Source organism: Hyperoodon ampullatus (genome assembly GCF_949752795.1).
Source record: "Hyperoodon ampullatus genome assembly, chromosome: 16".
In the NCBI taxonomy this organism is placed as follows: Eukaryota; Metazoa; Chordata; class Mammalia; order Artiodactyla; family Ziphiidae; genus Hyperoodon; species Hyperoodon ampullatus.
The window spans coordinates 69,533,397-69,677,575 of NC_136929.1; the positions used below are offsets into that span (position 1 = coordinate 69,533,397).

General features: G+C 38.0%; 3 protein-coding genes across 11 annotated transcripts in view; 2 read left to right on the forward strand and 1 right to left on the reverse strand.

Moving 5' to 3' along the window:
- Nucleotides 1-6,098: 6,098 nt before the first annotated feature.
- N4BP2L2 (NEDD4 binding protein 2 like 2) lies at nt 6,099-86,365 on the forward strand (the record flags this gene model as incomplete). 5 transcript variants are annotated; one of them, XM_079721975.1, is made up of 9 exons in its annotated part: nt 6,099-7,354; nt 13,568-13,692; nt 17,392-17,480; nt 17,865-17,941; nt 20,566-20,709; nt 78,279-80,038; nt 82,507-82,592; nt 83,911-83,956; nt 86,197-86,365. In XM_079721975.1, 8 exons carry the CDS (start codon nt 6,099-6,101, stop codon nt 83,932-83,934), a joined length of 3,561 nt encoding a protein of 1,186 aa, XP_079578101.1. In that variant the 3' UTR covers nt 83,935-83,956; nt 86,197-86,365. The 5 variants fall into 5 exon arrangements, with proteins under 5 accessions (XP_079578101.1, XP_079578102.1, XP_079578103.1 ...); XM_079721976.1 differs by lacking the exons at nt 13,568-13,692; nt 17,392-17,480; nt 17,865-17,941; XM_079721977.1 differs by lacking the exons at nt 78,279-80,038; nt 82,507-82,592; nt 83,911-83,956; nt 86,197-86,365 and having other exon boundaries at nt 17,392-17,477; nt 20,566-21,077.
- Nucleotides 86,366-91,740: 5,375 nt separating this feature from the next.
- On the forward strand, nt 91,741-113,613 carry N4BP2L1 (NEDD4 binding protein 2 like 1; the record flags this gene model as incomplete). 5 transcript variants are annotated; one of them, XM_079721765.1, is made up of 5 exons in its annotated part: nt 91,741-91,919; nt 109,755-109,882; nt 110,192-110,280; nt 112,157-112,233; nt 113,355-113,613. In XM_079721765.1, the coding sequence occupies 5 exons, from the start codon at nt 91,741-91,743 to the stop codon at nt 113,611-113,613; spliced, it is 732 nt and encodes a 243-aa protein (XP_079577891.1). The 5 variants fall into 5 exon arrangements, with proteins under 5 accessions (XP_079577891.1, XP_079577892.1, XP_079577893.1 ...); XM_079721766.1 differs by lacking the exon at nt 112,157-112,233 and adding an exon at nt 112,283-112,351 and having other exon boundaries at nt 113,355-113,411; XM_079721767.1 differs by lacking the exon at nt 112,157-112,233 and having other exon boundaries at nt 113,355-113,411.
- A 3,723-nt stretch (nt 113,614-117,336) lies between these two features.
- The window catches only part of BRCA2 (BRCA2 DNA repair associated), a gene marked incomplete at its 3' end in the record, with an annotated part of 50,097 nt that continues 23,254 nt past the window's right edge, over nt 117,337-144,179 (reverse strand). Inside the window, exons 12-26 of the mRNA XM_079721836.1 lie at nt 143,485-143,554; nt 137,841-138,247; nt 137,185-137,366; nt 136,241-136,428; nt 134,419-134,589; nt 133,578-133,932; nt 131,721-131,876; nt 131,473-131,617; nt 129,306-129,427; nt 126,635-126,833; nt 126,245-126,408; nt 126,018-126,156; nt 120,702-120,946; nt 118,878-119,024; nt 117,337-117,978 (exon numbers count right to left, since the gene is read on the reverse strand). Coding sequence (XP_079577962.1) covers nt 117,337-117,978; nt 118,878-119,024; nt 120,702-120,946; nt 126,018-126,156; nt 126,245-126,408; nt 126,635-126,833; nt 129,306-129,427; nt 131,473-131,617; nt 131,721-131,876; nt 133,578-133,932; nt 134,419-134,589; nt 136,241-136,428; nt 137,185-137,366; nt 137,841-138,247; nt 143,485-143,554 — 3,332 coding nt within the window. The remainder of the gene's footprint in view (nt 117,979-118,877; nt 119,025-120,701; nt 120,947-126,017; nt 126,157-126,244; nt 126,409-126,634; nt 126,834-129,305; nt 129,428-131,472; nt 131,618-131,720; nt 131,877-133,577; nt 133,933-134,418; nt 134,590-136,240; nt 136,429-137,184; nt 137,367-137,840; nt 138,248-143,484; nt 143,555-144,179) is intronic.

Consider the following 144,179-nt stretch of genomic DNA (forward strand, 5'->3'; position numbering starts at 1 on the left):
TAAAGGAATGATGAGTTTTACCCCCCAAAAAATAAAAATAAAAAACTTTTACACGGGAAAAAAACCCCAAGCACAGTAAAAAAAAAAAAAAAAAAAAAAGACATAAATTAGGAGAAAATATTGCAAGAAATATGCCAGATATAGGGCTAATATCCCTAATATATAAAGACGGTTTTTAATTGAGTAAAAAAAAAAGATTTAAAAATTCCAATAGAACATGAGCCAAAGACAGACAATCCACAAAAAAGATACAAAAATTGTCCCCACTCAAATTAAGAGAAGTATACATTAAAACTACACTGACATACCATTTCTCATTCATTACATTGGCAACAGTTCAGGTAAACTGACACTATCATATATTGCTGGTGGGAATGCAAAATGATACAACCTCTGTGGAAGACAATTTGACAATATGTAGTACATATGGATTTACCCTTTGACCTAGCAATTCTATCTTTACTCTAAAGATAGACCTCCTAAAATATAAAAACAGAAGGTTATTTATTGTAGCATTATTTATGATTGCACAATATTGGTTGCTACCTAAATATCTAAGCATCAGATTTTAAGTGAATAAACTATGGTACATCCACACCATGGAGTACTATTCAGCTATTAAAAAAAGAATGAAGAAGATCTCAATAAGTTGATGCAAAGTGATCTCCAGAAGATATTGTTAACTGAAAAAACCAAAATGCAAAACAGCATATATGGTATGTTCACTTTGGAGGAAGAAAAGAGAAGTAAGAAAACATACATATATCTACTTATTTTTGCAAAAAGAAACATAGGAAGGATACATCAGAAACAATAAAATTGTAACATAAAAAAAGGTGGCAGGAAAAAGTGTTCAAGAGATAGGGAAGAGGGACTTCCCTGGTGGCGCAGTGTTTGGGAATCCGCCTTCTAATGCAGGGGACACGGGTTTGATCCCTGGTCTGCGGTAGCCCCCGCTCGCCGCAACTAGAGAAAGCCTGCGCTGCAACTAGAGAAAGCCTGTGCTGCAACGAAGACCCACTGCAGCCAAACATAAATAAATAAAAAATCAATCAATTTAAAAATAAGAGAGATAGGGAGGAGAGTGATATTCTTCTGAATATATCTTTTTGTATGGTTTATACGTTGGCAAGCATATTATTCTACATATTCCAAAAGTAAAATGAAATTATCAATAATGGAAGGAAAAATAAACTAAAACTGGAAATAGAAACAAATGAACTCAAGTGTATTTCAAATGACTAACTTAATACCACTGAAGAGGGATAGGGTAGGGTGAGAGAAGTAATCCAAGTCATTTTTGCACCTAGTACTTCGATTTTCAACCCTCAGTCTGGGGAAGAAAAACTACCTTTTTAGTAGACTTGCTTATGTAATTATGTGAATGTATAAATTCTGAAACTGTTTTATGGGTAATTACGTGAATGTAGCAATTCTGAAACTGTTTTATGCAGGATTAGGCAAATACGTAAATGTGCAACAAGAGGAAACAGGATTCTCACTGTTGAAGAAGGCAGACACAAATATGAAATGGGGAAGGCAACAAAGAACACTGCGGAATTCGACTGGAATTGTAAGTATCAACATCCATGATTTCTTAAATGAAAAAAAAGTCTCCCTTACCTCTGTCTACTGAGATGACCTGAAAGCAATCATACCCCGGTATCAATAAGCACTCTTAGTGCCAAGGTCTTAGCTTCTAAATATCATTCTCCAAGAAAAAGACAAAAGGTACCAAGACTTTTGGAGAAATTGTTGATTCTAGGGTAGGAGTAATGAATGTACAGGACAAGTCTGGAAAATCTTGTTGTGCCACAAGATAAGGAAGTGCTCAATGTGTAGGTCAAAAGGAGCCAACCTGAAGCTGGCCAAATCTCAGAGAATTTGAGCATCAAAGTAAATAAGGGTGGGAGAGAAGAGGCAAATCTCCCATGCAGAAGAATTCCAAACAAATTATGTAAATACCCTAATGAAGGGAGAGCACTACAGAAATGTGTGCTGGGCACAGTGACTTCCTTCCAAGGAGTACAGAATGGAAGGGGGGCAGGCGGCAGGGGGGGAAGAGTAACTTTACAGTGGAGAAACCTGATAAACACGACTTTAATGATCAAGTGCAACATAAACAATCATAAATTATGTTGGTAGTATGTACACTTGTTACAATGTGATGAAAATGACACTTTACCTCTGCGGTCTTCCCCTCAAAAACCCATAACCCCAGTCTAATCATGAGAAAAGCATACAGAAATTCCAACAGAAGAGCATCCCACATGGTACCTGACCAGTTTTCCTCAAAATTGCCAAAGTCATCAAAACCAAGTAGAGTCTGAGGAACTATCACAGTCAAGAGGAGCCTAAGGAGAAATGACAACTCCATATAATATTGTATCCTGGATGGAATCCTGGAACAGAAAGGACATTCGGTAAAAAGTAAGGAAATCTGAAAAACATGGACTGTACATAATATTACTGTATCAATATTGGTTCATTAATTGTAACAATGTACCATAATACTGTAAGAGGTTAATAATAGGGGCAACTGTATGTGGGGTGATGGGGATACATGGGAACTCTGTACTATCTACTCAAGTTTTCTGTGAACCTAAAACTGTCCTAAAAATAGTCTATTAATAAACAAACAAAGAAATAAATAAGAACAGCGATGGATTATAACGCCTTGAACAAAAAAAAAACTCATAAATTCATACTGATAGTAAATAAGTAAGGAGGGCTTTACTTTATAGTAGCATCAGGACTAATAAATGGGGAGGGCTTGAAGGAGTTAGGGGGAAAAAATCAACATTTTGTAACTATCATTGCAAAGATCAGTTGCAGTAAGGCTCATCAATGGAGGCAAAACCTTAGAGTTTGATTGGGAACAAGACATTTGCTTGGTCTCAAAGTATCTTTTCACAGATTGCTTATGAGTTGCAAGGGGGAAAACAAACAGCAGAGAAACTGGGCAACACCTTGATCCGGTGATAAAAATTAATATCACCTTATAATGGACAGACAGACATCCTGTGCCTCCGGATGTAATATCCCGAGGAAGGATACAATTTCACTTATGTGGTTGTTTCCACCGATGATGCATAATTTGAATCTAATCACGAGGAAAGATCAAATAAAGGTCAATGAGAGAAATTGTATTTGAGGACGAGTCTTTCACTGTAAGGGGATGGATTGCTTTTGGTGAGCCCTCTTGGTCGTAAGGCTGTTAAGTAATCAAATGTAAATATTCCAGACTGTGGTTTTAACTATTATATTTATAAATTAAAACGCTATCGCAACGGGTTTACTTAAATACGTATGAAGAGATTAGCAGTTTCCCTTTCAGGGATAGGAAAGAATGCATGTGAAGGCGCGGGTCTAGAGAGAGTGGGAAGGTGGTGGGAGGAGGGAAGGGGCCCTGAACTGAGGATTGCCAGTTGTTCAGTTTGTAGTTACTTCTCATTTAACACTTACAAAGCACTTATTTTTACCAAGCGCTGTTCTATAGAAGCGCTTTTCACAAATCGACTTTAATGGGAAAGCTCAGTAAATGGTCTTTACTTCCCTAAACAAAAGACAGCTGTGACAAGAAGTGATTTTTCTCATAAGTACTTTTCTCTGTTATCAAGGCTCTGCTGCAGCGATTCTCTTCTTCGATAGAAAAACCTGAGCCTGCAACTACTCACTGGCATTTCATAGAAACGTCGGCAACCCTAGTTGACGAGACCAAATGTTAACTCCCCTTTAAAAAGACTTTGTCTCCCAAAAAGCCTTAAAAACATGCGCTGAGAGCACCTTATGCCTCTGTTTGCGGAGCCAGGCACTCACAGTTTCTCTTCCTTCAGGGGTAGCCCTAAACGACAGGTCGCCACCTTTCCTAGCCGAAGCTGCTATTCCTAAACAACCTCCCGGCTCCAACCTAAGAACTAGTTCCGGTCTACGTTCGTGGCCCTTAGCGCGTGTGTCAAGCAATGGATTCTGGGAGAGGCTGAAGTTTCCAGGCCGGGTGTGAACTCCGGACTTCAATTCCCACAATGCCTGGCGAGAATCTGTATTTCCTGCCGGGGCAACCGTGAGGTGGCCGCCATCTTGCGTACGGAGAGCAGGCTTGTTGCTCCGCTCCTGAGGGCCGGGCTTTTAGTCCCTCTCGGCCTCTGCTTTGGGCCGTGTCTCCGTGCTCCTTTCACCTTCTTTATTGAGAGGTAAAGGTCAATGCAGAACTGTGTTGTAAGGTGAGTAGACATCCCATTTTCGGCGAGGTGGGGTTGTGGTGTTGACGTTTTCCGGTTTCTTCCTTCTTCCATTAGCGACTCGGGTTCTCCCCTGCGCTTGCCTGAACCTTTTCGTTTAGCCGTAAACGTAGAAGCCGGGAGTAAACTTTTCGGCCTCGGAGCTCTTTGGAATTCCTAGACAGAACCTGAACGTGTCTCCGTTGGGATAGAGAAATTGGGTGACGAGCTTTTGCCCGGGCTGCCCTCTTTGGAGGTCAGGAGGCCTTAGGGTTCAGGTCGTGTATAGGCCTCTCTCTCTTAATGCAACCTCCTTTCTCTTCCTTGGGACTTTTCTGCCGTTTCTAATGAGGAAATGAGAAGGTGAGAGGCGGCCTGGGACGGGGCTGTTTCCGGGAGGACGGCGTTCTCTACAGGTGTATCTTCCTTCAGCCTCTCTAGGGCCTACCTGTGTCGTTCTGGTTCGTCGCTTTGCCCTTTCCTTTTGCTCTCGTGTTCGAGAAGGGGAGACCAGAGAGCGGGCGGAATGAAGTATTGACTAACACAGGCTTTTGAATTGTACTCTTGAGGGTCTCCCCCAAAATTTCAAGGGAAGCAGAATTTATCTTCGAGATAGACAAACCATCTGGAAAAGATGAGGGCTTTGGTTTGGGGAGTTGCCGGATTTATTTTTTAAACATAATATGACATATTTCCGTCATTCGCAGTACAACTGAAGTTATTATTTTTTTCTTTAAAATTAACGTAATACACCCACTTGGAAACCACTTTTACACTACTCGTAAGAGTAGGGCCCATAAAGACTGACATTGCAGTTAATTTGACGTTTGATTGCTAATGAGATGTGGTTGTCTGAGGTTTGCTAAGGACCTAGTAATTTTAAACAGGAAGACGTTTATGATGCAATTTATCATAACCAGTTTGGATATGTGTCACTTTGGTTGGCAGACTTACTCTCCCTTTTATTTTTTTAATTTATTTTTTATTATAAATTTATTTATTTATTTATGTTTGGCTGCGTTGGGTGTTTGTTGCTGCGCTAGAGCTTTCTCTAGTTGTGGCGAGCGGGGGTTACTCTTCGTTGTGGTGCGCGGGCTTCTCATTGCGGTGGCTTCTCTTGTTGCGGAGCACAGGCTCTAGGTGCGCGGGCTTCAGTAGTTGTAGCGCAGGGGCTTATGGCGCAGGGGCTTCGTTGCTCCGCGGCATGTGGGATCTTCCCGGACCAGGGCTCGAACCCGTGTCCCCTGCATTGGCAGGTGAATTCTTTTTTTTTTTTGCGGTACGCGGGCCTCTCACTGTTGTGGCCTCTCCCATTGCGGAGCACAGGCTCTGGACGCGCAGGCTCAGCGGCCATGGCTCACGGGCCCAGCCGCTCCGTGGCATGTGGGATCCTCCCAGAGCGGGACACGAACCCGTGTCCCCTGCTTTGGCAGGCGGACTCTCAACCACTGCGCCACCAGGGAAGCCCTGGCAGGTGAATTCTTAACCACTGCGCCACCAGGGAAGTCCTTACTCTCCCTTTTAATACACAATTGTATGTCTGTATCATCAAAGTATATATTACTGATTCAGCTTTCCGAGCTTGCTTACATTCTTGCTTATATCCTCTAAATTCAGAAATACATCATTTAAAGATGAGATATATCTTTTTTTAAAAAAGGATGTTTGTTTACCTTCAGTGAGACCCCTCCTTTAAATCATAATGTCATACCAATAATAAGTGGCTATAAAGTTACAATTTTACAATTTTTGCATTTTGGGAAAATGTTATTAAATGCTTATATCAAATTAAGTTTATTTCCTGTTGTTTCTGAGGAAACTTTTGTTTAGATTTTTTTAAATGTTAGCTGTTAATTCTGTGATTTATTTGCTCCTCAGATGCCTTATGGTGAAATTGAAGCTAAGTCCATGGGACGTGGGGAAGAACGAATAAGTGAACCATGCTATAAGAAATTGAAGTCTACTGAAGAGGCATATGTTTTCTCCCATCATGGTAATGCTCATTTTCACAGAAAGCAAGAGAAAACTGGAAATGATTGGGTCCCTGTGACCATCACTGATGTCAGAGGACATAGTTATCCTCAGGAGGACAAAACCAAAACTACAAATTTGCTGAAACCTGTGCATGATGAGATGCTTGGTAATAGACCAGGTGTTATTAATTCTGTTGATTCACAAGTTTTACAGTATACACGTCCTCCATTGGTATCCACAGATGATGCGATATATAGCACAAGTAAAGCATTTATAGGACCCATTTACAAACCCCCTGAGAAAAAGAAATGTAATAGAAGGAGGAATCAAGCAGACACTATCAGTGGTATAGATGGGAAAGGAGAACGAGAAAAGAAACAGAAATTTAATTCTAAAAAATCAGAGATTGACAATGAATTATTCCAGTTTTACAAAGAAATTGAAGAGCTTGAAAATGAAAAAGGTGATTCAGAAAGCAGTTGTAAGGAACCTGAACCCTCTGAGGAACAACTCATTCCATATTATCAGGGCCATAGTAATCTGTTAAAATCTGAAGAAGAAAAGAAAAGAGATCTTACCAGTGCCCTTCAGTCACATTGGGGTTATCAGCAGTGCGTGGGGAATGAGCCAGGTAAATATCCTTATAATCGACAAGTAATACCTACCTTTTGTGACAATTCATTTGCTTCCTTCAGGCCTGAGTGGCAATCAGTGCATTCTTTTATAGTACCACAAGACCCTCATCTTTCCAGTTTTAACCATCACTTAAATATTCAAAGATTCAACGTTCCACCAAATCCATCATCAAATATTTTCCATGCCCAAGATGGCTTTCAGATGCAAAATGGATATTATGTAAATAGTTGTCATGTTAACTGGAATTGTTTGACTTTTGATCAGAACAATGGATATACTGACTGTCGTGACATTACCAGTAGTGACCATCCCTCTAGAAATGGCTACACTGTGCAAGATGTATATGCGAATAATGGTTTCTGTGAAACCAGTGAAGGATGCTGGAAAGATCCTTCTGTGGACAAGCATAATGGAACTGACAGGTTTATGAACCAGCATTTTCAAGAGGAAAAGTTAAAAAAATTGCAGAAGTTACTTATTCTTTTAAGAGGTTTGCCTGGTTCTGGGAAAACAACATTGTCTCGGTAAGTAAAGGATACCAAGTGAATACTTGGTAATTTATTACTTAAAAATCATAAATGATAGTTGTAATCAGTGGCAAATGCTTTTATGTTTCTAGTAAAAAATCTTTAATTTGTTATACTTGAGAATGGCATCTGATGGTAAATATTTTAAAAGATGTTTTCTGATAGAGGAAAAGAGAATTGGCATATATATTTATGTTAAGATTCTGCTAAGGGCTTTAAATATAGATTCACCATGTAAAATTAGGACGGTGACGAAAGCAAATGCTATTTGAGAACTGTGCTGGCCTTCCCTTTTAAGTCAGCTATTCAGGAGGAGTTGAATTCTTGGGTAGAAGACTTGGGCTTTGACTCAGTTATTTCACTTTGTGACCTTGGACAGACTTCGCTGTTAATAAAATGAGTAATACTTATTTTTCTGGAATTATTGTGAGAAGCAAATGAGATAACCCAAGGAAGGGAATTTTGAGTGTGTCTTAAGAACTGTGCTGTGTTCATACCATTATTGACAGAGAGAACCTTTTTTTGGTTTCTTTAAGGAGTTTGAAATGAGCAGTATCTGAATTAATGGAATTAGAACTGATGATGTTTTATCATGTGCCGAAATGTTTAAAATTCCTGCTTTTGTTTACATTTTAAAAACAGAATATTGATGCATTCCAGTACATTTGTGCAGTTGTGAAAAATAGCACAAAGAAAAACAATACAAATTCTTTGTAGTTTATGTAGGATGATTCAAGATTTATGCTAGATAAGGAGAAAAAGAAAATTTATTTGATGTCTTTGGGTGAGGATAAAAAAATCGAAGGAGAAAAAAAACAAAGTCCAAGGAACCATTTTGTAAATGTTTTATGTTTATTTGTAAGACACTCTGAACCACCTAAACAAAATTTCTTCAGAAGCAGGAAATTGGAGAAAGATTAAATTATGATGCAGACATTTCAAGCTAGATTGTAAGCTGTGATTTTGTAAATGAATTTGAATTTAAGTCTATGTATTTTGATTCTTTTGCAGTGAAGATTTTGTAGAGAAAATGAAATTTCGGTGCTTCTTTAGAAAGAATAGAAATTAAGAGTGAAGTTGTCTTACAAGCATGGGCATTCTTCTAGATTTAGAATATAATATCAGAGAAAAGAAAAGTTGAAATTTGGAAATTGGATGAAGAGATCTCCTAGCGAGGGCTTCTGGTACAGAATAAATGTAAGAAAGAATGATTAGGTTTGGAACAACATATTGGAGTATGTTGAAACTGAAAGTGAATAAAGTGTGGTGGTAATTCAATAAAATTTCAAGGAGACATAATTGTACTGCGAGATGACAGAGGTGATTATATATAATATGTATATTTCTTTATTTGAGGAATTAGGTATAATAAGAATGGAAGTTACAGTCGCAACTACCATTTATGTTATCATTTACAACTTAGTACTTCCATATGTAACAGTGTTGTGAGATGAATTATAGTCTTTTCATTTTTTAGAAGGAGTACAGGCTAATAAAAAGAATGACTTTAGGTTAAAGGACTTGGGAGAAGTTACAAAAACTGCTAAGAGATCAAACTGGGGATGTAGATGGTAGTGTGTTTCTTATCTAATCCTTCACTTTAATATCTATCACATGTGTAGCCCTGTACCTGACTCCTGACTTTGAGTAGCTTGGTTAAAGAAGCAGGAGTCTCTCTTTAGGTCAGTACTTTTTTTGAATGAAGTAGAAATGGTTGTTTGGGATTGGTTATAAAGCCACATATTCTCTAGTGAGGAATGGTTTCGTGTAGGATTTTGCTTTCCAAATGAGCTTTGAAAAAAGGAATAAAGATTTGGAGGGTCAGAGTTGAACTGATTTGGGGCGTTATCTGCTATTTGGTAATGAGTTATAGGGGGTTAGATAAATTTAAAATTCTTTTGGGATAATATTTAAGTCCCTTTCTTCCTTAATAGTCCTTACCTATCTTCATATCCTTCTGCACTTGGACTAGTACCCTGCCATCTATTGCAGGAGACATATACTTGTCTGTTCATTGTTCTCAGGATTCTACTTTTTCAGAGGTTCTCTTAAATGCCTCCACTTTTGAGGTTTTGGTTTCTCATCTCACCCCTCAGTAATCCTCCTTCTGAACTCATGTAGGATTTGCTTTTACCACTCTTTGCATGTAGCATAAGCTACACAAGACAGCATTATTTTTTTATTTATTGATAGCTGGACCAGGGGGGTATGCAAGGCCACTCAGTACGTCAGGAGGTAAACAGTTCATGAAGTGTCAGTTTTACTCAGAATTATTTGGGAAAATCACTTCTATTTTTTTTTTTAATTTATTTATTTTTGGCTGCTTTGGGGCTTTGTTGCTGCACGTGGGCTTTTCTCTAGTTGGCGGCGAGTGGGGGCTACTCTTCGTTGCGGTGTGCGGGCTTCTCATTGTTGTGGCTTCTCTGGTTGCAGAGCATGGGCTCCAGGCACGCGGGCTTCAGTAGTTGTGGCACACAGGCTCAGTAGTTCTGGCTCGCGGGCTCTAGAGCACAGGCTCAGTAGTTGTGGTGCACGGGCTTAGCTGCTCCGTGGCATGTGGGATATTCCTGGACCAGGGCTTGAACCCGTGTCTCCTGCATTGGCAGGCAGATTCTTTTTTTTTTTTTTTTTTTTTTGTGGTACGCGGGCCTCTCACTGTTGTGGCCTCTCCCGTTGCGGAGCACAGGCTCCGGATGCACAGGCTCAGCAGCCATGGCTCACGGGCCCAGCCGCTCCGCGGTATATGGGATCCTCCCAGACCGGGGCACGAACCCGTATCCCCTGCATCGGCAGGCGGACTCTCAACCACTGCGCCACCAGGGAGGCCCGGCAGGCAGATTCTTAACCACTGCACCACCAGGGAAGCCAATCACTTCTATTTTTAAATGTACATGATATATTACAAAAATATATATGGTTCTTAGAAATTTAAAAAAAAAATATGAAAATTAACTCTGTAGTAGACCATTTGGGGGAATAAGGTTCTCAAAATGAGGTTTAAAGAATACGATTCACTTGTTCTTACTTAGTGAAAGTTATAAGCACAGAGTGCATTAGTTTTCTGTGGCTGTGTAACAAATTACCCTAAAGCTGAGTTGTTAAAGTAACAAACATTTATTTTCTCACAGTTTCTGAAGGACAGGAATCTGGGTGCTTCTGGTTCAAGGTCTCTAACAATGCTATGATCAAGATGTTGGCTAGGGCTGTGTTTTGGACCGAAAGCTTGTCTTGGGGAGGATCTGCATGGAATATCTCTCACAAGTCTTGTTGACAAGACTCAGTTCCTTGTGAGCTGTTGGATTGAAAGCCTCAGTTCCTTGCTGTCTGTAGGCTGGAGAGTCCCTTCAGTTCTTTGCCACTTGGACCTCTCCCCGTTCACAATGTGAAGAGAGAAAGTGAGCCACTTCCTGCACCCCCATAATCTAATCTTGGAAATGAAATTTCATATCCGGTTAGTTGGAAGCTAGTTGCTGACTCAAACCCACTGTCAAGGAGAGGGGATTATATAAGGGCGTGAATTCCAGGAGGCAGGGATCTTGTAAGCCGTTGGTTTTGGCTCTCCCACCACTATTTATGTAATTCTGGTGGCCTGATTTCTGAAATTAGTTTCTTTTCTGGATTTGTTTAATACCATATTGGCAAGGTTGTTGTGAGCATTCGATGCGGTCATAGATGTATATATGTAAGATGCTTGGCACATACTAGGCCCTCAAAAAAGATAGCGATTTTGAAAAAATACAAATCAAGTGGCCAGTGGGACCACATCTGAATTTTTTATTAGATACTTGATTTTTCAGAGTTGTAAAATTTGATGTTCTGAGAATCCATTTTAGTACCTGTCTTAACTTGTGAGGGTTCTGATAGAATCTGACTGTAAGAATTTTGAAAATACTAATATTCTTAAATAATTTACTTTCGGTTCAAACGGTTGGTATGACATCAGATATATCTAGATTGATACAGGTATTTTGGAGATAATTCAGGGGATTTTGAAAAGATGTGTGAGCAGTCTGGGAGGAAGAAAATCTCTCCAAGCCAAAATTACTTGCTTTAATTATGATTTCTGTATTTAAGATATTCTTCATTGAGATTTACTCATGTTTGGTGTTGACTTGGGTTAATGATGTAAATTGACTTACTGTCCCTGCCCTCCCTACGTTTTTTTTTACTTGGAAGAGGTTAAACATTCCTTGGATACAAAAGCTCCTGTGCTCTTGTAGTATGTTATTATTAACATCTGACAGATCACCTAATAAAGTAATAGAATAGGAGAAAAAAGAAAAGAAGCATAAGGTATTTAGGAAAGATGGTATCAGGTTTCTGGTATTGTTGAGTGTAACTAGGTATCGTATAGTTGATGATGATCAAGATCTTTTTAGGTGATGGAGCTTTGGTTTGGAATACTAATATTATGGCATTTTTATATTCTGGGTTATCTCTTATAAGCAGGTAAGATGCCAAATGTGTTAGATGGTATATTTTGGGAAAATTATGGCTGTTTCAAAAAGAAATCCAACTCCAGCCTCTCAAACAAGCAAACAAATAATTGAAACCATTTACTTTAATTTGGTTTGTTTGAAGTAATTTGAACCATAATTCTATGAGTGAAAATGTATATAAAAATTTTTAAACTTTTATATATGTGTTTTTATTTTTATTGTAAAATATATACAGTTTTATTATAACCTGAGGAAAGGAGAGTTGTTTGTTATCTTAATAGTTGAAATCCTTCCTATTACTTTTTATTAGGAAGTATTCTTTTTTTTTTTTTTTTTTTGCGGTACGCGGGCCTCTCACTGCTGTGGCCTCTCCCGTTGCGGAGCACAGGCTCCGGACGCGCAGGCTCAGCGGCCATGGCTCACGGGCCCAGCCGCTCCGCGGCATGTGGGATCTTCCCGGACCGGGGCACGAACCCGCGTCCCCTACATCGGCGGGCGGACTCTCCACCACTGCGCCACCGGGGAAGCCCAGGAAGTATTCTTGAATCATCCCAGGACAGTATCATCCCTTCTACCACCTTCTACTCCCTTCCCCCTCTCAAAAAGAAATTATATTGGGCTGGCCAAAAAGTTCGTTTGGATTTTTTCCATAACATCTTACAACATCTTATGGAAAAACCCCAAACGAACTTTTTGGCCAACCCCAATAGAATGATACCCAATTGCCTAATGGTTGAGGGAGGGGAGATAAATAACAAAATATTTTTGTTACTGTTGGATCCAATTATTCTTACTGTCTTTTCCCTTTTCTCAGCACACCTCCAGTCTCTTTCATGAGTCACTGGTTATGGGAACTCTCTGACACTCTGAACACTTGTCAACCTCTCTGTGCTTAGAAATTAAAGATGGTAGCATATTGTGAGAACAAAGCTTGATTACCACTGACTTGTTCTGAGAGTGTATTCTTTAGTGTTTAGGAATTAATTTCATTTAGTAATTTTTGTTTTGTTTTGTTTTGTTTTTTGCGGTATGTGGGCCTCTCACTGTTGTGACCTCTCCCGTTGCGGAGCACGGGCTCCGGACGCGCAGGCTCAACGGCCATGGCTCACGGGCCCAGCCGCTCCGCGGCATGTGGGATCTTCCCGGACCGGGGCATGAACCCGTGTCCCCTGCATCGGCAGGCGGACTCCCAACCACTGCGCCACCAGGGAAGCCCCCATAGTAATTTAATCTCTTAAAAATTTTAAATTTGATTTTACTCTGGAGGATCATAGGTTGTTTCACAGCATTAAACCTCAAGTTCCACTTTCAGGTCATAGATGTTTGTGCTTCATAGGAATGAGTTTATCGAAGCTGTCTTCAGTCAAATATAGTTTTCCTCAGGTAAATTGCTTGCTTAGGCTTACTTGTCTTTTAGGTTACCTGTTGCACTAAATTTAGGCAATTTTAGACACCAAATACAAATTCATAAAGTTAAATCATGGATAATAGTTGACATCATTTTGGGATTGAAGAGTGTTTTTAAAAGTTGCAATACAAAAGCCACTTTAAAAAGTTTTTATTATTGGCTATTACTGTGTAGACTTAAGTGTGAAGTGATGTTTGAAATCTGAAAGCTTTTTTAAGGTTCAGCTCCTGTGCTAGTCTATCTGCAATATACTTATAAGTATGTACCAGAAATTCATTTAATAACCTTTCCTTTGTGGCTTATTTCTGACGGTTATAGATTTTATATTGTAAATGGCACCTTTATGATTTCTTTTATTAACAGAATTCTGCTTGGTCAGAGTCGTGATGGCATTGTGTTCAGCACTGATGACTATTTTCACCATCAAGATGGGTACAGGTATAATGTTAATCAACTTGGTGATGCCCATGACTGGAACCAGAACAGAGGTTTGTTTTGGGCCAAGTCTCCCGGGATAGAATATTTGACTAGGAGTCAGAATACCTGAATTTTTATTCTCAACTTTTTACTTTTACCAGCTGGATGACTTTGACAAGCCATTGAAAGAGCTTTGAGACCCAGTTTTTCATCTATTAGAAGCAGTGATAATTATACTTGCCCTACTTGATTGAGGTTGTGAAAATCAGAGAATGTGGTTAGAATATTTTTTAAACTGTAAATAGTGTACATAAGCTGGTACAATAGAGGTATAGGATATTTTGATAGACTTTATTTTATACCTCATGAAAAAATTCAGTAAACTCTTGATACATTTGTTATGTATTCCCAAAAGTTATTTCCTTGAGTAATGCTAATGTTTCCTAAGGCTTGATATTAATGCCCATGAATATTAAAAGTTTTTTTCATTGATGTCACTCTACAAAAAATTTACTTAATACATTTTTTAGAGGTACATGGGTCACTTTCTTTTCATTTTGGAATAGTAGTTCTTTCTTAACCTTGGCTGCACATTTGAGTCACTTGGGGACCTTTTAAAAAAAAGTTATGCCTGAGTCTTAGCCTCAGAGATTCTGGTTTAGTTGATTTGGGGTGGATCTAAACATCGTTATTTTTTTGAAAGTTATCCATATATTCTAATGTTGCAGTCAGTATTGAAAACTATTGATCTAGAACTATTTAAGTACATGCTTATACTATAATCTAATTTCTTTTTTAAAAGAAATTAAAAATGCATTGATGATGAAACATTATTTAAACCTAGAGTAGAGAGATTATATTGAAGCCCACACACCCATCACTCAGAATTATTATCACTTATCAAGATATTGCTATATTTGCTTCAACCCTTTTGCTTTCACTCCACCCTCCTTTTTTAATTTGCTGAAGTATTTTTTAAAGCAAATTCTAGACATCATACTTCATACATTTCAAGCAAATCTTCTTACTTAATTGCAGTGCCATTATCACACCTAAAAAACAAAGCAAAACCCAATTCCTTGACATCATGTAATATAGTCTATAATCAGATTTCCCCTATTGTCTTAAATATTTCTTTACAGTTGTTTTAATCAGGATCTAAACAAGGTCTTTGTAGTACATTTGGCTTTATGATTCTTTTAATTAAGTTAATCTACAGCAGTTTTCCCTCTTTTTGCCCTAGTACCATTAACTTATTGCAGAAACTTGGTTGGTGGTTCTGTAGAGTGTCCCATAGCCTATAGTTGTCGGTTTGCTTCCTTGTGGTAATCATTTGACTTGTAGGATTTATTAGGTTCAACCTTTTTTTTTTTTGGTAAGTAAATGGTTGTCCCATTTTTAGTGATGGTAAGATCAGTAGCTTCAAAGGGCCAGTCTAATCCCTGTTTTATTCAACAATGAATTGTTTCCTTAATCAGTTATTTCATTAAAGGTTGCAAAATGGTGATTTTCTAGGACTTTCATTCCTTCTGTGTTTAGTAGCTAGAATTCTTCTGTAATGAAGAACTTCCTCTTGCCTAGAACTAGCAACTAAGGTTACCCTAAAGTACAGTATATACAGGATAAATGCTTTTCTTTTTTAATTGTCAATTTTCAGAGTAAGGAATTTCATTGAGAATGTTTTTGAGTAAAAAGTTTAAATGTCAGATAAGTTTGATTATAAGATTATTTCCTAGTATTGGTTCTAGGATTTCTCCAAATATATTAGAGAGTAGCATAAATTTAAAGAGAGTAGCATAATATTTTAAACTATTAATTCCTTTTGATTTTTTAAAATGCTGCAGCATTACTGCCCAAATCAAATAATGATGATATTACAGTTCCAAAAAATGCTTGGAGTTATTGGCCCAGAGTTAAGGGGAGTAGAAGTAGGTGATTAAGTGGAATGAGCCAGTATACCTTTGGTGAACTGGGAAGTTTGTTTCTGTGAAACATTTTTTTCTTTTTGCAATACTAGTTTAGAATATTTCATTAAGATGTTCGTGCCATGTGACTTCTACTTGCTGAACATATTGGTGTGTAGATAAACTACTGGTTTTATTAGTATAATAAATAGGGGCTTTTTCAAGGTAATTTTTAACCTTTTTCAAAGCAATGATAACTAGCAGTCATCAGACATTTTGAAAATTATGAGCATTACATTGAATTTAGGGCAAAATTTCTCTTTTCTACAAACATTTATTGAATACTTTTAAGTGCCGGGCATTATTCTGGGAATATGTATCTGCCTCATGTTTATTAAAAGAATCTAAATTGATCTTTAACTGCTTATAAGTTAAAAATATCTCCAAGGTGTCATTATTCTCTTTCTTAGAGTATGATGGTTAATTTGTTTAAGAAAATGACTCTTTATTTGAGTAGTCAAACATTGTTTACTTAGGTGTTCTATTCTCCTGGAGTGTACTGGAATGTGGTATTGGGTGATGATTATTCATGGAAAGAGAATAATCTCCCCATTCCTGCAAATCAGAGATTTATTTGGTTAATAAGCTCCTCTTGTAGAACATAACTCCTTGGAGGTGTAAGCCTGTCAGAGATTAGGAAAATTAATACTTTTTTTAAAAATGAAAGTTTTGATCATTGTTTGGGGATGGAGCAGTGGGAGTTGATAGTATCTTGGTATTCTATTTATGACTTAGATTCTAAATTTAGTATTTAGAGACATCTTCTCCGAAATAGATATTCCACCATAGTCATTACTACTTAACTAACCTTTAGAATTCTGCCTGCCCTTCAACATCTATATAAGTGTTTTCATTGTGTAGAACTTAGTGGTTTGAATTCTAAATCCCAGTAAAACTTACATATCATTGCATTTTGCCTCAGCCTTTTAAATTTTATAGTGGGTTCTTAATTACCTTGCCTGTTTACACTTAAGAGGTACACACATTCCTGTCATTATGAGTGGCTCACAGTGGCAGTAATTCTCACCTTATGTGGGAAGAGATGGCATAGGGAGAGGGAGATATAGTTTGGAATAGTTCCATTCTAGCTCAACTCCCAATTTCAGAATCATAGTCCTAAGAAATATCCAGTCAGTTGAACTGTGGTATTTAGCTACTTGGTATATAAGTAATGATAAATCCATAGCACTTTTTTTTTTTTAACTTAAGTCTGTCTGTCTTCAAAAGCATTTGTAATTATAGAACATTGGAAAATAAAGATAAGCATAAAGTGCATATATTCCCACCACTTATAGAAGACAACTTTTGGTGTCTTAGTAATTCTTCCCACATCTTTATATTTTGACCAAAATAAGATCAGACTTACATGTTATCTTATAAATTGCCATTTTCTTTTAACAGTCTCCATCTTCCCATGTCAATAAATGTTTTCCTCTTTTCATACTCAGACCATATTCAAATGTAACTTGTTCCTACATTTTCTGTAAATGAAAGCTCTAGACTGAAGTCTTTATTAGCTGTTAAGTTCAACAAAATATTTACCCCAAAATGTCCTTTACAGCTAGTTTGTCAAAACCAGCATCTGGTCTGGAGAATATACATTGCATGTGTTTATGTCTCTTAATTCCATTTAATTTAGCAGAATGCTTTTATTTTCATGGCTCTAATTCAAAAGATTACACGGTTTTGGTTTTAAGTACAGGGATGTAGGAAATTTCTTAATGAATGTTTAAATTTTATTTTGTGTATTTTTATCTAATAGTTCTGTTTTTTGCTTTTGTTTTTTAAATTTATTTTTTATTTCAGCAAAACAAGCTATCAATCAGGGGAGATCTCCAGTTATAATAGACAACACTAATACACAAGCTTGGGAAATGAAACCATATGTGGAAATGGTAAATATGAGATATGAGAGAGTTTTTATATTATCAATTTTTTCATATTATGAAATTTTGGTTACATTGATCTTTATTATTAAAACACTTGTCCTTGTTCTCTGAAGAGGTGTGTTCATTTGCTTAGTTTTTTAAAAATTGGGAATGGTGCTTATTAAGCAATATGTTTATCTTGTTAGTTTTGCCTGGACTTGAGGATAGTAATTGGAATTTGTCCATTAAGTGGTCTTAAAATTTTTATAAACTGTATTATTTTAAAAGTAAAACTTTTCTTGGTTGAGCAAATTTAGAAGTATTGTCTAAGTGAAATTTATATCTGTCTGCCATCTTTTTACTTTAAGACGTATTCCCTGGGTTTTTGTTTTCTTCCTTTCTTTTGTGTAGGCCATAGGAAAAGGATACAGAGTAGAGTTTCATGAACCTGAAACTTGGTGGAAATTTGATCCTGAAGAATTAGAAAAGTAAGGCACTCAAAAAATTTGTAATCCCTTATCTTTTTTTTCTTTTTTTTCTCCTTTACATGGTCAATTTCTTTACTAGCTTTTGCTTGTTATATCTTTGGTACCTGTGAATAGGGACTACTACTACTCACTTTCTGTTAAGAGGAACATTGACTTAAATGCAAGGTGTTTGAGGATCTTTGCACTGTTAAATTTCATTAAATATTCGTTGTTAAGTGTGTTTGTTATTTTTTCTTATGTGAATTTCTGCATTGTTTCCCGGTTTGTTGAACGCTAATGGAGATCCGGAAAACTCTGAGAGAGAAGTTAGGACTTTTCCCTCTGCTTTTTAGCTAGGCCACTTCTCTGCATTGCCTTTCCAACTTCATCTCCTTCCCATTTTAGATCCCATCACCCTTTCACCTGGTGCTTTTATCTCCCCCTTTTCCCATCTTTACTGCTGCAGATCCGTTATCCCATACCCAAGATTCTGGGAATCAATGTGTTTTGGAATTCAGATTTTTTTTTTTTTTTAATTTTAGAAAGGAAGTATATAGTGCATATACCTAATTGTAACACTCCTAGCAGAGTTTGGGGCAGCATCTTAATATCTCTGCAGCAGATCACGAATGGTCAGTCTAAGTAGAAAGGAAAGATTCTACATTGTTTAATGTTAATTCTGAGTAGATCATGCTGCCAAATGAGTACAAGCATGGTTAGACTTTGCTGCTACATGAGTCAACAGAAAACTGAATTTTCAGAGCATTTTAGATTTCAGGATTTGTGGTGAGAGATTGTGGACTTGTATTACATTCAACCTTGCTCTTCCATTTGTCTTTACCTTCATCCCTTTCCCCTACTTTTCCTGACTGACTGGTTTCTCTTTCTTCATTTTCACTTGGACACAACCCCCTTTTGGTAACAACTTTAAGATGTAATTCACATACCTTACAATTTACCCATTAAAAGTGTACAATTCATTGGTTTTCAGTATATTCACAGAGTTGTATGACCATCACCTCTCTTTTTAAAACCATTTTTTCCTTCCACCTCAGTTTGCCCTCTTCTAGCTTAAAACTGTTATTCTGTGTACGGTGTTCGACTAATTTAATTCTTCCCCCTTGCCTTTCATTCCTTTTGTACCTTTGAATTTTTATTCCTTTGGTTACCTTTCTTTCCCTTTCTGACTTGCATGCCAAATCAAATTTATGAAGAGTTAAACTGATAAATATTATCAATATCTGGTATTGTTTGCCTGCCTCTGTGTATATTGCACCTCAGGTAGAAGAGAGAGTTTAAAAACCAAAGATATTTGGGTTATGCTGAATAAATGAATTAATGAAATTGTTATACAGTTTGGCTTTATTTACATTTGAGACTGTTGAAATGTATTACAATTCTTAATATAAATTAACTTTACAAAATAAAGTAAGTTTAACTGATATCTAGTATAGTTTGACAGATTTTTTTGGTAAAGAATTGATTGAATCATCAATTTTGACTTCTTGTGGATTTCTATAGCTTGGCCAATTTCAACCTTGACCTCAGATCTCTCTTCTTCTCTCTCTCTTTTATTTTTCGATCTTCTGTTTTTTCTCTCTCTTGCTTTCTCTTCTCATCTTTAACCTAAACATCAGTAGTTTTGAAAACTAAACATTTCCTTTATGTCTTTTTTCTGGAAAAATGAGTTAGTTTTAGTAAATCTAGAACTATAACATTAAATATAAAATATGTTCTGTGTGTTTTGCCATGTCCAAATCAAGTTATGGAAAACTACAAGTGTAAAATACATTGTAAAAATTTCTTTGAGGGTCAAGAATAATTTTTAAAACACTTTTTGTTATCATAATTAAACTCACAGAAAAGTACATAAAATATAAATATGTAGCTTAACAAATTTCTTATAAAACAGATATTCATTTAACCATTACCCGTGTCATGAGAGCATTACCAACACTTTAGAAGTTTTTTGAGTTCCTTTTCCCAGTAACAATTCCATAATTCCCTGGTAATTACTTACTTTCTTTTCCTTAAAGCCTTTTTTTTTTTTTTTTTTTAATATCCTTTGCTTTAGCATCATGGTTTAATTTTTTCTCAAACTTTATATAAATAGAATTATACAGTATATATTCATTATATCTAGTTTCTTTCACTCAACATTACATTTGTGAGATATGTACAAATTGTATCTCTAATAATATAGTTTGGTATCAATAATAAATTTTTTTTAGTAATGCAAGTATGCTAAAATAACTTTTAAAAGTGATATGTATTTTATATTGATTTTTGTCAGTCCTGGAAGCCCACTCAATTCTTCCATAATTTTCAAAACAGTATCTCATAATTTTTTACTTTGTTTTTTAAAAAGAAGGGAAGATTAACTCAGTGGTTCAGTGAATCAGTAGTTCTGTGTGAAGAAGGTGTATTCAGTTAACATTTTGCTGTGATTTATGGTATCTTTAAGCCTTTTTAAGATATTGTTTAAACCTGAGAGAGCCTTTTTTTTTTAATGTGAGGTGTATCTTCTGGTATTTATTTGCAAAATGTAATTTAAAATCTGTACTCTATTACTCTAAAACAGTTTAATCTCTAAGCCTATATATTCTAAAAGAAAAAAGAATTAAAATCCTTTTCTTTTTTGGTAGGAGGAATAAACATGGTGTTTCTCGAAAGAAGATTGCTCAGATGTTGGATCGTTATGAATATCAAGTGTCCATCTCTATTGTAATGAATTCAGTGGAACCACCACACAAAAGCACACAAAGACCTCCTTCACAGGGGAGACAGAGGTGGGGAGGCTCTCTAGGCTCACATAATGAAGTCTGTGTTACAAATAATCATTAAGTTGGTTATTTTCAGCTAACACATTTGTTGCGTGCCCTTGAAAAAAAAATTAATGAGCCTGTCTTGAAGTTTAAGTAGTTTCAAATTAAAAAAAAGACTACTTTGCCTCACAAAAGATGTTCCCAGCAAGTTGTTTAAATTCTAAAGTGTAAATAAAAATTATATAAAATTGTATTTTAAATGTTTTTATAATCTTTTGTTGTAATACCTTTGTTTATTATGAAGATACCTGAGTAGAGTGGTTAGGAACCAGAATGTTTTTCTATAATTGAATTTTAAACTAATTTTATCTTTTGTAGATAATGTCAGACAGTTTTATAGTTCATACCGAAATTAAACTTTTCATAAACTTTAGTATTTTTCCTTGACTATCTTAAATATATAAGAAATACTAACTTGTTATAGGCACCTTAGTTGATTCCTCTATTCATTATACAGGTAAAATTATGTTTCTGCAAATTCATCTGTGTGAAAAAGTATTTCTAAGCTATAACTAGCATATCCCTTATTTAAAACAAAATTCTCTATCAAATACCACACAGTAAGTGTATCAGTCACCTGGGGTGTTTTCTCCGTAATACACGTTTTCATCACCCTTCTTCTTAAGCCATCTCCTATCTCCCCATACCCCTGATTCTGGAATGCATAAACAGGGCAGTCACTATATAGTTTGCAAAAGCTCTTCAGGCTGTTTTGATAGTATATCACTTTTCTCTATTTAAATTAACACAGTGTAATTCTAATATAAAAAATATTTTAGTTCCTTAGCATTAGTTGTAGGGAGATTTGTGCCATAGGATATTTTACTTCTCCAGGTTTTAGTTTTTCTGTAGAGACAACTGTGTATCTCACTGGATAGTTTTTCTTAGATTGTGTTCTATCACTTAAAATTTTAAAATTGAGATGGGATTCATTTCAGAGATCTTGCAATTCATCCTAACTTTGCTATGATTTACCCATTTTTAGGAAAAAACTGAGCTAATTACAACTACTTCTAAAAATTTTTTATGTTTTACATGATAATAGTTTATGTCCTTTAAGTTTTCTTTCTCCTAAACCAGCCCATTCCAAATCCCATAATCTTTCTTTTTTTTCTTTAATTTTATTTTATGTCAGGGTATAGTTAATTAACAATGATGTGTTAGTTACAGGTGTAGAGCAAAGTGGTGAATCCCATAATCTTTCTTCCGATGTTGTTTTAAAATCTGTAAATGTTCTCTCACATCTTTATATTACTTTTTAACTAATATTAAATTATTAAGTGATATTAAGTTGCAAGACTCAAAGCTAAATATTAGTACTCAGCAAGGTCTTTATTGCATACCTTTAGTGAGATAAGAATATGATTTCTATTTATTTGTACTAACAGTGCTGTTTACATTTAAATGGGTATTACCATGCTTTATTTTGTGTAACACATATGTATGTTTGTATATATTTGTTCATCCTAACTAAATATGATGTAGTAGCAATATGCTAACTCATGTTTGTGTGTCAGTGTATATATATTTATTTATATCAATACGTACACACATTTCCATTATTCACTATTTTCATATATTTTTTTGTTTCAGAGTAGTACTTCTTAGTATTTGGGCTTACTTTTTCCAGCATTTTATTATGTAAATTGACATTTTGAAATAGTAAAGGATTTAATTTTGGGACAGGTGAAACAACTGGTAGGTATATACTGTGTGTCCCTTTCCCTTTGTCCTTATAAAACTTTACTCAGATAATAGTACTGTAAATCTATAGTATTTGAACAGTAGCCAGTTTATTTCGAGGATGTAGAGAATTGCCTTTGGAAGATACAGATTATGAGGAAATATGTTCATGATAGTAAGTCTAAAATAAATTTCCAGATTTTATTACAGATTCAACTTATCCCCTAGTACTTCTGAATAGTAAATAATCATGCAGAGATTGTTAATCATTGCTGATTATTTTTAAAAATTATAAATGCTTATTGAGGCAGGGAAATGAACATTCTGGAAGACTTTTTTTTTTCTTTTTTTGCCACACTGTGCAGCATGTGGGATCTCAGCTCCCTGATCAGGGGTTGAACCTGTGCCCCCTGCCTTGGAAGCATGGAGTCTTAACCAGTGGATCACCAGGGAAGTCCCTAATTTTTTTTTTTTTTTAAGACAAAGTAAATTAAAAGTTCCCCCAAGCATTGTGGCTAATTTTATTTGTATTTTTTGAACAATAACAGAATAGAGGAATGAATATGCAATAAAAGATACCAGAATCACTATTATAAGTCATTGCTTGATGTTAAAAATCTGTAAAAATATGAAATTTACCAAGTAAGGATTTTTCATCAAAATTTTTTCTTTTATTCAGATATATTCTTTTTTTAAATTTAGGTATATTCTTAATGGAATAGTTCCCCCAGCTGCTACCTGCCATTCTGAGTTGGTCTCCATCACAAAGAATAAAATGGGCATTACTCATCATGTTCAACTAAGGTGAACATTTTAGTTAAACAGAATATATTGATAGCTTCTAGTCTGGTTCAGAAAGATTAACTTGTTTTTTCATAGGTTTTCATAACTTGTTTTTTCATAGGAGAAATGAAAAATCACTTCTCCTTTTTGATAAGTAAATTTATAGTTTTCTATATGTCATAATACTGCTAATAAAAATATTTGTGTGGTAATTAAGTTGAACTTTTGATACTGCTTTTTAAATTGATAATCTTTCAGTATTCACCTTTCTGAAAAAAAATGTTAGCTTCTTAATATTTTAATGTCCGTTTTAAAGTAAGATTGTTTACAAAAGATTGGGTTGTATTTTGTTGGTGCTATGATAGGGTGGATTTAACTATTTGAAGTTTGCTTATCTCTTGCCTAATTAATATAGGTTACGAAATTTTCCAGTTTTATATATTGGTAAGTTTTGAAAGAGTTCATGATTTCAAAGGATATAAAATATTTATTTTGACCATAATTGAGTTTTTGTTATTGTAGAAATGTCTGATTTTCTGAGCCTGGTTTTCTAAGTATTTATAAAGAAAATTGGTGGTGTTCTCTGAAGAAATGCATTTGTTCATGTATTATATTAATATTGGGTTGGCCAAAAAGTTCGTTCAGGTTTTTGTGGGATAGCTTGCAGAGAAACCCGAACGAACTTTTTGGCCAACCCAATACCTTGACCAGGTAGGTTTACTAGCCTTTATTGAAGTTTTATGTAGTATTGTAACATGAATGCAATAACTGAGAATTCAGTTATTAGGGCTGGAGTGTTTTTGTGTGTGTTTGTCTGCAACCCATATAAATAGAGTAATGCCTCTTAGTCTGGAATCATAACAAAGTATTACTTAGTTTTGTTACAATGAGCATTCAGAATAAACATTTGGTGGCAGCAGAACAGCAGATCCAGTTAGCTGTTTTATAGAGTTAAATTTTGTAGATTACAATTTATAAATAATTTTTTCTCATTACAATTGTTTGCTGTAATTTTTGTGAAAGGAGAGGGATTAATGGGTATCTTCTTTGGTGATAGTTGTCTTTCTTTACAATTTAAATAAGATTGGCATACCAATTTTTATTTTTTGAATTAAGGTATTATTAAAACAATTGGTTTCCCTGTATGTATGCCAGATTTTCTCCTTAAAATATCCTTAGGATTGCAGGAAGTAGTATTAAGTTTGTTGAAATAGATTCTGAAAGAGGAGTAATTTGGTGATTGTTTTGTGTCTTTTTTATTCCTTTTTTTTTACTTTGCTAAGCAGCATTTAAATAATTCAGTTGATTCAAATTGCCAAGGTCTCAAGTCTAAAAAATTTTCAATTTTGCATGGTTTGTAAATTTCAGAGCAAACCTTGAAAAGTTTATAATTATGATTTTTGCAACTAAAATCAGAAAACTTGTAATAGAATGGTTATACTTTACATTCAGTATCTTTATGTAGACTGCACTGAATGGCATAATTTTTGTCATAGAATATACATGTGTGTAAACTCAATTTTGAATGTATCTCTTATGGAAATTCTTAATACGTTGTTGCTGTCAAATTATGCACAGGGGGCTTCCCTGGTGGCGCAGTGGTTGAGAGTCCGCCTGCCGATGCAGGGGACACGGGTTCGTGCCCCGGTCTGGGAGGATCCCACGTGCCGCGGAGTGGCTGGGCCCGTGAGCCATGGCCGTTGAGCCTGCGCGTCTGGAGCCTGTGCTCCGCAACGGAAGAGGCCACAACAGTGAGAGGCCCACATACCGAAAAAAAAAAAAAATTATGCACAGGAACAAGGGGAAAGAGTAGCAAAAAGAACTCTGAAAAGAGAGCCTCGGGCTTCCCTGGTGGCGCAGTGGTTGAGAGTCCGCCTGCCGATGTAGGGGACGCGGGTTCGTGCCCCGGTCTGGGAGGATCCCACGTGCCGCGGAGTGGCTGGATCCGTGAGCCATGGCCGCTGAGCCTGCGCGTCCGGAGCCTGTGCTCCGCAACGGGAGAGACCACAACAGTGAGAGGCCCGCGTACCGAAAAACAAAAACAAAAACAAAAAGAGAGCCTCAAGAGTAAATAGTTACTTTTGAAGCTAGGACTGTGTTTGGAGAGTTTTGACTTTTGGTATCTTTAATAGAAGTTTATTTTAGTCACTTAAATTAGAAATAATCTTTTTCTTTCCTTTCCTCCTAACAAATTTTGTTCTCTGAATGATAACCCTGTCATATTCCAGGTGTGAAAATTGCAGTTATTACATATTGTAATACACTTCCCAGTACAGAGTCCATTAACTTCAATAAGCTGTCTTAAGTATATAGAAAATAGACTATTTTATCTAGCATGGACACAGCCATACTGTGACCCCTAATCTTAGAACTAGACACAATCACATTAACAAATAGGTGAATGACTGACGATTTCATCAGGGAGTGTCGTCTAGTTGTTAATATTTCCATATTGTTTTTTGGGGTTTTTTTGCAGTACGCGGGCCTCTCACTGTTGTGGCCTCTCCCGTTGTGGAGCACAGGCTCCGGACGCGCAGGCACAGCGGCCGTGGCTCACGGGCCTAGCTGCTCCGCGGCATATGGGCTCTTCCCGGACCAGGGCACGAACCCGTGTCCCCTGCACCAGCAGGCGGACTCTTAACCACTGCGCCACCAGGAAAGTCCTTCCATATTATTTTTTAAATCGAACTGTTTGTAAATTAATGGGAAGATTGAGAGATTTTGAGATGGCCTATTGGGCTTTTTGCCTCTCAACTTTATTGGTAACTAAGGGGAAAAAAGTAAGAATAATCTGTTCATTCATAGTTAAAATTGTGTTCAAGTTCAGTACAGTCCATTAAAATACACTTTATTTAGATTTTTTTTTTTTTTGGAGTTTCAACTGTATTCTCAGATAGGACATGTAAAATTAAAGTTTTACCCTACAACTAGTAATTACAATAATCGCACAGCTTTGCTAGTGTCTCTTCAGTTGTAATTCTGGACTCTTCAGTTTTTTTAGTATATCAAAATGAAAAACTTTGATTTGGGGGAGGTTTGTGGGTTCTTTCTCTCCTTTTATTCTTCTTTCTTTTTTATTCTTTCTTAATAGTATTAGAAATCATGTTGCATTCTTGTTTCTTTCAGTCTTTTCCTGTACATGTTTTCTTTTTCTTACGTGCATTTTCTGTTCAGCTATCCTCGTGTTAACTTCATAATATTTTTAATGAAGATGATGGGATGGTAAGTTACTGTCAAAAATGGTTATAACTTTTTTCCCTCCTGTGTTCCACTGAACTCATATTTCCTTATGAACCTTATTTAATCATGTTAAACTTACAGGTCACAGATTTGCAGTTTCCTGACCCTGTGGTATAGGTAGAACTTTGATATGAAAATACTTGGAAAGATTTATATAGATTTTTAGTCTGTCAGTGTTAACTCATTGGTTAGGAATCCCATAAACATGGCGTAGTACTTGGATGTATGTATTTGAGAAAAAATGACAATACTCAAGCCTCATGCTGATAGCCTAGTTGATAAATAGTAGTTGGAAATTCACTGTTATGGAATTCACTGTTATGTCATGATTCTCTAATCTGCCATTCTTAAAGAACTGAATGCTTTTGAAGGAAAGCTGATAGCTAATTTGAGTTCATCTTTTACAAGTGATTCTTCATTTCCCCAGTGCTGCTACAATGAGGAATAGGAATTTAACAGCAACGAGCCTTAATTTAATAATACATATTTAAGTAGCTGCCATTTAGTTAATGCCTGTCAATGCCAGGCCCTATTCTAAATGTGATTATTACAGTTTCTAATTTTTTATAACAACTGTACAGTCTCAAATTTTTTATAAAGAGGAAACAAAAACTTACACAGTTTAAGCAATTTATCCTATGAACATAATATCTCTAGGGAGCAATGTTAACTGGGATTCAAATATAGTTCAGACATGTTCCTCACCATATCCCATTTTATCTTTTAAACCACATTTTATCTTTGGTTAAGTTATTATTATTAATTTAGGGTGGTTTTTTCTTCAAGGTAGGAAAGAAATTCCAGTGGAGAGTTGAGTGCATCTTTATGGTACCTTTGAATTTATAGGGTTAGAGACAGGTATGTTGACTTACCAGTGAAGCTGAGTGAAGAAATCTGTAAGTGGCCATTTATTTAGAATGTTTAAGTCAAGATTGAAAGCTAGGATGTCATTTACTGTATAAACGTTTTCTACAAAATATACATTGATAATTGATAATCATATTTCAGCAATATCTTTTCAATTGAAGTTTTACATATGCTGTTGTGCTTTAATGTTTACCTTTTATTTTAATATCTCCTGATTTTGATTAGCACTTGAAATGTGTAGTATTCAATAAATAGATTGTTAAATTATATAAGCTGTTTGTTTTGATGATTAATTTTGAGGCAGTATTTCCTAAACATATCAACACTATTTGTAAGTGGTCTTAGTGTATTTTTCTTTTAATGTCCATTTATTACTTGTGCTAGCAGTAGCTGTTATGGAAATTACGTCAGTTTTCTGATTTTCTGAAGAATTAAGGATTTTTTCCTTTTGTAATAGCATCCTTTTTCTTTTATGTTGTTTAAATTAATTTTCTAAAATTAAAGAACAGTAAAGGAGCCAGTTAAGTTTGCTGTATAAATAAAATATTGAATTAATTAGATTCTGCAAGGAAAACCTTTAAGTACAGAAGAATTCTTACTGTTGACTATTTGCCTTGTTTTGTTTTAGTTAACTTAAAAAATAGAAGGGCTGGATCTTGTTTGGTTTTTCTTAATTCCTTGAGAAATTAAAATTCCTAGTTTGTGGCTTTTTTCATTATTGTTTCTAAATGTGAAATCAGGGGTGGAATTTTTGTTAGAATGGGGAAGAAATAACATTGGTTTCATGAATAGATTAAGATAGATTTTGGTTCACGAAACTGGAAAGCAGTACATTATGGGATTGAGATTATTGGAATAGTGTATAATGTAACACTGGCAAAGATGTGGTTAAAATATTTCATTTTGAATATAAGTAAATTGAAGTATTTATAGGAAATGTGTTAGGAGGCCTGGGCTAGACATTTTGAATTAAAAAGTAGTGAGAAAAAAAATTTTTTTTTAATTCTGGGGAATGGTAGGAAATAAATTGTTAAAGCTAGAAGATTAATGATCTCAAAAGTGATGTTTCTCCCTCCCCATCTTCCCTTTGCTGTGTAAAGCCTAGTAGAGCCCAGGTATTACATTAAGAAAGATTATCTTGTACCCTTAAGGGCCATGAAAGCATGGTCTTCCTTGTCTTGTCTTTGGAGCTTTGTCCTTTAATGAGCCCATAAATATTTGTTGAATATTAGTCCTAGTCTTCTCCTGAGAATAGTCAACAACCTCTTGAAATTAAGGACCCATTCATCTAAATAGAGCAACTTTATAGGGCAGTTCGTAATTTAGGAAACATGGAAATATAGAGTGTGAATTAGTTGCGTTTGATACTTGCTAGGAGGGAGAGTGTCCAGGCAGAGAGGAAGGGTCATCCATTTAACTTGTTGTAGCTAACACCATCAGAGACTTGTTTGAGGTTTGTGAACCTCACTAGTAGTCCTTATTAGAATTGTTGTTTATGATCAGAAAATTAAATACTAGAAGCAACCTTGAGACTTCTGATTTTCTATTTCTTTTAGGGTCATTTAGAGCTTATTTTCTTATTTTTTGCTTTAACACTTCTATTCTTACTCTTAATTTTCCCCATGAGATTTCATCATTTCTCACTTGGACGTAGTAGTCTCCCCACTTTTATCTTTGCCACCCTATAATTTTATCCACAGAATAACTAGGGAAAGCTATAATTAAAAAATATTTTTTTTTTTACCATAAATTACATCCCTCCCAGGGACTTCCCTCGTGGTGCAGTGGTTAAGAATCTGCCTGCCAATGCAGGGGATATGGGTTTGAGCCCTGGTCCGGGAAGATCCCACATGCTGCGGAGCAGCTAATCCCGTGCGCCACAACTACTGAGCCTGCGCTTTAGAGCCCGCGAGCCACAGCTGCTGAGCCTATGTGCCACAACTACTGAAGCCCGCGTGCCTAGAGCCCGTGCTCTGCAACAAGAGAAGCCACTGCAATTAGAAGCCCATGCACTGCAACTAAGAGCAGACCCCGCTCGCCACAACTAGAGAAAGCCTGCGCACAGCAACAAAGACCCCACACAGCCAAAAAATAAATAAATTTATTTTAAAAAAATTACATCCCTCCCTGCTTAACTAAACTATACATGATCTGGCCCTTGGCTTCTTCCCTGTCTTGTACCACTCTCTTCATTTACTACATTTCATCTATACTGGTCTTTTTGTCTGTTCTTCAGATATGCTAAGCTTATTCTTGCTTTAAGTGCTAGCTGTTTTTTTTGCTCTGTATTTTTTCTGTTCTTCTATGCCTAGCATAATTCTCAACATACAGGTTTCACCTCACATTGTCACCTCCACAGAGAATCTTCCCTGACTATTCCAATCTAAAAGTAACCCCACCCCTGTCACTCTGTTACATTGTCCTGTTTTGTTTTCACCATAGTAGCTATTAGTAGTTGAAGTTACCTTTTTTAATACTGATTTGTTGGGAGTCTCTTAACTAGAATATAAGTTCCATGAGAACCTGTTTATTTTGTTCTTAGCTCTATCCACAGAACCTAAAGTAGTGCCTGTAATACTGTAGGAGCTAAAAAATATGGACTGAATGATTTTATACCCATTGCTTCTATTAATAGTATTACTCCCCAAATGTGTTTTCTTCTTAAACCTGTCCTCTGCTCTCCAGCCTATTTACTTAACTGCCTACCTGACTTTTCTACTTTTAAGCCTGAAAAGTTGAACCTGTGATCTTCTCTCCTGTCTATGGAACTCCAGGATTTTTTTTGCATAGCAAATGGATCTACCATCTATCTATTTTTGCACACCAGATACTTGAGAGTCTTCTTTGATGCCTCCTTTCCCCCTTCATATTGTCCATCAACTGGGGTCTTTGAATTTTGCCACTTAATTATCTCTTGACTCTCTCCATTTTTGACTGCCATCTTTCTAGTTTGAATTATCATCTCTTCCTGAGACTGGGGTCCCCACATCAGTACTTGCTCTGTTCTAGCCCTTTTTCTCCACAATCTAACAAGATTAAAGAGTACTTAAATTATAAGTGTATATAGCTCAACAAATATTCATGAAGTGAACATATCCATGTAACCAGAATCCTGCTCAAGAAGTAAAACATTACCAGCAAATTAGAAGCCCTCAGTGCCCCCTCCTTTCCAGAGTGACCTTTGTAAAAGGAAAATATGATCATGCAGAAAACCTTTCAGGTGCTTCCCATTGCTGTTAGAATAAAGACCAAAAGCTATAATGTGGTTGATGTGGCCCCTTCTTTCATATCCAACCTCATGTTTTGTTACTCTTCCTACTTTCTGTTTTCCAGCCTTACTGGCCACCTCTCAGTTCCTTGAATGTGCTATTTGTTCCTTCTTCCTGGAAAGTTCTGTGTGCACACACCCCTTCCATACTGATCCTTCAGATTTGAGTTCTTCAAGGAAACCCAAATTTTTGGACATAGCAGGCTTGGTGAGGTCCAAAATATATATTATATGCTCTCGTACTTTTTCTTTATTAATTTGTATGAGTGTATGATTATTTCCCCTCCCTTCATTTTTAAGCACCATGTGTCAGAGGTTGTTACCATTATATGGTCATCAGCACAATGAAAAAGCAGTATTCAGTATTCATACAACAAGTGAATATGGGTAGTCTCAGCTTGTTCTGGGCTGAATTGTGTTCCCTCAAAATTTCATGTGTTGAAATCCTAACCCCCAGTATTTATGATGTGACAATTGTTAGGATATAGGACCTTTAAAGAGGTAATTAAGGTAAAATGAGGTCATGTGATTGAACCCTAACCCAATATGACGGTGTCCTTACAAGAAGAGGTGATTAGGACACACACAAAAAGGGAAGACCTTGTGACAACACTGGATGAAGACAGCCATCTACAAGCCAAGGAGAGAGGCTTTTGAAGAAACCTACCCTGCTGACATCTTGATATTGGACTTCTAACCTCCAGAATTGTGAGAAAGTTAATTTCTGTTGTTTAAGCCACCCAGAATGTGATACTTTGTAGCTTTGGCAAACTAACACAGATTTTGGTACTGGGAAGTGGGATGCTACTCTAACAAATACCTAAAAATGAAGAAGTGGCTTTAGAACTGGGTATGGTAGAGGCTGGAAAAGATTTGAGCTTCATGTTCGAAAAAGCCAAGGTTGCGTTCAGCGATTGTAGGTAGAAATATGGACGTTAAAGGCGATTCTGGTGAGTGTTCTGGGGCGGTCAATAAGGCTTCTGTCACTTTAGAGATAGACCTATATGATCATGAACAGAGTTTGGTAGAAATGTGAAAAGGGTGCTTCTGGTAAGGTCTCAGATGGAAATGAGGATATTGGAAACTGGAGGGAAGGCAGTCATGTTATAAAGTGGCAAAACACTTGGCTAAACTGTGTTTCAGAGGTTTGTGGAAAATAGAACTGGTAAGTGATAAATTTGGATATTTGAGATTCCTAGGCAAAGTGTTAAAGGCATGGCCTGGTTTCTCCCTGCTGCTTATAGTAAAATGCAAGAGGGCAGAGATAATTGAAGAAAGAATCGTTAAGCAAAATGGAACCAGAAACTTGAAGATTTGGCAATTCTCAGCCTATGCATGTTGCAAAAAATCAGAAAGTGTGTTCTGGAGACAACATCAAGGCAGTTGCTAGACAACCATTTGCTAAAGGGCATATGGGCATGTGACTTATGGATTCATTAAGCTAACTCAGCAAGACCAGAGATGGGGATATGACAGCAGAAACACTGCCAGCTTGGACTGAAAGAGACAGGACAGGATGAAATGAAGGAATGCTGTCAGACTTCTGAGATTCTACAAGACAAGTCACTAGAGCTATCTGTGGTGATCTGGCTGTGAGCATATGTTGTCCTCCAAGAAAAGAATAGAATGACCCTGAAGGCAGTTCAGAGGTTGGCAGGGTTGCCATTGCCACCATGGGATCAGAGCCCCAAGCCTGAGGGAGTGGGGCTACCACCTTGGTCAGCCTGGAAGGCAGGGCCTCTGGCCCAGTGGGCCCAGAGAACACAGCATGGAGCCAAAGATTATTCTTTATTATTTATTATTAAAGATTATTCTTCAGTCTTAAAATGTAATGGAATTTGCCTTATTGTAGACTTGCTTGGGACCCGTCATCCCTTCTTTCTGATTTTTCCCTTTTGGAATGGGAATGCCTGTCCCACCATTATATTTTGAAAGCAGGTAAGTTGTCTAGAGTCACAGGTTCACAGCTGGAGAGGAATTTTGCCTCAGGATGAATCATATCTCAAGTTCACCCATACCTGGTTTAAATGGTATTTAGATAAGATTTTTGGACTTGATGCTAGAATGGGTTAAGACTTTGCGGGCTGTTGGAATGGGGTGAATGTATTTTGCATGTAAGAAGGACATTAATTGGGGGGCGCAGGAGAGTGGAGTGTTAATGGGCTGAATTATGTCCCCTCAAAATTTGTATGTTGAGGTCCTAACCCTCAGTACCTCAGAATGTAACTGTATTTGAAGATAGCACCTTTAAAGAGGTAATTAAGATCATAAGGATGGGCTCTAATCCAATATGACTGGTGTCCTTATAAGAAGAGATTAGGACACAGACATACACAAAGGGAAGACCTATGAAGACACTGGCAGAAGAAGACCATCTACCAGCCAAGGAGAGAGGCCTTAGAAGAAACCAACCCTGCAGACACCTTGACCTCAGACTTATAGAATTGTGAGAAAATAAACTGTTGTTTTAGCCACCCAGTCTGTACTTTGTCACAGCCCTAGCAAACTAATACACAGCTATTATACTAGCTAGTTAAGAGGGACTTGTGAGCCATTTCCTTCGCTCTTCTGCAGTTCCTTTATGTGTAAAATGAGGGCATTTGACTGGATCAGTAGTTCTTAATTTTTAATTTAATTCAAAACTTTCTGAAAATGGAATGTGTTTCATTAAGAAATGTATAGTGGGTCGCCTGATACTGTGAGTTGTTCACAGCGCAACCGAGTTCCGTGTTTCAGACTATACCTTCGAGGTACCTCAGATTGTCATGAAGAGCAGAAACCACTTTTAGTAGAGCACAGCGTGTTATTTTATTTTTATTGTTATTATTTTTTTTTGGTTGCGCCGGGTCTTGGTTCCAGAAGGTGGGCTCCTTAGTTGTGGCACACGAACTCTTAGTTACGGCATGCATGTGGGATCTAGTTCCCTGACCAGGGATCGAACCCGGTTCCCCTGCATTGGAGTGCAGAGTCTTATCCACTGCGCCACCAGGGAAGTCCCTAGAGCACAGAATTTTAAATTCCAGAATTTGAAGAAAAGTTGTAGTTCTGACTGCAACTTGGGCAAGTCACTTAATTTTCTGAAACTTTTCCCTGTAATTAAATGAGAATACCTTCTCAGCCTATAACAGGGTTATTGGATGGATTAAATGAGCTGAGTAGGTTAGAATTTCAGCTGAAGTAACTCGTGTTAGCCTTGAAATTCTGTTATTTTGTCTGCCTTTTGATGATTTCACCTCTTTATACACTAGGGATGGGCAGAGAAGGAAACACCAACTGGTTGATTTTTATACGTTAGAAATGCTAGGAGAGATCTAGAAGGATAAAGTTTGATTTTTTGGTTATTAAATTTATCAGAGATACTCATATTCCTAATTAGCATAAGCAGTCAGGAATTAAGCTGTGTAATATCTCAGAACAATTTGTGATAATGCATGTGCTTTTTTGTCATGAATACTGGCACTGTTTTTTCACCTGTGTGGTATGGGCTGTTGGTATGATCAAGTCAATTTGATACTCTCATTTTTACTGACAAATTTGGTATGATTAGTTTCACAGAGCAGACCACAGGAACCTATTTCTTTAAAAGAAAACACATTTTTTTTTTGTTTTAACGTCAGGTGTAATAAAAGTAAGAAGCCTTTCCACACCACTCTTGGTTTTCACGAAAACAGTTTTCCTCTTGTTTTTCATCATGACCTTCTATGTAATGTTCATGTGACAGTATGATATCAGCTTACCTGTGACACTGTTAGTTAATTGCACCCTAGGCTTCTATGAAATGAGTCATTCAAGATGGGAACATCAGTTTGAGTAGATGTCAGCCTTCTATTTTTGTAGTAGTTAGGGAAGTGACAGAGTTGTCAAAAGATTCAGTAGAAAAAGGGGAAGAAGGCGTATGGTGGAGGGTCAGAGAAGTAGTCTGTAATATTTTAAAGTATAATTACTAGTGTCTCATCTGTTTATTATTTTATTTTATTTATTTATTTATTTATTTTTTTGCGGTACGCGGGCCTCTCACTGTTGTGGCCTCTCCCGTTGTGGAGCACAGGCTCCGGACGCGCAGGCTCAGCGGCCATGGCTCACAGGCTCAGCCGCTCCGCGGCATATGGGATCTTCCCGGACCGGGGCACGAACCCATGTCCCCTGCATCAGCAGGCAGACTCTCAACCACTGCGCCACCAGGGAAGCCCTATTATTTTATTTTAATACATTTATTTTTATTTAATTTTGGCTGTGTTGGGTCTTCGTTGCTGCGCGCAGGCTTTCTCTAGTTGTGGTGAGTGGGGGCTACTGTTCGTTGTGGTTCGTGGGCTTCTCATTGCGGTGGCTTCTCGTTGCGGAGCATAGGCTCTAGGTGTGCGGGCTTCAGTAGTTGTGGCTCGTGGGCTCTAGAACGCAGGGTCAGTAGTTGTGGCGCACGGGCTTATTTGCTCCAGAGCATGTGGGGGTCTTCCCGGACCAGGGCCCGAACCCGTGTCCCCTGCATTGACAGGCGGATTCATAACCACTGCGCCACCAGGGAAGCCCTGTTTATTATTTTAAGTGATAGTATTCTAAATTTTTAATAACATAACATTCTTCTTGAATCACTTCTTAGATTATTTTTTACTCTTACAGTGACGTAGAAGAAATTACTATATTTAGAAACAACTTAACTATAGAAGAGTGAGGTTCTCTGGAGGCAGTATAGATAGCAGTCAATGGAGAAAGGAAATAAGAAGAAAAAGCAGCAATCCGGTTTTAATTGGTTAAATAATTGGCTGTTGAGACTTCCTGAGTAAGGTGTTGATAAATTGCTGTGGTGTGGAAGTAATGTGGAAGGTTCAAGAAATGGTGTTTGGTCATATGAATTCTCCCCTTACAGGAGCTGCTTTAGACCTGCTGAAGGCACAGAGCCCATAGTAGGTCTCCAGGACACATTCAGGTGAGCATCTTGCCCAGGGTGGTTAAAAAGAGCCATCGTAGGTCTTAACTAAAAGTCTCAGAAAACACCAGAGACTCTGCTGAGGAAACAATATATTCAGTCCACAAATATAACAGAAAAACATAGTCAACTGGGAGACAGGGGCCAGGATCTGAAATGGAACTGAGTAAATAAGGTTGGGTACATACAGGGATGTTACTAGGCCATTGCCATGAGTGGTATGGAAATACGAGAGGCCTGCTTTACTGGTTGTTACACTGTATCATTTCTTGGTGGGGGATGGACTGAGTTTAAGGTACAGTATTGTACTAAAAGCTTCCTGTTGGCCTTTCCTACCTTGAACAAAAGTTTTATCTTGATTGTTCTTGAAAGGTGTAGAGGTGGAGGCGCGGGAGGTCGGGATTGGGAGGGGAGAGAGTAGGCTTGGGAAAATTCCCACAATTTACTGTGGCTCTTTATCTTAGGTTGTCAGGGCTTGGCCAAAGTATAAAGTAGAGGACTGGAGTTCTTGGAGGCCAAGAATAGTGTGAAATACCTGATGGGTATAAATTGGAATTGAGACTTGATAGTATTGATTTGAATAGGCCCATGAAGAAGTCTTCTAGCCTTTGGCAGTCATGAGAACATGGAAAGCATGGAAAATAAATAGGGCTTTCTTTCTGAATTGTCTTGCCTAGTGTAAATCAGAATGATTTATGTTCTTCCTAAGGACATCAGATGTATCTTGACTCTTGGGACAATCTACACAGATACATAGTAGAAGTACTCAGTGCAGTGAGAAAATAGCAGGTGTAAGCTGTAGTTACTAGGAATGGAATGGTGTTTTCTGATTGGAGGAATGTGGTTGAGAAATACGAACCAGTAGTGAGAAGAGGCAGTAAGCTGTTTTCTGCATGAATGTGTAGCAGTGGCGTTACTTTTCCACTGTTCAGTTACTAGATTGGTAGTCAGTACGTGAAATGTGGAGGACGAGGTCCAGGGAAAAGTGGGATTTAGTAGGGGAGAAATAGTATGGGGAAAAGGCCTGTAGGCAGTAGTAACTGAATGGTCAAAGTCCCAGAGGCAGGAAACAGTAATGGATTTATTCATGCATGTATATATTCACTCAGCAGTGTTTCATGAGTGCTTACTATGTGCCAGGCATTGTTCTAGGTGATAGAGATAGATCAGTGTGTAAGACAAAAAACCTCTGCCCTCCTGGCGTCAGGGTAGGGAAGCAGACTAAATCAATAAACAGGTATCTAGTAGGTCAGATGATAAGTGCTATGGACAAATTTAAGCAGCATAAATGGGACAGGGAGGGTGGGGCTTAGTGGAACGGGTACCACTTTACCTGAAGTGATCAATAAAGGCCTAACTGATAAGATAGCATTTGAGCAGAGACTTGAAGAAAGTGAGAGAGTGGATTAGCAAAGAGAGAAGTGAGGATGGAGCATTCCAGACCAAGGATCCTGTGCTTGGTGTGGTTAAGGAATAGTAGGATGTCCGTTTGCCTGGAGCTAAGTGAGCAAAGGGCAGAGAGCAGAGAGAGTCAAAGAGAAAGAAGGAACCAGATAATATGGGCCTTGTAAATTATTGAAGGAATATAGGCCTTTACTCTGCTTGAGATGGGAAGCTGTTGGAGAGTTTAGAGCAAGGGATGACATGATCTGACTTGGGTTTTAAGATGCACAAGTCAGTTCTGACTGCTGTCTTGAGAATCACTTTAGAGAGACAAGAATGGAAGCAGAGACTAATTAGATGGCTCTTGGAATAATGCAAGTGAGAGGTGACTGTGACCTCAACCAGGGGATAAAGGTAGAGGTAGTGAGAATTGGTTGAAGCTAGAGCTGGCAGGATTTGCTGAATAGATCAGATAATGAGTATGAGAGAGAAAGATGGAGTTACAGTTTACTAAGATATAATGTATTGTAGGAGGAGCACATTTAGAAAGGAAAACAGGTGTTTAGTTTTGGACATGTTAAGTTAAAGGTGCATTCTGGATATCTGAATGGAGATGTAGAATATGTAGTGTGTTCAGAGTTCATGGGAGAGGTCTGGGATGGAAATACAAATTTGGATGTGGGTGGGAAAGCACGCTTTTCATTGTTGGAGGAGCATAAAATTTGGTGTATAGTGTAATGGGAGATAACTCCAGACACCAGCATTTCTCAGTCTTGTCCGCATTATGACACACACAGAAAACAGAACCTGTAGAATTTGCTGGAGTAAATGGACCAGGCTGCTCTTCCCAAGGCTTCTGGTCCTGGGGCTCAGGAATTCCACCTGCCACAGGCTCCATTTAGTAGTCTTAATCTGTCACCTGTTTGAGGCTTTGCCAAGCACACTAGTTAGGAAGCCCTACTGTAGAGAAGGGCCCAGGAGACTCTGAAAACACAATGTTAATGAACTAAGACTTTATCTTGCAGAGAATGGGGATCCCCGAAGAGATTTTAGCAGAAGTATGACGTGGTTATATTTGTTTTAATAGGTGTTTTTCAAACTGTTTGTGGTGAAAGATGAGTTTTTAAAAATTTTCCAGTGCACTGCAGTCTGATACTTTAGTAAAAGTGAATTACTAGAAAAAATTTAATGTAAGTTAAATATTTTATAATTAAATTCAACAGATATAAAAATTATTCTCAGATTCCTATAAAAGTTACTTAGTTTCTGTACTCTGTTGCAGACTGGTTGCAAACCACTCATGGACTGGAATCAGTATGGATAACACTTTTGAGTAGCATTGTTTGGAATGGAACAGTCTTGACAATGAGAGTAGTAATAGAAAGAAGGAAACATCTTTGGACATCTTATCAGTTAGTTGGAAGGCCATCAAACATTTTGTGGTGTTTGTTGAATAGTGACCTAAGGTTGCCTAACTGGACAACAGCTAGGCAGAGGCATAAAGCTTACTGGTGGGGCTTACTCTACTGGTAAGCGCCCCTGTCCACCCTAGTGTAGTCTCCTCCGTTTCTCCCCCCAGCGTTCTGCTCTTTGGGAGTCACTCTGGAGTGACCCTGGTGTTGGTCAAGTGTAGTTTATGTTTAACCATCTCTTGATTTATAGAATTTGATTATTTGTTTTAGTTTCAGTGGTGACCAGAAGGTTACAAAGATTGGGTGGAACATCTCTCAGGGTAGAGTGAGCTTTGTTATTGCCTGGTTTTCCAGATCATGTGACAGAATCGGCTGGGTCATTTTAGCTGTCCGTTATATAGGTTGTAAGAAACTAAAAACTTTGGAGCAAGGGAGCCTCTCTGAATTGACTAAAATGAAAGATGAGTGGAATGGTTAGCCCTTCTGCACCGTTAGTGCATGAAGCTACCCTTGTTCTGATAGAGCCAGTTTTCCTTGTTTTTCTTTTTGTTCCCCTACTAAAAGCACCAGCATTTATCAGGGACAAATAGGGGTTCTCCTAAACTCATGTTGCATTTTTCTTCCTGTATTATGGAAGACCTGAACTGCATTCTGGAAGTGAATACACCCATCCGACAGGGATGTAAGGTCACCAAGTATGTTATTTAGTCAAGCTTTTTTTTTTTCTTGATTAAAAAAGGGCTTGTCTGTCTGTAATAAGCACGAGTCCACTTCAATTTGTATGGACTCCTCACCACACCCTTACTTAACCCTGCCTACTTTAAGTTGGGCTGGCCTGTCCAAGTCTTGGGCAAGAAGAGTGAGAAGGCACTATCAGGTTAGAACCCATATTCTTAAGGTAGCTAATAAATTCAAGAGTTGTTGTCCTTGGAAATACACTCTGAGGCGAGAGGTCATTGCAGAACGGCTCTTGAATGTGCAGTCAGAATTTGAGGAATTTAGTGGCATGTCATACCCACCCCTTGGCACAGTCAACAAGTGTCTTTGTCTTCCTCACCAGGGCTGAGTCTCAGATATGTCAGAAGGGTGGTCAAAAAGCAGAGGTAGCCTCGTTGCATACGCCTTTTTGCAGGGGTAATGTGCAAATTATGTAATGGTGTGGTGGACCAGTCAGCTAGCTGGCACATTTGCTGTCTTCCTAGCTGTCTCAGTCAAAACCCTGCGGAAGCTACAGTTCCCACAAGTAACCAGATGAGGGCAACTCTGGGGAATCGATGGTGAGTGGTTGCAGCCTTTTGGTCAAGGGCTCAGAAGGGCCCCACCAGATGTTTGCTTGCTGGGGTGTCATTGCCACCCACACCACTGATAGCTCATCTGTCACTGTGTTCCAGGCCAGCTCTGGCAGAGGGGACATGAAGGAACAGGAGCTGGCTGGCTGATTGCTGAGGTGGCTAATGGCAGGTCTGTTCCTTGTCAAGACCCATTTGAGTTTCCCAGGGGTAGGAAAGGCAGGAAAAGCACAGGCTAGCCCTTGGGAGTCCCTGAAGAGAGCCAATGGCAGTGTTCAAAAGGCACGATTTTGGGGGAGTTAATTGCATATGCACCAACCAGTCATAATTGAGACTGGTTACTGTGCTAGAGAGGAAACCTATGGGTCCTTTTGGGTGCCATTCCTTAACCTGTTACTGGATGGTCAGTGGGAGGTGGCGGGGAGGGTCTGGAGAAGGGGTTGGACTGTGAATTAGGAGGGAGCTCAGGGTACTATATGCTAAATGACGCAGAAGAATTTAAGTATTTTAACAAACTCTGTGTGGCCACAGAAGCACACTGACTGATTAGCCCTTTGAGGTCTGAGACTCATGGCAATTTTTACAAGTATAAGGAAATTGTACGGTTTCTCCAGTTTTCCTTTAATTCTTCTCGGGGATAGGTAAAGTCTCAGACTGTGAAACAAGAGTACGAAGTATTAGGTCAGTAGCACTTTGCTCACCTCTGCTATTTGCTGGCATTGGTTGGAGACTAGAATTTGCACCCCCACTTACCTGGATACAAGGAGTAGAGTGTGGCCTCTCACTTGTACACGTTGAATTAGTGGTAGATGTGTCTCTGTGGCTGCCCGTTTTAGGGACAAGTCTGAAAATTTGTGCGGGGAGGTGAGAGCAAATAGATTTGGTTGAGGTTCTGGTCAGACAGGTTAGTGACAGACCACAGCTAAGGCAGGATATTCTCAAGGAAGCCAGGAGTGGAAAAATGCAGAAGGAGTGTTCAAGCCAACGTCTTTGGAGAACTTGGAAGACCAATTTCATTCATTGTTTCCAAGGCTGAAGAGCTTGGGAGTCCTAGAAGGGAATGTGAGAAAAGCCACAGAGAGAGGAAAATTCCAAAACCATCATAGCACACAGTACATAGAATCTCTGGCGTCCTTTTCAACTACTTGATACTTTGAAGTGTTGGGTATGTATACGTATAAAGGTACAAGCTCCAAGCCTTTATATTGATGAATGTAGAGATGGTGTGACACATCTTTCTGTATGTAGTTGACATTTATATAGAAAATTAATAGAAATTATGCAGAAAATGAGACAAATACTGTACCTGGAAATCTAAGATATGTATGTAGGAAACAGATGAGAAGGTATCACTGATAATTATTCTGGTAGGATTATAGGAGAAGGAGAATGCTGTGGAGACTTCAAGCAGTAAGAAATTGAGCAGGGTAGGTTTGAGTACATTAGAGATGGCTGATTGGGTGTGGGAAGGGTTAAAACACATTGCTTCTAAGTATAACAAAACAGCTATAAAGATAGTGTAGTGAATACAATTCTACAGTCACTATCAAGAAATTAGAATAATTGTTTTCATACTACAGTTTTGTTTTGGCTGAACCCCAAGGCATGTGGGATCTCAGTTCCCCGACCAAGGATCGAACCCTCGCACCCTCCAGTGGAAGCAGAGTCTTAACCACTGGACTGCCAGGGAAGTCCCTCATACTACAGTTTTGTGACCCTTTACAAGTTGCTGTCCCAGTTCATGACTCAAATATTACATATAAAGATAAATGTCTTTTTGTTTTCTCATGAATACTGTGAATATTAATGAGATGCTATTTATGGCATACTGTGGATTCTGCAAAAAATAACATACGTATTATTGGCAGAATATTTAACATGTTTTAAAAAGTGGGTTGTTAGGGCTAAAAGGGATTTATAGCACATCTAGCTCAAGTCTCACATTTTATGAAAGAGGAAATTAAGGTCCTAGGAGGTGAAATAACTTACCACCTAAATTCAGTGAAAAACTAGAACTAGCATCCAGCACTCCTGGCTTTCAGTCATTTCTTTCCTTTACCAAACATCATCCCAGTAAGTATTGATGGTGACTAATATTAGCTTGTAATGTTCCAGTAGTTGATCAGTAAGTGAATCCTGGGCAGATGCAAATTGGCTACCCAGAAAACTTCACGGAGATTCTAAGGCAGTTATATAAGGCAGTTATATCAAAAACGGCATAAAGCATCATTGAAGATAGGCTCAGTTTTAGGACTTGCTTGACTACATTGAACATTTTAATAAGAAACCTTGACAAGAGACTTTGCTGTAATTTGGGGGTAGGGATGGGGCACTTACCCAACTCAGCAATGCTTGGCATCTGAGTTCTTTGTAAACTATTTTGTTGAATGATTGTAGGGATAGTGGCTGATAATAAAAGCCTAAGTAAGACCCAGGTCATGTACCAATTTAAAACATGAATGTACTGTACATAGGTAAGATTTTCATCACTTTTACACACCCTAAAGTTAACCCAGTTCTACATGCGCAACACAGTGATGCACAGGATAGAGAAGTGAAAACTGAATCAAAGAAGTCAAGCTGTATGCTGCCTGGAAGTCAATCATCTCTTTAAAAAAATCCAGAAGTCTACAGAAGAGTGGCATTGTCTGACCTTAATGGCCATAGACTTGAACCCACTACAGATTCAACTTTTTAGACAGTTTCTCCTTTGGAACATAATACTAAATGGAAAAAATAAAGTCACTGGTGAGGTACAGGAATGCAGCCAGCCAATCACAAAGGTTGTACAGTCTGCAACTCCACTGGCGCCATATGTGCCAGGATCTTCTTAAGAGATAGTATGTCACGAAACAAAAGGGACAACTGCAAGCAGGAAAGTAAAAGATTTATTGGTGTACTCTGAAGCATGACTTGAAACCATGCTACTGAGCTATTGACATGAAGGAAGAAAAAGCAGTGGTTAGTATGCTGTACAGCTTTCACAGGTAGGAGCTGCTTCTGAGCTGTTCAGTAAGATAGAACTCAGTCACATGTGACTGACAGGTATGCAATGAGGACAGTCATCCAAAGTACACAGTGTGGAAATGATCTGTTGTGCTTGCACTGTTTTTTTGGATATACAAACTTGGATATAAATTATACATTACATAATTCAAGCCTGACCTAAAAAAATTCATACAGGAGGTGAAATAACAGGCACAGTCCTTTTTATTCCTAATGCCCTTTGTAATCTACTTAGACAGCTTTGTACGCATCCTTCAGGCCCCTTTTGTGTCTGTGAAACACACACATGCACACGTACGTACACATGATACATACTTACATTAATTGAGGCTCTACTGTGTTCCAGATTTTGTGCCAGATGCTTTTCCACTCCAAACACAGATACAGGAACAGTTCACTCATTCAGTAGTCGTTTCTTCATGAACGTTGGAACATGGCTAAAATCTCAAAAGATTTAAGAAAGGGTTTCCTGGTTTGCTAACGTAGATGTCACATGCTCTCTACACACACCAAGTCCTTATGCAGTACCTTTCAAAAGTTCTCTTTCTGAGGCAATTTACATTTTTTTTTTTTGTACAAAACCCAAATGAGACTATTTTAATTGTTTCCCTACCACAGATATTTTAGCAGTAGCAGGTGGTAGTAAAGTTGGGGCATTCCTAGAGAGAAATATAGATCTGATAGCCTGAAGACATTTGAGGATACAAAAACACTGTAAAGTGAGGTAAAAGAACTTGAAAAGCTTTACTACGTGGGGTACTTTAAAAGAGTAGCTCCCACACATTTTTTTTTTTTTTTTTTTTGCGGTATGCGGGCCTCTCACTGTTGTGGCCTCTCCCGTTGCGGAGCACAGGCTCCGGACGCGCAGGCTCAGCGGCCATGGCTCACGGGCCCAGCCGCTCTGCGGCATGTGGGATCTTCGCGGACCGGGGCACGAACCCGTGTCCCCTGCATCGGCAGGCGGACTCTCAACCACTGCGCCACCAGGGAAGCCCGCTCCTACACATTTGAAGTCGTTTAAGGTGTAACTATAGATCAGTATAGTAATGGTAACTTATTTACAGTGACAACATGTGGAAGGCAGAAGTTCGTTAAAAACGTCTAGGGGCATCAACCATTTTCCAGTGAATGGAATTATTGATGTCTGTCAAATGACTAAGTTGTGTATGGTTTTTGCTAGAAAATTAGGGCTACGAAAATGCACACATTTTGTTGCTTTCTGTCAGTGCTTTCTATTTGCATAAATGATGGGCTTAAAAATAAATCCACAATTTTAAATGTATGAAATTTTAAATTTGTGCTTATGAGACCAACCAGTTTTGGAAAGGTTTTAATTCTTAGAGGGCATGATACTTTTTTCTTAATTTCATGTTTGAAAAGATTTTTAAATGTAGTTACTGTATTCGTTTTCAAACAACAGCTGTGACTTTTTAATTTTTTTAAGTATTTTATTGTGGTAAGAACATTTAACAGGAGATCTACCCTCTTAACAGATTTTCATGTGTACAATACAGTATTATCTATAGGCATGATGTTGTACAGCAGATCTCTAGAGCCTATTCAGCTTTTTTTTTCCTTTAAAATATTTTTTATTTAGTTTTTAATTACCTAAGTGGTGCATATTCCAAATGATAAAGAAATGTACCCAGTTAGGATGGAAACTTTCCCATCAGCTGTGACTTTTAAATGTGTTAAGCATGTTAACTTGGAAAGTTGTAGCAGATCAGGGCTCTCTTAATAGTGCCTGCTACTAATGGGATTTACTAAGTAGGTGTAAGTTTGTGATTCTTTAAAAATGTTTACTTATTTATTTTTGCCTGCATTGGGTCTTCGGTGCTGCGCTAGGGCTTTCTCTAGTTTCGGTAAGCAGGGGCTACAGTTCATTGTGGTGCCTGCGGGCTTCTCATTGCGGTGGCTTCTCTTGTTGCAGAGCACGGGCTCTAGGCGCATGGGCTTCAGTAGTTGTGGCACGTGGGCTCAAGTTGTGGCTCGTGGGCTCTAGAGCACAGGGTCAGTAGTTGTGGCACGTGGGCTTAGTTGCTCCGCAGCATGTGGGATCTTCCCGGACCAGGGCTCGAACCCGTGTCCCCTGCATTGGCAGGCAGATTCTTAACCACTGCACCACCAGGGAAGCCCCCTAAGTTTGTGATTTGAAAGGGTGTTAGCTTCCTTTTTGAGCATAGTATACTAATGAATTCTTACTTTAATCATATTAATTTCTGATAAGAAAACAGACGTGTTGAGCTTAAACAATTATAGAATACATGTAGGAAAAATAATTTTTGAAAGTTTATCTTTGTGTTTTGGGAGTTTAAAGTAACATCTTTTGGAAGTGCTAAATCCTAAGGCAGTAGGCATAATGTACATATGAGATTGTGCCTTGATATCACAAATCTCATTTCAGGCTTAGGACAAGAAGTAAAATTAAACTCGCTTCATAATACATTTCTCTTTTCCTGTAGTTTTCAGAAAGTCATTTTGTTTTAGTATTTAATTCATTGCTTTTCAGATCTGTCAGAGGTAGGCCTTTTGGGGGGATATGTGAAAAGACTTCTTTTACAAAGTAATATTTCTTTTTTCCATATATGCAAATTCCATAATGAATGACCATTTCAATTAGGAAGAACTTCTAGTAGGTTAATGACACTTTATGCAGTTTTTTTGGTTGTTATTGTTGTTAACTTCTGGGGGTTTTGTTTGTTAGTTTTACTTTTTCCCTGTTGATTATTGGCTTAGCTGCTTTGTAGCCTGAAATTACTTTGACATGACAAGTCAATCAAGAGAAATTGTTAATAATTTCAAATTACTAGAACTTATTCCATATCCACAGAAATTGTCTCCCCTTTTTGTATTTGGTCTGTGCTTAGGATAACATGAGCAGGATTAGTCAGGTAATAATAGTGATGTTGGGATCTATGAATTCTTGTAATTCATGACCATGTAATTTGTCATGATGAGTGGGGGGAGCAGTATTGCATAGTGTTTAAGAATGCAAACTTTAAATGCCAGAGACCTCTGCCACCCACCAGATGTTTGGGGAAAATACTTAAATCTCAGTGTCTCTATCTGTAAATTGGGGTGGTTAATAGTATCTATCTCATAGGGTTGTTATGAAGATTAAATAAGGTAATACATGTAAAGCAGGTATAGTAAGCACAATGAGGAAGAATGTTGATATGATTTATGATTAATAACTGAGTAAGAAGAGTCATTTGAGACTCAAAGAATATCAAAAAGAAAAAGCAGCACCCTGACCCTTTTCCCTGCAAAATTCCAGACCTATGAATTCTCTCTTCCTGGTCTTGTTTTGTATTTTCAGGTTCTGAGCCACTGTCTTAGGGACATAGGCTTCTCTTCAACCATGGAAGCATTAATATGTCTCAGTTGAGGCTACTGGAGAAAGTGTTTTCCTGCTCTAAGCAGGGTGAAAAATGAGGATTTACTCTAGTTACAAAATTAAACATTGCATTTCCCACAAATTGTGTAAGTCACCAATATGTGACTCAGAGAAAAGCAACAGCTTCCACCGTTAACCTAGTGGTAAAATTATTCACTCAACAGCACCTCTAAGTCACAGGCACTGTTCTAGGTACTGGGGGAGCAGCTGGGAGCAAAATGGACAAAACTTCACAAGAAGTCAAAGACAAGTCAGTCATATGGTATGTTAGCTGGTGATAAGTGCTAAGGAGAGAAAGAGAATAAGTAGTGCCTGGCCCAGGGTAAGGGTGCATGTGTTGGGGGTGCAGTGGGAGGCATGGTTGCAATTTTTGTTTGTTGTTTTTTGCGGTACGCGGGCCCCTCACTGCTGTGACCTCTCCTGTTGCGGAGCACAGGCTCCGGACGTGCAGGCCCAGCGGCCATGGCCCATGGGCCCAGCTGCTCCGCGGCATGTGGGATCCTCCCGGACCGGGGCACGAACCTGCGTTTCCTGCATCGGCAGGCGGACCACCGCGCCACCAGGGAAGCCCCATGGTTGCAATTTTAAATATATGGGGCAGGATAGGCCTTACCTGAGAAGTGCCATCTGAGCAAGTGCCTTAGTTTTCCTAATTTTGGTTTAAACAGCTATTAAGAAAATTTTGTAACAACATAAAATCCAAGCCAAAGTATTTTAGTGTTTATTATATGATCACATAACAAAATAAATTATATTTAGCCAAATATTTTTCTTAGTGAATAGTGGGTATTTGTGAAGTAATGATGTTAGTGTAAATTATTGTTTCTTAGCAGTGAAAATGAACTGCAAGTATTTTTTAAAAAGAATTAGAATTTTCCAAATCTTGGCAATTAAATTAGACTTGTAATAGAGAGAAGAAATGTAATTGGTAGAATTGGAGTTAATGTGTTAGAATATTGAACTCATTTGCCTTTTTAATCATGGATTTTATGCACGCAGCAGTGTGATCTTGTCAAGGGAAAATAAAAAGGCTTTTCTGTATTTGAAGCAATCTCTTTGCAGTAATGAGAATTTACTTGAAAAGGTGTTAGAAGATTTGGAAATGAACTACTTCCCTTGGGGAAGTTAACTTACAGGAAAAGGGTGATTTTTATCTAATATATCTTAAAATATATGCTGCTTTATCTCTTTATACATTTTTTAAAAATTTGACTAAGGGTGGGCATAATGAAATCAATATGCTTAAGAATAAACTAGATTTTAATTTTGAGAACTTGCAGTTATTATTGGCAGTAATAAATTTAAAGCATTATTATCTCAAAGTACAATCTTGAGAGCTCACATGATAGAAATAGGAAAATTAATGCAATATGCTATACTGTAGTTTGAATTGGAATTATTCTTGTTCATGACTGTTGAAAATGTAGAGAAGTCACCAAATAATACAAAAGCTTTTTTTAGTAAGTGGGTGTTAACAATAATTGCTGAGTCTTACTAGCTAGAACTGAATTTGCACACAGGCTTTTTTGTGTGTGTGGGGGGGTTAAGTTTATGTTCATTAATCAAAGCTAATGTTCAATAAATCCATAAGTGGATTTATTATTCTAGAGTGAAGCTTAAATGTTGAGAAAACACATTTATATGTACTTTTTCTTTGTTTTGCCTAATTTGTTTACTGAAGAAAGCCTTTATTTATTTATTTTTCTATTACAAAAATAGTACACCTTCAGTGTAGGAAATTCTGGACACACAGAAAATCACAAAAGAATCAACCCCCATAGTTCACCACCATTAAGATTTTGCATATTCCTGTGTGTTTAAGTCTATATATGTGCATATTTTAAAACATGTAAATATACAAATACATCAGACCTCTATTATTCTGAGATTTATAATTTTGATAGCTGTATAGCATAATGGTTGAAAACATAAGCTTTGGAATCCGAGAGACTTGAGTTTAAGTCTAACTTCACATATTTTTAATTATGAGAACTGGGCAAGTTTCTAAGCCTCAGTTTCTTTATCTGTTAAATGGGGACGATTTAACAGATCATAAGTTGTTTTTAGGAAGGATTAAATGAGATTTTATATATATATGACTTAACAAATACCTGCCCCCATAGCAAGTGTATAGGAAATATGAGCCATTATTGCTGTTTTCTGTTTCAGGTTTGTTTGTTTTTTCACTTCAATATGTTGTGAGCATTTTTACAACCTCAATCTTATTTTCCTGAATGACATTTCCTACTGTATTAACTCAAATTTATTATCTGAATATTTTATCTTTTACTTTTAAATTTTTAATTAAAATAATGACTTACATTAACTTTAGTTGTAACTATAATTACTGATTGGATATAAAAAAGGTTTATGTTCAAATTTTTTTTAGTAAATTTATTTATTTTTGGCTGCGTTGGGTCTTCGTTGCTGCACGCAGGCTTTCTCTAGTTGCGGCGAGCGGAGGCTACTCTTTGTTGTGCGTGGGCTTCTCACTGCGGTAGCTTCTCTTTGTTGCAGAGCATGGGCTCTAGGCGCACAGGCTTCAGTAGTTGTGGCACATGGGGTTAGTTGCTCCGTGGTTATGTGGGATCTTCCCAGACCAGGGCTCGAACCTGTGTCCCCTGCATTGGCAGGTGGATGCTTAACTACTGCGCCACCAGGGAAGTCCTTAAAACATATTTTTGTCACTGCAGATGGGGTACATAATTTAGACATTTTCTTGAGTTCCAATTTCTCCACGTTATTACCCATACCTGTTATTGTCCCTTTTTTGTATTATAAGCCTCCTACTGGTAAAATGGTATTTCACTGTGGTTTTGATTTTACATTTCCTTGATGTCTAATGAGATTGAGCATCTTTTCATGTGCTTATTGGTGATTTTCATATCTTCTTTGGAGAAAGGTCTATTCTGATCCTGTGCCCGTTTTAAAATTTGGATTTGTCTTTATATTATTGAGTTGTAAGAGTTATTTATGTATTCTGCGTACAAATTTCTTATCAGATATATAATTTGCAAATATTTTCTCCCATTCTGTGGATTGTCTTTTTTCACTTTCTTGATATCATTTGAAGCACAAAACTTTTTAATTTTAATTAAGTTCAGTTTATCTACTTTTCTATTTGGTTGCTTGTGATTTTGGTGTTCTCTAAAAATTCACTGCTTAGTTCAAGATAATGAAGATTTACACCTATATTTTCTAATAGAATTTTTATGGTTTTAGCTCTTATATTTAGGTCTTTGATTTATTTTGAGTTAAATTTTGTTTATGGTGTGAGGTAAGGTGCAACTTGATTCTTTTGCGTATGGATATCCAATTGTCCACCATTTGTTGAAAAGACTCCTCTTTCCCCATTGAATTACTTATCAAAAATAAATTGGCCATAGATATAAGGGTTTATTTCTGAACCCTCAATTCTGTTCCATTGACCTCTGTGTTTATCTTTATGCCAACACTACACAGCCTTGATTGCTATAGCTTTATAGCAGGTTTTGAAATTAGGGCGTATGAGTCCTCCGGTTTTGTTCTTTTTCAAGATTGTTAAGGCTATCCTGGGTCCCTGGAATTTCTATATTAATTTTAGGATCAATTTTCCGATTTCTGCAAAAAAGGCCAGTGAGACTTTGACAGGGACTGCACTGAATCTGCAGATCAGTTTGGGGAGTATTGCCATCTTAACAATACTGTATTTTCTGATCCATGAACATAGGATGTATTTCCATTTATTTAGTCTTCTTTAATTTATTTCAGTAGTGTTTTGTAGTCTTCAGAGTACAAGTCTTGTGCTGCTTTTGTTAAATTTATTCCTAAATATTTAATTCTTTTCGATGATATTGTAAGTGGAATTTTGTTAATTTTCAGAGTGTACACTGCTAATGTATAGAAATACAATCGATTTTTGTATATTGACCTCGTACCTTGAAACATTGCTGAGGTAGTTTATTAGTTTTTTAGGATTTTCCTTAAATTCCTTAGGATTTTCTATATATACAATCATATCTGCAAATAGAGATAGTTTTACTTCTTTCTTTCTAATCTGTATCCTCTTTATTTCATTTTCTTGCCAGATTGTGCTGGCTCGTGCTTCTAGTACTATGTTTTTGTTTGTTTGTTTGTTTTTTGTGGTACGCGGGCCTCTCACTGTTGTGGCCTCTCCTGTTGCGGAGTACAGGCTCCGGACGCACAAGCTCAGCGGCCATGGCTCACAGGCCCAGCTGCTTCGCAGCATGTGGGATCTTCCCAGACCGGGGTACAAACCCGTGTCCCCTGCATCGGCAGGCGGACTCTCAACCACTGCGCCACCAGGGAAGCCCTCTAGTACTATGTTAAATAGGTATGGTGAGAACAGACATCCTGTCTTTTTTCTGATTTTAGGGTGAAACATTCAGTCTTTCACCAGTAAGTATGGTGTTAGCTGTGGTTTTTCATAGATATCCAATATCAAGTTCAGGATGTTTCCTTCTGTTCCTGTTTGTTAAGTGTTTCTGTTACAAAAGAACGTTGAATTTTGTCTAATGCTTTATCTGTATCAATTGAGATGATCCTGTGGTCTTTGTACTTTATTCTATTGATATGGTGTATTACACTAGTTGATTTTTGGATGTTAAACAAACCTTACATTCCTGGGATACATCCCACTTGGTCATGATGTATAATCCTTTTTATATGTTGCTGGATTCAGTTTGTTTATGTTTTGTTTTGTTTTTAGTTTTTTGCATCTATATCCATAAGTGGTATTGGTCGGTAGTTTTCTTATCTTGTGAAGTCTTCATTTACTTTCGGCATCAGAGTGATGCCAGCCTTATAGAATGAGTTGGGTTATGTTCTTTCTTCTTCTGTTTTTTTGAAGAGTTTGTGAAGAATTGGTGTTTTTTCTTCCTTACGTAGTTGATAGAATATTTAAAGAAGCCCATTGAAGCCATTTGAGCCTGGTCTTTTCTTTGTGAGAAGTTCTGAACATCTTTTAAAATCTAGTTTGCTTTCCTTTCCAGCAGTTGTTCCTTTACTTTGAGAACTTTTCTTCATCTTTTCTTTTGTGGATGAAACAAAATGACCTTAATCTTACTTGACAAGAATAATAATTGTGTTTACCACTTTCAAAAGCAAACAAGCAAAATAAAAACAGTATAAAAGTAGGAACAAAGAAAGTAAAGAAAGCAAGCCATATATTTCCTTTTTAAAATATAATTTAATTTTTTTTTTTGGCCGCACTGTGGCATGCTGGATGTGGGATCTTAGTTCCCCAACCAGGGATCGAACCTGCGCCCCCTGCAGTAGAAGCATGGAGTCTTAACCATTGGACCCACCAGGGAAGTCCCAAGCCATATATTTTCAATTAAATGTTTTAATGGTTAACCTGTGAATAAAATAATGTCATTTTATTGCATTGAATCAATAGGTCATTTTGCTTTAAAGTCAAAAATCTTACAGCCATTTAGAAGACAGTCATTTTGTAACTTGAAAATTCCCTGCATTTTAAGTATTTTTTATAATTGTTATATATTCTGTTTCTTATGCTTTTAATTTTATAGTTAAAGGCTGTCCTATATTATGGCAATAATTTAGTTATGAGGTTATCTAAGTAGAAATGATCCAACATACTCTAATAGTATTTCATGTACTTAAGAATAAGGTAATATTAGGTTTTCTAGCTATTTTTTAATAATTACTATCCTAGATCATAATCATCAAAAAAAACATTTTTAAGGAGAAAATGGCTTTACTAAGGATGAAAAGCCTTTATCTAGATGTTTTTAAGTAATATATATGAAATCAAATGCAATTTATAGTACTTCAGACTGATTTTACTTAGACTAGAATTTACACAATGCCTGGTAGTAACAATCCTATCTTGTAAATGTATTATATAAATGATGAGAAATGTTAATAAGAAAAACTGTGGCATAAAATTACTAGATTATTATTTTAGAAACTAAGTTTTAAAAAGTATTCAGGCAATACCATTACCTACTCCTGCTCCAGCCCCATATAGGTAAGTATAAATAAAGGCCACCTGGCATGTTCCTGTCTTTCACCAAGTTGTCAGCCTGGATGCCAAGATGTGTCTGAAATTTAGTGATGGGCAGCCTACAAGAATCAATTGTATTTTTATGCACTAAGTAGTCTTGCTAAGTAGTGCTCAGCAAGAAACAAAGCTTTAGTAAAATTTTAATAAGAATATAGATTATCTGGTTAAAGTAAGCTGAATAGAAACAGTCTAGTCATCAAATGCCATCTGACTTTGTTCTTTCAAAAACAAGTTGACACTTCTTTCTCCCTATCAGTAGCATGTGAACTTGACTTGATGGATTTGCTCTGCCTGGTAGCCTTGATGGATTTGCTTTGCCCATTATATTCTCTTACAGGACTTATCTTCAGGTGTACACATTTGTGAAAATGCTGGGTTCTGAAATATAGTCTCTGGCCATGCGTAAGGAGGCTGTTTCACAACTTGAAACTTGGTCTTGCTACTAAACATTAGCGCTGGGCTATAAGTGAGCTAATTAACCTCAGATAATGGCTAGTGCTTCAGACATCTATGTTTAAGTTTATCTCATTAGTAAAGTAATGAGAAGAAAATTTATGGAAGTTGAAAAAGTAATTGAATATAGAGTACACTTATACAAACATGAAAGTCTGAAGAAATGTTTGAAAAATGAACTAGTAGTATATAGGACCAAATACCAAAATTTGACACAAAAGATAATATTGTAACATGAAATTAGTGTAAGAAATTTAAATTTTGTATCCACAACAAAATGAAACATTAACCACTCTTATAATGACAGACTAAATAAATGAAAACTTATATAAACTATATTTAGTTTTATCATTTCTACTTTTGTTTTTAGGGTTCAGGGTAGAAGCAGTCTTTTTCTTTCCTACCTACTGATAGGAAAACTATATGAAATATGACTAAAGTAAGGAGTCTAACAATAGGCAATATATTTAATTACTTTTCATCACAATAGGTATGTAAAGCCCCACTATAACACAACTGATTGTATACATTCAGCTATACTGAAGATCAATGCATTTTTTGTCATCTAACTATAACAACAACCTGATATAACAGCTAAACCCACTATGAGTAAGGTTCTACTTATTCAATAAATAACTACTGATCACCCATCATGAATTAGGCATTGGCCATATTCTAGGACATTGAAAGGTACTGTTTGGTTAAGTTTTGTGTGACTCTTATTGATATTTTAAAGGAATATTTAAGATATACAAAAAGGTAAGAGTAAGCCAACAGTGTTCATTCACAGGCCAGCCACAAATACAGTTGAAGGCCCCCATATGCCCTTTTCCCTGAAAGATACAGGCAACAGAGCCATGAAGATGTAAAATATATACACATACACACATTTAAGTTTTGAACTGTGGCATACTTTAAAGCTTATTACACAAAACAAAGACAGCATGGGCCACACTTGGGTCTAGCTTCCAAGGCTGTAATAGGACAGGGTCACCATCTGCATTGAGATATAAAGTTCCAGAGACTGTGCTAGACTGAATGTGGTATTTACAGAAGAATTTGAATAATGGTCAAGGAGGAAAGCAAAAGAAAAAAACAGTAAAATTGGCCCTGAGTATAAGATTTTTGGTATGAATTAAAGCCAGGGTATGATGAGCCAGAAATGGGCTCAACCCTTTTTGGGTAATTGTTCACTTTCAGAATCCAATGAAAGCCAGTAGTCCCTCTTCCTATAAGAATTACATGTACATATTCACACTTTATTTCAGTTTGAGGGAGTTTACAGATCCTCTGAGGTCTTGAATACCTGTAAATGAATACTGGCATAAGTTTGGGGTGTAGAGAGAGTGCAAAATGGGTCAGTGAAAGTGATTTGGGTCAGAATGTGAATAAGTCTGAGACGTCTTTATAAAGTGAGAGAGAGATGACATCATCAAGCAGTGGGCTTCAAATTATTCCACATAAGGCTTTCGGGTTTGTCAATCATACCTCAATAAGGCTGGAGGAAAAATGTATTCACTGCTTCAGGCAGGTAGTAGGAGTCTGGGTAAGTGGAACTTTGGCCACACTCTTCAATCAGAATGGCTTCCTCTACTTTTACATGTATTTGGATTCTATTTAAAATATTGATTAGCAGTTGGGTTCTACTCCTTGTAAAGATATTTATATACAAATATTTCTTCAAGTCCCTGCTTTCGATCCTTTTGGGTCTATGCCCAAAAGTGGAATAGCTGGATCATATGGTAACTCAATTTTTATTTTTTTGAGTAACTGTCTTCCATAGAGATTGTACCATTTTACATTCCCACCAGCAGTATACAAGGGTCCAGTTTTTCCACAGCCTCACCAGATCACCAGCACTTGTTGTTTTCTGTGTTTGTTTTGATAACCATCCCAATGTGTTGTGAGGTGGTATCTTGTAATTTTGATTTGTATTTCCCTAATGATTAGTGATATTGGGCATCTTTTCATGTAGTTATTGGCCATTTGTATATCTTCTTCAGAGAAATGTCTATTCAGGTCCTTTGCTCATTGTTTTAAAAATTGAAGTATAGTTGATTTACAAAATTGTGTTAGTTTCAGGTGTACAGCAAAGTGATTCAGCTATACATACATACTTATATAAGTATGCTTTTTCAGATTCTTTTCCATTATAGGGTATTAAAAGATATTTAATATAGTTCCCTGTGTTATACAGTAGGTTCTTGTTGTTTATCTATTTTGTATACAGTGGTGTGTATCTGTTAATCCCAAATTCCTAATTTATCCCCCCCCTTTCTGTTTGGTAACCATAAGTTTGTTTTCTATGTGAGTCAATTTCTGTCTTGTAAATAAGTTCATTTGTATGATATTTTTAGATTCCACTTATAAGTGATATCATATGATGTCTTTCTCTGACTGACTTCACTCAATAATGATAATCTCTAGGTCCATCCATATTGCTCCAAATGGCATTATTTCACTCTCTTTTATGACTAATATTCCATTGTGTGTATACACACACACACACACACACACACATACACACACCCCACATCTTCTTTATTCATTCGTCTGTTGATGGACATTTTGGTTGCTTCCATGTCTTGGGTATTTTAAATAGTGCCTTTGCTCTTTTTTTAAATCAAGTTGTTTTTTTGTTTCTTTGTTGTTGAGCTTTAGGAATTCTCTGTATATTCTGAATGTTAATCTTTTATCAGTTATATGATTTGCAAATATTTTCTCTTCTGTTAGTTGCCTTTTTGCTAAGTTAATATTGTCTTTTGATGCAAAAAATGTTTTCATTTTCATGAAGTCCAATTTGTCTATTTTTGTTGCTGCCTGTGCCTTTGGTGTCATATCCAAGAAATCATTGCCAATCCCAATGTTGTGAAGCTTTTGCCCTGTGTTTTCTTCTGAGAGTTTTATAATTTTAGATCTTACACTTAGGTTAACTGAGTTACATTAGGTCAATTAGTTGAGTTAATTTTTGTATGTGGTTTTCGGTAAGGGTCCAGCTTCATTCTTTTGCATGTGGATATCTAGTGTTCTCAGCACTATTTGTTGAAAAGACTTTCCTTCCTCCATGAATCGTCTTGACACCATTGTCAAAAATCATTTGACCATATATGTGAAGGTTTATTTCTGGGCTCTCTATTTTATTCTGTTGGTCTATATATCTCTCTTTATGCCAGTATGACACTGTTTTGAGTACTGTGGTTTTGTAATAAGTTTTGAAATCAGGAAATGTGAGTCCTCCATCTCTGTTCTTTTTTCAAAATTATTTGGCTATTAAGGGTCCCTAGAAATTCCATATGAATTTTTGGATGGATTTTTCTATTTCTTCAAAGAAGCCATTGGGATTTAGAGAGGGATTATAGTGAAACAAGATCGCTTTGGGTAGTATTGACATCTGAACAATATTAATTCTTCCAATCCAGAAACATTGGATGAATTTCCATTTATTTATGTCTTCTTTATTTTTTTCAGCAATGTCTTATAGTTTTGTGTTTCTTAAAATTCTTTTTTTTGATGTAGACCATTTTTAAAGTCTTTATTGAATTTGTTACAATATTGTTTCTGTTTTATGCTTTGTTTTTTTGGCCACGAGGCATGTGGGATCTTAGCTCCCTGAACAGGGATCAAACCCACAGCCCCTGCATTGGAAGGCACAGTCTTAACCACTGGACCTCCAGGGAAGTCCCCCAGCAATGTCTTGTAGTTTTCATTGTATAAGTCTTTCACTTCCTTGGTTAATTCCTATGTATTTTATTATTTTTAATGCTATTATATCAATAAATTGAATTGTTTTTCTAATTTCCATTTCAGATTTCATTGTTAGTGTATAGAAATGTAACTGATTTTTCTGTATTGACTTTTATCCTGCTACTTTGAATTCATTTATTAGTTCTAGCAATTCTTTGTGGAATCTTTAGGATATCTACATATAAGATTATATCATCTGCAAACAGAAATAATTTTACTTCTTCCTTTCCAGTTTAGATGCTTTTATTTTTTTTTCTTGCCTAATTGCTCCAACCAGAACTTCCAGTACTATATTAAATAGAAGTGGTGAAAGTGATTATACTTATCTTGTTCCTGATCTTAGAGAAAACACTTTTAGTCTTTCAACATTGTCTGACATTCGTAGTGAGTTTTTCATATATGTTGTTTATTATGTTGAGGTAGTTTCCTTCTAGTCCTAGTTTGTTGAGTGTTTTTATCATGAAGGAATGTTAAGTTTTGTTAAGTGCTTTTTCTGCATCAATTGAGATGATCATGTGGATTTTTCCCCTTCATTTTGTTATTATGATGTATTACATTGATCAATTTTTGTATGTTGAGCCATCTTTGCATTCCAGGAATAGATACCACTTACTCATGTTGTATAATTCTCTTAATATGTTACTGAGTTTGGTTGAGGATTTTTGCTTCAATGCTCATAAGAGAACAATTTTCTTTTATTGTGTCTTTGTCTGACTTTGTTGTCAGCATAATGCTGGCTTCATAGATGAGTTACAAAGTGTTCCCTCCTCTTCAGTTTTTTGGGAAACTTTGAGAAGCATTGGTATTAGTTCTTGTTTAAATTTTTGATAAAATTCACCAGTGAAGCCATTAGGTGTAGGGCTTTTCTTGGTCAAGAGATTTTTCATTACTGATCCAATCTCCGTTTTAGTTATAGGTCTATTCAGATTTTCTATTTATTTGTGATCCAGTCTCGGTAGGATTTGTGTTTCTAGGAATTTTTCCATTGCATCTAGGTTATCCAATCTATTGGCATACATTTTTTTTCTAGTACTCCCTTATAATCATTTTTATTTCTATAGAATTGGTGGTAATGTCCCCATTTTCATTTCTGATTTTAGTAATTTGAGTCTTCTCTCTTTTTAATCTTAGTCCACATTTATCAATCTTGTTAATCTTTCATAAAGAACTTTTGATTTCATTAATTTTCTCTATTTTTCTATTCTCTAGTTTATCTCTGCTCTAATCTTTATTATTTCCTTCTTCCTACTAGCTTTGAGTTTAGTTTGTCCTTTTTCTAATAACTCCTAAAGTTGTAAAGTTAAGTTGTTGATTTGAAATCTTCCTGTTTTTTTAGCGTAAGCTTTTATAGCTTTAAATTTTCCCCTTCGTACTACTTTCACTGTGTCCCATACGTTTTGTTATGTTGTGTTTTTGGTTTTGTTCATCTTAAGTATTTTCTAATTTCCCTTGTGATTTCTTTTTTGATCCATCAGTTGTTGAAGGGTGTGTTATTTAATTTTCACAAATATGTGAATTTACCATTTTTACTTCTTTTATTGATTTCTAATTTCTTCCTGTGTGGTGGAAGAAGACACTTTGTATGATATCTATCATTTTTTTGTTAATTTTTATTTATTTATTTTATAAATGTATTTATTTACTTATTTATTTTGGGCTGTGTTGGGTCTCCATTGCTGTGCATGGGCTTTCTATAGTTGCAGTGAGTGGGAGGCTACTCTTTGTTGTGGTGTGCAGGCTTCTCATTGTGGTGGCTTCTCTTGTTTGGGAGCACAGGCTCTAGGCACATGGGCTTCAGTAGTTCTGGCATGTGGGCTCAGTAGTTGTGGCTCACGGGCTCTAGAGCACAGGTTCAGTAGTTGTGGTGCACGGGCTTAGTTGCTCCACGGCATGTGGGATCTTCCCGGACCAGGGCTCGAACCCAAGTCCCCTGCATTGGCAGGTGGATTCTTAACCACTGCATCACCAGGGAAGTCCTGACATCTATCATTTTAAATCTTTTGATACTTAGCTTGTAGCCTAACACAAATTTGTATTAATTTGTGTCTTAATTTGTAGTCTGTTGTGGAAAGTGTCCCATATGTGCTTGAGAAGAAGGTGTGTGCTCTTACTGTTGGGTACAATATTCTGTATATGTCTGTTAGATCTGGTTGTCTTACTGTGTTGTTTAAGCCCCCTGTTTCCTTACTTATCCTCTGTGAGGTTATTCTATCAATTACTGAGAGTGGGGTAATGAAGTCTCCAAGAATTATAGAACTATTTCTCTGTTCAGTTCTTCAATTCAGGTTTTGTTTCATATACTTTGATGATCTGATATTAGGTGCATGTTTATATAATTGTTATGTCTTACTGCTACATTGAACCTTTTATTAATATATAATGTCCTTTTTTTCTCTTGTAACTTTTTTTGATTTAACATCTATTTTGTCTGATATTAGTATAGGTAACCCTACTCTATTTTGGTTACTATGTGCATGGAATATCTTTTTCTGTCTTTTCATTTTCAATCTATTTCTGTCTTTGAAGCTAAAGTGAAGCTAAAGTCACTTGTAGACAGTATAGTTAGGTCATATGTCTTTCCCATTCTGACAGTATTAGTCTTTTGATTGAAGAGTTTAATCCATTTACTTTTTCTTTTTTTAAGATTTTCTTTGATGTGGGTCATTTTTTAAAAAAATATTTATTTATTTTGGCTGCACTGGGTCTTAGTTGCGGCACGTGGGATCTTCGTTGTGGCATGCAAACTTCTTAGTTGCACATGCAGGCTTAAGTTGTGGCATGCGGGCTTCTTAGTTGCAGCGTGTGAACTCTTAGTTGCGGCATGAGGACTCTTAGTTGCAGCATGCATGCAGGATACAGTTCCCTGACCAGGGATCAAACCCAGGCCTCCTGCATTGGGAGTGCAGATTCTTACCCACTGGACCACTAGGGAATTCCCTGCATTTAAAGTAATTATTGATAAGGACTTACTTCTGTAGTTTGCTATTTGTTTTCTATATGCCTTATTGCTTTTGTCTCTCATTTTCTGTATTACTGTCTCCTTTTGTGTTTAGTTGATTATTTGTAGGGAAATGTTTAAGTTCCTTTCTCATTTCCTTTTGTGTATATTCTATAGCTATTTTCTTTGAGGTTATCATGTAGATTACATTTCACCTCAAAAGTTTTAACACTGCAGTTTGAAATTACACCAGTTTAACTTTAGTAACATACAAGAACTCTGTTCCTTTATATCTCTGTTCCCACGCCTTCTGGATGTTGGTGTCACAGAATTATATCTTTACACATTGTGTTCCTGAAAGCAAACAGATAATTCTTTTAAATGCATTAGTTTCTTATGTAGAAAACAAAATTTAGAGTTACAAACAACATTTACAGTAACACTAGCTTGCAAACAAATATTGTTTTTTTTGGGTTTTTTTTTTTTGCGATATGCGGGTCTCTCACTGTTGTGGCCTCTCCCGTTGCAGAGCACAGGCTCCGGACGCACAGGCTCAGCGGCTGCTGAGCCCGGACGCGCAGGCTCAGCGGCTGCGTGGCTCACAGGCCCAGCCGCTCTGCGGCATGTGGGATCTTCCCAGACCGGGGCACGAACCCATGTCCCCTGCATCGGCAGGTGGACTCTCAACCACTGTGCCACCAGGGAAGCCCCGAATATTGTTTTTTTAATGTATTTCTCTCTTAAATTATGTAGAAAACAAAAAGTTACACACTATTATTACAGTTGTTCTAGCTTTTATAATCACGTATTTATTTAGATTTTTTAAATTAATTAATTAAATTTTGGCTGCATTGGGTCTTCGTTGCTGCGTGCAGGCTTTCTCTAGTTGCAGCGAGTGTGGGCTACTCTTTGTTGTGGTGCGTGGACTTCTCCTTGCGGTGGCTTCTCTTGTTGGGGAGCACAGGCTCTAGGCGCACGGGCTTCAGTAGTTGTGGTGCGTGGGCTCAGTAGTTGTGGCTCACGGGCTCTAGAGCGCAGGCTCAGTAGTTGTGGCACATGGGCTTAGTTGCTCCACAGCATGTGGGATCTTCCCAGACCGGGGCACAAACCCGCGTCCCCTGCATCGGCAGGCAGGCAGACTCTCAACCACTGCGCCACCAGGGAAGCCCTGGCAGGTGGATTCTTAACCACTGTGCCACCAGGGAAGTCCCTCCCACATATTTATTGGTACCTTTATTGAGATCCTTATTTCTTCGTATAGCCTCAAGTTATTGTCCAGTATCCTTTCATTTCACCTCACTGTACTCCCTTGAGTATTTCTCACAGGGAAGGTATAGTGGTAACATACCCTGCTTTTGTTTATCTGGTAATGTCTTAATTTCTCCCTAATGTCTGAAGGATAGTTTTACCTAATATAGGATTCTTGGTTGATAGTTTTTTTTTTTCTTTTAGCACTTTGAATATATCAGCCCACTGCCTTGTGGCCTGTTAAATTTCTGATGAGAAATTTGCTTATCTTATTGAGGATTCCTTGTACATGACAAGTTGCTTCACATACAATAGATTCCTTCCAGATTCTTTCTTTGTTTTTTTTGCCTTTTGAAAGTTTGACTGTAATGTGTCTTTGTGTGGGTCTCTTTGAGTTCATCTTGCTTGGAGTTCATTGAATTTCTCAGATGTTTATATTTATGTCTTTCATCAAATTTGGGAAGTTTTCTGCCATTATTCAAATATTCTCTCTGCCCCTTTCTTTCTCTTCTTATGGGACCCCACAATATGCATGTTGATCTGGTTGATGGTTCCCCACAAATCCCTTAGGTTCTGCTTACTTTTCTTCAGTCTTTTTTCTTTCTGTTTTCAGACTTGATAATTTATACTGCCCTATCTTCATGTTTGCTGGCTCTTTTATCTGCCTACTGAAATCTACCTTTGAATCCCTATAATGAATTATTCCTTCCAGTTAACTTACTTTTCAGCTTTGTAATTTTTTTGTTTCTTTTAGGTTTTCTATGTCTTTATTGATATTTCCACTTTGTTCATACATTATTTTCTTGGCATTTTCCACATCTTACTTTAATTCTTTGAGCATCTCTAAAACAGTTGTTTTCAAGACTGTCTAGTAGATCTGCCATTAGTTCTTTTTTTTTTTTTTTGCGGTACGCGGGCCTCTCACTGCTGTGGCCTCTCCCGTTGCAGAGCACAGGCTCCGGATGCGCAGGCTCAGCGGCCATGGCTCACGGGCCCAGCCGCTCCGCAGCATGTGGGATCTTCCCAGACCGGGGCATGAACCCATGTCCCCTGCATTGGCAGGCGGACTCTCAACCACTGCACCACCAGGGAAGCCCCATCAGTTCTTTTTTAGGGACGATTTCTGTTCATGTTTTTTTTCCTTTGAATTGACCATACCTTCCTGTTTCTTTGTATGCCTTCTGAGTTTTTTTTGAAAACTGTACATTTGAATCTAATAATGTGGTAACTCTGGAAATCAGATTTTTTTCCCCTTTCACTAGGGTTTGCTGGGTTTTGTTATTGTTTTGTCTTTCTTTTTGTGTTTACTTTTTATTGTTTTAGTCTCAGATCAGTCTAAGGTGTAAATTTAAGGTCTTCTGAGGTCTTTTCTGAGCCTTCACTTTTCCCTGGACATGTGTGGTCACTTTCTAATTTCCCTGTATGCAGTTGCTTTTGAATGTGCTAGTTTTTAATGTCTGGCTCCCAAAAAAGAAAAAAAAAAAAAAAAAAAGGAGAGAAAGAAAATGAGGGAGGGGGAAAAGAGGGTGGCAGCCCTTTAACTCTCCTGGAAGTCACTTCAGCCAGCGGGAAAGTGGCTTGCAACAATTGGGACACATGCAGCAACAATGGCCACCCTCTTCTTTGTCTGCACTTCTGTGCTTAGAATCAACAATTAGTGATCAGGGCACAAATCCCCTGTATTTGGAGGACAAGATCCTTTTTGTTCACCTTGGCTTCAGCAAATAGTATGCAAGCTGCTTCTGGAACACATACACGGCTGCTTGCCATGGGGCTGGGGAAGGTGGGTGTGGGCAGCTGGTACTGAACTAAGAGCCGATATTGACTGAAATTAATCACAGTTTACTCTCCAAGGTTTCACCCTGGAAATTTAAAGCTTTCAGTAGACTCTAAAGTTCCAAAATATTCATTTATATCAGACTGATACTGCCCGTGCAGTAGTGGGGAGGCAGATTCCTGTTGCTTCCTACTCTGCCAGCTTCTCAGAATCCACTCCTATTTTGGTGTCTTTTGATATACAAAAGTTCTTAATTTTAATGTAAAAAAATGTACTGCTCTTTTCCATTAATGTCTTTAAAAAACCTTATTTGAGAAATCCTTTCCTAAGGATGGGAATAAAACATATTTTTAATGTTTTCTTCTAAAATTTTTATCAATAGGTTTTTTTTTAATGTGTAATACTCTAATCCTTTTTGAGTTTTATTTTCATATACTGTGATATACTAACTCAATTTCAATATTTTTTATGGGTAACTTATTGTAATAGCACCATTTATTAGTCTTTTCTCCACTTATCTGCATTTTCTTCTCTTCATCAATCAAATTTCTATATATACATGGGTCTATTTCTGGAAACTATTTCATTCCATTTTTAAAATTTATTTATCCATCTTCTAATACCACATTGTTGTAATGACTTTTGCTGTGAAAGTCTTATATCTGGGAACATGAGTTACCTCAATCTTAATCTCTTTTCTGTTCTCTTTGTCCATTTCTCTGTTCCTGATTCACTTTCACACTGTTTTAATAATTAAAACTTTATAATAAGGCTTGATATCTTTCAGGGAAAGCTTAGTGGTCAGATGATGATTTAACAAGGTTGAAAAACCCTCCATCTTTGTTGATAGACTCTGTGTATGTTGGGCACGCCTTCCAGACTAAGACCATTAACAACTCTGCCTTAGTCTTCACTTCCTGCTTTCACAGAATCTGAGGTCAGCCAGAGGTGAGAGATTAGGGCCTTTTCAGGTCTTTTCTGAGCATATACCCAGCCCTGGTCATGAACATAACCTTCCAGTTTCCCAGGAATTTCTGAGAACTTTTTAAAACCCTTATTCCCTAAAGTGTCTCACTTCCCAGACTTTCCTCTCAAGCTTTTTGGCTTATCTCTTGTTTATACCAACTGTTATTCCTTGCCCCTGGTGGCAGCAACTAGTGCATTTGTCTTCAGCAGTGTTCAGTAGTTGCTTCCTGGGAAGCCACCTCATTCCTAAGAGAGTTCCGAGTTAGCCAAAGTAAAGGCGAGTCCTTTGAGCTGAGGGTGCCACCAAACAAGTCAATACAAACAACCACAATTCTTTGAGAATAACGTCAGCTCTACTTTTTCTGGTACTAGAGACCCGTGTTGCAAATGCCGACTGTTGTCTTCAGAATCTCTGCTGATCTGGAGGGCAGTAGATGGGACCAGAATAAATAAAAAAAATCCACAAAGCTCTCTTACTGAGACTCAGCTATTTTTTTTCTTTGATTCAGCTTTTTCCTGATTGCTATAAATCCTTGATTAGTTTCCAGATTTCCAATAAATTTGATTCTGACAGTCCTTGCCAGTTTATTCAGTGCTTTTGTGGAAGGATAGGATCTTGGAATTTGTTACTCCATCATTTTTGCTGGCATCGCTCATGCATTTGACTTTTTAATATTAATTTTGTATCCTGCAACCTTGAAAAATTTCTTATTAATGGTGTATATTTAGCTATGGATTTTTATTTATTTATTTATTTTTAAACAGTTGGATAGATTTATTTATTTGTTTGTTTGTTTTCGGCTGCATTGGATCTTCGTTGCTGCACACAGGCCCTCTCTACCTGCAGCAAGCGGGGGCCACTCTCTGCTGTGGTGTGCAGACCTCTCACTGCGGTGGCCTCTCCCATTGCGGAGCACGGGCCCCAGGCGCGCTGGCTTCAGCAGTTGTGGCTTGCGGGCCTCAGCAGCCGTGGCTCGCAGGCTCCAGAGCACAGGCTCAGCAGTTGTGACGCACGGGCCCAGCTGCTCCACGGCATGTGGGATCCTCCTGGCGCAGGGCTTGAACCCATGTCCCCTGGACCGGCAGGCGGATTCTCAACCACTGCACCACCAGGAAAGCCCTAGCTATGGATTTTTAAAGTTGTTTATGCAATTATGTGTAGACGATTATGTCATCTCCAAGGATAAAAGTTTTGTTTCTTTAAGTCCGTAAATCTCTTCATTATTTTACTTGTTTAACTATTTTACCTAGGATCTCTCATATAATGTTGAATGGAAATGGTAATAATAGGCATCCTTGTATTTCTCCATTAGAAATGATGTTCGCAATAGGATCATAATGACTAGTATTTTTAATTTTTATTTTATATTGGAGCATAGTTGATTAACAGTATTGTGTTAGTTTCAGGTGTACAGCAAAGTGATTCAATTATACATATACATGTATCTATTCTTTTCCAAATTCTTTTCCCATTTAGATTATTACAGAACAGTGAGCAGAGTTCCATGTGCTATACAGTAGGTCCTTGTTAGGTATCTTTTTCTGTTTTTCTTTTTAAAATTTTAAAATTTTTGGCTGCGTTGGGTCTTTGTTGCTGCACACGGGCTTTTTTCTCTAGTTGTGGAGAGCGGGAGCTACTCTTTGCTGAGGTACGCAGGCTTCTCATTGCGGCAGCTTCTCTCATTGTGGAGCATGGGCTCTAGGTGTGCGGGCTTCAGTAGTTGTGGCACTCGGGCTCAGTAGTTGTGGCTTGCGGATTCTAGAGCACAGGCTCAGTAGTTGTGGCACACGGGCTTAGTTACTCCGCGGCATGTGGGATCTTCCTGGACTAGGGCTCGAACCCGTGTCCTCTGCATTGGCAGGTGGATTCTTAACCACTGTGCCACCAGGGAAGCCCCTAGTTATCTATTTTATTTTATTTTTAATTTTTATTGGAGTATAGTTGATTTACAATGTTGTGTTAGTTTCAGTAAAGTGATTTAGGTATATATATACATATATTCATTCCTTTTTAGAGTCTTTTCTCATATAGGTTATCATAGAATATTCAGTAGAGTTCCCTGTGCTACATAGTAGGTCCTTGTTGGCTCTCTGTCTTCATAGTGACTAGTATTAATTAAAGAAGTTCCCATCTGTTCCTAGTTAACTAAAAGTTGTGTGTGTTACTTTAAGATATGGTCAGAGAATATGGTGTGTACATTAGTAATTCTTGGAAATATGTGGAGGCTAGCCTCATAACCTAGTTAATTTCTGTAAATATTCCATATGGGCTTCAAAAGAATGTATTTTCTCCAGTTTTTGGATGTAGTATTCCATATTTGTTCATTATATCTATTAATTGTGCTCTTTATAACATTGCTATCCTTGTTCTTTTTTTCTTTTTCTTTTTTTGGATCAGCTCATTTTATCAATTACTGAGAAAAGTGTTTTAATCTCTGATAAAGATGGTGGCTTTGTCAGTTTGTCTCTATATGACCGATTTTAAAAGAAAGTATTTCTCCACTTCTAATCATTTGCAATTATATTAAGTAAATCATGTTTTGAGAATTTTCCAGCTCTTTTATTCAGCTGCTCTTTTTGTATAAGTCATACTAGCCATTGCCACATTCTAATCTTGAATTGCATCCTGGGAGTCTCAGTGATATACATATGAGGTTATTTTTGTTGTTGTTAACATGTAGGAAAAATAACAGTTACATTTATGAAACATCCACCATGTACCAGGCATTGTGCTAGGTGCTTTAGTTACAATAAACTTTTATCACATGATTGGGACAGGCGGCAGGTTAGTTCATTGGAAAAAGTTGATGAAAGTGAGGAATCATTAAGAAATGACAAATACTTTAAACATTTTATACATACTTAAAATGCACGCTTATATATACATTCATTCACCAATCTTTATGTATGATTCTGTTTCACAGAGTTTATCCTTTTTCATGTATAAATCACACCTGTAATGCATTTTCAAGAATTTCTAGTTTCTTTTTCTTTTTTTACAATATATGCTTGTAGCTTAGCTTGTACACAACAGTTTGTACCTCTTAATCCCCTACTCCTATATTGCCACTCGCCCTTCCCTCTCCCTACTGGTAACCTTTAGTTGGCTCTCTATATCTTGAGTCTGCTTCTTTTTGTTATATTCACTAGTTTGTTTTATTTTTTAGATTCCACATATAAGTGATATCATACAGTGTTTGTCTTCCTCTGTCTGACTTATTTCACTTAGCATCATCCCCTCCAAATCCATCCATGTTGCTATAAATGGCAAAATTTCATTTTTTTATGGCTGAGTGGTATTCCATTGTGTGTGTGTGTGTATCTGGCACATTTTTTTTATCCATTCATCTGTTGATGGACATTTAGATTGCTTCCATATCTTGGCAATTGTAAATAGTGCTGCCACAAACATTGGGGTGCATGTATCTTTTCAAATTAGAGTTTTTATTTTTTTGGATATATACCCAGGAGTGGAATTGCTGGATAATGTGGTAGTTCTAGTTTTAGTTTTTTGAGAAGCCTCCATGCTGTTTTCCATGGTGGCTGCACCGATTTGCATTCCCACCAACAGTGTACCGGAGTTCCCTTTTTTCCACATCCTTTCCAGCGTTGGTTATTTGTGTTCTTTTTGATGGTAGCCATTCTGACAGGTGTGAGGTGATACATCATTGTGGTTTTGATTTGTATTTCCCTGATGATTAACAATGTTGAGCATCTTTTCAGGTGCCTGCTGGCCATCTGCATGTTCTCTTTGAAAAAATGTCTATTCAGTTCTTCTGCCCAATTTTTTTTTTTTTGGGGGGGGTATGCGGGCCTCGCACTGTTGTGGCCTCTCCCGTTGCGGAGCACAGGCTCCAGACGCACAGGCTCAGCGGCCATGGCTCAGAGGCCCAGCCGCTCCGCGGCATGTGGGATCCTCCCAGACCGGGGCACGAACCCGCGTCCCCTGCATCGGCAGGCGGACTCTCAACCACTGCGCCACCAAGGAAGCCCTCTTCTGCCCCCCTTTTTTTTTTTTTGCGATACTTGGGCCTCTCACCGTTGTGGCCTCTCCCGTTGCGGAGCACAGGCTCCAGACGCACAGGCTCAGCGGCCATGGCTCACGGGCCTAGCCGCTCCGCGGCATGTGGGATCCTCCTGGACCGGGTCACGAACCCGTGCCTCCTTCATCGGCAGGCGGACTCTCAACCACTGCGCCACCAGGGAAGCCCTCTTCTGCCCATTTTTATTTTTATTTTTTATTTTTTAGATGTTGGGGGTAGGAGTTTATTAATTAATTTATTTATTTTTGCTGTGTTGGGTCTTCGTTTCTGTGCGAGGGCTTTCTCTAGTTGCGGCAAGTGGGGGCCACCCCTCATCGCGGTGCGCGGGCCCCCCACCATCGCGGCCCCTCTTGTTGCGGAGCACAGGCTCCAGATGCGCAGGCTCATTAGTTGTGGCTCAGGGGCCCAGTCGCTCCGCGGCATATGGGATCCCCCCAGACCAGGGCTCAAACCCGTGTCCCCTGCCTTTCCAGGCAGACTGTCAACCACCGTGCCATCAGGGAAGCCCTTCTGCCCATTTTTAAATCGAGTTGTTTGGGGTTTTTTTTTTTTTTTTCCTTGATACTGAGTTGTACGAGCTGCTTATATAAGTTGGATATTAACCCCTTATCAGTCATATCATTTGCAAATATTTTCTCCTATTCAGTAGGTTATCTTTTGGCTTTGTCGACAGTTTCCTTTGCTGAGCGAAAGCTTTTAAGTTTAATTAGGTCCCATTTGTTTCTTTTTGCTTTAGGAGAGAGATCCAAAAACATATTGCTACAGTTTATGTCAAAGAGTGTTCTGCCTATGTTTTCCTTTAGGAATTTTATGGTTTCCAGTCTTACATTTAGGTCTTTAATCCCTTTGGAATTTATTTTTGTATGTGGTGTTAGAGAGTGTTCTAATTTCATTCTTCTACATGTGGCTGTCTAGTTTTCCCAGCACCACTTATAGAAGAGACTGTTGTTTTTCTCCATTGTATATCCTTGCCTCTTTTGTCGTAGATTAATTGACCATACTGTGTAGGTTTAAGAAATTTCTAGTTTCTGTTGATGAAAATTGGAGGGAGAACCCAAAGAATTCTTATAGGTTTTTATGACTTTTAAGTAAACCTTATGGTTATCCTGACTAAACCTAATTTGATAACAATCTTTTAGTACTTTATTGAGTCACTTACTTCAATTTAATTTTTATAGAAACTTTCTTTCTTGTACTCATATTCTACTGATTGACATAATGTTTAATGAAACTATATAATTATAGTACCATTATGATAAGTATAAACAGACTTGGGAGTAAAGTCACCTGACTGCTTGTAAATATGCAGCCCTAAATAATGGGAGCAGAAAGATGTGGTTGTACTAGAGAACAGCCATCTAGCTGCAAGCATTTGTCATTGGCATTAGTTATTCTGTTCTACAGAGGCGATGGAAAGAACTTGTCATCGGTTAGGTAGAGGTCATTTAAGGGCATCTATATTAATCTTTACAACTCTGCACGAAGGTAACGTTATCTCCATTTCAGAAGGGAGACCTGATTTGCCCAAGATCCCACTACTAGCCTATTACTGAACCAAGAGGACCTAGGCCTGGATTATTTCAACCACAGTCATTTCGTAAAGCTGTGAGACCTCTCTTTTATAATCTGTGTATTTTAATTGAGTTTTACTTCATGTATTGCCCATGCTTCATGAATTAGTGTATAGGCCTCTGCAGTAAGAAATAACGTTTCTGGCTCCCTTAATTATTTTCCTGATGAAGAACATTAAGCAATAACTATATATATATATATATATATATATATTTTTTTTTTTTTTTTTTTCTCCATAGCAGTCAATTTTGGCTTTATCTGGATGTTCTCTCACCTTTGTCTTCAGGTCACAATTCACTTGGTCAGGTTAGCTTGTCTCTTAGCAAACACTATCTTTCTAATTCTTAAAAAGTACACTCCATCTGAACCCAGGAGCTTGGATTCTAAATCATTATCTAAAAAGCAAAATCTTATTAATCAGAGATATGTTACCATTCGTTCTTTCCTTATTTCTTCCTTTCTTTTCTAAAGCTACAGCCCATGCGTCCATCTCTTCTGATTTCTTCTCCATGACTAACTTATATTTAGTGATGCTTCTTCTCTTTCAGTGGTGCCATTCATCCCTAAGTGAATCAGCATGAGTGAGACATAGGTTTGATGAGCCTTTCACACTTTATAAATACATAAATACATCTACTGATTAGGCACATCCAATGTATACATTCTCACAGAAGTTATCACCACCATCACTTCTCTTATCCTCCAGGTGCTTCACAAGTCCCTGTTATTGCTTTGTTTTTTCTTTCCAGAAGTCCTGTTCCAAGTACTAGAACAAGTGTGGTCACTATATAGAGCTTCCATGGTGCAGAACTAGAAAAAGTCTCTGACACACTTCCTTATAAAGTTAGTCTTTGGATTTTCATACTTCTTGGCATTGTATTGTATTTTTAATTGAAATTCCAAGCCTTAAGACTTCTTCGATTAACTCTTTTAGCAAACTGCCTTAATAAATTGCATGATCTCCTAGATTCTAATAGTTTATTTTTTAAGCCACCTCATTCTTTCATGATCCATGTGAAATTCTCTGCAGGCATCATGAGTTTTCATCATTGTCAGGTCCTTTCTCAAAGTAGCTATCAGATTGTAATCCATTTAAAAAACATAGGGGGCTTCCCTGGTGGCGCAGTGGTTGAGAGTCCGCCTGCCGATGCGGGGGACACGGGTTCGTGCCCCGGTCCGGGAAGATCCCACATGCAGCGGAGCGGCTGGGCCCATGAGCCACGGCCTCTGGGCTTGCGCGTCCGGAGCCTGTGCTCCGCAGCGGGAGGGGCCACAACGGTGAGAGGCCCGCGTACCGCAAAAAAAAAAAAAAAAACATAGGAACCCTTGAGGAGTATTAGAGAAGCCGTCATCTTTTCTACTTTCTAAATTCTGCTATAGGGACAGATTAATTTACTGGTTAAGACTCTGAGCTGAACTTTGAGGCAATTGATTTAGCAGTGCTCTCTCCAAACCCCTACCTTGTACAGGCTTCTGTGTATCAGCAAATGGCTACTTCATCCCTCCGATTGTTCAGGCCAAAATCTTTGCACTCATGCTTGATTATTATCTTTTTCTCATACTCTAACCCATTTGTTTTCAATTCCTGCTTGTCTTTCCTTCAAAATATAACCAGAATGTGATCACTCTTCACTACCTCTACCCCTTGACAAATGAGTTAACTCCAGGAGGAGCCAGCCCCTTGTGTCCATCGGCCTAAGTTAATAGGCTATCTACCCTGGTCTTCCCATTGCTCATATAAAACCTTGACATAAAGTTCAATTAGGGAGATGAGTCCTGCTCCACACTACCTTCTCGCACTTTCTGGTGGTGTTCCTTGTTTGCTTTCATACAGAGAGAGAGAGAGAGAAAAAAAAAAGTCTCAAGACACTATTAGGGTAGTGATAGTAGGAGTCAGGGCCCAAGAGCTGCTTCCCTCAAAAGGACTCAACTCTTGCCAGCATAAACATCTCTGTGTTTATGCACATGTGAGAATTTGAAGATGAGAGGAGGAAAAGAAAGAAGGGAAGTGTAAAATTCTCCTTTTTAGTTGAGAGTCAATTTTGTATAATGGTTAAAGAGTATAGAATCTAAAGCCAGTCAGCCTTGGTCTGAATCCTGCCAGTAGCCATGTGACCCTGGGCAAATTCTTCTTCTTTTTTTTTTTTCCAGTTTTATTGAGAAATAATCGACATATATTACTGTGTAAATTTAAGCTATACACTATGGTGGTTTCATTTACATACATTGTGAAATGATTACCACAATAGGTTTAGTTAACATCCATCAATTCATATAGATATAATAAAAATAAAAGAAAAAAAATTTTCTCCAGTGGTAAGAACTCCTAGGATCTACTCTCTTAACAACTTTCCTAAATATCATACAGCAGTGTTAACTATAGTCATTGTGTTATTCGTTAAATCCCTAATACTTATTTATCTAATAACTGTAAGTTTGTACTTTTTGACCACATTCTTCCAATTCCCCCTTACCCTGACCCCTGCCTCTGGTAACCACAAATATAATCTCTTTTTCTGTGAGCTTTTTTGTTCATTTTGTTTTAGATGCCTTATATAAGTGAGATCATACAGTGTTTGGCTTTCTCTGTCTGACTGATTTCACTTACCATAATGCCTTTCATCCATGTTTTCACAAATGGTAGAATTTCCTCATTTTATATGGCTGAATAATAGTCCATTGTATATATATACCACAACTTCTTTTTTTTTTTTTTTTTTTCTCTTTTTTTTTTTTTATTAGTTTCTGCTTTATAACAAAGTGAATCAGTCATACATATACATCTGTTCCCACATCCCCTCCCTCATGCATCTCCCTCCCTCCCACCCTCCCCATCCCACCCCTCCAGGCGGTCACAAAGCACCGAGCTGATCTCCCTGTGCTCTGCGGCTGCTTCCCACTATCTATCTACCTTACGTTTGGTAGTGTATATATGTCCATGCCTCTCTTTCCCTTTGTCACAGCTTACCCTTCCCCTTCCCCATATCCTCAAGTCCATTCTCAAGTAGGTCTGTGTCTTTATTCCCGTTTTACCCCTAGGTTCTTCATGACATTTTTTTTTTTTTAATTCCATATATATGTGTTAGCATACGGTATTTGTCTTTCTCTTTCTGACTTACTTCACTCTGTATGACAGACTCTAGGTCTATCCACCTCATTACAAATAGCTCAGTTTCGTTTCTTTTTATGGCTGAGTAATATTCCATTGTATATATGTGCCACATCTTCTTTATCCATTCATCCGATGATGGACACTTAGGTTGTTTCCAGCTCCGGGCTATTGTGAATAGAGCTGCAATGAACATTTTGGTACATGTCTCTTTTTGAATTATGGTTTTCTCAGGGTATATGCCTAGTAGTGGGATTGCTGGGTCATATGGTAGTTCTATTTTTAGTTTTTTAAGGAACCTCCATACTGTTCTCCATAGTGGCTGTACCAATTCACATTCCCACCAGCAGTGCAAGAGTGTTCCCTTTTCTCCACACCCTCTCCAGCATTTATTGTTTGTAGATTTCTTGATGATGGCCATTCTGACTGGTGTGAGATGATATCTCATTGTAGTTTTGATTTGCATTTCTCTAATGATTAATGATGTTGAGCATTCTTTCATGTGTTTGTTGGCAGTCTGTATATCTTCTTTGGAGAAATGCCTATTTAAGTCTTCTGCCCATTTTTGGATTGGGTTGTTTGTTTTTTTGCTATTGAGCTGCATGAGCTGTTTATAAATTTTGGAGATTAATCCTTTGTCAGTTGCTTCATTTGCAAATATTTTCTCCCATTCTGAGGGTTGTCTTTTGGTCTTGTTTATGGTTTCCTTTGCTGTGCAAAAGCTTTGAAGTTTCATTAGGTCCCATTTGTTTATCATTGTTTTTATTTCCATTTCTCTAGGAGGTGGGTCCAAAAGGATCTTGCTGTGATTTATGTCATAGAGTGTTCTACCTATGTTTTCCTCTAAGAGTTTGATAGTTTCTGGCCTTACATTTAGGTCTTTAATCCATTTTGAGCTTATTTTTGTGTATGGTGTTAGGGAATGATCTAATCTCATACTTTTACATGTCCCTGTCCAGTTTTCCCAGCACCACTTATTGAAGAGGCTGTCCTTTCTCCACTGTACATTCCTGCCTCCTTTATCAAAGATAAGTTGGCCATATGTGCGTGGGTTTATCTCTGGGCTTTCTATCCTGATCCACTGATCTATCTTTCTGTTTTTATACCAGTACCACACTGTCTTAATTACTGTAGCTTTGTAGTATAGTCTGAAGTCAGGGAGCCTGATTCCTCCAGCTCCGTTTTTCGTTCTCAAGATTGCTTTGGCTATTCGGGGTCTTTTGTTTTTCCAAACAAATTTTGAAATTTTTTGTTCTAGTTCTGTGAAAAATGCCAGTGGTAGTTTGATAGGGATTGCATTGAATCTGTAGATTGCTTTGGGTAGTAGAGTCATTTTCACAATATTGATTCTTCCAATCCAGGAGCATGGTATATCTCTCCATCTATTTATATCATCTTTAATTTCTTTCATCAGTGTCTTATAATTTTCTGCATACAGGTCTTTTGTCTCCTTAGGTAGGTTTATTCCTAGATATTTTATTCTTTTTGTTGCAATGGTAAATGGGAGTGTTTTCTTGATTTCATTTTCAGATTTTTCATCATTAGTGTACAGGAATGCCAGAGATTTCTGTGCATTAATTTTGTATCCTGCTACTTTACCAAATTCATTGATTAGCTCTAGTAGTTTTTCGGTAGCATCTTTAGGATTCTCTATGTATAGTATCATGTCATCTGCAAACAGTGACAGCTTTACTTCTTCTTTTCCAATTTGGATTCCTTTTATTTCCTTTTCTTCTCTGATTGCTGTGGCTAAAACTTCCAAAACTAGGTTGAATAAGAGTGGTGAGAGTGGGCAGCCTTGTCTTGTTCCTGATCTTAGTGGAAATGGTTTCAGTTTTTCACCATTGAGGACAATGTTGGCTGTGGGTTTGTCATATATGGCCTTTATTATGTTGAGGAAAGTTCCCTCTATGCCTACTTTCTGGAGGGTTTTTATCATAAATGGGTGTTGAATTTTGTCGAAAGCTTTCTCTGCATCTATTGAGATGATCATATGGTTTTTCTCCTTCAACTTGTTAATATGGTGTATCACATTGATTGATTTGCGTATATTGAAGAATCCTTGCATTCCTGGAATAAACCCCACTTGATCATGGTGTATGATCCTTTTAATGTGCTGTTGGATTCTGTTTGCTAGTATTTTGTTGAGGATTTTTGCATCTATGTTCATCAGTGATATTGGCCTGTAGTTTTCTTTCTTTGTGACATCCTTGCCTGGTTTTGGTATCAAGGTGATGGTGGCCTCGTAGAATGAGTTTGGGAGTGTTCCTTCCTCTGATATTGTTTGGAAGAGTTTGAGAAGGATGGGTGTTAGCTCTTCTCTAAATGCTTGATAGAATTCGCCTGTGAAGCCATCTGGTCCTGGGCTTTTGTTTGATGGAAGATTTTTAATCACAGTTTCAATTTCAGTGCTTGTGATTGGTCTATTCATATTTTCTATTTCTTCCTGAGTCAGTCTTGGTAGGTTGTGCATTTTTAAGAATTTGTCCATTTCTTCCAGGTTGTCCATTTTATTGGCATAGAGTTGCTTATAGTAATCTCTCATGATCTTTTGTATTTCTGCAGTGTCAGTTGTTACTTCTCCTTTTTCATTTCTAATTCTACTGATTTGAGTCTTCTCCCTTCTTTTCTTGATGAGTCTGGCTAATGGTTTGTCAATTTTGTTTATCTTCTCAAAGAACCAGCTTTTAGTTTGGTTGATCTTTGCTATCGTTTCCTTCATTTCTTTTTCATTTATTTCTGATCTGATCTTTATGATTTCTTTCCTTCTGCTAACTTTGGGGGTTTTTTGTTCTTCTTTCTCAAATTGCTTTAGGTGCAGGGTCAGGTTGTTTACTCGAAATGTTTCCTGTTTCTTAAGGTGGGATTGTATTGCTATAAACTTCCCCCTTAGAACTGCTTTTGCTGCGTCCCATAGGTTTTGGGTCGTCGTGTCTCCATTGTCATTTGTTTCTAGGTATTTCTTAATTTCCTCTTTGATTTCTTCAGTGATCACTTCATTATTGAGTAGTGTATTGTTTAGCCTCCATGTGTTTGTATTTTTTACAGATCTTTTCCTGTAATTGATGTCTAGTCTCATAGCATTGTGGTCGGAAAAGATACTTGATACAATTTCAATTTTCTTAAATTTACCAAGGCTTGATTTGTGACCCAAGATATGATCTATCCTGGAGAATGTTCCATGAGCACTTGAGAAAAATGTGTATTCTGTTGTTTTTGGGTGGAATGTCCTATAAATATCAATTAAGTCCATCTTGTTTAATGTATCATTTAAAGCTTGTGTTTCCTTATTTATTTTCATTTTGGATGATCTGTCCATTGGTGAAAGTGGGGTGTTAAAGTCCCCTACTATGATTGTGTTACTGTCGATTTCCCCTTTTATGGCTGTTAGTATTTGCCTTATGTATTGAGGTGCTCCTATGTTGGGTGCATAAATATTTACAATTGTTATATCTTCTTCTTGGATCGATCCCTTTATCGTTATGTAGTGTCCTTCTTTGTCTCTTCTAATAGTCTTTATTTTAAAGTCTATTTTGTCTGATATAAGAATTGCTACTCCAGCTTTCTTTTGATTTCCATTTGCATGGAATATCTTTTTCCATCCCCTTACTTTCAATCTGTATGTGTCTCTAGGTCTGAAGTGGGTCTCTTGTAGACAGCATATATATGGGTCTTGTTTTTGTATCCATTCAGCCACTCTGTGTCTTTTGGTGGGAGCATTTAGTCCATTTACATTTAAGGTAATTATTGATATGTATGTTCCTATTCCCATTTCCTTAATGGCTTTGGGTTCGTTATTGTAGGTATAGTCCTTCTGTTGTGTTTCTTGCCTAGAGAAGTTCCTTTAGCATTTGTTGTAAAGCTGGTTTGGTGGTGCTGAACTCTCTCAGCTTTTGCTTGTCTGTAAACGTTTTAATTTCTCCATCAAATCTGAATGAGATCCTTGCTGGGTAGAGTAATCTTGGTTGCAGGTTTCTCTCCTTCATCACTTTAATTATGTCCTGCCACTCCCTTCTGGCTTGTAGAGTTTCTGCTGAGAGATCAGCTGTTAACCTGATGGGGATTCCCTTGTGTGTTATTTGTTGTTTTTCCCTTGCTGCTTTTAATATGATTTCTTTGTGTTTAATTTTTGACAGTTTGATTAATATGTGTCTTGGCGTATTTCTTCTTGGATTTATTCTGTATGGGACTCTCTGTGCCTCCTGGACTTGATTAACTATTTCCTTTCCCATATTAGGGAAGTTTTCAACTATAATCTCTTCAAATATTTTCTCAGTCCCTTTCTTTTTCTCTTCTTCTTCTGGAACCCCTATAATTCGAATGTTGGTGCGTTTAATGTTGTCCCAGAGGTCTCTGAGACTGTCCTCTGTTCTTTTCATTCTTTTTTCTTTATTTTTCTCTGCATCAGTTATTTCCACTATTTTATCTTCCACCTCACTTATCCGTTCTTCTGCCTCAGTTATTCTGCTATTGATCCCATCTAGAGTATTTTTTATTTCATTTATTGTGTTTTTAATCGATGCTTGATTCATCTTTAGTTCTTCTAGGTCCTTGTTAACTGTTTCTTGCATATTGTCTATTCTATTTCCAAGATTTTGGATCTGGGAAATAGAATCTTGGATCAGCTTTACTATCATTATTCTGAATTCTTTTTCTGGTAGACTGCCTATTACCTCTTCATTTGTTAGGTCTGGTAGGTTTTTATCTTGCTCCTTCCCCTGCTGTGTGTTTTTCTGCTTTCTCATTTTGCTTATGTTACTGTGTTTGGGGTCTCCTTTTTGCAGGCTGCAGATTCGTAGTTCCCGTTTATACCACAACTTCTTTATCCATTCATCCATTGATGGGCACTTGTTTCCACGTTTTGGCTATTGCAAATAATGCTTCTGTGAACATGGGGTACAGATACCTTTTTGAGTTAGTGTTTTTATTTCCTTTGCATATATCCCCAGAAGTGCAATTGTGAGGTCATATGGTGGTTCTATTTTTAATTTTTTGAAGAACCTCCATGCTGCTTTATATTGTGGCTGTAGTTGGGAAGATTCTTCAGCTTCTCTTTGTTTCAGTTGCCTTTTTGAGTTGGGGGTAAAACTAGCATTTGCCTTACCACATATGGTTATTGTGAAGATTAGGTAAGTTAGTACATGTAAAGCAATTAAATAATCTTAACATATAGTGAGTGTGCACTAAATAGTTTTTTTTTAAAGCCAGTATTCAAAGTAGCATTGTGAACCTTATAATTCCTGGTGGCATAAGGAGCTATAAACACTTCTTCTTTTTTAAAAATTTTTTAAATTTAATTGAAGTGTAGTTGATTTACAACCTTAATGTTCTTTCTAAACCAATATCCAGGAATATATAAACAAGGGCAGCAGCAATTAGTTGACAAAGAACAAGGTATTCAGGGGTCCTGACTATTGAAAATTGCCCAGCAGCATGGGATGGAATAAACCAGGCCAGAGGCTGAGGCAGTTTTCAATAAGTTCTTTTGTCCAACACCCAGCCAATTGACCAACTTCTCTTTTCCTCGTTATCTCTTTCTGCTTTGGTGTTTGTTTGTTTGTTTAAGTGTTTATTTTCCTATTCCTCTACCCTGGATTTTTTTCCTCAGCTGTATCTATTGTCCTTCCTCTACTACATTTTACTATGTTTACATCTGTACATTGTGGAAGAGAAGATAACTAAACCTTTATATCCTAAATTAGAAAATTTCCTAAATCCTCCTTTTTCTCTCAGGATCAAAGATTGCCTTCAATTAAGGGGGCACCGTGAACTTTTAGTGTGCTTGATGAGAGCATTATTGCTCGTTTGGGTGGGATAACTTTTCACTGTGGAATTGTCCCTGGCATTGCAGGATGGTTAACACCCCTGGCCTCAGTACCAAGTGCCAGTAACACATTTCCAGTCATTGAGACCACCAGAAATGCCTTCACACATTTCCACACACCCCACAAAGTAGTGGTGGAGCCTCTGGTTTAGAACCACTGCTCACTAGGCAGTTGGAAGCATATCATCCCAATACTGAACTTGGCTGCTCATTATCAACTGTTCTTTACAGTGTGATGGAGCAACTTAATTGCCAAACTTTTTATGTCTAGAGAAAATCTAGATGTAATTATTTTTCTAGAGAAAATCTAGCTATTTTATTGGGTTGGCCAAAAAGTTTGTTTGGGTTTTTCTATGTTATGGAAAACCTGAAAACAAACTTTTTGGTCAACCCAATCATTTAGAGGATTAAAGTATATCTCTTTCAAAGGTGATTTTTAAAATATAGTACAAAGTGGGCACACACTTTAGAATCTCTTGTACTAATGATTTGTATATCTGCACGTTGAGTATAATGTTTTAGTTTATAATGTTATATAAGTAATTAAGTTATGAATTTCTTAATTCTTTTATATTTCAGAGAAGGAGATTTGAAGAAAACTGGGCACAGGTTCAGCAAAGCCAAGAAGAGAAACAGAAAAAGAAAAAAAAAGCAGAACAGTCATAATAAAATCATGGAGGAAAACTCATTTGAAACCTTAAGTTATCTTACACCAGAAGATCAGGACCCATCTCAGAGTGAAGAGGAAGACTTAGAAGAGACCAAAAGAGAATCAGAGTGTTCCTTAACTGGTGGTCTGAGAAATGAAGTAGGAGATTTTGTGAATGTCCATAAAGATGAGAGACAGGAAAACATAAATTCTGAAAACAGTTTGCCACATGTTATGTCTGTAGTTGAGTTGGACAATACACCAAAGAATTTCCTCCCCAAGGAAGATGATGACTTGTTTCTAAATTTGTCATTGATGCCAAATGAAAGCTCTGTTTCTTATTCAACAGTGACTCAAAATCTCCCCTATGTAGCAAGTGATGACTGCCCTGGCACAAAGGTAGAAAAGCATATTGAAAGTAGGGACGTCATGGCATTTCACATCCAAGACCGATTTGTTGAAACCCCGTGCTCATTTATGCAGAAGAAAGAGATGGTAGATAAGAGTCTCCTGAATGAAACAAGTCTGTACCATCAATATGGATCCAGAACTTCAGATAAAGTTTTAAGAAAGGAACAAGGAGTAAATACATCTAAAAACAGTTACTGGGCTTTTTTCTCAAATGATTTCTCTGATGAAGAATTACAGTTGGGCTCTGATAGACAACCCTATTTTGGTAGCTGGCCTGAGGGACCTAATAAGTTTATATGTGAACAGAGACCAAAGAGAGATAGATGGCAAAAACTGGCTCATCCTGACAACAGGGGACAATTGATTAAATTGATCTCTCCTTCTGAAGGAGCATCAGGACCAGGAAACAGTCCTGAAACATTGATAGAAGAGAAGCTATCGACAGAAAATGACGATTTGTCACCTCCAACTGAGAATATAGATTCTATCATAGAAACAGAGACAAATATCTTTGGAAGCCACTTCCTTAAGCTGGATAGCCTAAAGAATGCCTTACACTCAACAAAGAATAAAAAAAGGAGGCAGAAAAGGATTTTCAGTTTGGCACCAAACTTTAACTTACTGGGACAGAGTCTTATCAATGTAAAAGAAATTGGGAAATGTGAATTGTTAACAGAAAGCCATGGAATAAAAATTATTTTGGAAGAAAAAAAAGATGTAATTTCAGAAATAAATAATGAAGAAGAGGATAAGCAAAACATTATGACCTTCAATCATCATCCATCATGGTTTTACTTTGACATTGTCAAAGATTCTCTTCTAAATGTTGGTGGACAATTTTATTCTCATTACCTGCTATTTAATAGACTAAGGCACTTTGTGTATTTTTACAAAAGCCCCATTCCTTCTCTTATGCTACAATATACATCTAGCTTTTGGAAGATATCTTTTACAAGCAAGAAACCATTTTTGACTTTCAACTCTCAGAGGAGAGTAGATGATAAACTAAATGATGTAAGGTTCACTTCTTCAGAAATTTTAAGTAGCCTACCTGATACTTTGTACTCTTTTAGGGTCAATTCTGATCTTCACTTTTTAAATGAAAGTTTTGGTGAAAAGCTAGAGACATGGGAAGAACCTAAACCATTACAGTTCTCACAAACAGAGGATAACCAAGATTTAACAAGCACTGACTACTTTGATTCCCTTGAGCTACCATTATCACAAGAGTTTGCCTTTCAACTAGTAAAGCTTTTTGGATCTCCTGGAGTTCCAGTGGGTAAATTGAGTTTATTTGCTACAAATAAAAAGTCCAATTTAACATATGCGAGTCATTTTTGCGGTGTTTCTACTTCATGTTATTGATTTCATGCAGTTAATTGATGTTGCGATACTTTTCGGCGGTGGAAGTGGAGGACACGTAGCAAATGGTGCTCAGTGGAGTCATGCCCCACCACCCCCACCTCCACAGCCAGTCGTCTGAAATGTCTTTGAGCATGTTGAATACTTGGACGCTTAGTTTCAACAGACAGTGGGAAGAATGAAGAATGAGACAGGCAAACAGTGATTATGTAACAAATAGAGATGGACTTCTTTCTTTAAGAAAAATCTTTCTGCTTTCTACATTTCCCTTGTTTGGCGCATGGCCCTTTCCTTTCTCATTCACATTATAGCTCATAGATATATGAGAATAGTAAAAGGGGGACAATGAAGATTAAGTGATGAAAAAAATATCTGAAATCAGTTGAATTTAATTTTTAAGAACTGTCTGAGAAGGGTACTGAAAAGAAGGTTAGGAAGGAGTCTGACTGGTTGACTTGAAAAGTTCCTTTGGGCCCTTAAGGTTGTTGTTTTTGGAAGTGAAAAATCTACCTGTGAATTTAAAAAGTGAAAATATGATTTTTTAATATTGTAAGTAAAATTCTAAGTAAATTTCTGCTAAATAGTATGCCTATGCAAGATGCTAAATATCTTAAAGAGGAAATGAGGCACATATCCCAACTTTTCCTTATCTGTAAGTCAATTGCACATGTTAATGATTTCATACAATTGCATGTGTCCCCTTCCTTGGGGACAGAAGCTGTAAGAGCCAAGAAGTAAAGCTCCAATCCCTGCATCCTGTATCTTCCTGTTATTCTTTTTCTTCTGTACTTACCAGGGAGCCTGGGGTTCTCTAACAGCTTGATTTCCAATGTTTTTTACTTTGCTCCTAAACTTCTGCTGTTCTGGACAAACTTGGTCCACTCAGCTCAGAGCCAAGATTAGCTAAGTCTCAGAGTCAGAGGAGTCACAACTATCAACCTGTTCTGGCATCATGTTTATCATTTTTGCCAACTTTGTGAATAATCACATCGTAACTGTTTGCTGCAATTTTCTATCCTCCTAGATGCACCAAAGAAACATACCAATTTTAAAATTAAACTGCACTTGCTTTGGAGAATTTAAAAAGATAATGGAAGTCATTTTAAGTCGGGAATATTAGTCCAAAGTCCCTATTCTGAAGTCATATGCAAAATTCTTTGTGGCATTTTGTGCCATTTTTCTGGGAGAAAGTCCATAGATTTTAGCAGCTTCTCAGGGACGTCCATGACCCCAAAATATTAACAATCACTGCCTTAGATTGGCACCAGAAAGCATGAAGGCACTAGTCGGAAAAGATTCTAAACCTCCTCCCTTGAATGTACAATACTATCGTAATCAACAATAATGATCCAGCATCCATTAATTAAGCTTTGGAAAGCTTTTTAGAGGAAATAGACCTCATTCATCAAGTAGCTTACCTTCTAAATGGGGAGACAAGACTAACACAAAACAAAATTATTGCACATAGAAAATATAAATGAGAAGCTTATGAATATTTTATGAGTGAGGTTAGCTGTGCTAAAGGGATTGTTGAAGAGAATATGGGGTTATGGTTTTGTCTGGGATGGCTCCAAATGGAAGTGAATTATAAGCAGTGCTTATACAAATATGACTTAAAAACAGAGGGAAAGAATTTTACATTTGGAAATGGTGTATGCTTAAAGAAAGGAAAGGAGAAAACTGGAAGTGGAGGCTGTAAACTAATTCGTTTACCTAGGTTGGACATGCAAAGCTCTGGTGTATCTATGACCTTGTAAATAAAACAGGGAACTCAAATGAATTCTAGTATTAGGAGCTCTGCAGACACAGTGGGATTATATAGTAGAGTCATACATAGGCCTGAAGAAACCAAACTACCCACGTTACTAGGGATATGCGAGTATAGGAAAAATATTTTCTATGGTTTGGTATGGCTGATAGGTATAAATCAGTGTTTGGACTTTCTTATGAGCATCATAATTGTAAGGATTTTTTCCCCCAGACACTGTTATGTGGAAGGAGCAATTTGCAAGAAAACTAAACTTGCTGTACTTGCAGTGTTTTATACATGTCACAGGAAAGGATGTCTACCTAAATTTTATGCCCTATGACAGTACCACTTGAAGCTACTGATGTGTATATATTTGTACTTACATGAGAATATGAACTATGATACATATCACTTTACATATATACATAAGCATTTTTATTGAGTCTGGATAGTGTTTACTAATAGAGATCTGAGACAGACTAAGTCCTGCTTTAGCTATCACTGAAATATCTTCAAAACCAGGCTTTTATCATAATGGTGGTTTAGATATCATGTTTGCATATCTTCATATTTAGGGTAAAAATATGTGTGACATTAGAGATGAAATTTGTTCTTTTTTTTTTTTTTCCCCACAGAATCTTTGTTGCCCGACGACTGTGTGGTTCCTCTTGACAGGAAGACACTGAAGATGATCTGTTTGCAGTGGAAGACGTCAGTAGAGGTATATTTTTATGGCTTTCAAAGCACCTTCTCTAACTGGTTTCTTTTTTTACTGATTTTTAAATTTTTTATACAATTTTTAAAGGTTACTTTCCATTTACAGTTATTACAAAATATTGGCTATATTCCCTGTGTTGTACAATACATTCTTAAGCCTAGCTTATACCCAATAGTTTGTACCTTCCACTTACCCACCCCTATATTGCCCCCACCTCCCATAATCACTAGTTTGTTCCCTATATCTGAGTCTGCTTCTTTTTTGTTTTATTCACTAGTTTGTTATATTTTTTAGATTTCACATATGCAATATCATATAATGTTTGTCTTTCTCTGTCTGACTTATTTCACTTAGCATAATGCCCTCTAACTAGTTTCTTAAAAAAAACAAAAGAAAACCTGTTCCATCAAATGTAACATGAAGAGCTACATCCATTGTATTAAATTAGAGAAAGAATGTATGTGGATGGGTGGATAATCTATGCATGTTTCTTTCAGTTAGTCCCAAAGAGAAAGTTGCATTTAATTCCCTAACTTTGTTGTAGTGTAGGCTGGTATAAGGGCCAACTGTGGGTGACTGAGGTCCCCGTTTTAGGAGAGTCATTTATTCTTCTTTACATCTTTTTCTCCTGTCCAGCCCTCAATCTTATCTTGTTATAATAAAGTAACAGCTACAAATTAGATTCATATTTACTTGACTTGGAAGCACCTCATTATTGGTATGTTCTGGTGGTCCATGATGGTTCTGACAGGCTGTTAATTTTCCAGGTAGCTGGAGGAGGACTGGTTGGGAAGGTTAGAAAGGTAACAGAAACTCTGGAAAAGCCAGTACTCTGTGTAATATAATGAGGAGAGGGTGGCTGGTATTCTGTTTACATTAGTTGATTGTGACTTAAATGTGCCCAAAGGCAATGCCAGAGGTACATTTTGAAATAAATAGTAAAATCAAGGTTTAGTGAAACATAGAATTATATAGTTCAGGATAGTAGGTATTTCTTAACTGTTCATATAAACACAGCTGTGGGAAAAGTAGATTTGTTTGTGTGCTCAGGTAGTAAAACCAAATACGTTTTTCTACATATTTCTCCTCATTCCCATGGAGACCTTTTCCCTACCTAAACACACACACACACACACACACACACACACACACACACACACACACACACACAGCAACACTTTAAATGTTTAAACTGACATTTATGTTTATTATGTTTTTTCTCATTTGGGGAGTGTCCCTGTGTGAGTTAAATGATGGTGCAAACCTAATCCCAATGGCAAATATTAATCATTATTATATGTATTTTAATTATGATTTCTAGAAAAGACAGAAGAAGATTGGTTAAAAAAATGAAGATTCCTTGAACTGTAAGTACAACTCATTCCAGAGACCTCTATATGATCAGGAGGAAATGGATGTTGACATTATTTGGTTGTAATAGCTCATATGTACTACAGTTGAAGAGTAAATATACAAAATGTAGTCTGTTACCATAGCAACTCTGTGTGCTACTGCACATGTGATGTTTTTATTTCCTTTCAATGTAGATCTTTTTATGAAATACAACAAAGCTTAGATTGTTGCTGCCGAATTTATTTTCCAACTTTATTGGTTGGAATATAGTTTAGAGCATTTTGTCAACACACAGTTTGTGAGGGATTTCCATCCCCTCACCCCTCACCTCCACCCAGAGTGATACGTGACGATGGCTGGGGATCAGGGAGATAGGTTATATGTAAATATTAAAAGATTCTCTAGGAAAAGAGGCAAAACATGTAGACAAACTCATGTTTTAAACTTGACATCAAGTGACATGAAAATAAACACATGGCACTTTTTTTCAAATGCCTAAATTATGAAATAAACACAGCTGCTACAATTTCAGTATGTATCTGTCTGCATTTGATAAGAATTGAAGGTACTCTGCATTTACCATATGTTTTCTCTTTTCATTGTTTCCATTTCTCAGCTAACTAGAAATACACATATACCCAGTAAAAATGTTTTTGTTTGTTTTAAACATGGTTCTGCTGAAAGAAGAAGGGGAAGGACTAAAGATCTGGGAGAAGAGTTTAGAGATTTGGAAAATGTGGGATAAATGTAGGAGCGGAAGAGATAAGAGGCTATGAGGAATTCCAGAGAAAGGAGGTGAAGAAATTCATTCGTTTGTTCAACAAATGTTTATCGAGTTGCCTCAGTTCAGACATTGTTCTACACACTGAGGATATAGCAGTGAAAACATTCCTGGCCTCATGGAGTTTATGTGAGGCTTCCCCTCAGTGTGACACCAGTATAAGCAGCATGCAACAAGCATGGGTATATTTGGCAGTAGCTAATTCCAGAGAGTGTTTTCTATCTGCTAATTTTGTGTCAAGGACACTTTATGGACCATACTTTTTTGATTTTTATGTTCATCTTCTACATTCATGCTAAACGAACTGCCCTCTGTGAACCTCACAGAGCAGTCATCCCTAATTATTTGTCCTCTCGTTGGGGAATTTTATGAGTGCTGTAGCCATGTACAGGTTTTTTATAATTGTCATGAGAATGGGCCTCTTAGATTTGTGTCTGGCATAATGATCAGTGGGCATCAAGGGGTAACCAGAAATTTAGAAAGAAGGAAATAGCAGGAGAATGTGGTTGGCCCTGGGAGCCTCAAGTCCCTGCCTATTTCAAAATCCTCTTCCTGCTGGTGGCCAGGGTGTTTATATTGCCTCACTTCTTTAAGGACATAGGGCAGAGTGCTGGAAAGAGGATGGGTTCGCATCTTGAAGCTACTGCTGACTGGCTATGTGACCTTAAACAAATTACCCTCTCAGAACCTCAATTTCTTCACCTGTAAAAAAATTACATTTATAATACCAACCTGTCATGGGGATAATAAATGAGGATTAAATGAAATAACTTGTGCAAAGTTCTTAGCATAGTGCCTGAAAAATAATAGGCTCTTAGTTAGGGTTAATTCCCTTCCCCTAAGTACCTTAGTTGGTTACACCTTTGTCTTTGAAATGCCCCTGGCAGAATAGAAATTGTGTTATCTAGGACAGGGGTCCCCAACCCCTGGGCCTTGGACCGGTTCAGGTCCGAGGCCTGTTAGAAACTGGGCCACACAGCAGGAGGTGAGTGGCGGACGAGTGAGTGAAGCTTCTTCTGCACTCCCCATCACTCACATTACCACCTGAACCATCATATATACCCCCCACCCCACCACCATCCGTGTAAAAATTGTCTTCCAAGAAACTGGTCCCTGGTGCCAAAAAGTTTGGGGACCACTGATCTAGGAGAGCAACATATCAACTCAATAAACTTGTTAACACATTTGCAGGAATTAAGTGTATTTATTATTAACTTTATAATGTAAATAGCTGTGTCATCAGGGAATGGGACATAGACTAGGTTTTGATTTAGAGACAGGAAGTTGGGCATAATCAGGAGGACAGGCTCTTGAATGAGGCAGGACCAGGCAGGGTGCGGGGCTGTGCGGACAATGTGAAGTTCTCGATGTGAGGGGGTGGCATAAATAGGTCAGGAGTTTGGGAAACTGACAGCAAACTCCATTCATGTCACCATTTTGTCTGGACTTCTCTGGGCTTGTGTTTGTTTGTAGTTGAAGTCTCCATCTTCCTGGTACTGTTGAAGATCCTCATCATCAAGAAAGAGTGCTAAGTGGCAAACTGAAGGATAATTTAGAGTGATGCACTCAGTGGCTACCAAAATTGGTTTGAATAATCTGTTCAACTATTCTTAATCAGTTTCCTGATTACTAATAAAAAACTCAACGAAAGAGGTAACAACTTGAACTTTTTATTATCTAATTTTGAAGATATTTGCCCTACGTTATTTCATGAAGAAAATAAGGCACAGAAAACTTGAGTAGCTTATTTTTAAAATTGCATCAGAATAGAAGGATAGGCCCTATATCCAAGTATGGGTCCATGATTCCATTTCTAGAATTCTGAAATCCAAAAACCTCTGAAAACCAAAAGTTGTTTTTATTTTGTTTTGTTTCTTAAATGTTTGGCATGAAAACTAAGTTGGCAGCAAGACTTGACCCAAACAGACAGGTTAATTTTACTCCTTATTTATCCCACTTAGTGTGACTCTTCAGACATTTTACTGCAGAAATATTAATGTGTTAAATTACCAGCGGTGCCCTAGACCCCACTTAGAACTTCCTAAATTCTGAAACATATCTGACCTCAAGGATTTTGGTTAGGGATTGTGGGACTTGCACTATACTACAATAATAATTATTTTTATTATTACTATTATTTTAGTTTAATTGTACTTAACAAACTTCAAATACAAAAATTCGTATTTGAAAAATATAAATTAAGGGGTGATTTCTCATTATTCAACATGTAGGCATTTATGTAATCTCTCTGTTTTCAGAAAGGGAGTGTTGCCTGCCGTATCTTGCCTCTTACTCCTCCTCATCCTGTTTTATCTTCTCCAAAGAATAAACCTCCAGGCTTCTGTAGGGGGTGGGCAGCTGCCTGACTGTGTGGACATTTGTTTCTTAAACAGACTTTCAACTGACCTTCCTGTTTAGAGCCCCACGTCCAGCCCTAAATCTTCCAATTCCTGAAATTTTAGGGGTTATGCAGAGTAAATTGTATCGTTTCTTGGCTTTCTGTAATTCAAATTTTATTTTTAATTTTTTTCCAAATTAATTAACACTGGGCCTTTTGCTTTCCAGTTTTTGAAATTTTGTTGCTGTGATCTTCTCTCTTTTTTTTAAGTTTATACTTGAAAATAATAATGATTACCCGCCCCGCCAAAAAACCTTTACATTTTCGTGGGGTTTCAGTGAGGGAGTGGAAGTTAAGTATTTGAGTTCTGTCTGCTTAATCAGGAACTGAGCACTTTATTTAATTTTAGCTCAATGTTTTTCCTATGTTCATTTTGTACAGTTTCAGTTTATCTTTCTACTAGACTGTCAGTCTCTTCCAGACAGACCAAGGTCTTCAGTGTTTGGTTGAACTCCCTAAGGTCTTGCTCTCTGTGCAGGCTCCTAGAGCCGTTGTGAAACTGGACTTACCTTTGGCCTGGGATGGGATGATTTCAGGGAAGAGCTGATCAGGATTAGGGTTGAAGCAGAGGAGACTCTAGCATCTGGCAAATGTTTGCTTTCTTAGGAGCCTTTGACAGCAACAATTATGGATTTCTAATGAATACATTAGAGTCCACACCACCATGGCTGTAAGTAAGGGTAATATCATAAATATTTAACAATGAGCATGGCAGGGGTGGTGACCAGTTCGGAGACTCCTTTGTACTGTATTGATGCATACCAGCTAACTACCCACCTAAGCTTCTACTTAGGTTCCAGGATGCCCCCAGCTTTCTCCAGCTCCTGCCTTTATTACCTTGCCCTAATTTCCAGAATGGAGCTTTAGAAAAATGGGCTGGGGCTACTTTCCCCACCTCTCATCCTTCCTCTTCAAAACTTATACTCCTCAGGTGTCCCTGTACACAGTGGCAAATACTAGGTGCTGTGGAAATAGAATTATGGTCATTGCCTTTGGAGAGGAGTGTGATGCCAAATAGAGAGAGGGAAGGAATATAGGAGGCAGAGGCAGTGTGAGGTTAGAATGAGCAAAATCAGTCTTATCCAGAGGACATTTCTGCATTAGCAGACTTATCCTAGGCCACCAGAGTCCTGAGCATTTCCCCTGTCAATTCAGCCAAGCAGACATACTCTGCACGACTGCTCTCCCCTTGTCCCCCTAACCTCTTCCAGCTTCCTGCATCCTCCATCGAGCTTCTAGGGGAAGGATAAGGGAAGAGCCAGGAGGGAGCAGTTTTAAGTAGAGAGGCACTACCTCTGAATGGCCAAATAGTGCAGACTGTGGTGGAAGGTGAGAGCTGGAGGTGCTGTAGCAATGAGGGGTCCACCATAGAAACAGCTAAGCAGGCACAGAGGGATGCTTTCCTGTCCTTTCAATTCATGTCATTTATGTAACAAGGTGAATAAGTATGTATATAAGGCATTTTTTTTTTTTAGTAAAAAATCAGATAAAAGCTTTTGGTAGGCGAAGAAAGGACATAGGATTAGAGAAAATTGGGAAGCTACTACCTATATATTTTAAATGGTTCTACTATGTTACAGGGTCTTTGGTTAGGCTGCTTTGGAAACTTCATCTTGGTTTCAGACTTCTGCCATCTTGGCATCTGCAGGGGAGGAACCCAGGGCTGACTTACAATTAAGCATTCCAAATCGTGGGGTATTTGGAACTGTAGGTTCGAGAGTTAAATTCCTGGTTTTCAGTGGCTCTTCCTGTGCACCCTCTTATTTTTCCACATCTTGTTAAATAGTAATAATTAGAGAAACATTTGAATGTTTCTTCATTTGCCAGAAATTACTCCTAAGATTATTTCTTTATGTCTATCATGGTAATGGTTTGTAGTGCAGCAACGTGAGATTGTGCTGGTCATTACCTTCTAGAGAAATGGAACAGAACCTTAGAGCTGAAAAGCTGGTTGGGTGAACTGAGGGCATGAAGGAGTGTTGTCACAGGGATCCTCTGACTCGGGGGTAGCCTTCCTCTCTGGAGGCTGCCACCTAGATAGGGCCAGTAAGGATCTGAACGTAGATACTATCTGGGAGCAGGGTGGTTCTCAGATCTGCCAATAAGGTCACTGACTGTTTACATTAGTCCTTAGCTGACGTTATCACTATCTTTTTTCAGTCTTAATCTTTAGTAAATCCCAAGCTCAGACTCATCTACTGAGAAAGCAGTTCGTGTCCATATACAACTATTGAGCATCTCCGAATGTCAGACGCTGTGTTAGCTCTTGGGGTGACAAGGGCAACACTGTCCTTGCCTTTGAACTTACAGTCTAGTGGGAGGAAACAGATAGCTTTAAACAGTGTGGTTCTGAGGAATAAATTGGGGAAAACAGAGCTTGTTGACTAGTTAAATCTGGGAGCTAAGAGAAAGGAGAAGTGTCTGGGGTCACCTTCAGATACTGCCAACCATTTTCTCCTCCTTGAACTCTCCCTGGGGCTCCACACACTGTCTTACAGTTCTGTCTCTCGTACTCTCCTTCAATAGATCCACTTCAAAGACTGTCCTTAAATGCTGTCCCCGAGCCCCCTCTTCAGCCGTCTGCTCTTTTCTCTATCTTCTTCTCACAGGGGAAGGATTTCCAAAGCTCTGTCTCCAGCTCAGACCTCTCTTCTAATAGCACATTCACATTTTCCAGCATCTACTTCGTCGCTTCAGCTGCCACAGGCCCTGCAGACTCAGTGTGCCAAAACTTCTAGCCCCCAAAGCTCTGTGTCTTCCTGCTGCCCTCTCCCACGCTGCCTGGGACACCCTCTATAGAAGGAAATAGAAATGGACAGAAGTCTCATGCAGCACTGTCCAACAGAAATATGTCAGCCACATATGTAATTTAGACTTCTCTACTAGCCAAGTTAAAAAAGCAAGAAGAAACATGAAATTCGTTTTAATAATATATTAACCCAATACACAGCATGTTATCACTTCAACACATAATCAATATAAAAATTATTGAGATATTTTACATTTCTTTTTTTTCATACTGAAGCTTTGAAATTCAGTGTATTTTAATCTCAGTTTGGACCGGCTGTTGTTTGGACCAGTATTTCAAGTGCTCAATAGCCACATGTGGTTATTGGCTCCTATGTTAGAGAGTGCAAGTCTAGAATGAAAAAGGTAGTTTTGAGGTTGGGTAAAAACGGTCTTGTAAGAAGTATTGTAGATACATGGAAGTATGATAGGATACATACATTATAAGCATCACTATTTTTATGATTCATGTATATTCTCCATTCCTTATGGTTTTCCCCTAATATTTAGAGAAGCTTTTGAAATTTCTGTTTCTCAGAAGTGCTAAGAATCCTTCCTCCAATGCTGGGAAGGTATTTTTCAAGAGAGTAGCTCATCTCCCTCCCCTCCCCACTCCACAGAACCCCAAGAGGAAGGTGAAATTGTCAGCAGAGCCCCCCCCCTACTTGGATAGTTCCTTCCACCGAAGCTTATTGTGCAATCTCTGGGTTTTGTTTTAGGAGGAAATTGCTTTTCTTCACAATTCCTTTTCAAAATTTTCATACCTTAGCTGCCAGAAACAAAATGTATTTACTTTACAATGGTTATCACAGCCAAAGCCACCATATATCCCGGATTGTTCCAGGATGGTGTTAATTTTTAATATTGTCTCTTTCAGTCCATGCATCTTGAATTTTAGTTCAGAAAATAGGATCTCTCTTTCACACTCCTGAGTGTGAAACAGTGGAGAGTACTGTGGTGATCAACCAACTGGCGCTCACCAGTTCCTGGAACTTAGAACTTAATTCTGGATGCTTTTCTGTTGTTTCAGTAGACTGCTCCTTTCCCTGCTCTTCCTCCTAGAGAGGCCATCCCTTTCCTGTGGCAACAGGGCATGAACCTGGGCAGTAGCCCGTCCTTCTCAGGAGGCCTAGTTTATACTACTGTTCATAAATCAATCTGAGTTTTAAGAGGTGCTTTTTTTTTTTTGAAGAAGAGATTTCTAAAGTTATGTAGAGGCAACAAAGCTTTCTAAGAATATTTTTGGCAGGCTGATAAAGAAGGATTAAAAAAAAGGAAAAGATACAGGCCCTGGGAGAGTGGTGTTAGCCGTTGGGACACCAGCCAGATATTGGTGCTCACAAGTTGGGGGAGACAATGGTCTTTACTGTTACTGTTCAAAATGCTGTTCACGGTCTCTTATCGTCAACTAAAATTATTTCACTTTCAAGGTCTAGGCCAGTGGGCGGTGGGGTGGGGGAGGGCTTTTGCAGAAAGCCTGCCTTCCACGCGGGCGGCCCGGGGAAGTGTCCAGTGTCCCACCCGGTGGGCCTCTCCCCCCAGGGCGAAGGGCACCGGGAAGTGTGGGGGGGACGGGGAGGCAGTGGGGGAGGGGGCGGGGGTCGCGTTGCCCAGGTTTTCCCGGCTGTCAGTCTCCCAGCGTCCCCAGCTTTCCAGGTAGGGACGACCCCTCCCACGCAGCGCAGTTCGGGCGGGTGGGAAGGAGGGGCTGGGCTCCGAGCGCCCGCCCCTCCATCTATCACATGGCCGGAGAGCCACAAAAACAACAGCTTTGGCCAAGACCGTGACTTCAGGAAGGGGAAAGCAGTGTTCTCGCAGCCAGCCCCCACCCCATGGAGGAGAGTTTTCTTGAATCCTTTGGGAGGCTGAGCCTCCGGCAGCAGCAGCAGCAGCCGCCTCGGCCGCCCGCCCCGCCGCCCCCGCGTGGGACACCTCCGCGCCGCCACAGCTTTCGGAAACACCTCTACCTCCTGCGAGGCCTCCCGGGCTCGGGGAAAACTACGCTGGCCAGGTAATGACGCGTCCGGGCGCCGCGCGCGGACCCGGCCGAGTGAGCCCCCTGCCCGGCCCCGGGCCGAGCCTGCCGGGGGGAAGCCGGGCCGCGGGCTCGAGACGCGGGTGGCCCGTCCCGTTGGTTTCCATGCTGCACCCTCGCAGGAGGACGGCTGTCGGCACTGCGCCTGGCAGGAGCCCCAGATGGCACCGGCCCCCGCGCGGCCCCTGCGCCAGCCGGGCGGGTAGCCTTCGCCCCCAGCCTCGCAGCGCGGGGTCGGGGGCCCGCGGACAGTCTTCTTCAGGAAAGCCCGATGGCGACTGCAGAGGAAATCGCCGGGCCTCCCGCTGGCACGCAGGCACCCGCCACGGTGCGGCAACAGGCGTTTTAAACCTGAGCGGAGAAGCAGGGGCCCAGGGGCAGGGGCTGGGACCCGGGCGCGCGGCCGCGTAGAAAATCTGGCGGAGGGAGGCAGCCCTGCGTGTGCTTTGGCGGCTGCGAAGGCGCACAGGTGCGGGGAGGGGGTTGCGCGGCCGCTGGAGGCCGTCATTGACACAGCTTCGCAACGGGAGCCCAAATTGGTTTACTCGCTAGGTGCGCCAGCGGCCCCCGTACCGGGTCAGAGCGAATTGCACGGCCTCGTTGCTGGGGCCACGTTGCTAGGCCCTCCGCTCCAGCCTCAGCTCCCTCCACTCTGTCCTGCGCCTGATGTTCCTGCAGCGCTGAACTGTTTCTCTCCTTGCCTTTGCTGGCGCTGCCCCGCGTGCCTGGTTTGCCTGCCCGGCTTGCCCTCTACCGCCCTCTCCCCTACTGATTCCACCAGCCCTTTACGACTCAGGCTTATTAGTTCTCGCCCTCTGGGCTCCACCGCTTCCTGTTTACACCTCTGTGGCTGCGCTTGGTTTTGCACATGGTTTTGTTTATCCTCCTGTAAGTTTCTGGAAGGTAGGGGCCGTATCTTACCCTGCAAAGCACAGTGTCTAGTAGTAGTATGTGTTCATTGGAAGTGGTCCCTTGCCCTCAAAGAGCTTTCCATCTCACCAGAGAGGTAAGGCTAGCTGTAGAACCATGGGACTGGCCATAGAACTGTGGAACCAATGAAGAAGAATCAAGGTCGTAGCACACATTGAGAAGCGGATTTGAATGGTACACAAAGACCGTGGGAGGAGGGTCTGGGTCCTTTAGGGTCAGGGAACTGTGCCAGCCCTGGTGTTGTGCTGCCAGTTTTAGTTAGGATTCCTGGTTGATTTGTGGAGTAGAAGCCTTTAGCAAAACAATATTGCTACATTTTCACAGATTCAAGAGATGGGCGACTTCCAAAGGGCCATTGGTACCCTTTTCTAAGAAACACGCACATTTCAATAGGCCTTCTCTCTGGCTGGGTAGAGAATGGGGGAGCCTGCCTAGAACCCAGCAGAACTTGGTTATTTTATGATACAGTCATGGTGGGTACATCTGTTACCAACAAGGTATCTTGTGAAATCAAATCCCGATCAGTTTTACTGTGGCTTTGCTGATCTGTGGCCTATCACACACTGTCCGAGAAGGCAGTAAACATCTTTGGCCAGATTTTGTTTATAGCTAAAGAAGGGAAGTAATATGGTGAGTGGAAGGTGCACAGAATTGAACAGCAGAAGCCGTGAGCTTTGGACCTCACTTTCCTCATCTCTAAAGCGAGTGGATTGGCCTGGGTAGTCTTTAAGGTCCCTTCTGGCTCTAACATTCTTACACTTTTAGGATTTTAATTCCTGGTTGACATTTGGCTAAGCGGAAGACATCGGATGAGAGACCAGCTTATTAAAGAACATCTCTCTAGGGACGACTGGCATGAGCACTGCCCTGGGAGTCTGAAGATTGTGCCTTTAGATCCTCTTCTTCACAAAATAGTTGGTGACTTTGGGCAATCACCTGCCTTTTCTTTTTACTTTCCTTTACATGTGAATACAGAGAAGGAATTAGATGATTTACTGGAGATCTTTCTAGCTCTTAGTTTCTAGTTGTCAGACTTAAAAATGTTTTGTTAATAATGGCTAGGTAAGGAGCTCTGACCTTTGAGTCAGTTTATGACTTCTTTTTTTTTTTTTTTCTTTGCCTGTGCCCCACGGCTTGTGGGATCTTAGTTCCCCGACCAGGGATTGAACCCGCACCCCCTGCACTGGAAGTGCGGAGTCTTAACCACTGGACTGCCAGGGAGGTCCAGGCTCTGCCACTGACTAGCTATGACCTCACCTCCTCTGCACCTCAGCTTCCTTCCCTTGTAAATAGGGCTGTCTGCTCTGTCTACTTCAGAGGATTCTTGTGGGGATTAAATGTGTATGAGAGAACTTGTTAAACTTGAAAGTGCTGTATAAATTTTAAGAGGCATTAGTTACTGCCGAAGATGTTGATCAGCAGAGAGAATCTTCAAGGTGTTCTTAGGGAGAAGTCTGGCTCTGAAGTGAAGGAGGCAGCTGGGAGTTGACATTGTGAGTTCTCTTGATAGGCTGGGCATTGGCAGTTCTGAGAGCACAGGACTTTGGCCCTGCTCTGGGGTGTGTTGTGCATTTACATGGAAGTCAGGAAAGTAGGCAAGGATACAGTCCACAGCTCAGCGAGGAGAGACGTCTGCAGGGAGGATGCAAGGGTAGTGGATGTGACAGGCCATGTCCCTCAAGGACCTGCCTGCCCCACTTTTTTGTTGGGGGCTCAGTTTGGGGAGAGAAGGAGAATGGCAAATTGTTAAAAAATACATGTGTAAGAAAATAGTAAAACTGTAAGTCTATCTTATGTATTGTTGGATTCTGGGAAATTCATATTTTCATTATTCTATGTATTTTCCAAATTTTCTATAATGGACATGTATTTCTTGGATCAGAAAAATAAAACTTTTTTCTTTAAAACTTGGAGATCGTTTTTACAAACGCGGGTTCAGCTTTTTCCTGCTTAACTTTTGTTTCTCACTTGATTAAAGAATTAAAAATGTTTTTGAAATTAGGATATGTCTGGTCTTCCAAATCAATGTTAGATTTCTATGCTTTTCACCTATATGTTTTCATAGTTTGCAGGGACTGGAATGTGGAAACCATCTATTTAAATTCTTTGGACAGGTTTAAAAAAAGCAGTTGGAGTTGTATCTGGTTTAAAATTTTTAAGTACATCAGAGTACTAAAACTTTAGCCTGTCCCTTATATGTGTTTTGTCACCTCTATTTCATTTAAAAAGCATTTCAAAAATAGGTTCTTACCATTGACCTGTAAGTCCTGCTTCCAGGAATTCATCCTGAGACAATAACTGGACAAGTGCGTGAGGATAGAGGGATGTTCAGCAGAGTTTTTGATGTGATAGAAAAAAAAATGAAAAAGAAAAAAATGTGAGCCAACTTAAGTGTACAAAAATAGAGGATTGGCTTATAAGTCATGAGTCATTAGTGAGAACATAGATGCACATTTGACTGCAAACAAATGCACAAAAATCCCATTTTCTGTTCAAAGAAAGGTGTAAAAAGATATTGTTCATAGTGTTAACGCAAGTTAGTGTGCTGGACGCACAGTGAGGCCAAACAAACTGAAACGTCGGAGTTTGGAACAGAGGAAGGTTTATTGGAAGGCCATGCAAGGAGAAGAGGTGACTCATGCCCTAAGAAGTCCTGAGCTTCCAGAAGGGCTTGGGCAATGCACTTTTTTTTTTTTTTTTGCAGTGTGTGGCCCTCTCACTGTTGTGGCCTCTCCCGTTGCGGAGCACAGGCTCCGGATGCGCAGGCTCAGCGGCCATGGCTCACGGGCCCAGCCGCTCCGCGGCATGTGGGATCCTCCCGGACCGGGGCATGAACCCGCGTCCCCTGCATCGGCAGGCAGACTCCCAACCACTGCGCCACCAGGGAAGCCCCTTGCACTTTCAAAAGCCAGGTGGAGGGGGCGGGTCTCAGGGTATGTGATCAGCTTGTGCACGGTTCTCTGATTGGCTGATGGTGAGGTAGCAGGGTGGTATCACAGTGATTAACATTATCAGTCCTTAGGCTCCAGGAGGCCTGGAGCTGTGTGTTTATGGTCATCAAGTAGTTAACGTCTTCCATTTGTTGGAGAGGGGATTTTTTTACATCTGCAAGACAACTCAGGAAATGTGCGTCAAATACTATTATCTAGATACTTCAGAGAGAAGCCAAAGCAGAGGATATGGGGGAAGGCCTGTCCAGAGAATGCCCCCATGGGGTCCTGCTAGGTTACAATAGTTGTTGATTTTTAGGCAGTGGGATGGAATATAGACTTTTGCCCCTGAGTTATTTTCTTATTTTTTTCCACAACAAATACATATTACTTGTTAACTTTTTAAAGGTGAAAATAACTTTTTAAGTTAGCTGCAAATAGTTTTATTCAGTAACTTGGCTCGATAGACCTAGGTTGTGGGATGAAGCATTTATTAAATAACCAAGTAAATATGTCATTTTCTATATAAAAAGGCTTTCCTAGGTTTATTCTCGATTGGACGTACTAGGAAGCTTTTTTAATCTGTAAGGAGACTGATTTTAATTATTTGGTGCTATTAATTAATTATTTAATATTTTATTAATTTTTATTAATTAGCATATGAACTAGCATAGGTCACTTAATTTGAACACTTCAGGTTCTTCTTCATTAAAATGAAGCTAATATTCCATTAGTAAGTTTATTGTGAGGATTTAAGGTACTGTGGTCAACAAGGATATGATTATGAATGTGAAAGCACCGATGAATGTGTGGGCCATATAAATACCAACTATTGTTAATTTTTCACTAGTCAACAATAGTAGTATTTACTGAGTACTTATAAGACTGTTAGCACTTGCTTAGTAAGGTATATACAAAATAAGATTAAGAGAAGGAGCCTACACAAGACCAACAAATGGAGGACAATAACCAGTACACTGCTGTGGGTAAGTAAAGTCTCATGGGGAATAGCCTGCTCTTTGCTGGTGGTGTTCAAGGCCAGGGGAGTCACTGAGCATGGTTAGGAAGATGCGATAATTAGGGAAGAGCTAGTCTCCTCCCTGTGGAGATGGTTCTTGACCTGTCCTTGAAGACCAGGAGGATGTGACTGAACAAAGGAAGAGGATTACCATCATGAATAAGGAGATGGAGATGGGAAAGAGCTGGATGTTCTAGGCTCATGAGGAGCGTGGTTTTACTGCAGTGGGTTGTTTATATTAGTGAGTGTGTTGGTTAGGTAAACCCAGGGCCAGGTCATGGAGAATGTTAAAATCTGGATAAAGGAGTACAGGGTTGAGAGAAGAAACAGGATTCCAATCCTAAAACCCTTTCACTCTCAGCACGTGATCCAGAACTGTTTCTTTTTCCACAGCTGAACTGATAAACTCACTTGGATCTGCACTTGTTCTATCCTCCGACTTCAGTGAAAACATCTGTGGACGTCTCTTTACCTCTGTGCTTTCTTCTGTGCGTGTGTGGACATTTTAACTGCTTTTAAGTGTCCAGTTAATTGGTATTAATTACATGATGTGCAACCATCACCACTATCTTTTTAAAAAAAATTTTATCACCTCTGTACCCATTAAGCAGTAACTCCTCATCCTCCCGCCCTCCCCTCAGCCCCTGGTAACCTCTGATCTACTTTCTGTCTCCATGTATTTGCCTACTCTAGATACCTCATGTAAGTGGAATCATACAGTATTTGTCCTTTCGTGTCTGGCTTATTTCACTTAGCTTAATGTTTTCAGGCTTCATCCATGTTGTAGCATATGTCAGAACCTCATTACTTCGTGGCTGAATAGCATTCCCTTGCATGCATATACCACTAAATTGTCCTTTTGAAATGAAATGAAATGAAACGGCAATAGTATAGTCTTTTTTTTTTCTTAATGATGTTATTTGAAAAATTAAAAGTTGTCAACCTTAAGTCAGTCCCTGGAATTTTTTTGAATCTTTACGTATCAATCAAAGCAAAGTCTGGGAATCACACTCTAGGACATATGTCCTTTGCAATGTGCTAGTTTGTTTTGGCACCATCAAAAATGGTTTGTAACATGGATTTGGTAGGTTCAAAGGATGTTCACTGAGCTGTCTTTTCTCCTCATCCTTATTTCTGGACGACATGGAATTTTCCATCAAAAGAAATACCTTTTCATTATTTCTTGGCATTAGAGCTTTCCAAGGAGGTGAAAGGATGCTTTCCTGATGTGATGCAATGATGGGACAGAGATGGGGACAAACGTATACTTTACAAACAAACACAATTTTAAAAAAAATATGGGAAACAGTGAGAATAGGGGATTAGTTAACTAAGTAGTGAGTAATTAGACCCCAAAGTGTACTCACTCCACAGTGCTCTAAGCCAGCAGGCCTGGACCATGGTGTTTTTAATTATGAGGCTAGGGATCTCATAAATAAAAGCAAGGTCAAGGGGCTTCCCTGGTGGCTCAGTGGTTGAGAGTCCGCCTGCCGATGCAGGGGACATGGGTTCGTGCCCCGGTCCGGGAGGATCCCACATACCGCGGAGCGGCTGGGCCTGTGGGCCATGGCCACTGGGCCTGCGCGTCTGGAGCCTGTGCTCCGCAACGGAAGAGGCCACAACAGTGAGAGGCCCGCGTACCGCAAAAAAAAAAAAAAAAAAAAGCAAGGTCAAAACAGGAAGTTGGCAGTATTCCAAGTCTGTGTGTATGAAAATACAGTATCAGGCAGGTGACATCTCAGAGTTTTAGCCACTTAGGTCTACTTAGAGAAGCTACTTTTTATATTTTTAGTAATTTTCCTAAGGTGGGTCCTGAATCTCTTCTCCCCATTGCTGAGAATCCTTGCAGTGCCTCTCTTTGGAGGCTGGGATGAATGAGTACTATATGTGCTTCCTATGTTCACAGAGAGTAAGAACACACTCTGCAGTATGTGTTCACAATCACTTACTAGAAAGGTAACACAGGAGAATCCCCACCACCATAGTCCTGGAGTGGTCGGGGTAGTGGAAGAAGACCTTGCTGAACTGGGCAATATAGTGTCGCAGATGTGGTTATGATTAGAGAAGCAGTAGGAATAGAGGAAGAAATGAAAGGGGAAGAATGTTTTCATAGGAAAATCTCAGGAAATGAACAGGAAGTTCCCACAGAGTTCATCTAGTCCAATCTCAAGACACTAAACTCTGAGAAGTTATATACTTTTAAAAAATTTTATTGAAGTATAGTTGATTTACAATGTGTAATTTCTGTGCAGCAAAGTGACTCAGTTATACATATATATACACACACATATATATATTTTTTTCATATTCTTTTCCATTATGGTTTGTCACAGAATATTGAATATGGTTGCCTGTGCTATACAGTATGACCTTTTTGTTTATCCATCCTATATCTAATAGTTTGCCTCTGCTAATCCTAAACTCCCATTCCTTCCCTCCCCTACCTTTTGCCTCCCCCTTGGCAACCACAAGTCTGTTCTCTATATCTGTGAGTCTGGTTTTGTTTTGTAGATATGTTGATTTGTATCGAATTTTAGATTCCACATATAAGTGGTATCACTTGGTATTGGTCTTTCTCTTTCTGACTTACTTTGCTTAGTATGATAATCTCTAGTTGTATCCATATTGCTGCAAATGACATTAGTTCAAGAAGTTGTATATGTTGATCAAGTTCATAGCAATGAATTCTCCTTATTTCTAATCAGAGCTTTTTCTTCTGCACCAAAGGAAGAGGCTAGTGGGAGTAAGGTGGTAAAAGTATAATGAGGTTGGTTTCGATCTACTGTTCATGAATAAAACAGGTAAAGGCCCTATTAAGTGGGCTTTGTTTACCTGGATTTCAACTGTCCGCGTAAGGAAGCCACATGTTATTATTTGTCAGTATTGGTGATATGTTTCTTCTAATATAAAAAAAAAATTACCAAGGAATTAATTTTATTTATTTATTTATTTTATTTTCGGCTGTGTTTTGAGTCTCCGTTGCTGCACGTGGGCTTTCTCTAGTTGGGGTGAGCTGGGGCTACTCTTCATTGCAGTGCGTGGGTTTCTCATTGCGGTGGCTTCTGTTGTTGCGGAGCACGGGCTCTAGGCACACGGGCTTCAGTAGTTGTGGCACACAGGCTCAGTAGTTGTGGCTGGCAGGCTCTAGAGCGCAGGCTCAGTAGTTGTGGCGCATGGGCTTAGTTGCTCTGCGGCATGTGGGATCTTCCCGGACCAGGGCTCAAACCCGTGTCCCCTGCATTAGCAGGTGGATTCTCAACCAGTGCGCCACCAGGGAAGCCCCAATTTTCTTTATTAATGTGGTACCATTGAGGGCCATGGGAAGAGATGAGATTTGGATTTCTAAATAAGTATTCATATTTATCCTGACTATGATGTGTTGGGGAGAGATAGCCAACACTGACCTCCCAGGGTTATCTCATGTTTCTTCCTCATTCGCTCACATGACAGGATATTTATAACATAACCCAACTTAGTGCCCTCGTTCCTTCTTGGCATTTTGACGAACTCTTCTCTATATAATGGCAACCGTTCTAGGCCCATTCGGACTCTAGAGGAACCCAATATGAAATTATTATCATTCCAAGTTACCTAAAGATAGCTAGGCTCTATGAGCTGGAGGAAATAGTACGATAAGAGGAAAACTAGTCTCACGTCTGATTGTTCCTTCATAACGCTCTCTGTCGCATTGCAGGAATGGCTTGGGGAGAAGGCTATCTGTTTTGATCAAGGTAAGAGCCTGGGAAAGGGTACGGCAGTAATGGAGACAGAAAAGAAAGCCCACATTTACTGAGTATTGGCTGTGCAGGCACTATATATGCTAGCTTACTGGATCTTTACAATAATCCTAACATGGAGTGTTTTTATGTTACAGATGAGGACGTTAGGATCAGAGAATCATGCATTTGATTCTGAGATTCAGGATTTCATAATGCACAAAGTGGTCTTACCTTACCAACAATGTTCATGGACAAAAACACCTACATCCACTTTTGACGATTAAGGAGTCCTGTTGAAGTATTGTGTAACTAGGATATTTCAGTGTTCTTTACCCATACTTTTTAAGGTTATGATGAAGAAATGGGTCTGAAAGGGGCCTTCTCTGCCATCCAGAAAGGCCCTCTGGATAGTAGCACCTCTCCAACCTTCTTTGCCCCTTACTTTGACTTTCTTTTCTTTCTTGAACTTAGCACCACTTGGCATATACATACTTGTTTATTATCTATTTCTTTTATGAGAAGGTAAGCTTCATGTGATGCAAGCTCCATGAGGTCAGGAGCTTTATTCTGTTCAGTCCCTAAAAGAAGGCCTGGCACATAGTAGGCCTAAATATTTGATGGATGTGTTAATGCCAGAAACTTCCTAAGAGTTGGTAGCTCAGAATCAGCATGGGTCTTGAGTAAACAACAAAACCAAAAAGGAGATTATTCACATAAAGAGAAATGTAAAAGAATGCATGAGCTGTTGAGAATAGACAAGAGGGGGGGAAATAAAGAAAAAGAAAAAAAAAACTTCCCTTTAATTCCGTTCATAAGAAACCCATTCTTATGTTTTACATGTGAAAATGTTTCATGTGCCATCTCCTTCACCCAATAGTTATCCTAAAGAGGGATTTAAAAATAAGTATCAAAGATACAGCTGTTTTCCCATTTAAACAGCAGTCAAAAAAGAGCCCAAAGTGACAGTTTTCCTGTCTGGCCACTGTTCTGTTGTCTGTATCTGCTTTATGACATTTTGGGAAAACACAGCTAAAAGCAAGTTAGTGCTGAGGTGGGTGTGCTTCTGATTCCTTCTCCTCTTCAGAGCATGGCTGAGTTGAAAACATAAAACATAGCCTGTGGCATTGCTGGATTCTCTGGAAGGGTGTTGTTCACATTCAAGATACTGAAAGGAATTTCTCCTAGAAACTGCAGTGGAGCCACACTGGCACATGAGGGCTGTTAGTCTGGTTTTGGATCTCATAAACATGCCCTACTTTGGAGGTGTGAGGAGTGAGGGCAAGAGTGAGCAGTAGGACAGCCTGGGAACTCTTCACTGGAGTCCCCTTAGCCACTGTGGCTTGGCGGTATCCATGGTGCTGGTGATGGTTGAGCTCCATCTCTCCAAGGGCGGGGCTCAGCCTTGGCATGGTGGTTGGCAGCACCAAGAAGGGCAGGCTACACCGGGCTTCAGGGGAGACTGGCCCGAGATGTTTACAGCCATGTCTCCCTCCCCATTCTCCTCAGGTTGTTGGGTCACTGAATCTGTTTCCTGCCTCCCAGCTTAAAGTTCTTGAGGAGAATGCCAATAATATCTAGAGGAAGTACTGGAATCTAAGAATTCTCTCTCCCAGTCCTCTTTGGGGGTAAATCTGAGGTTTGGGTAAAATTCTCAACATGTAAAGATGAGTAAATAGAAGTTCTCCTCACACAGTTTGGGGACCCTATACAAAGTTTACATAATTAAGACAACAGAACCTAACATTCAAGAACCATTCATACAGCTACCGAGTATTTATTGATTGATTGATTGATTGATGGATTGATTGATTGCGGTACGCGGGCCTCTCACTGCTGTGGCCCCTCCCCGTTGCGGAGCACAGGCTCCGGACGCGCAGGCTCAGTGGCCATGGCTCACAGGCCCAGCCGCTCCGCGGCATGTGGGATCTTCCCAGACTGGGGCACGAACCCGTGTGCCCTGCATCGGCAGGCGGACTGTCAACCACTGCACCACCAGGGAAGCCCACCAAATATTTATTATCTCTCATGTACCTGACATTCTTCTAGATGCTTCGAATAGAGCAGTGAACAAAAGAAACAAAAATCGCTGCCTTCATGGAACATATATTCTATCAGAGAGAAAATTTTTTTTCTGAAGGAAAGAAGGAAATTTTAAATAACATCTGCTCTGCTCTGTTCTTTCAAAAAACAAACAGGGCTTCCCTGGTGGCGCAGTGGTTGAGAGTCCACCTGCCGATGCAGGGGACACTGGTTTGTGCCCCGGTCCAGGAAGATCCCACATGCCGCGGATCGGCTGGGCCCGTGAGCCATGGCCGCTGAGCCTGTGCGTCCGAAGCCTGTGCTCCGCAATTGGAGAGGCCACAACAGTGAGAGGCCCGCATACAGCAAAAAAAAAAAAAAAAAAAAACAAACAAAAAGGATTCCAAAGCTATCCCACTTGGAGTATATACCCTCAGGAGACATTCTACATATGCACAAGGAGATTGGCACAGTGATGTTCACGAAAAGTTGTTCATGATAGAGAAAATTGCAAACAACCTCAGTGTCACTAGAGAAAAGGATAAATGTGGTTTGTTTATTTTATAGCACTCAATCACAGTGGTTTAGTGTATAGCTCTGAGGCCAGAGCCTGGGTTTTAATCCAGCTGTACCACTCACTGGTCTTTTTTTTTCCGCCAGCTTTATTGAGGTGTAATTAACACATTGTGTAAGTTTAAGGTGTACAGTATGTTGATTTGATACATTTCTATATTGAAAAATGGTTACCACTGGACTTACCTGGTGGCGCAGTGGTTAAGAATCCGCCTGCCAGTACAGGGGACACGGGTTCGGCCCTGGTCTGGGAAGATCCCACGTGCCGCAGAGCAACTAAGCCCGTGCACCGCAACTACTGAGCCTGCACTCTAGAGCCCGCGAGGCACAACTACGGAAGCCCGCGCACCTAGAGCCAGTGCTCCGCAACAAGAGAAGCCACCGCAGTGAGAAGCCTGTGCACTGCAATGAAGAGTAGCTCCTGTTCGCAGCAACTAGAGAAAGCCTGTGCACAGCAACGAAGACCCAACACAGCCAAAAATAAATGAATAAATTAATTTAAAAAATGGTTACCACTGTTGTTAGCCAATGCCTCCATTGTGCCACATAATTACCATTCCTTTTTTTGTGATGAGAATATTTAAGATCTACTCTCTTAGCTACTTTCAAGTGTATAATAACAGTATTAACTATAACCACCATGCTGTGCATTAGATCCCCAGAATTTATTCATCTGATAATTGGAAGTTTGTACTCTTTGACCAACATTTCCCCATTTCCCACACCTTCAGCCCCTGGTAACCACCACTATACTCTTTCTATGAGTTCAACTTTTTTAGATTCCACATATAAGTGAGATCATACAGTATTTGTCTTTCTCTGATTTATTTCACAACATAATGCCGTTAAGGTTCATCCATGTTGTCACAAATGGCAGGATTTCCTTCTTTCTCTGGCAGAATATTCCATTGTATATACTTACCACATTTATCCATTTGTCCATTGACAAGACACTTAGGTTGCTTTCATATCTTGGCTATTGTGAATAATGGTTCAGTGAACATGGGAGTGCAGATAACTTCAAGATCCTGTTTTCATTTCCTTTGGGTATATAACTAAAAGTGGGATTACTGGATTTTATGGTAGTTCTATTTTTAATTTTTTGAGAAACCTCCATTCTGTTTTCCACAGTGGCTGCACTAATTTACATTCCTTCCAACTGTGCACAAGGTGTTCCTTTTCTCCACGTCCTCATCAACACTTTTAATCTCTTGTCTTCCTGATGATAGCCATTCTAACAGGTGTGAGCTGGTATCTCATTGTGGTTTTGATTTGCATTTCCCTGATGGTTAATGATGTTGAGCACCTTTTTATGTACCTGTTTGCCATTTGTATGTCTTCTTTGGAAAAATGTCTATTCAGATCCTCTACCCATTTTTTAATTGGATTCTTTGTTTTTGCTAATGAGTTATATGAGTTATTTATATATTTTGGATATTAATCCCTTATCAGATATGATTTGGAAATATTTTCTTCCGTTTGGTAGATTGCCTTTTTATTTTGTTGATTGTTTCTTTTGCTGTGTAGAAGCTTTTCAGTTTGATGTAGTCTTATTAATTTTTGCTTTTATTGCTTTTGCTTTTTGGTGTAATATCCAAAAAATCATTGCCAAGACCAATGTCAAGGAGATTTTCCCCTATGCTTTCTTCTAGGAGTTTTATGGTTCAGGTCTTATGTTTAAGTCTTTACTCCATTTCAAGTTTTTGTGAGTGGTTTAAGATAGGGGTCCATTTCCATTCTGTCTTAACCACTGCCACATACTAAACTAAAATTTTAGATGGACTGGGGAGTAAAATATAATAGAAAAATATTATGATAGAATATAATAAAATAGAATAGAATAATAGAATGGATGAATATTTACATAATCTTGGGTTGGGAAAGACTGTTGTAAATGTATTATCAAAGACAGAAAGTAGAAAATTAAAGATGGATACATGTGACTAAGAAAACTTCTAATAACTGAGACTTGTATGTTAGAGTTCATTATAAACAAAATTAAAAAGAAATTGATGTACTTAAGAATTTTACATATTCAAAAAGAAAGCCATAAACCTCCCAGTAAGGAGGTTTTATTAGGACATGAAAATGCAGTTCACAAAAGAATATCTCTAAATGACCAGCACGCATAAGAAAAAGTATTTAAACTTGCTGGTAATCAAAGAAATTGAGGCCAAACTAAACATCTAACCCCACAGAGCATTGGTTAAGTAAATTATGGTACATCCATATGAATAACTATGTCATAATCATTAAAAATAATGGCACAGAGTCATATTTCATGAGGTAGGAAATAATTGCTGTGGAAATAAGTTTGGTGAAAGTAAGTTGGTATTCTCTACATTATGTTTCTGTTTTTATGTAACAAAATATCAGATGAGAGAAAAAGAAAAAAGAAATTCTGTCCCCGGAGAAAGGATCAAAATATTAATAATTATTTTTAAGTGGGGGAATATAGGAACCTCTCCTATTCTGCAGTTTTCTCTTTCAAAATATTTTGCCTTGAATATGTGTTACTTTGCTAATAAGAAAGGAAAAGTAGTATTTTTAAGGTTGGTGTAGACGAAGACACAGGAGCCAGCTTGAAGGGGCACCTGCTGGTCAGATTTGGGGCCATTTGCTCATCATAAAGAATAATGATGGTAAGCATTATTAAAAGGGGACAGGGAAAGAGAGCTCTTCCTTACTAGACAATGCCACCTAGTAAATACAGAAGAAATTACATGGGATAATCAGTATTTGCAATTCCCAGTGTAATAACTGATTTGGCAGTGATCGGCAATGAATGTAAAGATCGTTGAGGGAAAGGTTGTTGGGGAACAGGATGTTACATGGAGTCTCGTGTTTCACACCCCCCGCCCACCAGCATTACATAGTATTACAAGGGAAGCAATGCACCTTTACAGTGGGGAGATCTAGCTGACAGCACCTTTTAGCCAAGTGGTCAAACTTAGCACGATGGTACAAACGGTCATTATGTGCAATCAGAAGTACACAAACATCACCTCTGTACGTTCCTTCTAAAAATGTTTAACCTGGATCTAATTATGAGGAAACAATCATGCAAACCCAGAATGTGGGGCAGTCTCAAGCCAACCAACTAGACTCTTCAAAAAGGGAAACCAAAGAAGGCATGAGGACAGTTTAGATTAAAAGAGACATAATAACCAAATGCAGTACTTGAACCTATGAAAGATATTATTGGCACCATGAAGGAAATTTTAAATTAAAAAAATCTATTAACATTAGCTATTATAAATAGCTATAATATAAAATTACAATGTAAATTAATACACTTATAATTTATTGTATATATAATATTCGTTATAATTTATAATTATAATAATGTAAATTAATGTTATTTTTAAGATGTGATATAATTATGTAGGAGAATGTTCTTACTCATAGAAGATACTTGACAAAGCATTTAGGAACAAAGTATCATGATGTCTGCAACTTACTTTTAAATGGTACATCAAAAATACATATGCGACAGATGTAAAATAAATGAGGCAAAATGTTAATAACTGTAGGTGAAGGGTAAGGAGTGTTCATAGTATTATTCCTTCAACTCATTTCTATAGGTTTGAACCTTTTCTACATATAAAAGGTTGGGGGGGGGAAGTTCAGGTGGCAATAAAAAGGAGAGGGCAAGTATGGAATAAGTGAGACAAGGGACATGGCAGCCCAGTACAGTGTATGGATCTTGTTTAGCTCTTGATTCACACAAACCAATTATGGTAATATGTTTATGAGAAAATCAGGGAAATCTGAACGCTGATGCGGTATTTGCTGAAATGAAGTATGAAGCAGATGGAACAAAACTGGCCATATGATGATAATTGTTAAAGCTGGACGATGGGTACGTAGGGAATGATTATATTATTCTGCCTACTTTTGCATGTTGGAAAACTTTCATAATAAAAAGTTAGGGGTACAACTCAAAATTAAATACTAATGTTGGACTTTTGTCAGCAAGTGGGGAGTAACTAATAGATATCTAAATATATTCCCATGGTTCTCTATTATTAAATAAAAGAATGATGTAAGTTGTGAAATCAAGATTACAGCCTTGAGTTTCTCTCATAGTAGTGCTTTCAAGTGAATTTGGGGGGAGCTGTGGAGGTGAAAACTATGTGGATGTAATTGTCTTTCTATTTTTTTCCCTTTTATTTTCATTCTCTCAATTTCCCTAATGCATGAGGCTCCTGACCACCATAAAGCAAGCTAGAGCTGGGGCATTATCCTCATCACTTCTGAAGCTGATGGAATGGTATTTATTGCTTCCACTTAAGTTTGAGACTCTCAAGATTGTCTATTTAATCAGTTTTTCATTTAGCTAGGAGAGCTTTTATTGTCTTGCATATTCGAGATGTACCATGACTGCCAGTGCTAATTTAACATTCAGGTGAAGATAAAGCAAGTTTTCGAAGGAATGATCAGTAAGATCACAAAGACCGCTTTTTCTTCCTCCCCTGCCCACACATCCCATCAGAGTTGTAAAGGTGAAAAATACTCATATTTTTGCCTTCCTGTTTGTTAGGAGGACCATGTAGGCTACAGTGGAAAACATGAGTAGATAAGGCTATGTCTATGAAAAGAAAAACTCAACTCTGAAAATGGCAAAACAAAACCTATAAGTGGCAGACTTAGTAGGAAAACAAACCACATTTAGAAGGGATATCAAAAAAAAAGTCCTGGAACTAATATCCAGAGTTGCTTAACGTAGTACACAAAAGATAAGGAAAATAAGTTACGCAATATTATTTAAACTCTGAATGAAGCTTTCATGATTTAGACTAGATAATATTGATGAAAATAATTTAAAAACTGTAAAGCATTTACAAATATAAAATACACACACCTGAAAATGCAGTTAGTGTTGCCCTTAGATTTTCTTCTAAGGTGTCTTTATAATAATTGTTCTCATTGGAGGTTAAAGTTTGGATCTATGATTTGGGCTTTTCAGTTTGAGTGTCTTTAAAATCAAAAAGACATTTACAAGGAAACTATGCGAATTTGTTTCATCAGATCTTTATACTTTTCTTTCATGTCAGTTTCTGTATCTGTGGTAGATTTAAAATGGCCGCATTTTCTTCACCATCTCTCCCATTATGTACACACTCCAATGTACTTTACTATGATGGCATGTAAACAGTCTTAGTTGGAAAATTTGACTTCATTTGTTTTTATTATTAATAAAATAACATACCTTACATTTGTAAAGTGCCTTACCTCTTGGAAAATGTTTTCCCATACCTAATCTCATTTGAGCCTTACTAGAAGCTCTGTTTAATAGGTAGTGGTTATTATACAAGTTTTCAGTCAGGAAAACAGAAGCTTAGAGAGAGAGATCACATGACTGAGTAGTGGAGGAGTCAAGAATTGAACCCAAGTTTTCAACCCAAGTGCTTCGTTATCTGTGGTTTCAGTGCCTTGCGTTCTTTCCTGATTAAAGAGAATTCTTGATGGAGAAGAACAAACAAACAGTTGAATAGTTCTGTTTTCTCTTTACATTTCCTGCCCTTGTCACCCTCCAACATTTTTTTCCTCCAACTTTTAAATATCTTTTTATTCTGAGCATGGCCATTTTGTTATGTACTCTATTTGCCTGGTGAATTTGTTTGATGTTAGAATTACGCTGGTGAGTGCTGCAGGGAGAAGAGAAATAAACATACGTTCATTGTGTCAGGTGCTGCGCGAGGCGCTTCCCCAAGTTATTAAGTCATCATCCTAACTTAGCGAGATAGGTGACGTTATCCACAGTTTTTACAGATGAGGAAAAGAGGCTCAGAGATTTACCCAGTTACCTATCTAGCATAATAGCCATCTTCTCCCCAGAAAAGTCTGAATAAGGATTTCAAGTGGGAACATCTTCTCTGTGAAGTTTTTTTTTGTGCAGAACTTAATATGTTTTCTTGGTTTTTGTTTTGCTTTAAAGGGGAAACTCCATGATGGTTTTTCTTTTTTCTGCGATATTTTCATGTTTAGAGAGAGTGACAGAGGTTTAGGAAGGCATGGGGCATGTTGGAATCTGCCTCTTCTCCTGCTGTGGCTTTAAAAGTCGGTTTAGGTCACTGCTAAAATGTTCCCTAATAGAGGTAGCACACACATCACATCACTTCAATCTACATTTCATACCTCAGCAAGAACCAATATCTCAGGTGGGTCCTTATGGAGAACAGATCTCCAAGGCGAGAGGACCCAGGACAGTTGAGGGGATGCAGGAAGGGGCTGCAGCATGAGGGTGTGGGCAGTGGTGCATCACAGAGGAATGGCAGTAAGGGCTGTGCCCACAAGGAATGACTCTTGTCACACCCGCAGCATAGCCTCCAGAGGTTCATCTGGAGTCACTCCTGGTTGCTGCAAAAGTCAGTGGTGGTGACCAGCACTTCCTAGCACTTCAAGAGCTGGGCACCACCCACAGTCCCATCAGCCTTCTCTTTCCCCCTGCGAAAGAGTGATGATACCTTCTAGAGAGAATAAGCATCTCATGTTTTTGAGATTCAACAACTCAAACCTGGTGGTCTCATAAACTGCTAAATGTTGGAGATGGAAGGAAATGATTTATATTATGAAAATGCATGGTCATAAAATAATCTCTTATTTCCCCACTTTCCAGACAATTGCAACACGACTTTCCCAGGGCCCTGATTTTCAGCACGGATGATTTTTTCTTCAGGGAAGATGGTGCCTATGAATTCAATCCTGACTTCCTGGAGGAAGCTCATGAATGGAACCAGAAAAGAGGTGACAAATTCCTTTTCACACCCCTGGTAAATCCTATTGTGCACATAAATTGTAGTTACTGCAAAATGAAAAAGTTTTATGGAAGGAGCTTAATCTAAAGTTCTGCCATTTTTTCCCCCAAACAGAATGCCAGAGTGTAACCTCCCTAGATTCCAGGAAAAAGAAAATTATTGATAGTGGGTTCTGAAATAGGTGGTATTAAAGTTGTATAATGAGCACATCCTGTAATAAAAATAACAAAATATGGAGTACACTCACCCTTCTCTGATTGTTGCTTGTTGTTCACTGTTATATAACATTGTGTTGCAGCAAGAAAAGCAATGAGGAATGGCATATCCCCCATTATTATTGATAATACCAACCTCCACGCCTGGGAAATGAAGCCCTATGCAGTCATGGTAGGAAGAAGTATCATTGTGAATTTTCAGTTATGGACATTTTGTGAGAAAGTTGAAACATTTGTTCTTTCTTCTTTTTCTGATCTTCCACGATCTCATATTCATTAATAGTTGTTCTCTCAGGGAGCAGGTAAAGAGGTTTTACTGTTTCTCTGCTGTTCAATGGCTGAAATTTACTGAGATGCTAATACCACCTCAGGGTACATTTTAAAAATAGTCCTTGGTCTGAATTCTTGACAGCATTTCTGTCTTGATTGTTTTCCTAAGGGAAGGCATACATAGGAGCATCCGCTGAAACCTGCCAAGAAATGTTGGACTAGATGATGCCACCAGCGGAGTTGTAGATGATGTTCATAGCACACTTCTGTCTTCGCCACACTGGGGACTTCAGTACTATGTGGTGCTGCTGCATGGAAGTTCTAGGGCAATGTTTAAAAACAGATTAACACTGTAACCCTATTAAGATATTAGACTACAAATATAAATACACATATAAAGGTAACAACTCAGCTGTCTACTGTCAGAACAACGGATGAATAAAGCAATATGCACATTTTTCTTTATTTTTGAAATATGTCTGATCTGTTTTAAGACATATTTCATCTTTTGTGCTAATAAGTTTTCATTCCTTACTGAGTGTAGAAAACAGAAAAGATCCAGAAACATACAGGGGGAGGATGAAGACAGCTGAGTATTCTCCCTACTTGGCTAATTGTAAAGTGAATATCTCTATAACTCATGGCAGTCTATCTTTAAGCCTCTTTTTACCTTTCGGGCAAAGTAGCTTACATACAGGTATGCTTTTCTCTAACTGTACTTTCATCAGTTTTATTTAGGCCCAGACTGTGGGACTTTGGTGAATGTAGGAAAAATTAGCATCAACTTTGTGGTTACTTCAGTTCACGGATCGAGCATCCACTTGGGAGAGAAATGAATAGGGACGTGAAGAGTCACGTTAATTAAGGCACAACTCAGAACCAAGAGTCGGGTTAACTGAGAGTGGCTTAAGGGAAGTCATTTTACTTTTTATTTTCTAATTTCTAGACATGCATAATCTTTTCCAGACATGCACAGCTATTAGTAAGACCCAGAAATTAAATAATTTTCTGCCTATGATATCTGATATCCTTCCCAAATTAGAAGTGTCCATCTAAAGAATGCAGAGGAAAGCTGCTTACTTAGTTCTTTTCATTTTGTATTTTATAACACAATAAAAAAATAGTGATAATAGAAAGTTCAGTTGGAGATAAAAAAAAGTAGTGGTCAATTTATGAATGTAAACAATGTTTGATGTTTCTCATGGAAATGGTAATAATTTTCTAAGCTCAAGGAAATGGGGCACAGTGAATTGAGCCAAACTATATTGCATAGCAAGGAGAGCTACTTTTGGAGGGAAGAATATGTAAAGGATGTGGAAACCACTTTTGTTTCCTAAGCTCTGTGCCTATGGCACTCTCACTTTCTAAACCAAGGTATGAGGAATAGGCCAAGGCATTTGACAGCAGTGAGTCTATGATAGTCGCATAAGGGACTTTGAGAAGCCATTGGAGTTCATTCCTCATTCCTGTGGACAGGGCATTTAAAACTAGTTCAGCTATCTATTTTTTTAAATGTTCAAAACAAAGAACCTTTGTAATTTTCCATCATGGTAAATAGAATTATTCACAATTTATCACTGGGAACCGTAATATAATCTGAGAGTGGCTAAGTATGGAAATGTACCAACTGTATTTGTTAACATAAACTAAGGCATTGGATTACTGGTTAAACAAAAGGAATTTTAGAAAAGATTTGTAGTAAATGTTAAATGGCAGCATAAACATTCCCAAACATACATACCATGTCTTCAATGTTTTATGTACTTTTGAAAAATCAGGCACTTGAAAATAACTATGAAGTTATATTCCGAGAACCTGACACTCGCTGGAAATTCAACGTTCAAGAGTTAGCAAGGTACTTCTTTGTTTTTCTAGTTCCTCATTGTGTATCCTGCTATTTTCAGGTATTTCAGACCGAACAAAAGAATCTTTTCAGGCTGGAAATGGACATGGTAGTTTTCAGGCCAGAAATGGTAATTCTTGGAAATTGATAACTTTGGAATTATTAATGTGAAAGACTTTAGTTTGGGGTCAGTTTTCTAATATAATGCTAAATGCTAAATCTTGGCTTGGACTTGGTCCTTGAAAAGGACACATTTAACATTCTGCTAAAATGCTTCATTAATGAACATTTAAAAGCACTTTCCTCTGCATGGGATTGCACTTGTGAGTGATGTTTTTGCATTTAGGCTAAACAAAGATCTTTAGATGTTGAACAGTCTGTGGTTCATTTATGGTCTAGATGCTGCTTCTAGTTTGTAAAGCAGTAAATGTCCAAATAATACTAACTTGTTGACTGAATGCATGGGTTCTGATATTCACTATCTGTGCTACTTGATAACGTCAATGATTTAAAGTAACCAGTGAGATCAGAATTTACTTTTTAGGAATAAGTCTAGTTCATCTTATGGTTATAAGCAGATAGTGTTTCCAAAGGGATCTGTGGACCACCCCCATCAGAATTACCTGAGCGGTTGTTAAAGTCCTAGTTCATGGACCCCATTCCATAGATGGAATCTCTGGTAATTACATTTCAAACTACATCCCCAATTGATTCTCATGCCCACTAGAATGGAAGAATATTGTTTTTATAAGGATCTAGAAGTATCTAGGACTGACATAATTGATTATAGATATATGCATGACAAATTGGCAAATACATAATAAAAAGATCTCACGGTGCTTTTTTATGTTTTGAAGCACAGAATTGAGATTTCCAGAAACAAAGCATTTTTGAAGCTTTAGCTCTTTGCTAGCCTCAGGGTAGTTTGGGAATGTGCAGGGCAGCATGAAAAACAGGAGTTGAGCCTGAAAGATAACTGCTTAACACGATGTTTTGCTTTTGTCAGAGTTCCATCCTGAGAATAGGGAGTGCTTATCTATGTAATAATATAGGACTTGGAAAATACAAGAATTTTTATCATTTTGATATGCTGCCTTAACTACAGTTGCATTTTTTTTTTTTCCTCCACGCAGAAGAAACATTCATGGAGTCCCAAGAGAGAAAATACACCGAATGAAAGAACGGTATGAACATGATGTTACCTTTTACAGTGTGCTGCATGCCGAAAAACCAAGCAGAGCGAACAGAAACCAGGACAGGAACAATGCATCTCCTTCCGACGGTGCAGGGTACTGGAACACCTACGCAGAGTTCCCAAACCGGAGGGCTCATGGCGGCTTCACTAATGAGAACTCCTTTAACAGAAGGGGTGGTTGTCACCATGGGTATTAGAGGTCTCTCTTACAGGCATTCAAAATTTTCCTAAATCAGTTTTTACTTCAATTTTTGGTATTTATTCTTCGTTCAGTTGTAGTCAGAGCTCTAATTCCAGTGTAAATAGTCAAACCTGAAAGTTTTTGAGCAGAAGTCATTACATTCCTCTTCAACAAGCATTTGTTAAAGTGATCCTATATGCATGGTCTGATGCTGAGAATTCTGCTGATTTGATTAAACAAAGTCCCTTTCTCTAAAGAATTACTTTAAAACTGAAACCTGAGAACATACTTAAGAACATAATCAGCCACATAGGCTCATTAATGAACTAAAGTGTTTATAATATAAAGCTTCAGAACCACTTTCTCTGAAGTAATCTATTTTTCAGGAAATTCATCTCCATCAGGAAAGTTGGAAAGGTGAGGGAGAAGTAGGAGGCAGGAAAAATTTCAGTGCCATTGCTACTTTGATCATCCATGTGTCCAAAGATGTGAGATGTGTGGCTATAATGATGATATTGATTTTCCTTTAAAATGAATATGCCAGAAAGTACACACCTAAGGGAATATTGTCCTTCAAAGCAGACACCTTGGGAAATTATTCCTTTATTTTAGCAATGTATCATTGTTAGAAGTGTCTGTTAAAATCTTTCTTAATAGCTATACAAGCTGCTTAGGAAAATCAGTATCATTATTTAAAGTCATATCTTGTGTTTTAACTACCACTTTATTGAACAGGGTTAAACCTGAATAACTTTTGGCTGTTGAGCTAATAGTGTAAATAAAACAAGCCTGCCTTTATAAAACACTCATTTTTAAGAGGAATAATTAAGCAGTTTTTAAAATTATGCCTATAAACATGTCTAATCGGTTGGCAGCTCCAAAGTTTTGGGAGTACAAGGAATGAAGCATCCCAGGCTGTAGATTATATGGAGTTACGGAAAAGTCATGCTCGCCTTAAGAGGAGCAATCTCAGTGTTTTATGTGGTATTAAGATGAAGTTCTACCACAACTCTTATAGTGAATTTATGAATCCAAATTAAATCTTAAAAGGTTGGAATCAGATTAATTTGGTGTGAGACCACAGATAAGACCATGTAGGATGTATGCTTTATTTCTTGTTGGCCAACAGCTTCTTTCTAATGTTTTGTGAAGTATTAAGTGTTCTATATAATGGTGCTTTTACAGTTATTAAAAATTATATATGGTATTGCTTTATATGGATTTGTCATTGAATCTAATTTTTTTGGTTTAAGAATATAAAAAACTTAATTACAGAAATTCCACAGAATTTTACCATATTGAGAACGAATTTTTCTATATTATAACCTTATTTACCAGTCTTTAATGAATAGGAGACATAAAGGTAAAGACAAAAGCAACCTTATATTTTACTTATTATTATTTGATCTCTACACATTAGAAAGACTATATTACTTTCATATTCCATTTCTAGTACATTGAAATCTAGTGAACATGTTGATGACTATCAGCAATGTAACTAATTTTTTCTTCATTAACATTTTAAAAATTGGTGTCTCCTTTGAGTAGCAAAGTTTGGTCAACAAAACTAAAATTTAGTAAATCTGAATGAATCTAAGGTATAGTTTTGGCTAAATTCTGTGTCTCCAAGATCAACACATAATAATCTTCTGATAATAATGATAATCCACATAACAATACCCCTGTTTTCCAGGCCCAGGTGGTCCTGGGTATCCTAGTCAATGTGGTCACTGCAGAACTAGGTCAATCTGGATGGCTTGACTCATTTAGGAAAGCAGAGGCGAGAAGTGTCAGAGAGCCCAGATGGGAATTCCTTTCCTTGATTCCGCAGGAGCAGTCTAAAGGATCAGATTTCAAGCCCTCCTGTTTTACTTCTCTCTGCTTAGGGTTTCTGGTTCACCTGAGCTGGGCTGCTTTGGAGTAGTCGTCCCAGGTTATAGATCCAGAGCTTTTAAAGAGCTCAGAAGAATAGTTTCCTGGTATATTTGCCTGATTCGAACATAAAAATCATTGATTAAATGCCGCCAACTGTATTTATCCCACCCAGAAGTGATCTATTTTTTCTTTCAACGCCCATGGCTTCTGATTTATATATTTTTTTGAACATTCAACACTGACTTGTTTTGTGTATTAACATTTGCATCACTCACAGAGCTGGCATAGTGCTATATATACACAACAGGCTCTCATTAAGTGACTGATTGATTGTTGAATAAGCAACACAAATTGCTTTCACCACTTACCCCTTATCACGCAGTATACATTGTTGACTTTGTAATCATTAAATTGTCACTTTTGGGGGGATAATATCCACATATACTCAAGCTTCACATTTTGCTTATACAGCTTGGCTATATTATTTACAATTTATGAAAAGGAGTGTATGTATTAGATGTCTCCATAATGGGTAGTCTAAAATGGTAATGAAGAATGAAGGAGGTTATAGCTTAAATTTTTCCAAGAATCAAAAAAAAAAAAAAAAAGAAAAAAGGCTAAATTCCTTAATTCTTTCTTTTCACCTGAGACTCAAGTTTTATTCCCTGTTCTAGAATGGATCACTGGGAAAATGATTAGGATGTGAAGATCAAACTGTTTTATGAACGAAAATCACATTAATAAGACTGGCAGAACACTTAAGTTAGAAAGAATAGTAGAATAGACTATTATGTTAATGATTTTCAGAAGTGAGAAAAATCATCGGTCACAGTTGCGGAAGAAAGGAAATTGCTTTTTAAAAGGATTTATTCTTGGCTTTAAAATGTGTTTATAATAAGATTTAAAAACATGATATTGTATATAAACTTAAGACATATTAAAAGACCTGATTCTCCATGCTATTAGCTTCTAGTTGGAACTGCTTTCTCTTTTTTCTGTATGAAACTTGAAGGAACAAATGAATTGAACGGTTCTCTTCTGCTTTGGTGGTTAGAGAAAACTAGGTTTAAAAGGGACTACCTGCTGAATCCTGTAATAGGGCTAAAAATAAAGCAAGGAGAATCAGTGCCAATTTAAAAGATTTTCTCTTAAGCTGCAGTCCAGACGATCATTTTGTTAAAAAACAGAAACAAAAACAAATTAACACTATGAAACCTGCTTCTGATTTAAAGTATTTGAACTTTTAATAAATAATTTAATTTTACAGATCACATTGGAATCATAAAAGGGAAGTACGTTGAGGGTTCTATTTTTCTTGTAGTCACGCTGACTTAAGGATAAAGAATTGGTCAAAAGAAAACACCACTGTAATATCTTACTCATCCCGACTTTTTTGATCAGGATAAAACTGTATTAGAACCAACGTGCATTAAGGAAAACTGGTTCCTAGTGGGTTACCTCTTAAAAACAAGCCTAAAATAGGAACTAAACTAAGAGGAATTATATGAGTCAAAAGAACTGCACTTTAGAAACCTAGTTTCTTCTAATTATAAGGACACAATCTAAAAGAAACAGGTATGTTTACTTCGTTTGTAAAATAATACTTATAGTGACCAAATCTAGTCATAAAGATTTAAAGGAGATATTTTTCTTGATTAGTTAATATACAGTCACAGTTTTAAGATATATAATTGAAATAACAGTATACCAGTATAGAAGCAGGCAAAGAGCATTGCTGTGATATACAAGCACAGAGATAAATTTTGAACTTTTTCCTTTTTCTCATTGTGCAAATTCTGATGTAGAGTTTGAAATTGTATATGTTTTACAAACTGGAAAGGTTGTATCAATACCTAATTTATCATCATTTTGGTTTTTGTCGCCTTTGCAGTCTCTTGGATATATTTTTCATTGTACTTGTGTCCTGCATATTAGTCTTCTGTTCTTCAGTCCCGGCTGGGGAATTCCCTTGTTCTTTGATCACAGATGCAGTGTAAGGCCTTTTCAGTCTGAGATAATCTTTTGGACTAGTGGGAGCAGTCCTAGTGGACTCACTGATAGATGTAAGTTGATTTTCTCCTGCTGAACCAGACAAAAGGGCTTGGGTATTTATCAGGGCAAGTTCTTCATCAGCTATTGAATCACCTTCCAAAAGAGAGATGTCATTAAATTTTTTAAGTGGAGTCATCTGAGGAGAATTCAATTCTTTTTTCTTCATAGGTGTTTCATATTTGGTGCCACAACTCCGTGGTGGCTGAAATGCCTTCTGTGCAGCTGGAGAAACAAATGTACAAATGGGACTAACAGGTGGAGGTACAGGCAATCTGCTCAAGAAATCCAAGGCTCTTCTCTTTTTGCAGTTTTTTGGGTCATCAGTCTCTTTCTCCCCTTTGCAACAAGACTTTGAAGTCATTTGGGCTGCTGCAGGTGTGGAGACAGACTTCCCTTTTAGCTTACGAGGTGATGACGGACTTTGATAATTCATCTCACTACTGGGAGAAGACATCTAATAAAAAAAATTAAGTAGCCTATATAATTATGTCCCAATATGTAAAACAAAATCAAATTAGCTTTTCATTAAAAAATATTTAAACACAAATGCCACACACTTTCATTCTCCTAGTGGCTATGATTTCAAGAGGCATTCATATTATTATTATTATTCCAGAAGGAAATATTTTTGCATAAGAGGATATAAAAATGACATGAAAAGAAAGAAAGATGAATATTAAAAGCAAAACAGGAGGTAGGGGACATAACTTATGCTTTAATCTTTTCCTTTTTGTTGTTAACAAGTTAAACAAAGATAAGCATTTAAAAACCATTTTAAGAATACAGACTGCCTGTGTTCCTACTTCTCTAGTTTTGTGACTGGAGGCACATGCTTAACCTCTCCCGCATGTCATAGTTTCCTCATCCATAAAATGGAGATCATTTTTATCTCAGAGGGTTGTTGTGAGGATTAAATGAGTTAATATACATAACTTAGCAAGTGTTAGCTAAAGAATTAGTCCTTAGCCAGTATTACAGACTTTAGCTTGATTTGCTTTTATTGTGATTTAAAGAGTTAAATCAAATTGAACTTAGAAACAACCCTAATTATATAGAATAGTCCTCCAAGCAAAAAGACACAGGCAAAAAAAGTTTCTTCAATCAAATGTACTTGGAATGCTAAAAATCAAAGCACCTGTTTATAAAATTTGACCCAAAGAGCGTTACACTCTGGCTTCAATAAACAAGATAAAATTTCCAGATAACCTATACCTACAGGAGGCACTTAACAATTAATGACACTTTCTAATTAAGTTTAATTACATTTTATCATGTTTACTAGGTATACATCAGAATATGTTGTTGCCTCTCTATATAATATTTATAAAATTCCTTAAATTTAGATTAACTTACCAGAAACTTATTTCCTGTACCAAGGACTGTTTGAGCAGTGTGTGGTGCTGAAGTATAGTCTTTAGTCGGGGTGGACCACTTGGGATTATTTGTATTAAGTATACGAATAAGCTTGTTTTCTGCATCATTGCAAAATATATCGATATTCTAAGAAAACAAATTGGAAGAGCTGTTTTGTAAAATGCAAACCTATACATTCATGTTTTCAGAAAAGGTAAATGGTTACCTTTAAAATCAGAAGTAAAAAATGCAGACCAGAAAAAAAGGATGAGACAACCCAAATTTGATAGCAACTGTCAGTTGTTAGAGGGAGAGAAGGAGAGGGGTGTGTGTGTGTGTCAGGGAAATAAAGAAATGTAAGAGAGCTTCCCAACCATCTGGTTTAATCAGCAAGTTATCGTATGATACTGGATTTGGGACTCAAGTCTCAGTTTTATTTACTGCCTAACAGCCGTAAATCATCTAACATCTCACAGAGTACTTAGGTTAGGAGTAAAATGAGAACTGCTTCATGTCTGTTCCAAGAATTAACTAAAATAACATTTGGTTATACCACATGAAACTGTTGTTTCAGAAGCCACAAATGGTCAAATACCAGCAATTTGGTTATGGTTTAACCTAATTTCTAAGAGTATTTTGTTAAACTTTAAAATGATACATAAATGACACTCAGTCATCTCTGAACTGCCCTTGAATGGTGTCAGAGAAAATCTGGGATGTAAGCAATAGGTACTCTGCATGGGAGCTAAATGATGAATGTAACCCCCAGTTTAGAAACCAGATAAATCAGGGTGTTATTCTTCACGATGTGCATCAAGTCTAGGTAAAACATACAAACTTTCTTTATGTAGCTGGCTACTCTAATGCTTCTAAAATATAATTTTATTTATATGAATTTTGACTGACACACGTTTCAAATATTAAACTACAGAAAGAAGAGGCTTATCTTCTGTAGATTTTTTAAAAGTTAGCAATTTATAAAATCCAAAATTTTACTGGGAGGCAGCATTGCATAGTAGTTAATAGTTTGGGCTCTGCATTCAGATGGCTTAAGTATGAATCCTGGTTCTACCAATTTGGCTGTGTGACTTAACTTCTGTTTCTCATCAATGAAATGGGAAAACAGTTCCCTACTTCAGGGGCCCCCAACCCCCCGCCACGGACTGGTACTGGTCTGCGGCCTGTTAGGGACCGGGCCACACAGCAGGTGGTGAGTGGCAGGCGAGCCAGCGAGCTGCTGCTCCCCATCGCTCGCGTTACCGCCTGAACCACACACGGGCGCCCCGCCCCCTCCTCCCCGCCCCCGTCCGTGGAAACATCATCTTCCACGAAACCGGTCCTTGGTGCCAAAAACGTTGGGGACCACTGCCCTACTTCATAGCGTTGGTGGGAGAATTAAATGAGACAGGCTTAGAACAAGGCCAGACACACAGTAAGCACTCTATAAACTTTGTTCTCCTATTTGGTATTACTTCAAATCAAAAACAGGTATAAACTGTATAAAATATTAGATATAGAGTTTAAAATGTAGATTAAACAAATTTTTTTTTCTGGCCGTGCCACGCGGCATGCAGGACCTTAAGTTCCCCGACCAGGGATTGAACCTGCACCTCTTCCTAATTCAGTTCTTTTCAAATCATTCTTTTCTCCCTGATAGCTGTCACTCGGCATCTCCTCAGGTTCATGAACAATAGACATATGATGAAATCTCAACTTACATTATACGTCAACTATCCAATTTTCATAAAAGCTTCCACTTCCTTGACATTTGACTTGAAATAGGAAAATGCCAACATGCATGATAATGCTCAAAGCTAATTTTACCTCAATAGTATTTTTCATTTTGTGGAACGTTTCTCGAAAATGGCCCTCCTTTGGACTGGCAGAAAACATGGAAAAATCTCCAGCAAATAAAGTAGGAATTCCTGATTTGGACTCTGGTCGCCACTGGAGGTTGCTTGCAGCAATTAACATATGAGGTTTAATAATGTCTTCATTAAGATCTATCCAAAACTTTATTGCCAATAAATTATGGCATTCATCTGACAAATAGACCAAAGGAGCAAGACCTAAAATGGGAAAAACAAAATCCAAAAAGTAGAAAACAAAAAATCGAACTTCATTTATATATGTGTTAGATAAATTTAATACAAGGAACCTCTAAATATGGCCATTAATTTTGGTATGCTAATGGTAAAAACAAATCAAAATAACTAAATTTAGAGAAAGCTCAGGATTTCCAAAACAACCTGTTGCTTATGGTGCTAAAATTTCAATGCAATATGACAACACATTCTGTTACAGAGGCCGTGGGGAAGCAGGCAACATTTAAGCTGAATAATGAATAGGGGAAATTCATCAAGATGGGAAGGAAAAGGCCATTCTAAGCAAAGTGAATGAATTTTTAAAGGTAGGAATGTTAAATGCTTTAGTGGGTCAAGAATGTGAAACTGTACAGTTTAACTGAGGTATGTGGGTGGTGGTTTAAGGCAGGAGGTTGAAGGTTTTTTCAGGCATCTGAAGGAGTTTTGGTTTCATTTTCTAAGGGCCAGGGAGCCACCAAAGATTTTAAGCTAGGAAACAGCATGATTAGATTTGGGTATTGGAGAACTGGTATTTCAGGCTTAAGGTGGCACTTTGAAACTTTCTGATAGAAATTTCTTTCTCTCATACTTGACATCAAAATAAATAAAAAAAGAAAATGTCCACCAAAAAACATACAAATAAGGAATATCCTGATATAAAATTTAAAAGTTGGTGATGAAGGAAAGAAACAAGACTGTGGATAGAACCAAGCACAGGAGGGCTCAGCTTCTAGCCTCCTTCCCCATCTTGGTGAAATGACACATTTTAAGAATTCTGTTATCCTTAAATCTGAAGAAAAGCAAATAGAATGGGTATCCTTACTTTTTCCCCTTCTGATCAGAAATAATGAAAATGGCTATGGTGTAAAACAGGTGATCAGGATTGACTGACAGGATAACAGTTGTGTTATGGGTTGAATTGTGTCCTGTAAAAGATGTTGAAGTTCTAACCTGAGAATGTGACCTTATTTGCAAACATAGTATTTGCTGACAAAAATCAAGCTGAGGTCATTTCAGTACATCCTAATCCAATATCCTTATAAAAAGGGGAAATTTGGACACAGACATGCACACAGGGAGAGTGCCATGTGAAGATGAAGGCAGAGACTGGGGTGATTCATCTACAAGCCGAGGAAGGCCAAAGACTGCCAGCAAACCATCAGAAGCTATAAGTGAGGCATTGGACAGATTCTCTCTCACAGCCTTCAGAATGAACCAAACCTGCCAATATCTTGGACTTCAAGCCTTCAGAACTGTGAGACAGTATGTTGTTTAAGCCACCCAGTTTATGGTTCAGCAAATTAATAGGTGAGGTTACTCACTGAGCTAGGGAAAATGATCTAGATCAGAGATAATATCTTCCAGGGATATGGAATATATAGCGGATAGGAACTGAAATACGCAGCCCTCATACACTAACTAAGGGGTAAATTGGTCTTGAGTACAGCAGAGAAAAGAAGTCAAGAACTGCAATGTGATGCTGGCAAGTTTCTTTCTCCCATACACCTCATCTCAACACCACAGTCTGCTGTGGGACCATGAGAACTAATCGCATGTCTGTCTCCACAAGAAGCCCAGGCTCCCAGTTCATCCTGCACTCCCTGGTCTCAGTCTCCAGAGAGCTTTGCACATTGCCTCTTTGGACACCATCTCCGACCCCTCCCTTAGCCTCACCTCACCCTCTTTGCTATCAAATACCTTCTGACGGGCCTGAGTCAGGCCCTGGCTCTCTTCTCTATCTACTCCCACACACAGCCACCTCATCCAGTCTCATGACTTTAATCATCACCTGTATGTTGATGACTTCCCAACTTATATCTTCAGCCCAGTCCATTCCCTTAGAACTATATCCAGCTGTCAAGTAGAAATCTCTAAGTAGATTAAGCAACTAAAACTTAACTGTCCAAAACTGAGCTCCTGACCTTCCCTGCACACCTGTTTTTCTCATGGTCACCCCCCTAGGAAATGGCAACTCCATCTGTCCAGACCAAAACCTCGGCCCTCACTCCTTGAGTCCTCTCTTCATCCACACTGTCCCTCTACCTTCAAAATACAACCACAGTCTGACGATTTCTGGACACTTCCATTGCTTTTGTTTGCTCCAAACTATTCTCAATTGCCTATATTTCTACAATAGCCTCCAGCTGATTTCCCTGTTTGGAGTCTCACGCCCCCTACAGTCTATTCTCAGTATAGCAGCCTGAGTGATCCTGTAAAAACCTCGTCAGGGGGTGTCAACGCCTCTACTTGAAACCTTCAGAGAAAAAGTTAGAGTACATGCAAGGACCACGCCATTACCTGGTCCTTCACTCCCTCCTCCCAGCTGTTACTGCTCACTCCCTGGCCTCTACCAATACTTAAAGGAACCAGGGAGGATCCTCCTGTAACATGAGCTTTGTAATTGCCATTCCTCCTGCCTGGAATGTTCCTCCCCCAGATGTCCACATGCCTCTCTCCTCTAGTCCTTCAATTCTCATTCACATGTCAACTTTGCAGTGAGGTCTTTCCTCACTTCCCTATCTAAAGCTACACTCCTCTCCCCTTCCCCCGATCCTACCTGTCACTCCCGACTTAGTTTTTTTCCTTAGCCATACTAAGAAAACTATATGTGCTACTTATTTTGTTTGTGATCTCCCTCCTCGACCATAATGTAAGCTCCATGAGGGCAGGGATACTTGTCTGTTTTGTTCATTGCTATGTACCTAACATTTAGAACAGTGCCTGGCACATAAGGCATTCAATAAATACTGATGAATTGAATAAAAGTTACCCACCCTCTATAACAATAATATAACAAGTGGAGTCACCCAAGCATGACCAAGATGAAATAAAATGCTACAAAAACCATGTAGCATATTAACATACTACAGTCAAAGAACACCCCACAAGGCACTAAAACACAACTAAACAAAAACAAGTTAAATAAAAAGAGGAAAAGAGCACAGCAAAAGACAAAGAGCACATCCCATAAAGTAAAAACTAGAAGAACAGAAGAAAATTTCTGAAGTCCTCAAAATTGATTCATGCTGTTGAACTTAATAGGAACATATACTCAATAAGATAAAAGCTTGCGTATGAATATGGGATGAAAAACAGTCCAGCAAGATAAAAAGGAGACTGCAAGACCAGAGAAATAAACTGAGGACACCAGTATACTATCATAATGGGACAAATGCATGCATTACAAATAGCAAGGAATAAAACATATCAATATATTGCAGAAAATAAAATTACTGACATAAAGGCTGGATATAATCATGGTGAATGAAGCATAATCCAACATAAGACTAACTGCTGTCCTTTAAGTAGAAATCCCAATAAATGAAATAGCAGATTTATTCAAAGATGTTAACAGAATTTCTCTGATACAAAGAAAGCACTGAATCTGCTGATTAAAAGGGCATCTGTGTTCCAGGAGAACTGTATACAGACTGCTTATACTAAGATATAGCTTAACTTTTGGACTTAAAAACTTATTCTTCAGACATCTAGACATAAAGACAATCACCTAAATGGGGGAAAAATTAGGCCAGTCCCAGACTGTTCAATGTCAAAAGAGCAATTTCTACAAAGTTCTGAGGGAAGAAAGAAGCAAGAACCCATATTATTATGCCTGCCAAAATACAGTCTCAGAATTAGAGCAACAGGTTCACATTTCAAACATATAAGGAACTCATGGAATATGGCACATTTGAAACCTTCTTGAAGAAAACATTGACAATAAACCTTAGCCAAAGAACTGAGGAAGGGAGAAACTGTGACAGGGCAGTTGATAAACAAGAAATCCACTGACCTGAGACCCTACCCTGAACCAGGCACTGTTTTAAGAGCTGAGGATACAGCAGTAGCAAAGTGTCTGCCCTTAGAGAGCTAACATTCCAGAAGAGGGAGACAAAAAACCCCATAAATATGTATTGTTAGTGCTGGTGGGTGCTATGGAGAAAAATAAAGCAGAGTAAAGGGGTAAAAGTGCTAGGCTGGGAGCAGAGAAAGTACATCTCTTTTACAAAGGGTGCTCAGGGAAAGGCTTCTTACGAGGTTGCATTTGACCAGAGACTAAGGAGCCAAGGGGGCCAGCTATGTGGCCGCCTGGGGAAAAGGGTTTCTGGGAGAGGCAGCAGTGAGTGGAAAGGCTCTGTGATGAAAGTGGGCTCAAGAATAGCAAGGAAGTGCAGTGGTTAAGAATTCGTATGCCAATGCAGGGGACACGGGTTCGAGCCCTGGTCCGGGAAGATCCCACATGCCGTGGAGCAACTAAGCCTGTGCGCCACAACTACTGAGCCTGTGCTCTAGAGCCCGTGAGCCACAACTACTGAAGCCAGCATGCCTAGAGCCCGTGCTCTGCAACAAGAGAAGCCACCGCAATAACAAGCCTGTGCACCGCAACGAAGAGTGGCCCCCACTCACCGCAACTAGAGAAAGCCCGTGCACAGCAACGAAAACCCAACACAGCCCCCCCCCCCAAAAAAAAAGAATAGCTAGGAAGGTGTCAACACAGCTGAAGGGGGATGAGGGACAGCGTTCTGGGAGGTGAGAGTGGTGAAACCAAGTGCTGAGGGGGCTTGGCACAAAATAATCAATACATGGAAGGCTTTTGTGCTTAAGTTGAGACATAGTTGGGCCTTTACACTTGCTTTCAGATAAGATCTATGGAACAAGGTATGGAAGGAGGAACGAGCAATGTCATACTGAAGGAATAAAATATAAATGAACTTGGCTAAGATGTTGGAGAGTGGTAAAGACTGAAGTAGGAGGTGAAGGCTTGATAGCTCAGTGAACTGCAGAAGATTATGATTATTTGTCTAGTAATCACTAATATGAAAAACATTTTCTAGCAATTTCTTTAAAATTAAGTAGCACAGAATGGGATGTAAGTTGTTTCCTTGTAATATTGTAGAATTGCTTTTCATTAAGAATCGAGGTTAAAAAAGCCTACTTTCAAATCACTAGTTACCAAACTTGCCTATTAGTAGCTCCAATGAGTCATAAAATTTTAAAATATGATGTTTTTCAAAAGCATCAATAAAAAGCTACCATTAAATACACTGTGTATTACCTATTTTTTTCACAACAGAAACTACAAATCCTATTAGGTCCACCTCAGAACAAGGTGGCTGGAAGTCTGGATCCAATAATTTGTTGAAGTGAAGCGGCTCCCTTGGCTGATAAACTTGTAATAGTATTTCATCTGAAGCCTACAAGAAAAAAAAAATCAGTATATGTAGATTCAATAAACAAATATACATCTATCAAAATTGAAAAATCATGATGAAAAGTTTATACCGGTAGTTGTTGATACTGCGTTTTTTTTGTTGCTGTTAACTGTATGTTAGCTCTTTCGGATTTACTTTTAGATTTTGATGCTGCAAGATGATAGATTCTGTATCTCTTTCCCTCTGTTAAGAGAGAATATAAATCTGATGATGGACGCCAGATACTCAACACAACTAGAGAAAGAGGAAAAAGACACAATATAAGAAATTATAATCATTGAGAGTCTTGTTTAAAAATAAATACTGAGGACAATAAAGATCTAAGGGTTATATTATCTTTTGTGGGTACTGGTAGCCCATTTTTGCTCCTCTTAACATTTTACCTACCATTTGAAATAGTTTTATTAATAATAATTTTTTAAACTTAAAATTGATAAAAACAACAACTTTACGTACTGACCTGAATCTTTTTCCTTTCTCTTACAGCTCATGATACGCAGCTTCCACACAGGTGTAACGTCTCTTGGTAAAATCTGTTCCCCTTGCTCAGCAGACTCCATAGCCTTCCTGAGTTCCACATGGATCTGGGCTTGCTTCTTATCATTTAACGTCTGTCTGTGATTATTCAAGGCTCTTAACTGCTCTTCACTAAAATAGCCCTGTGGCCATTTAGTACATTGAGGCAGATGATTTTGGAATAAAAAGCAAACAAAACAGAAACAAACCACCTCATCTATTGTAAATGAATCTCTTTAAATGGGGGTCAAAATACAACAGAATTTAGTTAAGGATGTGACAATATAAAAATTGAGATTAATGTACTCAGCTTATCACATAACAAATATTTTCAAGTGACTTAAACAGTTTACTAATCTTTGTGACAAGTTTACCTAGGGCGGGGCTTCCCTGGTGGCGCAGTGGTTAAGAATCAGCCTGCCAAGGCAGGGGACACGGGTTCGATCCCTGGTCCGGGAAGATCCCACATGCCGCAGAGCAGCTAAGCCCATGCACCACAACTACTGAGCCTGTGCTCTAGAACCCATGAGCCACAACTACTGAGCCTGTGTGCCACAACTCCTGAAGCCCTCATGCCTAGAGCCCGCGCTCCGCAATAAGAAGCCCACACACCGCAACGAAAACCCAACGCAGCCATAAATGAATGAATGAATGAATGAATGAATAAATAAGAAAAATTTACCTAGGGCCGAAACAACCCTTACTTATACTCTAATAATCATAATCATCAACACTGACATTATAAATGGTTAACATCTGAATGCCTATTATATTTGAAATAGATCTGTGTGGGTAATGTATTAATTCATTTAATCATTACAATAATCCTATGAGGTAGGTACTATTCCTGTTTCCATGTGGTAGATGATGAAACTGAGGTACAGACAGAATAAATAATTTACAGAGGCATATAGGCAGGGGTTGGCTCAAGGGGATTCATTCTTATCCCCCTGTAGTATAATTTCATTAACTCTCTGGAACAGTAGATCCAATTTTAAACAAATATGTACTACAAGCACTTATCTCTGCCTCTACATTTCTCTCCCAATCATTTAGCAAATTGGTGTTTGAACCTCCTGGGAACCTCACCCAGTATTAAAAAAAAAAAAATCAACCAAAAATAAAATAAATAGAAATCCTGACATATAACCTACTAGACTGCTGCTGACTTACCCATGTTAATACCCTAATCTATACTGAGAAGGGAGATTATGAAATCCCTGTGCCCTACAAAGGTCTTCCTAAATAGGCAGTGTTTAGGTTAAACATGAATTAAAAAAACAATATGTGATTTCAGAAGTCCCACAATACTAAACATTGTCACTGAAAACAAGTCCTCTTAACAGGGTATTTTAGAAATTGATGGCAATTTTTCCCTCTGAGAATGATAATGATACCTTTCAGTGACTCTCATAGAATCACATAAACTTAGAACCTTAGAGATAAGCTACTCTCAGGCTTTCCCCTGGCAGATGGCAGAGAGGAGGTCTGAGAGAGAAATCACCTGTCCAGCCACACAGGGGCAGAGCCAGGTCTAGAACTTAGTCCTCCAACTCTCATTCTGCCCCCTTTCTCCTTATTAGTAAATTTTATAGAAGGAAACCAGAATAATATTTTGTTAAATTTTATGGATGAAATTTAAACTATCTTCATAAGCTTCAACAAACATAAAGACATAGAGGCAAATAATTTCTCAGGAGAGCATAATAAAGCCTTACAGACTGTAGCAAGTATACTCACAGGCTTGAAAATCAGACTCACGTCCCACAGGGAGAATGTGAGTTGTAACATTTGGGAATATAAGGGAATTCTGTTCAGAATAGCACTGCTCACTCTCCGAGCAGAGTATTGTTTATTTTGAGGTCCCATTATTTAAGAAAGTTAAGGTTATATACAACATTTATTGTCATTAAATAAATGAGATTAATCAATAAACTGTTTTCCTAAAATTTCCCCTCTCCTCCCTATTTAGCAAACTAATCCTAGAATTTGCATTAATTAGATACCCAGGTGTCTAAAAATTTAGGAAGTAGCCTACCTTAATGTATGAAATGATATTCTAATAATAACGTTTACACAGAATTTTGTAACAGTACACTTTACATACATTATCCAATTTGATCCTAAAACAACATCTTTTGTGCCCATTTGATAGCTCTTTTATATCCAGTTTGCTTAGCTAATCAATGATCTAAAGCCTATGCTATTTGTAACACACTTTCGTGCTTCTGGAAGTTTTCCACCTAAGTATCCTTAAGGTAGAGGATTATGAAATAAACTCTAGGTAGGATCTGAGAAAGAGCTGAGAACATGGAAACTGAGACAGTGTTCTGAAGGTACTTGTTTTACCTTAAAAATAAGCAAGTTTTGCCTGCATTTTAAACCATATTTAATATATAAATTATTTAACCCTCTCCTCCTCTATTTGGTACAGAAGTAGAAATGTAGCACCCTGGTTTGGTACATCACTGAGGACCCCATCACTGAGGTACACATCCCTTGAAGAAACACAGCATTTCAACACAGTGCTTCCTGTAATGGCCAGATGAGTGACTATAGCTTTCCACCTTGAAGGATGAAGATTAGCCTCACTGTAGGCCAGCTTACTCTCTCACCTCAAGGTAACTTGGGTCTGGTGAATCCTTCACAGCTTCATAAAGTTCTGCACCATCTTGCAGAGCACGGACTTGCTGTCTAGTTAGTGCACGTGATGGTATACATCGTTCTGTTATATTTTCTAGGAAAAAAGCAACACTAATTAGCTAAACTATAAATTTAAGAACACTGAAAACTAGAGAACTCAACAAAAAAAAACACCCAAAGAAGGAAGGTTAAAAATAAACCCCTTATCTGCTAAAAGTTCTCCAGGAAAATTTGAAACTAGTGTATTCATGGTTTAATAAGTTCTCATACAAAGAGTTTACTTCATTAGAGCAATTTGTAAATTTCATAATTTACATGAAATTTACATGATTTACATGAAAGTGATTTCATGTAAGTAAATGAGTTCATGATTCACTTAATTAAGAGCTAGTGATAATTTTAAGCAAATCAAATATTGAGTCCCATTTTCCTGCAGATTTATTTAGAACATGAAGTTAAACAATAAAGAAAATCATGAGATCCACCTCCTAGAGTAATGGAAATAGAAACAAATGGGACCTAATGAAACTTAAAACCTTTTGCAAAGCAAAGGAAACTACAATCAAGACGAAAAGACAACCCTCAGAATGGGAGAAAATATTTGCAAACAAATCAACGGACAAAGGATTAATCTCCAAAATATATAAACAGCTCATGCAGCTCAATATTAAAAAAATAAACAACCCAATCAAAAACTGGGCAGAAGACCTAAATAGACATTTCTCCAAAGAAGACATACAGATGGCCAAGAAGCACATGAAAAGCTGCTCAACATCACTAATTATTAGAGAAATGCAAATCAAAAACCACAATGAGGTATCACCTCACACCAGTTAGAATGGGCATCATCAGAATATCTACAAACAACAAATGCTGGAGAGGGTGTGGAGAAAAGGGAACCCTCTTGCACTGTTGGTGGGAATGTAAACTCATAGCCACTATGGAGAACAGTATGGAGGTTCCTTAAAAAACTAAAAATAGAACTACCATGCAACCCAGCAATCCCATTACTGGGCATATACCCAGAGAAAACCATAATTCAAAAAGACACATGCACCCCAATGTTCACTGCAGTACTATTTACAATAGCCAGGTCATGGAAGCAACCTAAATGCCCATCGACAGATGAATGGATAAAAAAGATGTGGCACATATATACAATGGAATATTACTCAGCCATAAAAAGGAACGAAATTGGGTCATTTGTAGAGACGTGGATGGATCTAGAGACTGTCATACAGAGTGAAGCAAGTCAGAAAGAGAAAAACAAATATCGTATATTAACGCATATATGTGGAACCTAGAAAAATGGTACAGATGAACCGGTTTGCAGGGTAGAACTTGAGACACAGATGTAGAGAACAAACGTATGGACACCAAGGGGGGAAAGCGACGGGGTGGTGGTGGTGGTGTGATGAATCGGGAGATTGGGATTGACATGTATACACTGATGTGTATAAAACTGATGACTAATAAGGACCTGCTGTATAAAAAATAAAATAAAATTAAAAAAAAAATAAAATCATGAAGAAATGCAGAACATAAAATTTTCTGCAATAAAAAAAGGTAGATAAAAAAAGTAAAATTTCACGTCCTTTAAGCATAAAACACTTATGATTTTTATTATTCAAATTGATGCCACAGGGAAAATAAGCTCTAGTTCCAGGTATAAAAACATAAAGATCAACAACTACAACAGCAAAGATGCAAGTTCTATAATGTAGATAAGGACACAGAGGAAAGAGAATGACAAACGGCTTGAGGAGAATAATTTGATAGCTCTTTCCCTTGTTGCTTTTTTTCCTCTAATACCAAAAATCGATGCTACAAATACTTTAGTACTAAAGCTTATGGGCCAGTTTAATTAAGACTTCTGAAAAGTGCTGTAGGTATGTAATGTTTAATTGCCTAAGACAATTTGTGAGGATCTAAAAAAGCTCACTATGTTGAATAAAGATGTTTTGGGGCCAATTCAATGCTTATCTTTTTACCTATGTAATATATATTTTTTCAAATCAGAAAAAATTCAAATTCAGAATTAGAAAAAAAAAATCTATTACTCAAAATAAAGACAATTCACCCAGTTAGAAGCCTCTAAAACTCTGAAAAAAAAGATCTTGTAAGTACAACTCATTTTACCTTCATGCTCTTCAAATTCTGCTTGAATTTTAGTGAATAGGACTTCCAGTTTCTTTTGTTGGGCTTCTGCATATTTTGTTGCTTCCTTTTCTTCTTCTCTTTCATTGCGAAATATGTATAATCCAGATGATGTCTTCTCCATCCACTGTAATAATGTGTCAAACAGAAATACAGGGTAGGGAGCAATCATTCAAATTAATTGTCTCTAAAGAAAGAAATACAGAGTAAGTTTCAAGAATACATCATACCTGTATAGGGTATGCTCTTTGAATAATTATATCAATACAACCAACATTTCCTCCATCGCTGAAAAGTGATGACAAGGGAAGAGGAAAAGGTCTAGGATTGGAAAAGAATCCGAGTTTGGCATACCAGCAAGCAGGCCGAGTGCTGTTAGCAGAAATCTGGACAAATTAATAAATCGATTTATAAGTTAAATATATACCTATATTCAATTCTATTTCAGAGTTTATAATAATTTTCCTTCTTTTACGGCTGACACCAAATCACCTCATTGTGAAATTTCAGAATGATGGAGACAATCTTAAAAACGTCTTAAGAACAGATCACATAGTAAAGGACTGGGAATAAGACCAGCACTGAACTTAACAGAAACTATACCAGAAGCAAGAAGGTAATAGAGGAAATGTCTTCAAAATTCTGAAGGAATTATAATATTTCAACCTCAAATTCTATATTCAGCCAACCTTGTAAAAAAAAACAAAACAAAACAGCATGTTTCCTTTCTCAAGAAGCCTCTGGCGGTTGTGTGCCCTTAAAGCTAGGGAATACATCTAGAAAGGTATGGAATCCAGAGTATAGGGCTTCTAACACAGAAAGAGGTGAAAATAATTTCAAGAATAACTGTGCAGCATACATAGAAGATAACCACTTCAGAACTGAGCAGAAACATGGAGAGATCCAAGGAATCTCCAAGAAAAAAAATGGAACTGATAAAGGTATTTTAACATAGTGAGACAATTTTTATATGGCTCCTGTGTGGGAATGAGCTGGTAATAAGGATAAAGAAAATTAAGAAAAACAAAAAAGACAAGACAGTTAATAACTCCAGGGAAAGCAGTAAGTTGTAAAGAAAGGAAATGTAATCATGGTGTACTGTATGCTGAGTTGCAAAAAATATTTTTCATAGTCATTATAATATAAACATTGAATACTGACTTCACTCCTCATCTTTCATAGCAGGAAGCTAACAGTTAATGTCTAAACTGAAGGTGAAAAGAAGACCTAACAGTATCAGCAAAAGAAACAGCCAAAGGGATTGGAAGTGGCTGCCTTTGGGGAGCATGAAGGGGGGTTAGGCAGGGTTGCATCAGTGACTGCTTTTGTGGAGGGGGGGCTATATACCTTATTTTACTTGAGTTTTGAAATTATGCACATATATTGATTTGATAAAAACAAAACAAAAATTGAAAGCCAGTGCAACTTTGATATTCCAAGCAACATAAAACAAAAGCCTGTTTCAGCTTGACTAAAAGCAACCCAAGTTAATGACAAATTATCTCTTTAACTTAAAAATGATTGATTTATTAAAATGCTTTCCTGAATTACAGTGATCCAGAATACAACAGAAGTAAATTCTTTACAAGGTTACCTCAAAAGTGAATCTGAATGTGCAACATTAGCAGTCATTTCTGATAGCAATATTACAGACTATTCAACATGACAAAGTCCTGTTATCTAGGTTTAAATCTACATAGAGATGAAAGGTGTACTTTAGTATTCTATGTCCAAGAATCACTGAAATCTAATGTTCTAATCATACTGGAACAGAGATTTCCAGAGCAATACTATGAGAACAACGTGAGGGCTATAGGTACCAAAATGAAACATCCGGTGCAAATTTACTCCTGCTCTTTAACTGCAACTGCATTATTTTAGCTCAGTAAATATCTCTGGCTTTCCAAAAACACAAATATTTAACTATCTGAGAAAATGCCACTTAAACTAATAACAGTATCAGTACATTTTCAAGAAACGAAGCATCCTTAATAGGCATAAGTAAATTTAAAAATTTAAATGTAAACTCTCTCTAGAATTTAACTGAATCAGTGACTGATTTTTACCAAGAGTGTGCATTAATTTACCTTTAACATAAGAGATCCTGGGGCTTCAAGAGGCGTACAGGCATCAGGAGGGCCCACCAGCTCTGCTCCGTGAATTATGATCTTCTGACCCACAGTTAGTCTACTGTTCTTTAAGAGAGCTAAGAGGGGAGGATCCACCTGCGCCTTAATAGCATACCATCCATCTGTAAGTTCGACAACGGCCACTTTTGTGGTATCCATACTATTAGTTTTACTGCTAGAAGTTTCAGATATATTTGTGCTTAATGAAATTATTTCAGAAACACAGAGAACAAGCGTTTTTGCAGCTGTGTCATCCCTTTCCATTATCTTTTTTATAGCTGATCTTCTGCTTCTATCAATTTCCATATCATACCTAAAAGGAAAAAAAAATGAATTATTTTAGAAATTGTGGGTCTAGAACTTCATTGTAAAAAAAGTCACCGAATAATTGAGAATAAAAATTAAATACCTTTATTGAATACTGAGATTGAAGAGAATTTAAAATTTGGTAGCTGGTAATATATTAAGTTTTATACTGCTAAAATACGAATTAAATATTAAAACCCCCAAAATGCAAAAATGCTTTACTAGCAATCCCTGAAGAGCGGATCAAATTAGTATTCTTCTCATGTGCCAAGAGGTTAAGGAGAGGGTGGGAGAAGAGGGAAGCATAGGGTGTATGAATGTGTGATTGCTCTTAAGTGGGGGCTGGAGGGTGACGAGAACTGCGCTATACAACTGAACAGCAGTGTGGGATGGCAGCTGTCACCAACAACTGGCTCTGATGTGCAAGTCACAGACAGCACAGAAGTCTGACCCATACAATATATGATTACATAATATAGCGCCTTAAACTTGCCTGTATTTGAGTTGAAGAAGTACCCTTTCTGGGCTTAGGCATCTATTAGCAAATTCTTTAGGAAAGGCAAATTCCATAGCTGCCAGTTTCCATATAATCCATCTATAATGATTATAGACCCAAACTCTAGAAATAAGTTTTGGATCCACACCTGGGGTGTCACACAGAGCTCTGAACAAATAAAGGTAGAAGAAATAATAAAAACCAGGTAAGATGATATTGAATTCAATAACCCCGACTATTCTTTGCACAAAAACTAAATTGTACAAGATCATTCAATAAGTTTTTATGAGTTAACATAATAAATATTATAATTTTAGAAAATGACACGTATCAAAATATGCTAATAAAAATTTCACTTAACATGTTAGTCAATACAATTATTTCAACTGGAAAATGAGATCCTTACTGTAAAATAATTATATTTTAGATTATATATTTCTTATTAAAGAGATTGTTTTTAGAAATCACCTAAGAACTTCCTTCTCTAGTCCTGGTTCTCTTCTTGATATCTGCTCAAATCTACAACTTGAGCCCTTTCTGCTCAAATCTACAACTCCTCCTCCTTTCCTATTCTCACTCTCAGCACTACATAAACAGAAGTAATTAAAAGAGAACTTCCACAAACTTCCACCCTCCCATCTACCAACCACCAGCATCAGTACCCTTACACATTGCCTTCTTACTCTATTTTAAAAATTGTACCTCTCCTCACCTAACTCTCTCTTACCCCCTTTTTCCAGCTTTATCTTCAAAGTATTTATCACTTTTTAATATACTATACCATTTACTTATTCCCTTTTAAAATTTTCTTTCCCTGTCCCAAACTAGAATATATGATTTATTAGGGCAGAGATTTTTTTGTTTTGCTATCCCTAGTACCCAAGATAGTATCGGACACATAGTAGGTGCTCAATAAATATTTGTTGAATGATCAAAAACACAGCTTGAGCCTCAACACGCAGTTTGAACCATGCCCACCTGATTACAGAGTAATCACTCAACCTCTACACTATGCAGTCTACCTTATACAATTAAGTGATACAGCTGTTACTTTTCCAACTAGAATCAACAGCTGATATTTGTTATGTGGGACAAGTACCAAGATGTAAATAACATTCATGTTTTAAAATACTCCAAAAACATAACAAAAATTTAAGGAAAAAATATTTTACCACTTTTCTCAAAACTATAAACTTTAGAAAGATATATACCGAGATCTCAAAAATAAGGGCACAGGAGAAAGGTTTCCTATCTCTTGTCATTGGCATGAGGTAATACTTTCCTGATAGCAAACATTTAAAATTATGTTTGTATAAACACTAGAATCCTAAGAGGATATATAGTTCCTAAACTGTTGATTTTTTAGGGCACTGGAGTTTTCTAGTCACTTGGTGTTACTGATATTTAAGTATTTCTGTTGAACTTTATTTTTTATATTTTATATTTACTGAAATACACAATGAAAGAGAATATCCACACAAGTATACACACATGTGTGTGGGTTTATGATAAGGCCAACTCACACTTAACTTTTCTTATCAGTCTTTATTTTGTAAAAGCTATAAGAATAATGTCCTAATTTAAGAAAAACCAATTCACTAAATCCTAAGACAAACCAAAATTCACTTTTCAAAAGATTTCAACAGAATATCAAGTGAACCACATGTACTTAAAATGATTCAATGTATAAACTTTTGATTTCTAGCCAAATTTTTAAGTTCAGGAGAGATAAGGAAAGATAAAAAGGGACTTGTGAGGGAGAGAGATGATGGAACATATAAAAGTTAGTTAATACAAAATTTCTTTTTGCAGAGAGTACCTATAAAATTCTTCTTTTCCAGCCTTTCCATCATTGGAGGGTATGAGCCATCCACCATCAGCCAACTGTACTCCCTTTCCAGCCCATAAACTTTCCTTACCAAAATAATCCTGAGTGTGAAACTGAAAAGACTCTGCATTTTTGCTGTTAATTTTTACACAATGTTTAGAAACACCGTACCTATATAGCTGCACAAAATAAATGATAGAAAAATTTGATAATGAGTAAGAAACATCAAACAAAAGAATGTTTCACAGAAAAAAAAATTATAACACACCCAAACTGAATCTACCCAAAGTTTTTCATTTAAATATGAAAATATTCACTATAAAAATATGTAACTTACTTACTAGAAGCTAAAAAATTTTTACATAATATTAATGACCTATACATTCAAGAGTCTGCTGCACCTTTCCCATTCCCCTTGTGTACATGCCTCCTGCTACATCTGCCATAGGAAGTCATTGTGGGGATAAAAAAGTAATTTAATGTTTAAGAAAACCCCTTAAGTTAAAAAACTCAGAAGAGGCCCAGACTCTCACCTCTCCATTGCCCCAAATTCCAACTAGATAGTACTACTGGCTTAATAAGAATCCTTTTAAAAATGTAAATGGCTCTTAGCAGGTTCAGGGTTATGAGTCATTCACACTTTAAATTCAATGAGACTACTTTAACACCCAGCTGATAGAACTTATAGTAATAAAATGAATACATTTTGAAGGCGAAAGAGAAATTGTAATTTTGAAGCACTGATCACTTTAGTAGGATAAGGCAGCAGAGGAGAAGGAGGCTGCCACTGCAGGCTGATTAGGAAGCAAGATGATTTTACTCATCCATTTCTGCATCAATTTGTTTTCTTTAAACAATTTGAAGATGCCAGTTAATGAAATAAAGTTACACATTGCTATAAAAGATATTAATTAGCATTATAGACAAAAGCATACCTGTTTATGAGAACATGCAGTGGGGACTCGGCCTTCTACTGCTACTTTCAGAGAGATTCTAGGCATAGTGGATGTTTTTGCAAGATACAGACTGCCTGGCTGTGGAAAAATACGTTGCCTTTGTTTCTTTTTAATTCGCATATCCTGTATATCTCTGGCAGTCTGAAGATTTGTAATTAAATCTATTAAAGAATAAATAATTAACAAAAAGTAAAATTGAATATAAAATTTAAAAGCACAACCCTTGTTTTATAAAATGATATATATCAATTTGCTCTAACTTTAAATCTTAAGGGATGAAAAAAAGTTTCTACTTGATAGACGTTTCTAAAAGAACAGAAATAGATTATTTTTATTTCGAATTTGGAAGAAAATTAGTAGCCTGATAAAAATCATAATCCAATAATAGCTGTCCTAGACTGCATGTCTAATAGCTTTTTTTTTTTTTAAGAAGAATGTCTACAAGTAGCTACCTTTGAAAGAAAACATTAGAGTAATTTAAACTTAATCTTTGGACAGAAAAATCTAAAGCAATACAAAAGGTTTTGAAATTAGTAATCATCATAAAAGGGGGAAAAATCCTCAAGGTGTTATTTAATATAAGAAATATATATCTGAAAGGCAAAAATACGTCAACACAAATTTTCACACAATACCTAAAGGTTCTTCACGCTTTGCGAAAAGCATAGTTGTTGTTTGATGAATTTCACTGTCATTAACATTATTTTCACGATCACCAGAGCCATGTTCGTCTATGTTTTTTTGTTTTTGTTTGTTTTCCTCGAAATTAGTATTCCTGTTAACACACTGTTCATCTCCGTGAACATGCGATTTAGTTTTAAAAGGTGGGACAAAGATTTTCATTGGTTTGCCTGTAGTTATCGAGTGTCTCCTTTTTTCATTTCTTGGGGCAGGAACCTTACAAAGTGGCTGCCCTGAAACTGATAAACTGCTTGAAGACTTTTCCAAAGTCAGGTGTTCAGAAAAATGAGATTTAGATAGAAATTCTTGACCAGATGCAGTGAAATTTGGATTCTGCATTTCTCGCCTTTCCGTACTTGTGCTACAATGGGGAGAAAATATTTAAGCTTGATTATTTACCAGTAAATGTACATATATATAAATGTTTTGGAATATGCATTTTTTTTCGTAGACCCTCAATTGCTACATGGCAATCCTATTCTCGTAACCATTCTGCATTTCATCATGGTTGCCCTCCAAAACAATACCACACTCTCCAAGTCTGTAACTATCTCTCACACACTGACTCCCAGCCTTTGACTTTACCACCTAAAAATGGCTGGACTGGTTTCCTTGAATAGACCTAGATGAGATCAAGTGCACAGGAATGAATAAACCTGTGTACTCCAAAACTTATTTTCACTGATTTTTCACTCCAATGTTTTTAAATATGAAGAATATTGTAAAAATGAGGCGTTTGCTTTGCAAGTTATGATCAAGACTTCTATTTGAATCCACATGGAGATATTTTGCCACTCTCAGTTAATGACTCTTTGGCCAAATCTTGAATCTGTCTTCCACTCACTCTCTGCTCTCTACCACATGTACTAACTAAACTAAGGCCTTTACTTCCTTACTAATCTCCTTGCAACATTTTCTCTCTGGTCTGTTTCTAAAACACAAATCTGGTTACATCGCGTCTCAAACTTCCAAAGACAAACTATCGCCTATCCAGGTTTCGACTTGTCAGAAATGACATACAGGGGCTTCCCTGGTGGCGCAGCAGTTGAGAGTCTGCCTGCCGATGCAGGGGACAGGGGTTCGTGCCCTGGTCTGGGAAGATCCCACATGCCGCGGAGCGGCTGGGCCCGAGAGCCATGGCCGCTGAGCCTGCGCGTCCGGAGCCTGTGCTCCGCAACGGGTGAGGCCACAACAGTGAGAGGCCCGCGTACCGCAAAAAAAAAAAAAAGAAATGACACATAGGAGGCTTCCTTTTTGGTCCCACTCTCTCCATTTCTTTGTGTTTCCTCCCAGTCCTCACCCCACCCCCAGCCTGCCAAATCCCATGATGAAAGTCACACAACTTCTTACTGTTTCCAGATTTGGAATGCCCTCTTTAACCAGCATTCTTTACATTCCATCTAAAGTACTTTTCCTATTAAGCTTTTGTCACATAATTAAGCTGCCAATTTTTCTATGCTCTCACATCACTTTATTATATTCATTTTAGTATTTATAGCACAATAATTCTTTTCATGCCTGGCTCCAAGACAAGCAATCTGACTTGGACTTACATATCTTTTCATCTATCAACACAGTATAAATTAAGATACTTCGAAAAGGTGCTTAATACCTGTTTGTTAAATGCATAAAACTATTTTCCCATCATATGAGAAAATTAAGGTAATATGTAGATAAGTAAGCATTTCCTTTATTTTTAATATTACAACCTGTTTTTGAAAATGAAAATTTAAAAAATTACCTGGATTTCTACATTAAAAGCATGTATATTAGTAGCCTATTGAAAAATATATTCCAGAATACAGTTCGATGACTTTTTCAACAATGCCACAAGTAGTTATTTTTGAAAAGATAACATTAATGCAATTTAAACCATATCTTTGGGCTTAAAAATTTACCATTAGAAAAGATTTTACAACTGCTGTCTACAACTTGAGATGCTTCTGTGATATTCACATCCATTATCTATAAGTGACACCTCAGTAACTGCTTCTTCTGGGCTTTTTTCTATTGAAAAGCCACCATGGAGAATGAAGATTTAGCTCCCACAAGACCACTTCCACTTTACCAAACACTCTCTCTCCTTTCCTCATCTTCCCAAGTTATGTATTCGATTCTGTTAATATTTCACATTTATATTATGACTAAATACTTTTTACAGCTGAATGTGTTATATTAGTAAAAAGTATATGTGGTATTAATATGTAGTACATTCTCATTGTACTTCCTATCTTTACAACTTTTGCTTTCCATTGGGTTATTATTTTTTTTAAACTCTGCTACTTTTCTATGTACCTATCATTCATTCACACCCAAACTCTCAGCTTTATACATATAATTCTCTTTTCATTCTGCTCCTTGAATAGTGTTTCTTCTAAGTTATTTTCATTAGTTTGATTTTTGGTTATTTCATTTTTGGTTTTTGTGATGTTCAGTAATCTTTGGTTGTCTGTTCATATTTAAGCATCAGGGATCACAGAGCTGTTTGGAAGCCTTTGGTACACCGTCACTGATTGTAAGCAACACTGTAGATTAACTGGAAGCTTCCAATAGTGAAAACTTAGCTACCAGCATTCTGGAAGCTGAGTGGGGGAAGAAGAGCTGGGGAGGAGAGCCCCCCAACATTCAGTGTGCACACATTAACCTGATCCCCTTGCCTTCAGTATATTACTCCTGCCTTCCACTGTGCCTAGTGTGTTCAGTAAAGAAACCCTGCATTGTACCCTCCCTGGACGGTTAACCTCTAGTCTTTTGTTAGAGTGCATAAGAGGTAGTGCCCAGCTTCATGGAGTGAAGGAGGGGATCTGACTGCATCTTAAATAGATTTTCAACCTATATACCCTTATCTTGGGTCCTTCTTCACCACCCAATTCTTTTTTCTTTCTTTTTTTTCTTAATTAATTTATTTTTGGCTGTGTTGGGTCTTCGTTGCTGTGCGCGGGCTTTCTCTAGTTGTGGCGAGCAGGGGCTACTCCTCATTGTGGTGCACAGGCTTCTCATTGTAGTGACTTCTATTGTTGCGGAGCATGGGCTCTAGGCGCGCAGGCTTCAGTAGTTGTGGCTTGCGGGCTCTAGAGTGCAGGCTCGGTAGTTGTGGTGCATGGGCATAGCTGTTCCACGCCATGTGGGATCTTCCCAGACCAGGGCTCAAACCCATGTCCCCTGCACTGGCAGGCGGGTTCTTAACCACTGTGCCACCAGGGAAGTCGCTCACCACCCAATTCTGAAGATTCACCAGTTCCTGAGCTTCTGAGGCTTCTTTAGTGTAAAATGGTTGGTTCTCTCCTCTCCCCACTACCACTTTCAAATCAGTTTTCTCCTGTATATATGCTTTGAACAATGTAGTCACTGTAGTCTCTCCTCTCCCATTCTCCCTGTCTTTGGGGAGGGGACGTGTGTGTGTGTGTGTGTGTGTGTGTGTGTATGTATGAATTCCTTCACGGTTATTTTGGTAAAAATTTGAGAGGCAATTAAACTAGGTGAGTATGCTCAATTCACCATCTTTACCAAGAAGTTTCTTAATACATTAAAATACTTCAGGTTCTGCTTTAATCTTTTTCTGGTAGGCAAACTCTCCCAGGGCTTTATTCTACCAAAATGGTCTGGGTACCTGTCTAGGTTTAGCCACACAGCTGTAATTCCAGGATCTCCCCCTTCTCTATAATCCTGATGATTCCCTTTACCTTTCTCCTATGTTGAATTCCTGTTTCTTAAATCCTATATCTTCCTCCTTCTGATTTATGGACTTCAGTTAGCTCCCTGAGAAAAGTGTGTGGGAGACAAACCTTTTGATACTTCACATCTGAAAAATGTTTATCCTCACACTTATTTGATATTTTGGTCAGTGGTAGAATTCTAGGTTGCAAATCATTTTCTTTCAGAATTTTAAAGGCATTGCTCTGTAATCTATAACCTTCTAGCTTCCACTGTTAATGATGAGAGGACTCATATCATTATGACTCTGGAAACTTCATTTGAAACCTGATTTTCTAAAACTTCACAAGGATATACTTTAGTACAGGTCATTTTTACTCATGTGCTTACTCAGAGGGTCCTTTTAATCAAGGAAACTCATGTCCTTCAGTACTGATAAAATATCTTAAATTATTTCTTTGAAAACTTGTATTTCTCCTCTGTTACTTCTTTCTCAAAGTCCAAATCTTCAGATATTAGAGCCACAGGACTGACTCTTAAAATTATCTTTCATTCCTTTTTCATCTCTTCTTTTTTGCACTATATTCTGGGAGTTTTCATAACTTTTATCTTCTATTCCTTCTACTGAGTTAATTTATTTGTGCCATCATATTTTTAATTTCCAAGAGCTCCTCTTATAGCAACTTGTTCTTATTTTACGGATGCAATATGTTCTCTTTCCTGAAAATATTAGTATTTTTTTGAAGTTTTCTTCTTGTTACATGGTCTATTTCCTCTAAGTTCCTTTTCTGTCCTTTGGTTTTTGTACTTTGGATACTATCTTTCCCAGAGGCTTTCTTCCAATGTCTAGTGATCCTTGATTATCTATTCTCATTTAAGTGTGAAGCACTGAAGAGCTGACTGGAAGCTGTGTGCTGGTGGGCTTGTCAGTTGTTGGCTTCACTGTCTGGTGATCTGGTATGCGGTTTAACTTAAGTAACCACAACTGTCAGTATTTTCAGTCTTTTCTATTCCTGTTACCCACAGAAACAATCGTCTAGTCTTCCGCCTAGAGGCCTGGCTGTCAGCATTTGGGAGCCAAGTGTGGAAAGGAGGCTAGGGAGTCTCGCTACTCGACATCCAGATTTTTACTTTCTCTCTCTTTTCAGAATCTTCCCCCAACCCCATCCCCAATGCAGAATCCCTCCAATTCATCTTCTCCAGAGAATGACCTTCTGGTCTTTTGACAGAAGAGGGATAATTGCCTGCCTGCAGTGGGGGAGGGGATGTAGATGTCTCTTAAACAGATTTTCAACTAATCTTCCTATTTTCTACCTCACCTTCAGAAGTACATGTTGCTGCCAATTTGAGTCTTTCTCAGGTTCTTTAGGGGAAACTGAGTAGCTTCTCTGCTTGCTCTAATGTCAGGTTTTAGCTTTCTATGTCTTTCTAAATCATTCATGATTTTTAGCTTCTAAAATTTTGTTGTTTCTTCTGAAACAACACTGTACTTACACATTTATACATTAAAAAAAAATTCTCTTAGTAACTAATAGGGTTTTGAGAGGGAGGAGAGATAAAAGCATATTTTCAACATATTCCACCTTTAATTTTTCTTTCACTTCCACTAATATAATTGAGATATAATATATGCCACCTTTATTAATTGGTTTTGAGTAATTTCCTTAATCTCTCTCAACCTCAGTACCTTATCCACAAAATTGCAATAAAATCTGTTTTTCTACTTTACAAAGTTATTAAAAATGAGATAATATGCACAGCACTATAAAGTACTACCAAAGTACAGAATTATTTAATCCTGATGCAGGCTTTGAAAAAGGGGAAGTGTTAATGTCTGTACTGTATGTTAGAGCCAGCATTTCTAGAAATATTTATTTAAAAAACCCAGATTTTTCCTATACTATATTAGTAGAATTAAAAAAAAAAAAAAATTAAACGTCTTACCAAGAGGGTCCACAGGTAACTGGCTGTAAAGAAACGTGATGCATAAACAATCTTCTATCTTTCATTGTGCCTAGAAAAATATTATTTTACATTATGTATTAATGAAATGTCTTTTATATTATGTATTAATGAAAATCTAATGGGAGATTTTATTTCCTATGTCTGTTCATAACACATTATTGTAAATATTTACACAAAAATGTGAGAAAATTATACATTTAAAAATTTTCAATGCATATAATGAATGCTTAGTTAATACCCATCAAAAATTTGATTCACAAATTGATAATGATGAATACCAAATAACTCACAGTGCAAACATATATAAGAAATCAGTATAAATTTAGTCAGCTGATGTTAATCATAACTCAAATGTGTTAGTGAATTGCCAATGCAAATATAAAATTTAGTTTTATGAAGGTTGACAAGCTAAACTGTAGATATTATTCATTCTCAGCAGGTAACTTGTACTTCTTAAATCTTCAGAACTAGTCCATTAGTAGGGACGGGATTGGTTGAATAAACCAGAATACACTGATACAGCCATATGATCAAGTACTATACAACCACAAGAAAGAACGAGGAAGATCTCTTGATACTCACTAAGGCATGATCTCCACATAAATTCTAAAGTAAACAATAAACAAAGAAGGTACAAAACCATATGCATACTGATACCTTTTGAGTAAGAAAGG